Source organism: Mesoplodon bidens (assembly GCF_964165515.1).
Source record: "Mesoplodon bidens genome assembly, chromosome: 11".
Taxonomy (NCBI): Eukaryota; Metazoa; Chordata; class Mammalia; order Artiodactyla; family Ziphiidae; genus Mesoplodon; species Mesoplodon bidens.
Window position 1 is genome coordinate 86,839,517 of NC_138167.1, and position 144,179 is coordinate 86,983,695.

A 144,179-nucleotide genomic window follows, 5' to 3' on the forward strand; every position below is an offset into this window, starting at 1 on the left:
TGCCCTTTCATGCTCATATGTTTTCCTACAGAAATCATCACAGCCATTTTAAAGACGAAGACACTAAAGCTATCAAGATTACATACTTTTTTCATTTTCACTCCTGATAGGTTGCTTGAGAAAGTTTCTAATCTATATCTATCTTTCCACAAAGTCTGGGCTGTTTACTACTTTCTGACTACTACTTTTCTGTCCTACTTTTCAGAATGCTTATGACAGAGGGAACAGTCAAGTTGCAGTGAGCCTGGGGGCTTTGAGAAGTCCAAGGTTGGATTCAGAACCAGGTAGGTGAAACAGTCATAATGTTCCTCATCATCCTTGCTGGTCTCAAGTAACAGAGGGAATCCAGCTGATGGGCTGAGGGGGCAACTGAATCATTTTAACATGGATTCTGATGAAATCTCCAACATCCATTACCACAAAGGACCTGATTTCCATTCACCAGGATGGAAAGCTCCAGCCTCATCCAGAAGCCCTAACCTGTACACATGGACATGTGTGGGAATGTGAGCATGTGGTATACAAAGAAAGAAATGATTGCTTAGCTAACTTTTTTGCCATTTAAAAACTATTGTCTGGTTTATATTTAAGCCTTTTCTAAACTGCTAATAATATTGCCTAGAAAATATTTTAAACTGATTAACTACCTTGTCTCAGCTCCATCCTGTCCACCCTCTTCCCAATGGGTGAAAATGCTCATGACTTTGTTCTTCCATTTAGTTGTTAGGTGACTTTTAGCAAATTATTGAGACTTTCTGAGTCTCCATTTTTACTTCTTTGAAAATGTGAAAATAATACTTATATGGATTTTAAAGCATGAAATTTAAACAGAAATATGTGAAAATTCTGAGAATAAAGCATAGAATAAAGTAGATACACCATAAGTATTAATTTCATTTCTTTCTAGTGGGCCCAAGCAATATGCTTTAAAATGTGCAACATTATCCAATTATTGGTCTCACAGAACTAATTTTATAGAAAAAGGTATATGTGGACAATATCAGTTTCCAAATCCAAATCCAACTTAATGCATTTGAACTTTATTACAGATACCATAACACATTTATTGCTCATAAAGAAAAATCCTTGGAATATATAGCTGGATTTTTTCACACAAAATCTCAGATTATAGAATTTGACACACAAGGTTAATGCTTAGAATTGTTTTAGCTGTCTCTTACAATGAGCCACTAATTATATGTGATTGGTCTATTTGTCTTTCTTTTCTTGATTTCTTCTAAGTTTATTCATGTCCTCTATTGTAAAACTGAGGCCTTTCTAAAATTTTTTTAAAATGTTACTCTATGAATCACCTTACCATTCTATGAATTACTTTCAATAAGATTATCTTTTGTTTTTTTAACAGTTCTCTGACAAAAATGAGACATTTACACTAATATTAATTTTTCGGGCAAATGCATCAGTGGCCACAGAGATTAAATAACTTTCAACAGGTCTCATAGCTAAAAAGTGACATATTTAAGTTATTTTAAAAGGGAAAAATCTTACAATGTGGCAACTTAAAGTATCTGATTCTAAGAGTTCTTATAAACGTGAGGAAATGAAAATTTTGGAGGGAAAAAATCATATAAATAGAGCTGATACAATCACAAAATGAAATAGACAAGATATTGAGTAGATCTCTCATTTTCTAGAAGCATGCATCAGGAAATGATAAGGGAAGATATACCAAACCAGGCCTTTAGGAAATTACAACTTAGCATAATTTTTAGTTTTGAAAAAATATTGCTAGCATGCAAAGACAGAGTGAAAATAATTACTTTGTGATATTTTTAGTATACATTTATTTCTTTCATGTTCTTTTATGTTTTTTGGCAATAAGCCATAGAATACTCTCCCCATGTAAGGTTTTGGATGAATTCCTAAATTAAATCCACAAAATAAGAAACAGGCAGAATATTACTGATTGATTCCAGACCTGAAGAGCATAAAACGAGTCTGTTTAACATAAGTAAACTGGAAATGTTGTTGCTTATCTCTTGTATCAGAGTACAAATGAAGCATTTAAATATTTTAGAAACTAATGTAAGCTTCCCCCTTGGCTAAAAATTAAGTGAGTCCAAATAAATCAGTATAGATTTCACGAGTAATGAGCAAAAAGGATTCAATTCTTCTGAGTCTGCTCATTTGCATTTTCCTGAAATGGTTTACTCTGTTGATTTATGAGACCTTTAGATGAACATGATAGTTAGCTGAGAGAATTGCATTTAATTGTTGTCACAGCTATAGAAGTAAAGGGCTTTGTAAGAGAAATATTCTCACTGGAGATGCCTCATTTGCAGCAGTACTCAATTTGGGATTAAAAGCTATGGTATTGGGGCTGGTTCAGCACGTATCTCTCTCTTATTCCATAGGGAGTGAGCTGGGCTGTCCTTGCTCACCAAGTCCACCTGCACCTCGTTAGAGAGCAGAATGTTTGCATGCCACACCACAAGATCCCCACAATGACATAACTCCATTCAGAGACTGGCGTGACTGGGCTGGGTTTCCCCCACTCAGCTCTTGTATCACTAAGAATCTGGCAGCCAGTTCCGTCCTGACAGAGTTTACAGCATATATTGGTGGATTCTTGTCCACCAAGCAGAGCATCTGCTTTAAGAATTAACGAAAGCAGTGTCAAGACAGTAAGGTAAGTGCTGTTTTAACTATAGCACTGGGGATGCTGACTGTTTGGGACGGTGTTTATTGTAACAGGAACAGAAAAAATTCCAGAGCAACTTTGCCAATTGCTATTCAACAGCAAATCCACAGTTTTGAGCATTTACTTTCACATTTTGCTTAATATACTTTCCATGATTTATAGATTTGAGATACATTTTATACAGTCTATAATGCCTTACTTAGCTAAGGAAGTTATAAAAAGTTTCAAGGTTGGAATGAGAAAATTAGACACAGTGAAAAAGTATGGCATTTAAAATGTTTGCTATTTCATGGTAATTAGTTAAATATGTTAGTATTGTTAGAACGTAATTTTGGAGCAAAGAAGGGCCATTTCAATCAGTCATCAAAATATTTTGCAACAAGTATGTTGTTATAATTTGTTATAATTTGCCATAAACATTTTATGCTGTTATAAAATGTGAGCTAAAGGATTATTTATTTCTATTTTGTTAATTTTAAAGATTTGGATTGTGGATGTATGTCTTAAGAAACAGGAACATGTTTTAAAGAAATTCTGGTAAATGTGATTTACTTTTCGAAAAAAAAAGCATTTTCTTCATAGCCACAGGTATTTGAAAATACTGGGGGACAGTAAAGCGTGGTTTTGCTTCATAGTGGAGCCATTATACGGTTACAGATTCTCTTTGAATTCAGAGCCCTTGTTTTGACTCTGCCAAAAAAATATGGAAGCATTTTCCATTACTATTCGCACTATAGTTCCCATGTCTAGTTTAGTGTATACTGAATTAAACTAAGGTGGAAGCTTATTAATGAAGTAAGAAAAATCTTTACAACATTAACATAACTGTAACTCGTAAAGAATCCTATAATTACATTAGCACTAATTACATTAGATCTCATGGCCAAGTCCTGTCAACTAAATTAAATGACTCCATCATAATCTTAGAGAATAATTTACAAAGAATCTGGCTACATTATGTCAGTTATAAGAGTCACTCTAACAACGTTTTTGAGTGTTTCATCTGCTAAAACAAAGTGCTTTATAATTCCAAGTTAAAGCAAAGCAAAGATGTTTAAAATTCCTGATAGTAGAAAATCCTGCTTATCCCAAACTACCTAGATCCAAAAGCTTGTACCATGTTTCTCACAGGAAGAGATTTTTTTATGGTATCCATTGGAATGTGGACACTGCTTCACATTAACAATTTCCCTCCCAGAGTTACCAAGTGCTCAGCTATAACTCCTCATTCTACAAAAGCCCAACTCTAATTGCTGACCTGGTGCTTCCCCAAGCGATTGAAATGTACTTCTTTGAACCTCACCTTAGAAAGAGGTTCATATGAGAAGATCACTGTTACAAATTGTTTTTAATTTATATTCTCAAATTTGTCCTTTCCTACATGGCTCTTAATGCCACTGTTTAATACAGACTTTCCTCAGTTCCACATCTCTCCCACTTCCATTCAGTGAGAGCACTAAAATCCAGATAAGCAAACCCTGCCTTCTTAAATTTTGACATGAAGAATGTAGACAAATTGTGAGTCACTGAGAGAAAGAAAAACATTCACTCAAATCTTTGAAAAGAATATCATTCTCTACCAGTTAGACCTCTTTCTAGGCTTAAAAAATGTTTAGTTTGTGACATTTCCTTGATGAATAGACATTAATTTTACTAAACCTAATATACTAAATATTAATTTTCAAACACAGTTTTGTTATGTGCTTAAAAGCATAGAATGTTAAACAAAAGGTGAAATAATATGCACACCCCCCCCACCAAGACTTCTGTTCCCCTTCCTCAGAATCAGCCATAAAGACATTTTTAAAGGAACGTGCCACGACTGCCACCACTCCCCCCGCCACACACACAGAAGAACAGCTTTCCTCCAGACAACATCACAGATTGCCCACGTTTTCAGTAAGGATCTACTTAATGAGACATTTCAATGATGTTGAATGGCGGGGTAGAGGGTACAATTTACAATTGTCTTCTCATTTTCCTTTCTTCTGGTTTTGAAGGTATTCTGAAGCAGTGTTCTAACATGGTGGTTAATGGGCACCTCCCAGAAACCTCTTGCAGGAAGATATTTAATTAAGGAAGGACCTAGAGAGGTTGACTGGGATAGTTAGGCTTGGCTTGCCCAGAAGGGGGCGCATGTGAATGCAATCTGCCCTGGAATCTGTTCACTTCCCCACCCGTTGTAAACATATATCCTTAACCTACTCCTCAAATGCAAATTAACAAGGCATCGTTAGTGCAGTAAAAAAAAAAAAAAAAGGCACTATAAAGTAATAAAATTCACATTTGCTAATGCATTTTCTTTCTTCTTAGTATACTTTTCCTGAAAGGGTACTATTTTATAATAATACATGTTTCCACTTTATTTAGGATTCAAAGCATTTGCCAAAATGAATCTAGGTATGTTTCCTCTCCTCTTGGCATTAATTGGCTGTGCCAGTGGCAGCTACTACTATGAGGATTATGATTTCCCCCTATCGATTTATGGGAGATCATCACCAAACTGTGCACCAGAATGTAACTGCCCTGAAAGCTACCCAACGGCCATGTACTGCGATGAGCTGAAATTGAAAAGTGTGCCAATGGTGCCTGTAGGAATCAAGTACCTTTACCTTAGGAATAACCAGATTGACCATATTGATGATAAGGCCTTTGAAAACGTAACTGATCTGCAGTGGCTCATTCTAGATCATAACCTTCTAGAAAATTCCAAGATAAAAGGAAAAGTTTTCTCTAAACTGAAACAACTGAAGAAGCTGCATATAAATTACAACAATCTGACAGAATCTGTGGGCCCACTTCCCAAATCTCTGGTGGACCTGCAGCTCACTAACAACAAGATCTCGAAGCTTGGCTCCTTTGATGGACTGGTTAACCTGACATTTATCCACCTTCAACACAATCAGCTGAAAGAGGATACTGTTTCAGCTGCTTTTAAAGGTCTTAAGTCACTTGAATACCTTGACTTGAGCTTCAATCAGATGACCAAAATGCCTTCTGGTCTCCCAGTATCTCTTCTAACTCTCTACTTAGACAACAATAAGATCAGCGACATCCCTGATGAGTATTTCAAGCGTTTTAATGGATTGCAGTATCTGCGTTTGTCTCATAATGAACTGGCTGATAGTGGAATACCTGGAAATTCTTTTAATGTATCATCCTTGCTGGAGCTGGACCTCTCCTATAATAAACTTAAAAACATACCGACTGTCAATGAAAACCTTGAAAACTATTACCTGGAAGTCAATGAACTTGAAAGTAAGTAGAAAGCTGTGCCTATGATTGATTGATGTTTCCTCAAGGTTTTAAATGCCTAAGTTGTGTGACACAAATACTGCATCTGGCTCCAGTTTAAAAAAATGAAAATGCCAACAAATATTTCTCTAGAATATAGAATTCTAGCTTAGTTATTTATACAGTATCTGGCTTTGCTTTGGAGTGTCCAGGTAAGAAACCATTAAGGTCATAGAATTTAAGCACTCATTTCTTCAAATGTAATACTCTGGGCTAATTAATCCTGCTGTGTTATCTCTTGATTTTTATCTGTTTATTATTTGCCTCTTTCATGACTTTGATTTGTGTCTACATTTATTTCTTGACAAGATGTAGCTGAGAGAGAAATCAACAAGTCCACAACCAGCAGAGGCTTTTACATCTCTCTCCTGCTTGTCCCCAGAGCAGCCCGTGTACACTCACGGTCTCCTCTGACATCTTTACTTGGGACTCAACATATTACTCCGCTATCATGACCATCATCTATCTCTGTTATCCCTGTTATGGTTGGTGTGTATGGTCTTCATGGTGTTCTTATGAGGACTGTGAGAAAGTTTAAGGAGGAACATGATAAGGGTTTGGAATATTTTTTACTAGAATGACAAAGCCCCTTTTCTTATACACAACCCTTCACCTCATTTGATTTTCCCACAGTTTCTCCTTCCTTTCTCTTACTTCCATAGTTTATTTTTCATTTATCTGCTGGGTGGGAGTTTGACCTATTCCACTTGAGCTGCTTATGTACTCTTCTGGTCTCCTGGGACATTTTTCATTTTAAGCTATAAAGATTCAGATGGGAAACTGACATTCACCAATCCCTACCTTATTCTTTAATGGAAGTTGGAAGAAGAAAAAACCTATAATTCACAGATGAAGTTTTTAAAATGAAAACTCAGGTGGGAAACACTGATTCACATAGTAAATGATTTCATGTGCAAAATAATCTATTGAAATTGAACATCTTTATATTATAAAAGTTGGTTCCCTTGTCATACTGGGTAAGGATATTGACACTCTTATCAGAAGAAACAATTTCAGTGTGCCTTATTAATATAATTCTGCAATAGTAATTCCGTAATTCTGCAATAGTTTCATGTAACTCCTAGTAGGGTTGTGGTGTTCTCATGAAGGAGTCCATGATTGCCAACTCTGCAATGCCATGTGTTCTTTCTTGTGTCTGCAAAGCTTGTTTGTCATATAATACACAGTCAAGCTATCAGAGCTAAACCCTTACAGCTGTTTCCAGGGCAAAATTCACTATGTGGCAATATATGGTCCCACATTATAAACATTTGTGGTCAGGAGGAAGGATACTCAGACAGGCCAAAATGCTAATGGGACTTAAGATGTTTGAGGGCTGAAGAAATCCATTAGATTTGGTGGGTGGAGGTTAGATGCAGGAGCAAGACTACCTCCTACTATGAGACAAGAAAGGGGAGAGATATAGATGCAGGGGCATTTGAAGGTGGAAAAAACAGTTTTCATTGTATGAGTAAAAAGCGAAGAGCCAATGTAGGAGATAGGACAGATGGACTATGGGAGAAATGCCAGCAGCTGCTCAGTGCCTAGCTGAGGCTGAAATCCCAATGCCCTGCACATATAGTCATTTGAAAGTGAGTAGTTACCTTTCTCCCTTCCTTATCATTGACACTTAGGTTTACAGATTTCAGGAATTCTTGCCGTGTGACTTTGCATGTGTGTCTTCAACTTAGTTTATCTTGCCGCATAATGATTATGCATACCAATTGCCCACCTTTTCTTAAGGTAAAAAGAGTCCCTTAATGTTTTTCCAATATTAGGAAATACCCAGCCAAAAACAATTTGTCATATTTCAAACCTGCAACTTTAAGCATTAAGCTAGTCACAGATCTTCCTAGTGTAAAGCAATTTAGAAAACAGAAAAAATTAAAAGGACACCAATAATTATTTAGTACATAGTATAATAGTACTATACTGTGTATAGTATAATAGTACTATACTATATTATACTATACTATACTATAGTATAATAGTACTATACTATACTATACTATGTACTATAGTACATAGTATGTTAGTGCTAGCTAGTACATAGCTAGCACTGTGTGAAGTGCTTTACATACCTTAATTAATGTAATCTTCATGCCACACAGTGTGATAGATATACCTAAAAAGAAGATCTGATAAATGTCTCAGATGGTAAACGACAGAGGTAAAAAACTAATATAGACCTAAACCCATGTTTTTTCCATTGTTCTATACTTCAGAGGCAGATACCATAACCAAGAACCCTGGAATTTGACAGATGAGTTATTTAAGACAACATCTTAGAGGAAAGGACTGCAGTGTGTTTGGGCTTCCACTGAAGTCTCTGTTAGCTAGAGTTGAAGAATGAAAGAAAATAACACTATACAGGACCAGATAAGGTTAATCTGAAATAGACTTGGGCAACCATAGGCAGTTTCCATATACATACACAGACCATGCTACCCAGTAACCTTCTTAGTGTCCATTAAAAATTAAATCAGTTGTTCATTTGTGGCAGCTTTTTGACCACAGAAGAAAAGGGCATGAGCTGAGATGGTGGACATTCCATGATTTGGTTTTTGCTTTGGAGTTTTGAATCTTTGTCATGAAGTGCGGTTGTTGGAAAACTGTTTAGAGTTCATCTATTTAACCCCTTGTATTTTAAGAGGCAAAAACCCAGAATACTTACACTGGTGAGATTGCTCATACATATAACAGCACCAATCTTAGGTTTCCTCAAACTATTTCAAACTAAAGCTTAGACAATATGAAACATTCACTGAGTGTCCTTCTATAAGCAAGTATTTCTAAATCAAGAACTTAAATAAGTTCTCTTCCTTGAAACATTTCATTAAATCTTCTGACCTACCATAAGTATTCTTTACTAAATATTGCTGGGCTATTTGGTAGTCTGAAATATTCCTTTAGTAGTTCCAAATTCAAAGATACATCACATAAGTGGGAAAAAGTTTTATTGGATATTATTATAGATTTGAAAGTTTTTAAAAATGATGGTTTCAAGCCCATGTACGAAAAAGAAAAAAAAAATTGAAGTGTTTCATTCTTTAATTTTCCAGAGTTTGAAGTAAAGAGCTTCTGTAAGATCCTGGGACCCTTATCCTACTCCAAGATCAAACATTTACGTTTGGATGGCAATCGCATCACCCAAACCAGTCTGCCACCTGACATGTATGAATGTCTACGCGTAGCAAATGAGATCACCGTTAATTGATATCTACTAATTCCAATTATATTGAGATATATCCTGGAACGGCAGTTTATGGTTATGTTTATTTGTGTGTCAGTTTTTATAGTATTCATTCTTTGTTGCTGTTTATTACTTCCATACATTTCAAATTCTGAGGGAAAATGTTTTGTAAACGTTTTACTACTTTTTTAAAAGAAAAGATGAAAGGCAGGCCTGTTTCATCACAAGTACAGACACACACACACACACACATAGACAATAAAATTAATGCTTTGTTTGTAAATTTAGTGGGTTTTCTCATATCTCCTGTCAAATGATGTGAAAACTTTTTACTGGTTTCGTGGAAGTTTAATAATTTTAATAATTTCTAAACCTTAACTTAATGTGCCAAAAAGCATGGATTACATGCATATGGATGTTTACTGTCTTGAAGCAAATTATCTCAATGTTCAAATTTCAGTGTTCAAATTTGTTTAGCTGAAAAATATATGGTAAATTTTGAGACAAATGATCTTGCAAATTAGACAAAATTCATGAAACCACATACAATTAAAGCAGTATTTTTAGTGTTAGGAATATATACTTACCTAATGAAACTTTTCTTTTCTAGAATTATTTTTCACTCTAAGTCATATGTATGTTTCTTTTTGATTATTTGCATGTTATGTTTAACAAGCTAATAGCAAAATAAAACATAGCAAATGGCATCACTGTGCTTGACTTCTTGTGAAATTCGTAACTCTCCTATAAAAAATAGATAAAATAATAGATTCGAATTCAAAAAAAACTCTAGCCTGAAATATTTTACTTATGTTAAATAGAATTTTTCATTAACTAAATTATCTGCTTCTAGCATCCACCTGTAAAGAGTTTTTAAACACATCTTACAATATGTGCTTAAAAGTGTGCAGATCCCAATTGTGTCCTACAGTTCAACTCAGTTCTAACAGTATGTGCCTGGAGATAGTGTCGGATTGTACAGGTTAAGGGTTCAGTCCTACAGGACTGCCCTCCCTCCCCACTTCAGATGCCAGTTGAAAGCCCAGATTGTTACCTCCACTTCTGACCAACAAGCTATACATCAGAGGTTCCCAAGACCCTGTCCTGGACTTGAGGAATTTGCTGGAGCAGCTCACAGAACAGGAAAACTCTTTACTCACTAGATTATTCATTTATTATAAAATGATACAACTCAGGGGGGACTTCCTTGGTGGTCCCGTGGTGAAGAATCCACCTTGCAATGCAGGGGACAGAGGTTCGATCCCTGGTCGGGGAACTAAGATTCCCACATGCCACTGTGCAACTAAGCCCACGTGCCACAACTGCTGAGCCCACGCGCCCTGGAGCCTGTGTGCCACAGCTAGAGAAGAGAAAAAAACCCCGCACACCACAACTAGAGAGAAGCCCATGTGTCACAATGAAAGATCCTGCTTGCCGCAACTATGTTTCAACACAGCACTCCCCAAAAAATAAATAAATGAAATAAAATGATACAACTCAGGAACAGCCAGATTGAAGAGATGCAAGGCAAGGTATGGGGAAAGGGTGCTGAGCTTCCATGCCCTCTCCAAGCATGCCACCCTCCCCAAATCTCCACAGGTTCACCAATCAGAAAGCTCTCTGAATCTTGTCCTTTGGGTTTTTATGGAGGCTTCATTTCATAGCCATGACTGATTAAACAGTCATTGGCCATTGGCAATTGAACTCAATTTCCAGCACCTCTGCCCTCCCAGGAGGTGAGGGGGAGCGACTGAAAGTTCAGACACTCTAATCATGGGTTGGATCTCTTGGCAACAAGCCCCCCATCCTTAGGTTACCTAAGAGCTTTCCAAAATCACCTCATTAACATAATAAAAGACACCTTACTGCTCTTATTCAGGAAGTTCCAAAGGCTTTAGGAGTTGTGAGCCAGAAACCTTGGACAAAGACCAAATAAATATATATATAAGAAATATATTTGATCATCTGAATGACCAAATATATATTTCTTAAAAATCACAATATTACAGTATTTAAATCTCACAACTTCCTTGGATATTTGTCATTATTTCCATTCCTGTTGGTTTTACAGATTTATACGCAATGATATTATATCAAATAAAAAGCAGCTATAAGATCTCAGCAGTCACTAGTTGGTTGTAAGCAAAAACAGCAGATAACTCCCAGGACTGAAAATGTTGAAGGTATATAAAATTTTCAGAAAATGAGATTTAAAATATCAGTTTATATTGAAACCACTATATTTGTAACATAACGTTAGAATTTATAATACAGAAAAAGTATATCCATGATTCTATACAATGGGAAATAGTAAGGCATATAATTTATAACTTCTACCTACCTAGTTAACAATAAAGCATATGTTTGGAGCCAAATGTTGTTCAGTCAAATATACTCATCCCTGTATAAGTGTATATATAGTCTCAAATGTGTCTAAAAGAAAGGCATCATCTCTCTCAAGTATAATATGTTTTAACAGAACATTTTTAGTGCACTCTATCTTGTGGTAAAATGGCCTATCATCAAAGGACCATTATCAGTTAAGACAGCACTGGCTGGCTGATGTGTGACATGTATATTATGTGTTTCTGAAAACAGCAATTTCCCTTGTAGTTAATGTTTGGTTGACAAGGACCAAATTAAGCACAAAGTCACACTTCTTGCAGAAGCATCTGAGGAAGACACTACTTAGATACTGTTTGGGGACAGCTCCTCTTTCTAGCGGCCAGACCCCATCTCTCCAGGGCACAGCTGGAGGAGAGAAGATACTGTTTGCTCTTTCACTCATTGTGACAGCCTTAGGGAGGAAAGGATATTGAAGATTCTTTATCTGCTCTTCTCTCATCCCTCCCACTCCCACCCCAGCTATGGTAACGTCTTCCAACATTTCAAGTGTATAATCAGCATGTTGAAATGATTTTCTAAAGGCAGATTACCAAACACAGTGCCCCAGATATACAGACCTGATAAGTTATGCAACATAGGATTCCACATTTTTAAAGAATATAAGAATAAGTGATTCTTATACTGGTGGTCAGCAATATACATTTTTTTTTTTTTTTTGCGGTACGCGGGCCTCTCACTGTTGTGGCCTCTCCCGTTGCGGAGCACAGGCTCCGGACACACAGGCTCAGCGGCCATGGCTCACGGGCCCAGCCGCTCCGCGGCATGTGGGATCTTCCCGGACCGGGGCACGAACCCGTGTCCCCTGCATCGGCAGGCGGACTCTCAACCACTGTGCCACCAGGGAAGCCCAATACACATTTTAAAAACACTGACTTAGTGTGATCCAGCCATTGAAATCCCAAACAGTTAAAAAGCAGACACGTCCTTTTCTTTAGGGAAGCAGAATAGAAAGAAGCATGTCATTTGCAGTACATATACATGAGAAGAAATATTATTTTTCCTGTATTCTAATTTATTTAAGCTAACTTCATGAAGATAACAGGTACCACTTCTGCCACCCAACTAACTCAAGAGTTGCTTCACGGTACTTCTTGACTGTCTATGCTCCTTTCTCTCCAAGAAAAGGTACTCCATCAAGAGAGACGGCTTAGGATTTACTTTAAATGTTCAAGAAGGTACCTAGGGGAAATGGTCAAAACAGGGTGAATTTAAAGCAAGAACTCCTCTTGACTATCTCACTAACAACGATTCTGATCTTGTCTCCTTCTGGATGAACAACCCCATGAATGGATTAAAGCACTGATGCATGTGGATTATTAGTTTTTACTAAGATTGATTCACTGGAGACTTAACTATCGACCCTGATTTGGTGCAGGGAGGTGGGGAGCAGGGGGAATGGAAAATGAGAAAGTCCTTCAACATCTCCATTTGAAAATCAAGGCTAAGTTATGCTTTTATGTTGAAGGAGAACTATGATGTCCTTGGGTTTTGAGGTTTGTGAGGAATTATCATGCCCTAATAAGTACAAAACTACAGATGGGAGACAGACCACTAAATGAGCCAGAGGAATGCTGATTTCTTAGTTAAAAGTTCTCCAACTGGTAATAGCTGTTTTCAGAAATACTGGAGAGTTTAAAAGGTTGATTTTACAAAGGACTGTGAATTTGTTTCCTTGTGATTTTTTAAGTTTGGGTTCCGGTTTTTTCTATAGCAGTAATTTTATCATAATGATGGCCTTAGATTTTTCTTTGGTTGGATTTTGCAACAACCATGTAAACTTGTTTAACATTTTACTCTCAAGTAAAAGAAAATGCTCATTTGAGTTAAAGTGAACTCTAAAGCAACTTTACTACCAGGAACTAAAGGTGTATATAAAATAACAATGTTATAAAATTTAAAGTAGACATGCTATAAGTATATGCAATAAACAGAAATGAATTTTAAAAATATCTAGCTAGATATTTTTATTCATTCACTCAGGCATTTAGATTTTGTTTCCTAATAAGATATAAAAAATTGAACTACAATACATGTAGGGAAAAGTAGAAATTTAGGCAACATAAAAAGAGTGAGGTCCCATGCATTTTTAGCTCATTTTGTTAACCCCTGGTTTGCACTTCTCTGTGTAGTAACTCCTCTTTCACATTTTGATTGACCTAAAGAGTATCACCTATATGTTTGTCTTGTCCCCTTAAAGTGTAACTGCTGTTCTATAAAAGAGAATACATTCCATGTTTTAAAAATATTCAAGAGCTTTAGCCACCTTATCTATGAATTATGTCTCAAATAAACCCCTCTCTATTCCCACTACCACTGCTTTACTTTATAATTTGCTCAATTTTCATCTAGATTTCTAAAGATTCTCATGTTTTGCTTAACTTCATCATCCACAATGTTACCAGAGTGAGTTTTTCTAATATATAAACCTAGCCCTTTATTATTTACTTGCTTAAAATGATTCAATGATGCACCATCATTTTCAGGATGAGACTCAGGCTCCACAAGACAGTATACTAGTCACCTAGGATATCAAATGTCCTGTTTGATCTGGTCCTTGGTTACCTTTACAGCCTCATCTCTAACCAGGCTTGCCAGGTCCCACTGGCACCGTGTTAAATCACTTGATGCTGCAACCATATTTACCATTTTGCAGCTGGTTTTGCTCTGGTGTGTATGAAAACTCTGTCTTTTCTTCCTGGGATCTCTTTATGCTCCTTCTACTTGGAAACACTGACACAAACTCTTTCAAACTCACCTTAAGCTACTCTGTCCTTTTGCCATAAATCCCTCTTAACCTCCTCAGAATTAATATCCTTTATCATAATAGGAAAATCCTGTATCATAAAAATAAAAATTCTTTATCAAAGTTATGAGCTGGAATTAACAGCTCCCTCTATTGTGCCTCTATCTGTAACTTTTCCGTTAATTCATTCAACAAATATTTATTGAGCTTCCACTATACTCCAGGAATGGTGTCAGTGTCAGGAATTCAGTAGTGAACAAAACCAACAAATTACTCCCCTAACAAAGTTGATGTTCATAAGGAATTCAAACAGTAAAGAAGATAAATTCATACTCTGTGACTTGATGTTAGGTAGTGATACGTGCTGTGAAGAAAAATAAAGTACCTGAAGGGATAAGAGGGAGGGGAGGAAGTGGTGATTTTTGATTGGGTGATAAGGAAAGCCTTTCTGCGGAAGAGACTTAATTGTAATAATAATATTTATTTAAATTCTATTATGTATTAGATACCTTAGGGAATGCTTTTTATGTATTATTTTAGCTCAAATAATATCTATATGGTACATTCCTACTTAACAGGGGAGAAAAGCCAAGATGCAAGGTCAGACCTATTTTAAGTGCTATAACCCTCATTGGAGACCAGATTTCTACTGTCAGAGTACATGTTCTGACTTGGTAGATGCCCATGGAATTAAAAGGAGCTTAGATATGTTTATATGTGTGTCTGTAAATTCCCTCTTCCCACCCTGACAAAACACAGTGCCTGGTGGTAAGTTCTGAAGATATGATTGTTGGATAGGGTTACTGGAATCACACTGCAGTGACAAGGGGATAAGTCATGGAGGTCAATCTTGATCCAGCCCTTTTCTAGCAAGCTCCAGTACAATTGTTTCTATTTTGGTCTCTTTAACTTTACGCAAAATATTTCAGTTTATTTTAATTCATGGGGTTCATCCAGTTCTCTCTATAAAGTCTATTTTTAACAGAACATTCTCTATCTCAAAACTTGGGATAACGGATATAGGAATATCAATCTATTTCTTCATAGTGAATTTGTCAACATAATTTCTGGCTTGATCTTCAAAATATATCACAAAGCTGACTGCTTGCCAAGGCTGGTCCAGTCCACTGTCAGCCCTCTTTTGAACTAAGGCAATAACCTCCTAATGCATTTCAAAGTGTACTCAAGAGTGGAATCTTAACAGTTTACTCTCAAACCAGTCAGGATGAGTCTTGAAAAAATATTAATCAGATTATGTTCTACCCCAGCTTAGACAGCTGAAATATTTTCTCACCACACTTAAAATCTGAAACCCTTATCATGACCTTCAAGGTCTGGTTGCCTTATCACTCGTCTTGCCCACTCCTCTCCAAACACACTGGTCTCCCTGTTCATTGAACATGCTGAATTTATTCTTGGTCCAGATTTCTTGCATTTGTCTCTACCTGTGATCCAGCTATAGACACAGTTTATTTCCTTACTTGGCTCTGATCTCTGTCAAAAAAGGCATCTGCTTAGAGTGGCCTTTACTAATCACCACATATGAAAATTTTGTATGGACTCCTCAAGGGACCCGACTCATGAAAGCAATTTTGAAGGGGAACAAAGTTTTAGGCCTCACACTCCCTGATTTTAAAATATACTACAAAGCAACAGTAATTAAAACTATATGGTATTGCCATAAAAAGAGATATACAGCCCAATGGAACAGAATAGAGAGCTCAGAAATAAACCCTTGCACAAGTGGCTAAATAGTTTTTGACAAGGGTGCCGAGACTACACAATAGGGAAAAAAACAGTCTCTTCAACAAAACGTGCTGAATAAAACTGAATATCCACATGCTAAATAATGAAGTTGTACTCTTATCTTACACCACATGTAAGATTTAACTGAAAATGGATTAAAGATTAAATATAAAATCTAAAACTGTTAAACTCCTGGAAAAATCATAGGGAAAAAAACTTCAAGGCAATTAGATGTGGCAATGATTTTTGATTGTGAAAAAAAAGCAGATAACAAGATTTAAAAATAGACAATGGGACTACATCTAATTAAAAGCTTTTGCATGTCTAAAGAAACAATCAACAAAGTGAAAAGGCAATCTATGGAATGGAAGAAAATAATTGCAAATCATATACCTGATAAGGGATTAATACACAGAATACAAAAGCAACTTCTACAACTCAACAATAACGACAACAAAACTCCAAATAACCTGATTAAAAATGGTCAGAAGAATAGACACTTCTCCAGTGAAGACATACAAATAACCAATAAGCACATTAAAAGATGCTCAACATCACTAATCATTAGAGAAATACAAAACCAAAACCACAATGATATACTACTTTATATCCATCAGGATGGTCACTTTCAAAAGAAGAGAAAAAAAGTCATTGAAGATGCTGAGAAGTTGCAACCCTTGTGCAATGTCCATGGCAATGTAAACTGGTGCAGCCACTATGGAAAAAAGGATGGAGGATCCTCATACAATTGAAGATAAGATTACCATGTGATCCAGTAATCCTACCTCGGGGTATATATCCAGAAGAACTCAAAGCAGGATTTTGAAGAGATATTTGCACACCCACATTCATTGCAGCACTGTTCACAATAGCCAAAAGGTGGAAGCAACCCAAATGTTCATCAATAGATGAATGGTTTACAAAAATGTGGTGTATACATACAATGGATTATTTGGAAGCCTTAAAAAGGAAGATTATGGGGCTTCCCTGGTGGCGCAGTGGTTGAGAGTCCGCCTGCCGATGCAGGGGACACGGGTTCGTGCCCCTATCCCGGAGGATCCCACATGCCGCGGAGCGGCTGGGCCCGCGAGCCATGGCCGCGGAGCCTGTGTGTCCGGAGCCTGTGCTCCGCAACGGGAGAGGCCACAGCAGTGAGAGGCCCGCGTACAGAAAAAAAAAAAAAAAAAAAAAAAAGGAAGATTATGGGCTTCCCTGGTGGCGCAGTGGTTGAGAGTCCGCCTGCCGATGCAGGGGACACGGGTTCGTGCCCCGGTCTGGGAAGATCCCACATGCCGCAGAGCGGCTAGGCCCGTGAGCCATGGCTGCTGAGCCTGCGCGTCCGGAGCCTGTGCTCTGCAAGGGGAGAGGCCACAACAGTGAGAGGCCCACCTACCGCAAAAAAAAAAAAAAAAAAAAAAAAAGGAAGATTATTCTGTCACATGCTACAACATGGATGAACCTTGAGGATATTATGCTAAGTGAAATAAGCCAGACACAAAAGGACATATACAGTATGATTCCACTCATAGAAAGTATCTAAAATAGTCAAAATAATAGAATCAGAAAGTAGAAACATACATTTTAGAAATGCAATATATAATCATTGAAAAAAAAGGAGTTTTACCAAAAAAAAATATACTTGATAAAAACAGGTTCCATGAATAAAGAACAGATTGAATACAGTTACAGAGAGAATTAATGACCTTTAAAATATGTAAGTGGAAAAGTTTATAGAATGCTGCAAAAGGAGATAAAGAGAAAACAAAAAATGTAAGTTTTAGAATTAAGGAAGCTAAAATAACTATTTTTAATATAGGTCTAAAAGAAGACCTATAAAGAAAGAATTGAGAAAATGCAGAGAGAAAATATTTTAAAAGCTAATACCAGGGAATTTTTCAGAGGTAATAAAAAATATAAATCCACTAATCTCGAAAGGAAAAACTACTTACAAAGGAACATCAGTTAGAATTATAGCAGATTTCTCCACAAAAAAGAGAAAAATGGAAGCCAGAAGATAATGGCATAATATATTCAAGCAGTTAGAGTAAATAACTGATAATATATATTTGTGAAAATTGTTTTCAAAAACCTATTTAAAAATAAAGATGTGTACAGTTTTCCACTTAGGATATTCCAAAAAATGATCTTCAAGGAGGAAACTGATCTCAGAAAAACTTTTTAAAGAGTAAGGAAAAAATTAAACAAATTAAATGACAAATATTAGAGAAATAAAACATGGTGTCAAATTATAATGATCATGTCGAATTTGTGTAATTTTTTTTTTTTTTTTTTTTGCAGAATGCGGGCCTCTCATTGTTGTGGCCTCTCCCGTTGCGGAGCACAGGCTCTGGACACGCAGGCTCAGCGGCCATGGCTCACGGGCCTAGCCGCTCCGCGGCATGTGGAATCTTCCCAGACCGGGACACGAACCCATGTCCCCTGCATCGGCAGGTGGACTCTCAACCACTGCGCCACCAGGGAAGCCCAAATTTGTGTAATTTTTTAAAAGGATGTAGAAATATATAGTTGAGAAGGAAACACATGTAAATTTTGAAGAGTAAGATAGGTGAACATGTTTTAAGCCCTATTATCATTAAAGCAGGAGGTCAACATATTATTTTATTGTTCCTAAGGTAATTTTGTATGGTAAAATTTTAAGAAGAAAAATCAGTAGAGTCTATAAATTAAAAAAAACAATATGTATTTTAAAAATTGACTTAAAAAACCCAAAGATTCAATAAATCAAAATTTAAAAAAACAAAGGAGAAAGTTTTTAAAAAATGAGACTGATAGAAATCGAAAGTTAAGATAGTAGAATTGTGTCAATATATCAACTTTCACAATAACACCAAACGTTTTAGTTACAAAATATGGTTAGCCATAAGAGAAAAAGAAAGTGTAAAAGAGTAGGAAAATATATGGGGTAAATATTAGGAAAAGATCTGGTATAGCTCTAATCATATCAGAAAAACACACTTGAAGATAAAATGTGTCATGAGCAATGAAGGCTCACAACATCACAACCTAAAGTTTAATGTAACATAAAAATATATAATAATTTAAAATATATTTGCAACTAATGAACAGTATCAAAATAAACATAGAAAATTAATATGACTAAAGAAGGGTAGAGAAAAACTTTAATAGCACTGTGGTAGATTTGAACACTCCTTTAATTATTAATATTCAAGAAGATTAAAAAAATCAGCAAAGATATAGAAGATTAGAACTTCCAACCTTGATTTAATGGACATATATGATATTCTATAACCAAAAATTAGAGAATTAATACCTTTTTCAAGTTCAAATAGAGCATTTATAAAAATTGATTTCAGGGCTTCCCTGGTGGCGCAGTGGTTGAGAATCTCTCTGCTAATGCAGGGGACACAGGTTCGAGCCCTGGTCTGGGAAGATCCCACATGCCGTGGAGCAACTAGGCCCATGAGCCACAACTACTGAGCCTGCGTGTCTGGAACCTGTGCTCCACAACAAGAGAGGCTGCGATAGCAAGAGGCCTGCGCACCGCGACAAAGAGTGACCCCCGCTTTTCACAACTAGAGAAAGCCCTCACATAGAAATGAAGACCCAACACAGCCAAAAATAAATACATACATACATAAATAAATAGCCAAGCATTTTTTTAAAAAATTGATTTCATATTTGGCCACAAAGCCAAATTTGTTTTTACAAGTTTCAAAGACTAGGTAGACTACAGGTCCCATTCTCAATTCACAGAATATATCAGAGGTTGACCATGAAGAAGATAATTCACATTGATTTGGAAACTAAGAAAACAACTCTAAACCACTTATGGGTCAAAAAGAAGAAATCTGAATAAAGACCTAAAAATATAATACAAATAACAGTGAAAATATTGTATATCAGAATGAATTTGAATCTGTGATATTAGTAATTTAAGAATAATTTATAGCCTTTAATCATGTTACTGAATTGAAAATTAATGTAATAAATATTCAATTTGAATAAGGATGATTTCCTTTAAAATATGGGATAAAGAAAAGATATTCACTATCACTACTTCTATTCAACAGTTTCTTGGCAGAACTTGCCAGCATAATAGAAAAGGAATGGAATGCATTAAAAATTGGAAGATTATAAAACTCTAAATTTTTGAAGATTATATGACTGCTTAGAAAACATGAAAGAGTCTATGGATACATTATTAGAAATAGTAAGAGAAAGTACCATTTATTTGCTTATTGAATCTCAGATCCGGTGCCATTTCTTTATATTCTGTAATGCTGGATGTGGGACTCTGCGAACTAGTTCCTAGATGGCTTTGTCTGTAGAGGTTTGTCATGGGAGACACTAGAGGAAAATTGATAGATGAAAGAAGAAAATGGACTTCCGGGCTTCCCTGGTGGCGCAGTGGTTGAGAGTCCGCCTGCCAATGCAGGGGACGTGGGTTCCTGCACCGGCCCGGGAAGATCCCACATGCCATGGAGTGGCAGGGCCCATGAGCCATGGCTGCTGAGCCTGTGCGTCCGGAGCCTGTGCTCCGCAACGGGAGAGGCTGCAACAGTGAGAGGCCCGCATACCGCAAAAAAAAAAAAAAGAAAAGAAAATGGACTTCCAGTGTAGTTTTGTGTGTGTGTGAACTTCACAACTGATTCTAAAATTTATGTGGGAAAGCAATGAATCAAGAATAGGCAAGGAAGAACCTTCAAGATGGCAGAGGAGTAAGAAGTGGAGACCACCATCCTCCCCACAAATACATCAAAAATACATCAACATATGGAACAACTCCTACAGAACACTTACTGAACACTGGCAGAAGACCTCAGACTTCCCAAAAGCCATGTGGCTGACAGGGCTGTGGTGCTGCAGCCAGCTGTCAGGCCTGAGCCTCTGAGGTAGAAGAGCCAAGTTGAGGACGATGGACCACCAGAGACCTCCATGCCCCATGTAATATCAATTAGTGAGAGCTCTCCCAGAGATCTCTGTCTCAGTGCTAAGACCAAGCTCCACTCAATGACCAGCAAGCTACAGTACTGGACACCCCATACCAAACAACTAGCAAGACAGGAACACAACCCCATCCATTAGCAGAGAGGCTGATTAAAATCATAATAAGTTCACAGACACCCCAAAACACACCACTGGACATGGTCCTACCCACTAGAAAGACAAGATCAGGTTTATCCACCAGAACACAAGCACCAGTCCCCTCCACCAGGAAGCCTAGACAACCCACTGAAACAACCTCACTCACTGGGGGCAGACACCAAAAACAATGAGAAATACGAATGTGCAGCCTGCGAAAAGGAGACCCCAAACACAGAAAGTTAGGCAAAATGAGAAGACAGAGAAATATGCAGCAGATGAAGGAGCAAGGTAAAAACCCACCAGACCAAACAACTGAAGAGGAAATAGTCAGTCTACCTGAAATACAATACAGAGTAATGATAGTAAAGATGATCCAAATTCTTAGAAATAGAATGGAGAAAATACAAAAAAAGTTTAATAAGGATGTAGAAAAACTAAAGAGCAGACAATGATGAACAACACAATAAATGAAATTAAAAATTCTCTAGGAGGAATCAATGGCAAAATAACTGAGGCAGAAGAATGGATAAGTGACCTGGAAGATAAAATAGTGGACATAACTACCACAGAGCAGAATAAAGAAAAAATGAAAAGAATTGAGGACACTCTCAGAGACCTCTGGGACAACACTAAACTCACCAACATTCGAATTATAGGGGTCCCAGAAGAAAAAGAGAAAAAGAAGGGGACTGAGAAACTATTTGAAGAGATTATAGTTGAAAAATTACCTAATATGGGAAAGGAAATAGTCAATCAAGTCCAGGAAGCACAGAGAGTCCCATACCGGATAAATCCAAGGAGAAACACCCCAGGACACATATTAATCAAGCTACCAAAAATTAAATACAAAGAAAAAATATTGAAAGCAACAAGGGAAAAGCAACAAATAACATACAAGGGAATCCTCATAAGGTTAGCAGCTGATCTTTCTGGAGAAAATCTGCAAGTCAGAAGGGAGGGGCAGGACATATTTAAAGTGATGAAAAGGAGAAACCTACAACCAAGATTACTCTATCCAGCAAGGATCTAATTCAGATTCAATGGAGAAATTAAAACCTTAACAGACAAGCAAAAGCTAAGAGAATGCAGCACCACCAAACCAGCTCTAAAACAAATGCTAAAGGAATTTCTCTAGGCAGGAAACACAAGAGGAAAAGACCTACGAAAACAAACCCAAAACAGTTGAGTAGATGGTAACAGGAACATACATATCAACAATTACCTTAAATGTAAATGGATGAAATGCTCAAACCAAAAGACATAGAATTCTGAATGGATACAAAAACAACACCCACATCACACCTAGGGACACATACAGACTGAAAGTGAGTGGATGGAAAAGGATATTCCATGCAAATGGAAATCCAAAGAAAGCTGGAGTAGCAATTCTCATATCAGACAAAATAGACTTTAAAATAAAGACTATTAGAAGAGACAAAGAAGGACAATACATAATGATCAAGGGATCAATCCAAGAAGAAGATATAACAATTGTAAATACTTATGCACCCAACATAAGAGCAGCTCAATACAAAAGGCAAATGCTAACAGCCATAAAAGGGGAAATCAACAGTAACACAATCATAGTAGGGGACTTTAACACCCCACTTTCACCAATGGACAGATCATCCAAAATGAAAATAAATAAGGAAACACAAGCTTTAAATGATACATTAAACAAGATGGACTTAAATGATATTTATAGGACATTCAATCCAAAAACAACAAAATACACTTTCTTCTCAAGTGCTCATGGAACATTCTCCAGGATAGATCATATCTTGGGTCACAAATCAAGTAAATTTGTGAAAATTGGTAAATTTAAGAAAATTGAAATCATATCAGGTATCTTCTCTGACCACAAAGTTACGAGACTAGATACCAACTACAGGAAAAAAAGAACTGTAAAAAATACAAACACACGTAGGCTAAACAAAATGCTACTAAATAACCAAGAGATCATTGAAGAAATCAAAAAGGAAATCAAAAAATACCTAGAAACAAATGACAATGAAAACACGAGGACCCCAAACCTATCATATGCAGAAAAAGCAGTTCTAAGAGTGAAGTTTATAGCAATACAATCCTACCTCAAGAAACAAGAAAAATCTCAAATAAGCAACCTAACCTTACACCTAAAGCAATTAGAGAAAGAAAAAAAAAAAAAACAAAACCCAAAGTTAGCAGAAGGAAAGAAATCATAAAGATCAGATCAGAAATAAATGAAAAAGAAATAAAGGAAACAATAGCAAAGATCAACAAACCTAAAGCTGGTTCTTTGAGAAGATAAACAAAATTGATAAACCATTAGCCAGACTCATCAAGAAAAACAGGGAGAAGACTCAAATCAATACAATTAGAAATGAAAAAGAAGTAACAACTAACATTGCAGAAATACAGAGGATCCTGAGAGATTACTACAAGCAATATATGTCAATAAAACAGACAACCTGGAAAACATGGACAAATTCTTAGAGAAGTAGAACCTTCTGAGAGTGAACCAGGAAGAAATAGAAAATATAGACAGACCAATCACAAGCACCAAAACTGAAACTGTGCTTAAAAATCTTCTAACCAACAAAAGCCCAGGACCAGATGGCTTCACAGGAGAATTCTATCAAATATTCACAGAAGAGCTAACACCTATCCTTCTCAAACTCTTCCAAAATATAGCAGAGGAAGGAACACTCCCAAACTCATCTACGAGGCCACCATCACCCTGATACCAAAACCAGACAAAGATGTCACAAAAAAGGAAAACTACAGTCCAATATCACTGACGAACACAGATGCAAAAATCCTCAACAAAATACTAGCAAACAGAATCCAACAACACATCAAAAGGATCATACACCATGATCAAGCGGAGTTAATCCCAGGAATGCAAGAATTCTTCATTATACATAAATCAATCAATGTGATACACCATATTAACAAATTGAAGAATAAAAACCATATGATCTTCTCAATAGATGCAGAAAAAGCTTCTGACAAAATTCAACATCCATTTATGTTAAAAAGTCTCCAGAAAGTAGGCATAGAGGGAACCTACCTCAACATAATAAAGGCCATATATGACAAACCCACAGCCAACATTGTTTTCAATGGTGAAAAACTGAAACTATTTCCACTACGATCAGGAACAAGATGAGGTTGCCCACTCTCACCACTATTATTCAACATAGTTTTGGATTTTTAGCCACAGCAGTCAGAGAAGAAAAAGAAATAAATGGAATGCAAATCGGAAAAGAAGAAGTAAAATTGTCACTGTTTGCAGATGACATTATACTATACATAGAGAATCCTAAAGATGCTACCAGAAAACTACTAGAGCTAATCAATGAATTTGCTGAAGTAGCAGGATACAAAATTAATGCACAGAAATCTCTTGCATTCCTATACATGAATAATGAAAAATCTGAAAGAGAAATTAAGGAAACACTCCCATTTACCACTGCAGCAAAAAGAATAAAATACCTAGGAATAAACCTACCCAAGGAGAGATAAAAGATGTGTATGCAGAAAACTGTAAGACACTGATGAAAGAAATTAAAGATGATACAAACAGATGGAGAGATATACCATGTTCTTGGATTGGAAGAACCAACACTGTGAAAATCACTATACTACCCAAAGCAATCTACAGATTCAATGCTATCCCTAACAAACTACCAAAGCAATCTACAGATTCAATGCTACCCTAACAAATTACCGATGGCATTTTTCACAGAACTAGAACAAAAAATTTCACAATTTGTATGGAAACACAAAAGACCCCGAATAGGAAAAGCAATCTTGAGAAAGAAAAATGGAGCTGGCAATAGCAAAAAAACAAACAACCCAATCCAAAAATGGGCAGAAGACTTAAATAGGCATTTCTCCAAAGAAGATATACAGACGGCCAACAAACACATGAAAGAATGCTCAACATCATTAATCATTAGAGAAATGCAAATCAAAACTACAATGAGATATCATCTCACACCAGTCAGAATGGCCATCATCAAGAAATCTAGAAACAGTAAATGCTGGAGAGGGTGTGGAGAAAAGGGAACACTCTTGCACTGCTGGTGGGAATGTGAATTGGTACAGCCACTATGGAGAACAGTATGGAGGTTCCTTAAAAAACTAAAAATAGAACTACCATATGATCCAGCAATCCCACTACTAGGCATATACCCTGAGAAAACCATAATTCAAAAAGAGACATGTACCAAAATGTTCATTGCAGCTCTATTCACAATAGCCCGGAGCTGGAAACAACCTAAGTGTCCATCATCGGATGAATGGATAAAGAAGATGTAGCACATATATACAATGGAATGTTACTCAGCCATAAAAAGAAACGAAACTGAGCTATTTGTAATGAGGTGGATAGACCTAGAGTCTGTCATACAGAGTGAAGTAAGTCAGAAAGAGAAAGACAAATACCGTATGCTAACACATATATATGGAATTTAAAAAAAAATGTCATGAAGAACCTAGGGGTAAAACGGGAATAAAGACACAGACCTAATTGAGAATGGACCTGAGGATATGGGGAGGGGGAAGGGTAAGCTGTGACAAAGCGAAAGAGAGGCATGGACATATATACACTACCAAACGTAAGGTAGATAGATAGTGGGAAGCAGCCGCAGAGCACAGGGAGATCAGCTCGGAGCTTTGTGACCGCCTGGAGGGGTGGGATAGGGAGGGTGCGAGGGAGGGAGATGCATGAGGGAAGGGATGTGGGAACAGATGTATATGTATGACTGATTCACTTTGTTATAAAGCAGAAACTAATAAAAAAAAAAAAGGAAAAATGGAGCTGGAAGAATCAGGCTCCCTCACTTCAGAGTATACTACAAAGCTACAGAAATCAAGACAGTATGGTACTGGCACAAAAACAGAAATATAGACAATGGAACAGGTTAGAATGCCCAGAGATAAACCCACACACATATGGTCACCTTATGTTTCATAAAGGAGGCAAGAATATACAGTGGAGAAAAGACAGCCCCTTCAATAAGTGGTGCTGGGAAAACTGGACAGCTACATGTAAGAGAATGATATTAGAACACTCCCTAACACCATACACAAAAATAAACTCAAAATGGATTAAAGATCTAAATGTAAGGCCAGATACTGTAAAACGCTTAGAGGAAAACACAGGCAGAACACTCTATTACATAAATCATAGCAAGATCCTTTTTGACCCACCTCCTAGAGGAGTGGAAATAAAAACAAAAATAAACAAATGGAACCTAATGAAACTGAAAAGCTTTTGCACAGCAAAGGAAATCACAAACAAGATGAAAAGACAACCCTTAGAATGGGAGAAAATATTTGCAAATGAAGCAACTGACAAAGGATTATTCTCCAAAATATATAAGCAGCTCATGCAGCTCAATTCCAAAAAAACCAAACAACCCAATCCAAAAATGGGTGGAAGACCTAAATGGACATTTCTCCAATGAAGATATACAGATTGCCAACCAACACATGAAAGGATGCTCAACATCACTTATCATAAGAGAAATGCAAATCAAAACCACAATGAGGTATCACATCACACTGGTCAAAATGGCCATCATCAAAAAATCTACAAACAATAAAACCTGGAGAGGGTGTGGAGAAAAGGGAACCATCCTGCACTGTTGGTGGGAATGTAAATTGATGCAGCCACTATGGAGAACTGTATGGAGGTTCCTTAAAAAACTAAAAATAGAACTACCATATGACCCAGCAATCCCACTACTGGGCATATACCCCAAGAAAACCATAATTCAAAAAGAGTCATATACCACAGTGTTCTTTGCAGCTCTATTTACAATAGCCAGGACATGGAAGCAACCTAAGTGTCCATCAACAGATAAATGGATAAAGAAGATGGGGCACATATATACAATGAAATATTACTCAGCCATAAAAAGGAACGAAATTGAGTTATTTGTAGTGAGGTGGATGAACCTAGAGTCTGTCATACAGAGTGAAGTAAATTGGTACATTGGTACAACTACTTAGGCAAACAATTTGGCATCATCTTGTAAAGTTGAAAATTCATTTATCCTGTAACCCAGCAATTCCTTTTCTACAGTGTTTCTCAAACCTCAGTGTGCATACACATAAAACAGAGATCTTGGTAAATTGCAAATTTTCAAGAATGTGCCAAGATTCCATGTTTTTAGCAAGGTCCCAGGTGATGCCCACACTGCCAGTCAGCTCACACTTTGAGTAGTAAGACAAACCCAACACAAACTTTGCATATGTGCAAAGAGAGATGTGTATAGAATATCCATAATGGTCCTTTAAAAAATAGCAAAAGAGTAGTAAAACCAGGCTTCCCTCGTGGCGCGGTGGTTGGGAGTCTGCCTACCAATGCAGGGAACACAGGTTCGTGCCCCGGTCCAGGAAGATCCCACATGCCATGGAGCGGCTAGGCCTGTGAGCCATGGCCACTGAGCCTGCACGTCCGGAGCCTGTGCTCCGCAATGGAAGAGGCCACAACAGTGAGAGGCCGCGTACCACAAAAAAAAAAAAAAAAAAAAAAAAGAGTAGTAAAACCCAAATGTGCATCAATAAAAACATTAATGTAGTATCAAATGGAATATTATACAGTGGTAAAAATAATCAACTATGGCCAAACAGAATAACATGAATGAATCTTGGTAATAGAACACTGAGTGAAAAAGCAAATCTGAGAAGACTGATATATTTTTTATAAAGTTCAGCATTAAGTAAAATAAGGCAATATATTATTTATGTATAAATATATATGAAACAATTATAATTATGAAAGCAAAACCAAAAAATGATAAACACAAAATTCAGGACAATGGTTTTCATGGTGGGAGTGGCCATTAGAAGGGTAGCATAGGCACTAAGGTACTAGGCTCATGGAAGTGACAGGTAACACTCTACTTCTTGGACTGGACGCTTTACCCATGGGTATCATTATGTTATTAAAAAATGAATTTCAAAAATACATCAAAATCGAGAGAAAATAATATCTAATAGTATATATTTCAGTACTTCATATGTATTTTATATCTTAGAATTTATCCTCTCAACATTCCTATGTATTTGATATATCATAAAATTACAATGAAGAAACTGAGGAAAAGAGGTAAGGTAACTTTCCAGGATAATAAATGATATCCAGAGATTTCTCAAGACAGCAAACTAGAGAGCATCCTTGCTTCTTCTCTTACTCTTGTACCTCACATCCAGTTTATCAGCAATTTCTAATGAATAGGCCACCAAAATGTACATCAAATTTGTCCATTTCTCCCCATCTCCACTTCTACCATCCTAGTGCAAGCTTCAGTTGATCTGGCCTGAACAACTGCAAAGTTTCTCACTAATCTTTCTGCTCCCTCTCTTACTTCCTGTTATGGGTTGAATTTAAGCCCCCCAAATATTCATATGTTGAAATACTAACCCCCAGTACCTCAGAATAACTATATTTGGAGATCTCTATAAAGACATGGGCCAAAGCCTGTATTTTTAACCACTTCAAACACTGTTCCTGTCAGGTTTCCAGAGTTAAGTTGCTTTGCTTCAAGGGCCCATACATCACTGAAAGATTTGGGCTAGGTAGTACCCAAAGAAACTTTCATTCTGAAGTCCCTCATAGACTAGCAGATTCCTTGGCTGGAAATAACCTATTCAGAGACTGTCTGGTATTCTAGTCTCCCTTAGGTGTTATGCAGATTCCCATTCTACATCAATTCAGTTTTAAATATTGCTGTTAAAAGATGAGGGAGAGGACTGGAGAGATCATTTGTTCTGCTAATTACACTTGGCCAGTTAACACTGGCCAAGGATTGACACTCCTTTGAGTATTTCTATTCCCCAGACAAATACACAGTCTAAAAATCGGGGCCATTTTTATGGGACCTGAGCATTTTGTTGATAGGAGTATGGCTTTTCTTCTCTTTAGTTAGAAAGACTAAAGCTTTCCAAGATTTTGCAATCACTTTTCCCATTTGTCAACTCACTGGCAAAAAAAAAAAAAAAAAAAAATTCCATCTGTCTTCTCATTTCTATTCCTTGCCATTTTCCCAGAAAAATTCTGGGAGGAAGGTTCCATTTCAATTTTTTTTAATGGCCTTTAGTCCTGAGTACAATCATCTTAATTCTAGGTTTATTATTAAAATTTTATTGTTCTAAGAAAACAATAACCTTTATTTGTCTAAGATGGAAATTACAAGTACTATGACTTCATGGCTAGTAGGATGTATAAAGAGGTGTTCAAATGTCTTAGCCTTGAAAATGGCTTTGTCCAAATTCTTAACTAAGACCTGCTTAAAAAAGGATTATTTTAAAATTAAAAGAATGGGAAATCTAATGCCATTTGCTAAACTTTTTGATCATGACTTAGATATCACAATTTAGATCATTTCAATAAGAGACATTGCCTGGTAAATAGACCTCCAGATTTTATCAGGAGAGACTGCCAGAAATGCAAATAAATCACCACACTCTCAGAAGTTGATGTACCCACTTAAATTATTTTCCAGATATGTATTTTGAAAAGCCCTTGGGGGAGAGTTTCTTGACTATTATAATCTTAAGAACTACTTCTAACTCCCAGTTCACCACCATTTTCATTGCTGTTTAGGCTATTGCTAAGGTTGGCGTTTCCTCGATTACTGCTAGCATAGTTTTAGCTATTCCAGGGTTGTACTTTCCCTCTATTCACCTCATTCCACTATTTTAGCAACAGCTGAAAAGGTAATACTGTAAAAAAAAAAAAAAAAAAAAAAAAAGAAGGTAAGCCTAATGAATGCCAGAAAGTAACTCTAGAGAAATTTTAGCTTATCTTTTTGCAATAGGTATATTTTTAAATATTCTCAATTTCAAACAGGGCAACCATTCTAAGTTTGCCTTATCTCTAGCCTTTCTTTATCCTTCCTCAGACAAGAAACAAGTGGAATTAGATTTCACTTAGACCTTGAAAAAGTAACTGGAGACACACTTCAGGGCTATTTGTAACCATGATAGATGTCACCACACTCAGTACTAGAGAAGCCTTTCATTTATGTACTTTTTTTTCTAAAGTGTATCTAATTCTCGCTTCAGAGATGAAGTATCAGGCAGCGGTCAGCCAGGTTCCAATTCATTCTTTTACTGTAGAAGTAAAATGCTTCCTTTGTTTCTCAAGTAAACCCATCTAGCACCTGCTGAGCTGAAGTATTAGATACACAAATTCCAATAGCATGAGTCCAAGATCTCCCTCCTTGAGAGGATGAGAATGTTTAGCTTATGATACAAGAATTCTCTCTCACGTGTACCTTTTCCATGTCGAGTTTAGGGTGAGGACAAAACTGGAAGGTTTGGTTATTCACTTGCAATGTAAGCTGTTAGGCTGTCTCCTCTCTCTCTTCCTCCTCCTCTTCTTTCTTCTTTTTCTTCTCCTTCTTATTTTATTTTATTTTATTTTTTTTGCGGTATGCGGGCCTCTCACTGTTGTGGCCTCTCCCGTTGCGGAGCACAGGCTCCGGACGCGCAGGCTCAGCGGCCATGGCTCACGGGCCCAGCCGCTCCGCGGGATCTTCCCGGACCGGGGCACGAACCCGTGTCCCCTGCATTGGCAAGCGGACTCCCAACCGCTGTGCCACCAGGGAAGCCCCTCTTCTCCTTCTTCTTCCTCTCCTTTCTCCTTCCTCCCCTCCCCCTCCTCCTTCTTCTTCTCCACCAAAGACAATATAATGTAAGTATGTAAGCTGTGGCAACAAACAAACAACACTGATAAACGATTCCGTCTGTACAAACAACCCAAATAGCCTATTTTAAAAAATCATTAACATTTTTATTCAAAACCCTAATATAATTACCTCCTTTAAAAATCAAAAGAGTTCCATGAGATAAATCTTGCCCTTATTTTACACACCAGGAATTTGAGGCTCAGGGAATTTATATTAACTAGCTAAATTTCATACCGATGGTGAGATCTGAAGCTGAGGTTTAAACACAAATCTGTCTCATCCTAAAGACTATGAACTATTCTGTAGACATTCACACCCATTTTTGAAAAGAAGAAGATGAAGCAAAGTTTCCTGGCCAAGTAGGTGGTTTTACAGAGCAGAAAGAACACTCAGTGGGAATGGAGAGGCCTGGGCTATAATCATGGTTATGCCACTAAGTATCTGGCTGAGTGATTACTTCTTTGATCTTTGTTATCTTCATACATAAATCAAGAAGACTGGAATAAATGAGCCCACAGTCTTCCGAGCTGTAAGAGTCTATGAGTTTTAACTGATTCAAGGCCACAGAGCAAGACTTTGGGATCACCATGTGTCTTGACTATCTCAGTATTCTTCCTATTGGTCCCCTTGATGACACAGGTTACCCAGGCAATTGCAGGGAGCAGCGCTAGACATGTGCCATCCTACCAAGGAGGGGAAGCTGGACTTTGGCTCATCCTGGGCTGTTGCCTCTTTCGCTGTCTCTCTACAGCTTATGGTTTCCAGACTGTCCACTCAATCTCCAGTAGCCTTATCCTACCTAGAGGCTGCTGAGAGACACTAAGAAGGACACCCCAGGCAGAAAATAACCCATGGGCTCTTCTTGATTCTTATACTCTTAAGAAGAAACAGGTTACTCAGTTTTGTAGATAGATACAAATTGGTTCCTCTCTTTCATTAATTCAAAGGCCTACTCCATACTACTTACCCTTTTCCATGACCTCACCTCTGCAAAACTTTCCCACCCCTGTAATAAGCTTCCTCTGCCTTCTATGGTCATTCTGCTTTTACTACAACCTGAGATGAGTCAGTAATGTTCTTTCCCTTAAGAATATAAAAAATCCAAAGGAGACACAGAAAAGAATGTGGTCATCGCAAGGTAGCTAAAGATGAAATCCATCAACTCCTGGGGCAGAAGCCTGTGGGTAGCTCTTTGGTAGTTTCCTTCTAAAACTATAAAGTATTTATTTGTTTGCTTTGTTTGTTACATATTTGCTTATTTGTTTTCTCTTCCTTGCTTATGCATGTAACCCTGGTATCTTTCTAATGAATCTGCCTCTATGTTTAAACTAGCCAGAGTTGCTTTTGGTAGTAACTCAAAGAACCTAAATTGATTCAGAATGGTTTGCTTCCTTCAGATCCTTATAAAATGTCACCTTGCTCAAATTCCCTTAACTAATTTTTGAAAGCTCTTCACACATCCTATCCCATTCCTCCACACTTGTCACCACCTAATATGTATATTTTATTTAATTACATTCTCTTATTAATTGTTTTACCCCTAATAGAATATAAGTTCCATGGAGGCATACATTATAGTCTTTTACTTCTAATGCTCTCTCTCCAGGGTCTACTGGAGCATTAGCTCCTGACACATATAAGTCACTTAGTAAATATTTGTTGAATGCATAGACATTTATGGGACTAAAGTGTTGGGGTATTGTTTATCTCTCTCAGGGCACTGAGTCTCCTAATAATAAACTCTTCTCTCTTCTCTTCTCTTCCCTTCTCTCCTTTCTCTCTTTCTTTCTCTATCTCTCTCTCTCTTTTTTCCACAAGGCTAAATTGCTTGTTAGTTTGCCTGTTTGCTAGTTGACAGATTTGTAGGATGACACAGAATAAAATTTTCCCTACCAGACTTATATATACAGCTCACCATTCTCACCTATCTAATAATATAGAATAGAAAAATAAGATTTAGTTGTGGGCTTGGGGTCTCCAGTGTTGCTGGCCTCTGATGTCTGACCCTCATCTAGAAAAAGAGTGTTTTCCATTTGGGCCAACAGTGTTACGGAGTAACACTGGGAGTAAAAAATCATCTCAAAGAAATTTTCATCTGTATGGCTTTGACTTCCGTGCATTTATTCTCCAGATGCCTGGGGTGGAGAAGAAGAGTGGAATGCAGGACAGGATAGAGACATGATGAGTCCTTGGTCTTGGCCATCATTCAATATCTTTTTCTCCTTGGATATGGGAAATTGAAAAGTTAAAAGACGAATGCTCAGAAAATACAATAAACAGAAACAACTTGATGAAGACCAGATTCCTTATTCCACATGTAATCCATCAGGTTTTCTCACATTATTTTTTTTTAAAGTGCTAGAACATTCCATTCAAAGAAATAAAATAAGTTCATTTATAGTATAAAATAAATATGCACAAATTCTAGAAGATGACACAAAACTTTTTCCTTTGTTTTGGGAGATCCTCTGTAATGCTCTTTTTCCCTTTCCGACAGGAACCACAATAGGGTCAGCAAATTGTGACATTTAAATCAATTTTACTGATTACAGGAGAAAAATGGAACACCTGCAAAATCTCTTTTAAAAACCTTCTTTTTCAGAGATTAACCGGCCTTGCTCTTTATGTTTTCGATAGAGAGTAAAGAAAAATTTGTGATCTAGTGTCTTGATTAGGTAAGAGAAATATGAGAAATACATTCAGGTGTTACCAAGGGCCCATAGTTTCTTACAAGTTCTTTCTGATCTAAAGTGCATTTCTTTTTATTAGTTTACTCCTTCTGAACTGAAATCTTTGATTTCTTTGCACCACCTCTCCGTTCTCTCCCCCAGCTCTTCCCCTAGTATCTGAGGAACGATTCCTTGCAGAATCCTCCTACAGGGGACAAAATATCACTTAAAGAAATCTGATAGAGATAAAAGTATATGAATTCATTTACTTAAGTTGTAAAACGTGATGCAGGTCTAGTTGTTCTCAGACATTGTGAAGATTACGCATTTTTAATAAAAATCAACATTATTGACAAGGATGAACTTTGAGCATAATCTCATGAAAAAACCGACCACGGCTAAGAAGTTTGAGTCCTTATCATCATGTGCTCTAAATGTTAAAGGAGAAAGAGAAGTTCTCAGGTGCTCAATGAAAACTGTTCTCATTCTCTATAGCTCCCTCCAACCCATATTTCATGCCCTAGAGAACATCCCTGGCTAAATACTGATCGACTGAATGTAGTATCTGGGAAGGTTTCATCAGCAATAATTCTAACACTCCTTTAAAGACCTAGTCTGACCACTCAATACTCTTAATACATCCTACTTTCCCACCTCCATGTCCAAACACTTTAGGGAGGATTTAAATGCCACTTTTTCTGTAAAGTCATTATTGCCTCCCATCATGAAATCAAGTCACAGTCTCTTTCCCTGAACTTCCTGCCTGTCTGTCCCTCTCCCCACACCTCTAATTCTTTTTCTTTTCTTCAGGTGAGCTCTATGACAGTCCCCACTGTCTCATGCCACAAACCCTTTTATACCTTGTGTTAAGCTTGTTTACACACCTCTTCTCCACCTGTCTGGAAGATGAGTTCTATGGAAGAGGTGTTTATCTCCATTTATTCAAATGATTACTAAGGTAACACTTTCACCCAAAAGTGTTCTTGGCTTGGGGGACAGACACAAGGTGGCTTCCCACCTGTAACTGATGTCTGCTAAATGCACCAAAGCATCTCTTGTGCTGGACCAGTGGGAAAAGAGGAAAGTTTCCTTTCTCTACAGCCAGGGAATAAGCTCATGATAACAAAGAAGCCAGCAAAATGAATTAATGCTAAAGACTAATTAATATCTTTTGCAAAGATGTTTATAAGCTTCCCAAGAGATAGATTCAGTGCCTAGAAATAGGGATCCTGTCAGTGCTGGAGCTGACAGTTTGTCTACAGCACACCCCTCCCAGCCTGAGCGGCTTTTAAAATGGATTGTTATGATAGATTCCATCTGGTGAAAATGGAAAGAAAACCATGCAGATTTTTCATTACAGTCCCCACATTGGCATAATGGCCAACTGGCAGAGTGTGCATTCAAGGTTTCTCTATTTTTCTCTCCCTTCTCATAAGCTATGGAAAGTTCTAAATTTTAAAGAACAAGGCTATATTTCAGAGGTGCCAGAGTGAAATTCTATGCTGTTCTCTCTACCTCAAGCTTAAGTAACTCTTTAATAACCGATTATAATATAGCTAAAGAAAATTCCCCAGCTTTGAAAACTTCTGCTGTAGGCACTGGTCTTCCAGGAAACACAAGGAAAAAGAAAATGGTTGAGATCAGTAATCACAATTTAATAAAAAATAGACAGCAAAAATTTTCAGAGTGTTTTGTTTGAACAATCTGAATCAGTGTCACCATGAAGTCATGATAAAAGTACAGATTCCTGGGCTCCATCTCAAATTTACTAAGTCAGAGTCTCTGATACTAAAGCTTTGGAACGTGAAAATTGGACAAGTTCCCTGGATGATTCTAAATTTTAAGAATCCCTTAGGTAAGGGTATGGAAAGAATACTGAAAGTTTCTAGAAGGAATCTTCATTTAAAAATGTGCTTCTTTTTATCTTTTTGGATAATTTATAGAAGGCATGATTTTTTTTGAATTTTATTTATTTGTTATACAGCAGGTTCTTATCAGTTATCTGTTCTATACATATCAGTGTATATATGTCAATCCCAATCTCCCAGTTCATCCCACCACCACCACACACCCACCCCACCACCCCCCGCTTTCCCTCCTTGGTGTCCATACATTTGTTCTCTACATCCGTGTCTCCACCCCTGGAAGGCATTATTTTGAAAATCTGAATTTAGATCATTGTTTTTCTAAGAATTTAGAGAAGGGTAAGATGTGTATTTAAAATTACTTTGAGGTACTTTCCCTAATATTCATAGATTGAATAAATTAAAAGCAATGCAATTAGGTGGGCATTAAAGGACTTAAAAAGCCAAAAAAATCATATATTCTTGCATAAAGTTTATGAATTTGAGATAAAATCCTAGAAATGATTATAGGGAGTGAGTTGTCAACTTATGAAGCCAACAGCTTGGAGGCTTTTTGAGCAATTGAAAATGAATTTAACAGTGAAAATATTTATTGTCCTTTGGCTGAAAACGTTATTTGAAATGAATATGTTTGGCTTGGGAGAAATTTGTGAATGTATAGTGGATTATGGGGCCAGTTCTTTTTAGATTTATAATATTTCAGATACAATCTGCAATATTCTACCTGAGGGGAAAAATGCTTACTAGCAAGTACTCCCAGCCAAGTCACTTTAGATTCCAATAACTTTGCTTTACAAGAATTTTTTTTTTTTTTTTCCCGGTACGTGGGCCTCTCACTGTTGTGGCCTCTCCCGTTGCGGAGCACAGGCTCCGGACGCACAGGCTCAGCGGCCATGGCTCACGGGCCTAGCTGCTCCGCGGCATGTGGGATGTGGGATCTTCCTGGACCGGGGCACGAACCCGTGTCCCCTGCATCAGCAGGCGGACTCTCAACCACTGCACCACCAGGGAAGCCCACAAGAATTCTTTTCTATAAAATGTGTATGCTTGTTCAATTTTCCCCTTGGATTTTTCTTTTTCTCTAACAATTCTCTTTAGCTAAATTCCAAGCAGATGGAAGAATAACTTTGATTATAATGGAAAATATACAAATGTGAGAATAATAACAATCGTTTTATTTTGGGTACAGATCTCTTTTTAAAAAATTTTATTTTTTTTTTTTTTTTTTATTTTTTTTTTTTTTGCGGTACGCGGGCCTCTCACTGCTGTGGCCTCTCCCGTTGCGGGGCACAGGCTCCGGACGCGCAGGCTCAGCGGCCATGGCTCACGGGCCCAGCCGCTCCGCGGCATATGGGATCCTCCCAGACCGGGGCACGAACCCGTATCCCCTGCATCGGCAGGCGGACTCTCAACCACTGCGCCACCAGGGAGGCCCAAAAAATTTTATTTTTATTAAAAAAAATTTTTATTAAAGTATGGTTGGTTTATAATGTGTAAATTTTTACTTTTTTTAAAATTTATTTTATTGGATACAGATCTCTTTATGAACAAAATGCTTAAGCTCACTACGAACTTTCAGGTAAATGTGGAGAAACTATTTTGTAGTTTGAGGAGGGAAGGAAAAGGATATTTTGAAAATCCAATGTCTATCGGTCCTCTTGCTGAGGTGTTAAGTCTGATTTAAGTGTGCAGACAGTGCAAAGACAAGTCCAAAGGGCTTCAGACAGTCATTTGACACTGTGATAGCTCAGGTGGCCCAGCTGATCATGTTTCCCCAGGCAGAATTAGAAAGTGTAAGTTTTTATAAAATTTTAATTTGATATTGGTTTTTCCTTACTGGTTTAATAAGGTAAATCCATCTTTACTAACAGCAATCTCACACATACACTCTCTCTCACAAGCACAGAGAGACTGAAATATTAAGGATTCTAGAAATAAGGTCTTCAGAATCAATAGACACAGTTAAAATGATATGGTAGATAGCATTCCCTAGAATCTTCATAGTAGAAAAGCCAAATATGAGGAAACACAGCTATTTGAATTGGATTTGCGGAAAAGTTCTGATTGTGTGACATTTCTGTTATAAAACATAAGAACTGTCTCAGAAATGATTTATTCCAGGCTCCTCTAATACCCTAGCACACATTTTGTACTTATTGCATATGATTATTTCATAATAGCCTTAAACACAAATTATGGCACAGAGACTTTGAGTGGGTTTGTTATAACAAATTAGTCTTTGGGAGACTGAATAACTGGCAAATGGATGAGGAAGTAGTTTGACATCTCAGTTCTTAGGAACTGTGGGGTAAACTATCTCTTTTATATTGTTTGTACCTTTTATAGCATTTAGCAAGGTAAATGATGGTAAACTTGATTTGATATGATCTAAATCTGAAATATTGTGACATTTCTTGGCTTAAAAACTTGATCCAGCAGCCACATAATCAAAAACTTTCCCCAATATTAACTTTCTATTTATATCTTTCACATTGTTTTTCTTTACACACAAAAAACAGCTCGTGTTAAGGCCATCAGTTACTGCCATCAAATTCTAAATTAATTACAAGCCAAGTAAGTGACCAAAGACACTGACCATTTCAAAATCTTTATGCTCCTTGAACTTTCTGAAGCACTGAACACTGATAGATAATTGGTAATAAAATTTCAATAAATGAAGATTCTTTCTATTATTGACCTTGAATCACACAGCTTCTTCTTCCTGTTTTCTCTTTTGTTCATTTAAATACTACTTTGTTTGCATTTTCACCAGGAAAAACATGAAATTACACTGTATACAAAATTGTGAAAAATAGTATGGTCCTGAGAGGTACAAAATTAGTGATGACATTTTTTTTTTTTTTTTTTTTTTTTAGCAGTACGCGTGCCTTTCACTGTTGTGGCCTCTCCCGTTGTGGAGCACAGGCTCCGGAAGCGCAGGCTCAGCTGCCATGGCCCACGGGCCCAGCCGCTCCACGGCATGTGGGATCTTCCCGGACCGGGGCATGAACCCGCGTCCCCTGAATCGGCAGGCGGACTCCCAAGCACTGCGCCACCAGGGAAGCCCCTTGATGACATTTTTTAATGCAAAAATAGTTAATTAGTTAATAAGTTTTCCTTCAGACTACGAGAAGGTATCTTTATAAAAAAACTGGACAAAGAACAAAAGGCATTTGTTTGAGGTTTTCACAGCACAACTGCAATCACTTTATTTCTGCTTCCCTAACTTAGCAGATAGAGTGAAGAAAGGTTGGCTGTATTACCACCAGTGCAGTTTATTTCTTCAGATTCAATAAATGAAATTCACAGTGGTTTCTGGAATTTCCATTACTGTACACTGGCACCAAGCATAGAATAACAAACACATTTTATTTGGTTTTATTCAAGAAAAGTAGGTTTGTATTACACTTCTTCAGTACTTTAGCTATGGTAGTCAAACAATAGCACCAAACATTTTTTTCTTTAGAGTTTCTTAAATTTTTTTTTGATCCCTCAATTAGGAATGGCATCCTTTTAGTAGAAAAAGAAGGCATCTTATCCAAAATTATGAATATGGAAAATATGGATGTGGTTTCTAGCCAGGAACATGATATTCCAACACGAACACGAAAAGAACATTGTTATACAACACCCTAGCTGTTTTTAAAAGATCTGCTAAAGAAAAAGTCAGGCTTTCAATTACAGGTCGTGGGACAAGATGTACACATTGTAAGGTTGAATCATAAAAAGAACTCGCTGGTTTAAAAAGTAAGAAACAGTGAGATATAACCAATAACATTTATATAAATTAAAAATGTGTTAATATAAAGATACATATTTTAAAGGAACAAATACAAACCAAAAGGTGTATATTAGATTAAAAGTATTGCTCATAAGGAGGGGCACAAGAAAAGCGAATGGTAAAAACTGCAAAATATTAACAAAACACAAGAGAGGCCTATATGGACAATTAACACAATCAGCCACACTTGAAGTCTGGCTAAATAAACAAACAGAATGCCAGTTTCCTGATTCACTGAGATGTGTTTGAGGCACATTTCTTACTTTAAAAAAAAGGCACTTCTTTTTCTTTTTTTATACTTATTTATTTGGCTTTGCCAGGTCTTAGTTGCTACCTGCAGGATCTTTAGTTGCGGCATGCAAGCTCTTAGTTGAGGCATGTGAACTCTTAGTTGCAGCATGCATGTCGGATCTAGCTCCCCGACCAGGGATCGAACCTGGGCCCCCTGCATTGGGAACGCAGAGTCTTACCCACTGGTCCACCAGGGAAGTCCCCCGAGGGACATTTCTTGAATCAGCTTTTCACTACAATTCCAGTTAGACCTTTCCCTTTAGCGTTCTGACGCTCTTATTCCTTAAAATAGCAGAGATGTTAACAGCTAAACTTTGATGATTGCCAATGTTCTATGTGTTTTATATATTGATTTATACCTAATTTTCAAAACAACCAATGAGGTAATGTCATCATTGCCTCTATTTTACTAATGGAAAGGGCTGAGTGAGTGACCCAAAGTCACAGCTAGTTAGGTTCCTGACTCTGGAGACTTTCTTAACCATTATAATCCAGTTCTCACTGAATTCTTGTGTATAGTTGAAGCCAGTGTTTAGCATTTAATTACATACTATCTTTAGCTATCCTTTAAAAAAATAATTTACCTTCCAGTGAGGAAACTACTACAGCAATGTTTTTATTTAAAACTATTTTTCTCTAACATATTTTAAAATCTGAGGAAAATACAAAAAGCCCATATTCATAGGTGATTTTTGCCCTAAAAGTTTTACTAAATGCCTAAAGTATTTAGTAAAAAAAAAAAGGAAAAAAAGGAAAAACCTATACATAGGGAAGAAATTAATTGGAATATTCAATCCCAGAGAGTAGTTACAATCAGTAGAACTGAAAATTCCTATTGAGATAAATGATAAATCTGCTAATTATTCATAATATTAAATATTTTATAACCAAGTCTCACAATGGAGAGAAGAGTTAAGAATTAAATGCTTACGATTCAAGGGGACAGGTAGCTTAAAATTATTTTGTTAGGGAGTTAAAATTGGACTAAAAGGGCTATGAGAACTATTGACCAAATTTAATTTATCTTCCTCATCATATAAGCATCCGTTGGGCCCCTATGATATACCAGCACAATGCTGTTAGTCAATGGGGGGAAAAAGGGCAGAAAAAGAATCGCCTGCCCTTCTCCCTGTCACCTCTCCGCTCCTTCTTCCTGCTGCGTCCAACCTGTGGCTCCAGGAAAATCAAGTGGATCTGAGCTCAACTGTCCAGGGCCATGGGGAAAGCATATGAAAGTGATCCTTCTCGGAATTACAGCTGGAGGCTGCTTGACATATGCCGGCCTCACGGCATACGGCAGACGCTGGGTTAAGCTGTGAAAACAGCGCTGCACGCCACCAGGCAGTAAATGGATTTCAGTTCCGCTTGAATTTCTAATGAACGGCCATGACTACGCCACACCCATCAGCAGGAGGAGACGATCCTGCCGCATTGACAGCCTTTCTTAATGGCTGCCCTCCCGCTTATCACACCTCAGCCTGATTAGATTGTTATATAAAGAGAAATGTTTTTGCAATAAATATCTGTCGGGAATTTCAATCGGGTTCCAAGGCCAAAAAAAAAAAAACCAAACAAAAAAAGAATTGCCTGTCATCAAGAAACTTGTAGCCTAGAAGACAGAAAAACAATCACAAATTGTTAGCTGGAATTGAGTCTACATTGGGTAAGTAGGTTCTAACAGGAGCATGTACTTATTTCTAAAGGAGAGTAGTACTGAATGCCTTCGTTGAGGAAGGGATGCTGTATTTGAGTGTTGTGTTCTACAGACGGATGGGTGGTAAGGGGATTTTGGTTGAGCAAGCATCGTGAGCAACGCTTGGAGTGAAGATATAATAGTCAATTTAAAAAACTGCAAAAAACTGGGTAAGGCTACGGCAGAGGGGATTTTGGTTGAGCAAGCATCATGAGCAAGGCTTGGAGTGAAGATATAACAGTAAATTCAGAAAACTGCACAAATCTGGGTAAGGCTACGGCAGAGGGCTTGTGGATGCAGGGTGGGGGACCCATCAAGACAGAGTCCTGGAGTAAGCAAGGAACAATCATGAAGGCTTCTGTGCCGAAAAGTGTCCAGTTCATGCTTTTAATCAGGGAATTACATATTCCTGAGTAAAGGTCTGTCCCAGCCCCAGACCTTTTTCTTATATGTAGAAAACTGCCCTTGATTGTAATCTTAGTGGGGCTCAGTAGCCCCTAAGTATCTCTTCTCTTTCCAGCCTCATAAAGCCAGGGTGGAGCTTATGGCAGGCTTAGCCAAGGAGAGGCGTGTTCTTGGCTTAGAATTCATCTGCGGTGGCCCCCAGTGAAGGCTGTTGGTAAGACCCTCTGCTTCCAGTGATATTCAGCAGTAATGGCAATGCGTCCTGGCCAGATGATTTCTATCTAGTTTTTAAAAGCTTCCTTATCTTCTGCCTGTTTTCCATGTTCACTCTTCCAGCCTCTTCTCATTTATGTGATTCCACCTATCACTTTCAAAGAAACTCTTTTTTTTTTTTTTTTTCTTTTTGCGGTATGTGGGCCTCTCACTGTTGTGGCCTCTCCCGTTGCGGAGCACAGGCTCCGGATGCGCAGGCCCAGCGGCCATGGCTCACGGGCCCAGCCGCTCCGCGGCATATGGGATCCTCCCAGACCGGGGCACGAACCCGTATCCCCTGCATCAGCAGGCGGACTCTCAACCACTGCGCCACCAGGGAGGCCCAAAGAAACTCTTTTTTTTGTTGAAACACCCGGAATTATTCTCTGGTATTTATAGCCAAGGAGTCTAGTAGAAAAAGATACCAATACCAGAAATCCATTATTGACATCAGATTGTTGGGAAATATTGGGGAATTCACATTGGTTATCTGCATAGCTTAGGTAAAAAGCAGTCAGAACCCTGAAAATATTCAGAGGTAAGAGTCTGGATGACAGTGACCCACAAAAATGGGACATGGGCCCTGTATAGTTACCAGAAATGACACATTTCCTGAGGGTAAGGCTTTGAAAAACCATACAGTAAGTCCCCTATGTACAAACGAGTTCCTTCCAAGAGCACATTAGTAAGTCCAATTTGTTCATAAGTCCAAAAGTTAGCCACTGATCTGGAAATAGAGGGCCACCCAAGAATTGGCATAGGGATTAGACAATAAGATACAGATGAGAAGGAGTGGTCATGATTCCCAGCCCCACCGAACCTTTGTTTGCTGAAAGAGCCCCACACTACTTGATTTGTAAAGCAATTCCTTCCTTTTTAAAGATGCAACTAGTTCCTCAACTCAAGGCATTAACTTTGCGAGGCAATTTATTCTTTTCATGCCCCATTCCCCTTAACCTTCAATGATTCCCACCTACAATAAGAAGGAGCAACAGGGTATCAATTAGAAAGTAAAATCTAGAGATGGAAATACTGTTATAAATGAACTACAGAAATTGCCTAACTTATATTGGCTAAATATTAGAAAAGATGGATGGATTCTGAGGGTACTCAACCAAGGAGAGAGAATGACAACATTAGATAAAGCTGAATTAGTTACATGAGTGTACTTTCAGAGACTGTGGATCCATTAACATAGTTTAAGGAGTTGGGAGTCTGTTAGTTTGCTGAAACACCGCAAAATGGAACTCAATGGAAGCATACATTAAGGGAAGTTGATTCCTCGGCATAGTAAAGAAACACAAAATAAAATTTTTCACAAAATGGAATTCTTATACTATATGATAAAATGGGTTTTTATCATGTATAATCCACCCATCCATCTTCACCAATTGAGACATATACTGGAGATGGGAATACCAGTATCTTTAAAAAGACTTTAGTGATGTCCATGAATTGTTGGTGGAAGGCATAGCAATGAAAATATATTCCCTGATTTCAGTGAGGAAGGGCAAATCTGGAGTGGAAGAGATAATGTAGTGTCATTTAATGAGTAAAACAGATACATTTTCCATTAACAGATATCAGGATCAGTACAAAGTCAGAATAGTCTGATCCAAAAAGAACTTAACAACCAGTTGAGAATTAGATTTCTGGGAATGAAAGAGATGTGAAGTCCTCTGTAGAGCTATTTGATTTGTGAAATTAATAGCCCTCCAGAACTGCTCATCAGAGCCTTGGGTGTGTCATTTTGACATATGATATGGAATTTCTTCCCTCCACTGAATTTTTAAAACATAGGTAAATCATGGACTTCAAGTCACCAGAATGAAAGAGAGGGCATCTTGTCTTAAATAAGTACTTTACAATGATATCTCAAGTGTGTGCTACTATTTTTTTTTTAACCTAGTCTTTGCCTAAAAGAACCAGAGTTCGTTACCAAAGTAACTGTGCCCTGTGAAAGAAAACATGGTTTTGAAACACAACTAATTCCTGGGGACACAGGACACTTCTGCAGTCCACTAGTGAGGGTATTTTGATGCTAAAATGACAAGTGGAGAAGCTACCTTTATCCTTCCCATATTTATTACCCAGGTTCTTGTACAGCTGGAATAGATGACTTCAAAATATGATGGATTCTTACATCAGCTCTGTAACCCATGCAAAAGGAACATTTTGATTGGAAATACCAAGTTGAAAATTGCAGAGCTTTCTACTCCTACAAAAATATTAAATTAATAGCAATAATGCTTCAATAAAAATCAGAAATATTAGTGCCATCTTTAGTGCCTTAAAAGTGCAGGGCTAATGATCCTCAGCGGATTCTTATTTGTGTTTAGTAGTGGAAGGATAGTTTGAGAAGATAAAAATGGATTTTCCAAAGTTTAATTAGATGGCAACTTCTGTTGCCACTGCTGTTCCATATGGGGTCCAAATCATTATAGCTCTTAGTACTTTGTATAAAGCAACTGATCTGAATAATGTCTTTCTCCTCTATTCCAATAAACAAAATTACTAGAAGCAGTCTGTTTTATTTCACCAGGCAGGAACAGTAATATAATTTTGCCATACTGTTTCTGGATTGTGTTAACTCCTTGGCTTTATACCACATTATAGTCTGCAGAAATACCATCTCACAGAACATCATGTGATACAACCTAGAGGGGAAAATTTATTAGCTAGATACATCAATTAGACACTTGAATGCCAGCACATTGGAGCCAAATACAATGGAAGACTATAGGGCTGTCAAGTTACTGATTTATTTTAAAGGTTAAGAGGTCTAAGGAAAGTTGGGCTAGCTCTCTAAAGGGAAGACAGTTTGCTGAACCACGTCTCTATGACCACTAGGAGCATGAATAGTCTCTTTGAATTTTGGAGGCCACATATTACTGCATGTGAGTCTGGTGCTGAGAAGCTATAAGATTGGAGTTTGTCCCATGGCAAGAGAAGGCTCTCCAGACAGCTGAGGTCACAGTGATCCTGCTACTTTATCACTCATCAGATTAAATGATGTTTAAAGGGTTCATAGTAGGTCAAGTTGCTGTAAGTAGTGTGTGGTAAGCCTTAGTAAGAGAATTAAAACCCTAGCTTTCCAAAGCAAGGATATGCTTATATTTAGCAAATAATTACTATCCTTTTAAGAAACTGGACCCAAGGGGAAGCTAAACAACAGTTTGACGTTAACTACTCATAAACCTAGTATTACCTGATCTATCTAGCCTAATCTCAATTGCTCAGCAGTGCTGACTCATAAAGTACACAGGGGCTCATGGGGGCTTTCTCTATGACCAGCTGACTAAGAAGAGTATAAATACAATTATAGTTACATAAATTATAATCAAAATTATACGATATGTAGAAACAAATTGAGAGTGAAATGCTGCAACAGTATAGGACTGACTGGGATGCCCTGGAAGGCAGTTTGATAAGAAGCTAAGGAGAACAAGAATACATATTTGACTCAATGGATCTCCTCAACATACTGGAGACATGATGAGTCTAATTCTCACTATTCTGATAAAATGCCTTCTTGTAAGAGACCTCTTCTGAAGTGCTTTGGAGGTGAGCTTTAAACTAATTGGCTTTCAAGTTGCTCACTTCCTGTTATCTTAGTATCCTCTGAAAGCTAATAGTGCTAAGGTGGAACATTTGTAGAAATGCAGAGAGCTTGAGGAGCTGGAGGAGAACAATCCTAGAGCATATTGGTTCTGGATAGTTGGTAACACAGCTCACCCAAGAATCACAGAGATATTTTTATTTTTATTTTTTGATTAGGTATTGAAAGTCTTATGTAGAGTCTTGGAGGAACCGGCACCAGAGAGAGTCATAAATATCAAAGTTGAATCAAAACATAAATAGCTTATAAGTGACAGGGTGTGCTACTAGTTTCAGATAAATTTTGGACAGCATAGCCTCAGGACGCTTCATATACAAAGGCTAAACTATGCATGGAAGGTTATTTGCTATTTAGTCACAACCAAAAAAATTCATGTTAGCAGTTTTAATTAAAAAAACCAAAGTTATAAAAAGTACACTAAGAAGAATAAGTGTTGACTTTTTCAATTTATTCCCAATATGTGTGTGTATGTGTGTAATTTATATAAAAAAGAGAGACAGAATACCTGACCCTTAGCTGACAAGTGCTATTGATTCTCACAGATCTTCTAATAAGGTTACTAGTGCTTCTTCTTAAGTATCAAAATTCAGCAAAGCACCATCAGCTGTGTGAGGAATGTTTCCAATGTGAAATACCTCTATAGGTCAAATCAAGCCAAGAAAAAAAAAGATATCAAGGGAAATAAAATTCTTGCAGGGAGCAGAAAAAAACTCACAATACTATCGAAACCTTGTAGTTTTTAGTCTTGTTTTGAAGAGATTAAAAGAGAAGGTAGTAATTACATAAAAGAAAAGAATGCTTTAGGAAGGGAACAACCGGAGAATGTTTCCAAAGTAAATACATGAAGTATAATATAGAAATTTTAAAGAAGACAAAATTAAGGAAATCTGTTGGAAAGCATAAAAATCTTTTGATAATGGAAATAGAAAAGAAGAGATAAAAGATTTAGACAGTGTAACAAGGAGGTGCACCATCTAAGACTTTCAAAAAGAGAAAACAGAAAAAAATGGATGGACCATATGGACGTGAATTTCCAGATTGAAAGGACTCCCTGGATACCCAGTGAGTGAGTGAAATACACCCTCTCAAGACATATTGTTGTAATAGTTCAGAAACTGAAGATGAAAGGAAAATCTCAAAAGTTTAATTAGAGCAAAAAAGGTCACATTCTAAAAACTGAAAATGAAAATTTTATTAACCTTTTCTATTTCAACTCAAGAAGCAACAAGACAATCACTTTCTTGAGTATCTTCAAAATTTGGAGGGACCAATATTTCAAATTACAATTGTATCTAGTCGAAATATCAGTTAAGCGGATGGGCTGAGTAAACACATTTTTATAAACGTGACTTCACACACACACAAAAAAAGAGAGGTAACTCACGTGCACAGGAAGTGATCAGAAGCTGTGTTCCCCCAATGCAGTGGAGTTAACTAAGAAAGAACAGAACACAAGATTCAGAAAGTAACAAGGGATCTAACCCAGGAGATGGGTGAAGGAAGTCCAGGACCACAACAATCTCACTGGACCAGAGAGCAAGGATTCTATTATTCATAAATGTACTTGAAAAGACAGTACTTTGTCAGAGACAGCTGATTTTGTTGTTTGGTTTTTTTTCTTTGACGTATCGTTGATTTACTATGTTGTGTTAGTTTCAGAGGTACAGCAAAGTGATTCAGTTATATATACATATATCTATTCTTTTCCATTATAGGTTATTATAAGATATTGAATTTGCATTAGTTTTGACACCTTAGGTAAGCTTAGTTAACATTTGAAGAAATCTTATAATGGAGACTCACTTCATGAATTTTTAAAATATTTGGTGCAAAATAAAGGCCTGTTATGTAACATACAGTTGAACTTATTTTCATCAAACTTAACACCTCTTTGTAGGTTGTAGGGGAAGATTCCTATAGCCCTCATTCATTATGAGTCAACTGAAATGTACCATAAAGAACTTAAAAATTGTCATTTACCAAATTTGCTTAGGTTGGTTTACAACAGCAAGCAAACTAGATTGAAGTAGGGATATGGAATTCCAGAAGAAATATCTCCCAGGAGAAAAAAGTGAACTTAATATTTCTGTTTGTTGTTTATTTTTTTATGAACACTTTTACCATGTTCTAGGTGCTTTAAAAATACTAACCCATTTAAGTTTCGTAACAATCCTATGAGGTGGTATTATTACTATGATTATTTATATTATTATTATCCTTAATTTACAGATGAGAAGACTAAAGGCAAAGATAAATAATTGTTCAATATTTCACAGCTAGTAAATAAGAGAGATTTATTCAAGCCCAAGCAGATCTGACTTTTAACCAGCACACTATGTTACCCTACCCTCTGGGTGCAAAATATTTCCAAAATGGTTTTATAATTCTGTTTGAGAAATAATTCTGTTATGGAAAATATTATTGACATAGATATATATGTATAGAGAACGTCTCATACATATGTATGTGTGTATATATATATATATATATGGCAAATAAGTGCAATACAATGAAGGAATTAAACTAATTTTGCACTGTTTTCTTCAGCAGTAAACAATATTTATATTATGTAATAACATGCAGTAAATATTTAATCAAAGTTTATGGTATACATACATTAGGAGTTATTGAAAGGAATAATGGTTGCAGGTGGGGTAAGAGTGGGAATGAGCAAATGTGCTAAATCTTTATCTAATTGGGGGGGGGGGGTGGAAGGGAGGTCCAAGAGGGAGGAGATATATGTATACATATAACTGATTCACTTCATTGTACAGCAGAAACTAGCACAACACTGTAAAGCAATTATACTCCAATAAAAAAAATTAAAAAAATAAAAGAAAATAGTTGATGTTTAAAATTCATAAGTTAAACAAAAAGTACAAGCAAGGATATTGAAGTAAATATTAAAAGAAATCCAGAATAGAGTTGAAAACAATGGCCTCTTGGGAGCGGGACTTACACCGAAGTGTGGGGTGGGGGATTGCTTGGTTCATTATCAGTTTTGTAGCAATTCTGACCTTTTAAATGTGTCATTGCTATATTTTAAATGTATTATTTTGAAAAAATTTAAATACACATGTATATGCATGTGTGTCAGCTATATATTTTAGTGGATTCCTTTTATATTTTTAAATTTTTTGACAGAATATAGTTAAACAGGCTAAAATTGATCTATGAAGAGAAAATTATTTCTCTTAGTAAACGTATAGTCAGTTGGACATAAACATAGGTCCTGGGAGCACCTAACAATCCAACTATTGCTAACATAGAATCATCAGATACATATGCCAACAAATTTGAAATCCTACTAGAGTTTTGTGTCTTTTATACCTTTATGCATCGCCTTCTTTTTTTAAATGTCAGCGATCTTTAGGAATGCAACAAGACAAATTCCCCAGTCTAAGACAGTTTAGCAAAGCATCCTCCCTTTTACTAAGAAATAGAAGCAAGATAAGCAAATAGGAAACATCAAAATGTGCTAACAGAAGGAAAAGAGGTTAAGCCACCAAGACTTTAACTCCATATCAAGCTTCTAGGACTTCTCTCAGGAAGGCCAAGATACCAACTATCACATTCTCTGCTGAAAGAAATTTCTGGGCCTTCTGACATATTCACCTTCATTATCTCCTTTGATTTTCAAACAACCCTTCATAGTATTCAGAACAGGTGCATTATGGGTAGACTTAGGCTTACGATGGTTAAATAACCTGTGCCCGCACAAACAGCTAGTAAGATGCAACAGGAAAACTCTCACATTTTTTACCATATTTTGAAGGTTCTTCACTATATTCCTATTCACATAGTAGTTATGCTGATCAAAAAAATCATAATTATCAAAATGATACATGCACCTTATGTGTTTATTTGTTCATTTGCTCATTTGGTAAATAGTTATTGGATACCTACCATGTCCAAAGCCCCGGGGACTTCTAAAATATTAGTCTGTCATTAGAAGGACAATTTCAAAGCCACATCATTACACATTAGGCTTCATTTTTCCCTCTTAGCAGAGTCAGATAAGACTGGGCAGAGTCTTCCATTAATTCTTATAACAACTAGCATGACTCAGAGGTTTGCACCATTGGCTTAATTTAACTTATTGAACTTCCACTTAAGCAGTCCTCATGAAGAGTTAAGTCCCCATCCTTCAGGAAGCAGTAATCAAAGAAGAGTAGATTGAATTGTAATGGGAAAAATTAAGACACAGACAAACAGAGATTATACTAACAGTGGAAGACATCCTATATTTTAGTCTGGAAACAATGATACCAAACCTGGCAAGCATTGTAGATGATCATTTTTATTTATATCATGTCTCCCAGGGTCCTTAAAATGTGATTGCTATCATATGCTCACAAAATGAGAAGGAAGAGTTGAGAATGATTTCCAGATTTCTGGTTTAGGAGACTGAATAAGATGATAGTGTCACTCAAAAGTATAAAGTGACAAGAGCAGTTAAAGGGAGATAGTGAATTTCATTTTAGATATATGGCTGTGAGACCTGCAACAGGACATGTCAAGAAAGCAAGTGGATACACACACTGCAGTGCAGTTTTTCTTCCGGAGGCTAGATTGAAGAAAGAGCCTCAGAAGTCATCATAATAAAGGGAATGGTTAAAACCTTGGAATCGTTTAAAAATCTTTGAGATCTTAGAATCTCAAAGAGACTTAAATGCTAGAAAAGCTTTTTAAAAAACTGTTAGAGGAAACAGAGAACTTCAGAACATAGATAGAGAGAAGTCACAAGGAAAGGGGAGAAAAAACTAGGAGAGAATGTAGTCCAAGAAACATTTTATTAAAGGGGTGGGTCTGCATTGCCAAAAGTCACAAGTCAAGTAGGTGAAACACTAAAAGACTTCAACAGATTAGTAAATATGAAGGTTGTTGCTTTTTTGTTGTTGTTGTTAGAGCAATGTGAGGGAAGCAGAGGGATTAGAAACCTTATTTTGATGGGTGAATCATGGGTGGAATGGTGAATAAGAAACGGAAATTGGAGGCAGCCAATGTACAACTAATTTTCCTACAATGGACACAGCAAAATTTGTGTAATAGAATTAGGAAATAACTAAAATAAGTTTGGCTAAAAAAGAAAGTTAAGAAATAAGAGAGTAGCTAAAGGGGGCCGTGCAAATTCAGAGATCATCTGTTGTTTTATACTGAGGGTTTAGAAAAAGAAGAAAGAGAAAAGGAAAAGTGCAGTAGAGAGAGGAGATCATTGTTGTGACAAAAGCAAATTAACACTTGATTTTTTTTCTTAAAATATGATAGGAGTGTACCTGTTGGGCTACTAAGAGATCATGTCTGAATTTGATCTTAAGCTATCAAGGCCCTGAAAATTAAAGGTATTTTTCAGTTGAGAGTGTAGGGCTAATGCTACAGACAACAAATTTACAACAAATTAGGGCCAACCTTGCGAGGTAGTCCAGCAGTATGTTTTTGTTTTTGTTTTTGTGGGTTTTTTTTTTTGCGGTACGCGGGCCTCTCACTGCTGTGGCCTCTCCCGTTGCGGAGCACAGGCTCCGGACGCGCAGGCTCAGCGGCCATGGCTCACGGGCCTAGCTGCTCCGCGGCATGTGGGATCTTCCCAGACTGGGGCACGAACCCGTGTCCCCTGCATCGGCAGGTGGACTCTCAACCACTGTGCCACCAGGGAAGCCCCCAGCACTATGTTGTAAATGACAAAACTGTGTTTAAGAGAAAGGAAGTAGGTGGTTCAGAAAAAGTTTTTTGAGTCCAGTGCTCTCCCCTCTTCACTGTGTTCTATCTTTGATAATATTTATGTGCGCAGTGTTGAATGAGTCATATCAATACAACTCCCTTTTCCCAGAATAAGATAGATTTTGAAAAACAAAATGATTACAATCAATCAGCAGGGTAATATCTGAAAATGAGATTTTCAAAACTTTTTTGTCTTTCCTTAAGAGGCATACCGTTTTTTTTCCTCAAATACAAGAACTGGAAGACATATTATCCTAAACTTGTATGTTAAAGAAAAACAAAAAACAAAACAGTGCAGCAGAATGTCCTATAATGGCCTAAATGCAAAACATTTTTTATAATGCAGGAAAGAAAAATCTCATTTTAATAATTATTTGGAATAAAGCTCCCAATATGAAATAGAGACACAAAAATTATTTCTATAAAACAGTTATTTCTGTACACCATATTTAGTGCCAACATCAGGTAGAGCTTTCCTGATTTCACTTTTAAATTTTTCAAATACATTTTTTATCTTTTTCCCCTTGACCAAAAACAATATGTCTAAATAGAATCCCAGCATCTGTTTTATACAAAAAAATGAATAAGATATTTCCATATAAACAGAAAATATTGGTCTTTATGTCTTTGTAACCAATTTTTAAAAAAGATCATCTAGAGAAAAATGCTTTAAAATCTTTTTGTTGTAGTTGAATTCAAAACTGCTTTTAGTTTCTTGCTGTTAGATCAGGTCTCCAGATCAGTGCATTACAATATCTTTGGGACTGTGTACTCAGAGTGAAAGTTGCACTGAATTTTGTTATAGGTTCTTGAGATTAAAGTCAGAATTTCCTGTGCTGGGCTACCTAGGTACTGAGGTGCTGTGGTTGCTGGAGGGGTTAAAGCTGGAGCCATGGATGCATATATATTAGGGAGGATTCACAAAAACACGACAGTGGAGCCTGGGTCAATCCATTACTATGAATGAGCAGTGACCAATAGAAAGGGACGAGGAAGATCCAAGAAAACTGAGGTAAGCGGTGTTCTGAAGCTCTGTCAAAGTGGAAACAATAGATCAAAGGTGTTCATAGTGACTGGTCAGAGGAGGTTTTATTTTTTCTCGTAGGAGGCTAGACAGCATAAAATAAAAAAATTCTTCTAGTCAAAGATTTTTTTTTTTTTCTTAACTGATTTTAGCAAACTTCAGATCCAGACACAGGACTCAGCGATACATTCCTGGACAGCAAGGTAAACTATTTTACGCTTTTCAAAACTCTTAAAGTTAAGAATTCAAAGTTATGATTCATCACAGGCAGGGTTACAGCTTCAATAACTAAAGCAAATCCCTATTCTGAAAAAAAATAATGTTTTAATGTGTCTCTGTTGGAAGATGACCAGAGCAGTATTCTGCAATCGCAAGAAATTTGACAGCTTGCGGAAGCTGCCCTGCGCTTGTCATTTCCACTCGATTTAGTGGCAAAATTGAAAGATCAGCATTTCTAAATGATGCTGACTTTATCTCTTCCTAAGGAATCAGTGAAATTTATTTGGTCTTTATTACCAAGTGTTTGAACTAAATGTACATTGATAAGAACGTTATTGTTTATATAGATACATATTATTTTCCTGTTAGGATAGTTTTTTGTTCCCATAACCTTGTTGAAACTCAACGGGGAGGATTTATGTCTTTTAAATGTATCACATATCAGTAAGTGTTAACCTTTGCTCTGTTAGCATCCATACTGAAAATATGGAGATCCACCTGTATCCTGAGCATGTTCTTTGTTTTGTTTTGTTTCTTATCAACCATAGTAACACCGCTTACTTATGTAAGTGTGATATATATCTGTATCAACATCTATAGCTATATCTATACAGAGAGAGTTTCATAATCCAAATTTCTTGGCTAAACAACTTGATCCTCTACTTAAAATATTAGAAGTCTTTCCCTAAACCACCAAAATAAAACTTACCTGAGAAGTTGAGCAACAGAGCAAGAGATTAATCACACATTTTTCTTCAAATCCTAAAATTTTCCTTCACAAAAAATTGCTAAAATGTTCTTTGATCTCTCTATTTCTTTGGTTGAAGGGCCAAAGAGCCTGGGAAATCTCATCCAGATGTTCTGCTCATTTAGGAGTAAAAGTGAAAGCATATGCCAACTTCTTAGGAACAACACAGACTCTAAATTTGAGTTATTAAAAGGTCACTTTTTTGTACTCGTGTGTTTAACTCTGGATTTCAGTTAACTTCCTTGCATTAAATAGCTTGAAATGGCAAAGCACTTAAGAGTTCCTAAAATTTGCTTTTTCTTTCTTGGTTTTCATTGTGATTGGGTTAAAACCAGAAAGTTACAAGTTGGTGAGTCAGTTTCAGTGTTTGCAAAAATGCTTTGCAGATAGTGCCCACTAAATAGATGGGTATTCGTTGATAAATATGTATAAAATGCTGACATGTCTTTACCTCCCCACCCACCTTGAAGAAGCAATGTTTATCGATCATTTTGGTGCATGCAGTTATCTAAAGGTCAAGATCTTTAAACATCTAACAATTGTATCCCTTACTCTAGGTACTAAAAATGGCAACCACAATCTGTTTCATCATCTGGATGTTATTCATAACAGATACTGTATGGACTCGAAGTGTGAGACAGGTTTATGAGGCAAATGATCCAGAGGACGGGATGGTGCATGACTTCCATTGTCCCAGGGAATGTTTCTGTCCCCCCAGTTTCCCTACTGCTTTGTACTGTGAAAACCGCGGTCTCAAAGAAATCCCTGCTATACCATCAAGGATCTGGTATCTTTATCTTGAAAACAACCTGATAGAAACCATTCCTGAGAAGCCATTTGAGAATGCCACCCAGCTGAGATGGATAAATCTAAACAAGAACAAAATAACCAACTATGGAATTGAAAAAGGAGCCCTGAGCCAACTGAAGAAGCTGCTTTTCTTATTTCTGGAAGATAATGAGCTAGAGGAGGTACCTTCTCCATTGCCAAGAAGTTTAGAACAATTACAATTAGCTAGAAACAAGGTGTCCAGAATTCCTCAAGGGACCTTTAGCAATCTGGAGAACCTGACCCTTCTTGACCTGCAGCACAATAAACTATTAGACAATGCCTTCCAAAGAGACACCTTTAAAGGACTCAAGAACCTCATGCAGCTAAATATGGCTAAGAACTCCCTGAGGAATATGCCACCAAGATTACCAGCCAATACTATGCAGCTGTTTTTAGACAACAATTCAATTGAAGGAATACCAGAAAATTATTTTAATGTGATTCCTAAAGTGGCCTTCCTGAGACTCAACCACAACAAATTATCAGATGCTGGCCTCCCTTCTAGTGGTTTTAATGTATCATCAATTCTAGATCTTCAGCTGTCTCACAATCAACTCACAAAGGTCCCCAAAATCAGTGCTCATCTGCAGCACCTTCACCTCGATCATAACAAAATTAAAAGTAAGTAACCATCAGGGTGTGTCTTGGACTAAGATATTCATGGTTATTAAATTTATTCTATATCTTCTTTAAGAATATCAATAATGTTCATTTTCTCTCCAGCTCTCATGCCCTTAGATATTTTTTTAGTGTATTTTCAAGTTTTGTCTATTCACAGACAGTGTCAATGAACCAAGAAGTTCAAATGTTCAAACTGCAAATTGAAAAGTGGATTTTAGTAATCTACAGAGGGCTATTACCTGTTGGAGAAACGAAATGTCTCTATCTTCTTTTACTCTGAGGAGATTCTGATATTTCTGCTTCAGTGGGCAGACTCATTGAAGAAAGTGTACCAGCCACAAGCAACCTCATGAATAGTAACAGAAGGAATATGATTTAGGAGGTATCAGGAAGGGACCTCTGTCCTAAAACCTACAGGACAGCTGATGCCTACAATCACCCTAGTTAGAATTTCTGCTTTAGATCAGTGGGTTTCTCAAACTTTAGAGTACACAGATGGGTGGCCCCATCACAGAGTTTCTGATTGTGTAGGTCTGGTGGGACCTGAGACTTTTCATTTTTAGCAAGTTTCCTAGGGATGCTGAGATTGATGTTCTGGGGACCATACCTGGGAAACCAATATTGTACTTTAAGGCTCTGCTCAATTGAAATTGAAACAAATGTCCCTGAAGTTGGCAACTCCTTAGGACTAATGGCAGTCAACAAGGTAGAATACACACTCCTTTCCTGAAAATAGCTTTTTTTTTTTAAAACATCCTTATTGGAGTACAATTGCTTTACAGTGTTGTGTTAGTTTCTGCTGTATAACAAAGTGAATCAGCTATATGCATACGTATATCCCCATATCCCCTCCCTCCTGCGTCTCCCTCTCACCCTCCCTATCCCACCCCTCTAGGTGGTCGCAAAGCACCGAGCTGATCTCCCTGTGCTATGCGGCTGCTTCCCACTAGCTATCTATTTTACATTTGGTAGTGTATATATGTCCATGCCACTCTCTCACTTCGTCCCAGCTTACCCTTCCCCCTCCCCGTGTGAGAGATGAGTGCAAAGTGTCTTGGAGGAAGAGGTGCCATGAAGAGAAGTGGTTATAGAAAGAAGGGGTTGGGGAAATTAAAAGGCAAACTTAGCATCTTCATAATTATGCCTGAGACCAGGCTGACTCAGGTGTAGATGCAGACAATATCTTGGTCCAGCTACAGGGGATGATACCAGCCTGGCAAGTATCCATGCATGCTCCACCCTAGCACAAGCCCTTTAGAAAGCTAATCTTGAAGAGGTTTCTGAACAGCCTTATAAAATACATTCCTAAAATGAGAATCAATTGGATGGTTTGCAGGAAAATGACACAGATAATTGTCAGAAGGTTGTGCTGCCTGCTTATTCCTCACTAAACTTTTCATTAAGCAAATAATTACATAAACATCCAACCTATAAGAATAGACTATTTTGCACTGGGTATTCTTTAGTTTTTCAATATTTTTTGTTTTTTTCTAACAGCATACTTGAGCATAAAATCCAGGAACTCATGAGCAGGCTGCTCCCACAGCAGCGATTTTTTTCCATGGTGATGAGACACATTGTTTAATCTTGTAGTTAAAGCAAAAGATGCAACAGGAAAAAAACATATTAATAGCTGAATCTGTGCACTGAACCAAATAGTACAGTAGCCAATATCAACCTAAATAAATGTAATTTTTTCCTGATGAAAGTTCTGTGCTTCTACAGGTGCATTCCTTACCTGACAACAAAAGTCCCATAGACATTTGATGTAGGAAGTTAATTTAAAGGGATTCCACATAGAGCTCTATTTGTGAATTAGGAATTCCCCTGAAGTGGGAACTTGAGAATAAGAGTGTTCAGGAGTGAGGTAGCAAAATTCAACACATAGTTGGGCACCCATACTAGGTACTTACATAGTTTTACAAAGTTATACAAAGAAGAGGACTCTGTTCTTCCTCCACTTTTATTTTAGAGAGTTTTTTTCAAAGTTTTCTCATATATTTCTATTTTCCAATCATTCTCATACCTTAATGTGCATCAGAATCACCTGGAGGGCTTATAAAACACAGGCTGCTGGGCTCCAGCCTCGGGGTTTCCGACATAATAGGTATGGGGTGGGGTCTAAGCATGCAGTTCTCAGGTAGTATTGATGCTGCTGGTCCAGGGACCACACTTTAAGAACCACAAATTAATCATCAAAAGAACCTTGTGTGCTATTATTAGGAATGTCTGAAGAAAGAAAAACTGAAGCTCAACTAAGTGAGGCTATTTTTCCAGGGACAAAGGATAAGTATAATAGCCAGGACCTGAACCTAAGGTTCCCCATATTAGGTGTTTTTTCCCCCACTCCAACATTATTATCATAGCACATTTTTCTTCAATGCCTAGAATATGAGACTTAAGACAAATTTCTATCAATAGAGGTAAAAATCGTTTTCACAGCAACAACATCAGCAAAGAGAAATTGATTTACTTGCTGCTTAATGTAGATGTCAAGCATGGTCATTTCTATATTCCAAGAAAAGAAATGGAAAAGAAGAATTTCCCTGGCAAGAGTTCTTGGCTCACCATTATATCACAATGCATTATAATAACTGCTAAAGTACTTACTTCTTCTTACCTCATAATCTAGTCTAGTTGTTAATGAAGTGGTTGCCAAGAAACATACCTCTTATATGAAGAGTTCTCAGAATTTATAGGACAGTGAACTTTTCTTATCCAAAATGATGGAAATATTTATTTCTTCTGAACACCTTAGGGGACTTTAAATTTGACAAAAATGTTATCTATTCGAACAAGTTACTTCTTGGTGCTCTCAGAAACATTAATTAATTTATGAAAATATAATTCAATTTAGAATGCTTGTTTTTACATTCTATTTATTCACACATGCATGGGTTATGGGTCATGGGTCATGAGGGTGATAAGGATAGGAGATAACACATCAGAAAGGACATAATCTCTCCAGCAGGCAAGGGACCCTGTGTAGTAGGAAAGGGACGAGGCTGGGACTCCGCTCTGCCACTTACTTGCTGAAATACCTGGTGCACATTGCCTTACCCGTCTGAACCACTATTTCAGCAATGCCCAGGTGGGGAGAATAATAATGTTGCCCAATACAGGTTGTGTCATGATAAGGTTATAATATATGTAAGAAAAAATACCTCAATGAACACAAATCTGCTATAAAGAGTCATTATTTTTAGCAAGTTGAATTCACAAAATGGCATAAGATCAGAACAAAGCACCCTCACCGTAAGCATAAAATCCTTCAGAACAAGTCAGGACACAAAAGGAAGGTCATTGCCAAAGTTAGTTGGGTCTTATCTTCCAAGGGAAGATCTCTTCCTCAAAACAGTTTCAAAATAGGATCTAAAAGGAGTACATGAATTCATGGTTGAGATCAGCTATTATGCACACTTGTCAGAATTTTGCTGCTTTAAGAGGCTTTCTCTCCTGAATGCTCCTAAACTTCAGTATAGACACTGATGCCAAGGGCTCTGATCCAAGGCAGGTGCATGATTTCTCACATCTTAACCATATGAAAAGGCTGATGGAATAGTTTCTGGTTTGAATTTTTGTAATTCAGTTCTTGGCAAATGTTTCCTTTCCAATTAAATACACTTAAGTATGGAGATTCAAGGTTGTTTTCTGCAAATATCACATATATAAAGTTATATTAATTGCACTTTTTAAAAAACTTATCATCATGTACTACTAGTTTGAGTGTTTGCATTTTTTTAAGGTAACTTTCAAGCACCTTCTCTAATAATAGACTGGCTTTCGCCCTTTGCATCCATCTACTCCTCCATTCCACCATGCACCTACCCATTCTTTCAGTACCAGCTCTGAACCACTGTTTCCACCTCTAATGCCCAAACACTACCTTTCTCATTCTACAGTAATCAAATCATGCCTTATCTGGCTTGCTAAAGGAAGAAGACAAGGGATATATATTATACACCTTTGTTTCCACCACAACTTTTAACAATATGTCCTTTCTAGGGCTCTGTATTAAGCATAGCAAAATATGGACTGAGATGACTATGTGTACATTGCACATTTTTTCAGGGTTACTTCTATAATACAGATATGCATAACTTCCAGCTTACACGAAAAGGGTTTGTCTCTCTGCCACTTTCATAGACCAGGCCACTAGACCCTCCATAGGACTGTTATAATAGCTCTTGGTCTTCCCATCCTTAGTCTCTTGTATTCTAGTTCATTTATTCACGTTTTCTTTGTCTCCATAGATGTGAACGTCTCTGTAATATGTCCTACCACTCCTATCACATTGCCTGCGGAACAGGATTCCTTCAGTTATGGACCTCATCTTCGCTACCTCCGTCTGGATGGAAATGAAATCAAACCACCATTCCCAATGGATTTAATGATCTGCTTCAGGCTCCTTCAGGCCGTCATTATTTAAACATGTCTTCAACAATCTAAAATTCATTTAATGAGTTCATATTTCTGACCTGAAATTTGGTTGCCATTCATAGGTTTAAGATAAAAATCACTTTTCTAATTGCTTATGGCCACCATTTTTATTTGTATGGCTTACTTTTTTTCTATTCAAAGTTGCTTTTCCCCATGATATGTAGCACAGACTGCTTTTCTTTAATTAATAAAACAGACACAGAGTTAAGATAGTTTATCAACTCAAAGATAGTTCCTTTACGTCTCTCTCACAGCTTATTAATACCAAATAATACAAATACATTGTGATTCAATAGGAAGGATATATTTGTTTGCAAATGTTCAAAATTGCTTATGCAGATATTATATTCACAGTATAAACACAACATCTAACAGGAGGTAGAAATTTCTAGAGAAAATGAAAAAATGAGATACTTCTTTATCATAATTATAAAGAAACAATTAAATTCAGATTGTTAAGTAACATTTGTGAGTATAAGTTTGGTATTTAGCTCAAGAATGGGTATGAAATGCATCGGATACTTTATAACAAGAAAATTCTAGTCATTTAATATCATATAACAGAGCAATAGTCATTTTCAGTTCATTACTATTTCTTATACCTGCTGTTCTTAGATATAGTACAGTGTACTTTAGCAATTAAAGTTCTACATTTATTGTAACACATTTCTGACAGAATATTAGTGTTTTAACACTTGAAATCCACTTGAATTGCAAATTGTTCAGTCCTTATATTTGCCAATGCTTTTTGGATTTTTGAAATAAAAAGAGTGAATGCTTTCTAACAAAACAGAAGTAAAATATTTATTTCAGGAGGCTTATTCACAAGTCTTATTAAGAATATATTTTTAATAAAAAGTGTTATAGTAACGATTAGTTCCATTTTTCTAGCATGAATACATTAAAATATATTTTCTCCTACCCATTTTCCTCTTTTATCCAGTGAACACAAGAAAAAATTTATATGCTAATCACTTGACATAATATACCTGTTTCTCATGAGTCAAAAACAAAACAAAACAGGATTTTGTTAAGTAACAAAGTACAGTTTTCTTATATTTCTGATTTTGTTAGGTATATGTTATTAACAATAAATATTCCATATAGATTCATACATCTATTTATATATATTTTTCCAGACATTATTCTGAAAAATTCTCTAAATATATTTTCTTGGAAAAAGGGTCATAAACGTTTGTGAATCACCACATTAATGAAAGCCCAACATGTTACTTTAATCCAAGGCTTCTCAGAAAATTAATATGTTATTTTGTTATGTGAATTCCCAAGAAGAAAATATAATGTGCAGGATTGCCTATGTATTTTCATACCAAACTTTATTTGGGGGTGGGAGGAAAGAATAATGAACATACATTGAACAGTTTTTTAATGCTGGCTGAAGGCAAGACATTAGGAAAAAGAATAAGTTTAAAATACTTCAAAGCACATAAAGAAAATTATGAAAATAATGTCATGTAAAATTATGTCATAAAAATACAGGTAGGGCTTCCCTGGTAGTGCAGTGGTTGAGAATCTGCCTCCTAATGCAGGGGACACGGGTTCGAGCCCTGGTCTGGGAGGATCCCACATGGCACGGAGCAACTAGGCCCGTGAGCCACAACTACTGAGCCTGCACGTCTGGAGCCTGTGCTCCGCAACAAGAGAGGCCGTGACAGTGAGAGGCCCGCGCACCGCGATGAAGAGCGGCCCCCGCTTGCCACAAACTAGAGAAAGCCCTTGCACAGAAACAAAGACCCAACACAGCAAAAATCTAAAAAAAATTAATAAACTCCTACCCCCAACAAAAAAAAACAAAACAACAACAACAACCAAAAAATACAGGTAATCAGATATCATTAGGCCGGGGGAAAAGAATATGTTAACAGAAACTTAATAACTTTAAACGTTTGAAAACTTGCTATGTGAAAAGAGGGATGACACATATTCCAGGAAGCTCCAAAATGAAAGTAAGTAGAACATATGAGTGAAATTTATAAGGAGCCATATTTCATAGCTAGCTAAGGAAGAATTTTCTAATATTTGATCAGTCACCCAGTGATGTAAGCAGCTCTTCCTAAGGTACAGTTACCTACGACTGAAACTGTTCAGAGAGACGATTCAAGAGAAAGGATATAGCACAGGGAATTATACCCATTATCTTGTAATAACCTATAATGGAATATAATCTGCAAAAATACTGAATCACTATGCTGTACACCTGAAACTAACACAATATTGTAAATCATCTATACTTCAATTAAAACAAAATGAGAGAAAGGATGTGAAAAGATTTCCTGATCTGAGAGCAAAATTGTAAAATGTTCTTTTTAGACCTTTTCAACTCTAAGAATTTTCAGCCTTCCTTTTTTTCTTTCTTTCTTTCCTTCCTGTCTTTTTTCTTTATTTCATAAAATATATATTGAGTGCCCTATATATAATAGACCAGGGGTCCCCAACTGGTCCTTGGCCTGTTAGGAACGGGGCCACACGCATGAGGTGAGCGGCGGTGAGCAGTGAAGCTTCATCCTCCACTCCCTATCACTCACACTACCTCCTGAACCATCCCCCGACTCAACACCTGGTCCATGGAAAAGCTGTCTTCCACGAAACCGGTCCTTGGTGCAAGAAAGGTTGGGGACCGCTGTACTAGACTATACTACACACAGGGAATACAACAGCGTGCACAATTTATACTATAGTGCATGAGACACAAATTAGCTACATAGTCACAAAAATATGTAAAATTTCATCTGTGATAAGTTATATTAACAGAGAGCTGCATGGTGCAAAGGAATTTGAAAGCAGGATTCCCTAAAGAAATAATGGTTAAGGAAACACATAAAGCATGAGAAGTATTTAACCACACAGACTGAAAGGGAAGAATATTCCATGCCATGTTTAAAGAGTCTATAGTCCTAAGAACAATCTGGAAGTCACTGAAGAGTTTTAAGTCGTAAGAGATTACATTCATTGAGGTAATATCACGTAGTGGTAAAGAATATTAATACTGAAGCTAAAATTGCTGAGTTCAAATGCCAGCTTCACTGTTCTGTGGTCCTGGGCAGAATTCTGTGCCTCAGTTTCTCCTAATCTATAAAATGAGGACAAATAATAATACCTACCTTATGGTGAGAATTAAATGAGTTACAATATGTAAAGAGTGCATAACACATGGTAAGTGATAAATAAGTGTTTCTTATTATCATTGGGTGCATATGTATACAATATAAATAGATAGATATGTACTAGATAGATATATACAATATATTTATGCACATACACAAAAGTTTCTTCTTGGCTCAGTGAGTGAAACAATTTGGAGGAAACTAAGACTAGACATGAGGAGATCAGTTAGGATTTTAATACAAATTAGAAAAGAATGGTATCTTGAAGTGTAAGTTCACTGATCGTGGTGGTAGAAGTAGAGAGAAGTGGACACGGTGAGAAAATCAGGAGGTAAAATTATTAGGATCTGATGGCTGATTGGACAGATGGGAAGAGAGCAAGGAGGTGAGACGTTTTCTGGCATGCATAATTGAACAGCTGGCAGTACATTTCCTAAGGAGAACACATTTAGAAGAGAAGATCATGAGTTTGATTTTAGATGTGGTTAGTTTGAAATTATTTTTATTTATCCAAGAGGAGATGTCATGTAAGTTGTTGAATGAGGTCTATGAGAGGCCTGAATAGATATATAAACATGTAGGAGAAAATTTCTAAATTTTATTGATATTTCCAATAATTTTCTAAGAATTCTGCATTGAAATATTCATGCTCCCATGAGGTAAGACTGAGTCAGGGACAGAGGATGGATTAGGAGAATGCACACGTAACTCTAAGCATTGACACACGAAGCTATGAGGAATAGAATGAGCTTTCTAAAATCAATTCCTTCATTTTTAATTTTTTTAATATATGCACAAAGTTACTAGAATGTCCCTAAAATTTACGAATCTTGATGTATACATTGTGACTATTAAGAAAATTGAGAAGAATAGGAGATGAACCCAAGCCATTTTTAAAATTATGGGATCATAATAAACTCTCAATCCCTCATTTATGGCCCTAACTAAAACACAGAACAAAACAACATTATCCATGATCTCTGCATGTAAATATCATGAACATATAGGCAAAAAAAAGAAAGAGAAAAGGCAGTGTCCAATGGTAATGAGAAATGTTATTTGCATCAATAATGTTTAAAAAAATAAAGATGGGGGTCTTCCCTGGTGGCGCAGTGGTTGAGAGTCCGCCTGCTGATGCAGGGGACGCAGGTTCGTGCCCTGGTTCGGGAAGATACCACATGCCGCGGAGCGGCTGGGCCCGTGAGCCATGGCCGCTGAGCCTGTGTGTCCGGAGCCTGTGCTCCGCAACGGGAGAGGCCACAATGGTGAGAGGCCCGCGTACCGCGGAAAAAAAAAAAAAAAAGAGAGAGATGGACTTTTAGTAGTAAGAACTTTATAACAGAATTTTTTATTTGATTTCCCTTAAAAAAAAAAAAAGAAAAAAACTAGACAGAACAACGGGCATGGTGGAAGAAAATTCCCAGATGACATCTTTGACAAAACTGGTGTCAAAGAAGCCAATGAATTTTCCCAAATGGTTGAATGTAAATGTGTGTGTGTATACTGATAGATAGATAGATGAGAGATGAATATATGTAAGATACTTAAAACTTAAAATGTTCTAGGAACCATGCACTGACAAGGAGGAGTATAAAGTTTATTGGTTAAAGTTAGCATTGTATATAATATATAAGGAATAATTTTTTAAATAAATTTAACCACAATATATAGGTAAAGAATGTATAACTGTCAAACTAATACAGAGAAAAATAGAACAACAAAGAGTATTTATTGAGTCCAAAAGAACGCAAGGAGAGAAAGGTAATAAAAGGACAATAGAATGCATCTAAAAAAGTAGTACATTTGAAGCCATGTATATTGGTAACTACATGGTACAGTGGTTAGGAACTTGTGCTTTAGAGGAAAAAGATTGAGTTTCAAATTCTGCCTGTGACATTTACTAACTATTTGATCTTTGGAAAATGTCTTAACATTTCTAAGCATTGGATCCTCATCTGCAAAATAGAGAACAATATCTACGATCTTACACTTTTGCTATGGAGAGAGAACAGATGTGCAGTTCTTCTCACCTGACACATAAAAAGTACCCGATAACTGATAGGTAGAAATTTTATTATAAGTAGGGACTCCAGTACACAAAATTGAACACATTTTCTCCAAACCAGACCATTTTACATATAAGGAACTGCGAAAAATGATTGAACTGATCCAAGTTATAGGTTTTAAGTTTTAGTGCATTGGGAGGGTAAACAATGAAATGGAGTTGAGGGTTAAGGAGTGGGGCCAGTGAACCATGAGACTGAAGTTGGATAGTGAAAGAGATGAAATCAGGAGGGGGGAGGAAAACTGGAAGAAATAAGACTGAAGTACAGGTTTGAGGGGAATTACAGAATACAAGACCTGGAAGAAAATGAGTGATCTGAGCTTGGGAGACTATACCTTAAAATGTCTTGAGTCCCAATGCTAAGACATGAGATTCTCAGTGTGGCTATGGAAAGGAACCACTGAAATGAGGAAGTGAATGTCACTGGGGTCAAAGAGACCAAAGAACTTTGAATTTGTAAGAATCTCAGATGCAAGTGCTTCCAGTTTATTTTAGTATCCTGGAATCAGAGAAGAGTCAGCACAAAATGAGAAAACTTTCAAACAATACAAATAGTTTTAAGTATCTTTGTTCAGTGTCATGGACCTGCCGAATGGTAGATACAGGATTTAAACCCACGTAGTCTGGCTTCAGAGCTCCTGCTTTCAATCACTATGTTATACCACCTCTCATGATAAAATATGCCATTATGGTTGAAAAAAATTAACAAAATTATTCTAAGATATTACATATATACTTACAGTAATTGATTATTAAAATACCAGTTTAAAAGTATGTGTACTATGAAATTATATTTTGTACAATATCTGAAGCACTGCATGTATTGAAGGCAATTTATAATTTAGCAAAACAACAAAATGTCATATTTACCAAAAAACTCTAGGAAATTTTTGTTCTTTATGCATCTGAGACAGATCTCAGGAATACTTTGCTCAGAATATTTCCGTACTGGGAAAAGAAGGAAAATGATATATTGATATTGTTGATATAGCTGATATATAATATCAGCATATTGTAGAATTCAAAATTGTTAAGTAAATATAACACGTAATTTATAAAATCACAGGAGTATTATCTTGAATTTTGAATTTATTGTTCTACCTTTGGAAAAATATCACTTTCTTTGTGACATTCAGCTGAGTAAACACAATTCAAGTGTAAAAAAGAGACTCGTCAGTTCTTAAAGATTTCTTAAGACAAGTTAAAATTATCCTGGAAAAAAGATCAGAACAGTACAATCACTAGCAGGAGTGCCTTTTGCAAAACTCACAGGAAAAGTTATCTGTAGTGTATATAATGGTGCCAGGGTTTGTTTCCAACAGGGCAAGAGCCCTGCCATATATTCCATTTGCTGGCCTCCAGCCTGCATTAAAAGTGACACAACAAAGCTGTTGGTTAGTGGGAATATAGACCAGGAACACTATCCAGGTTGAGAAGTAGAAACACTGACTTCAGAGAGATGGAGCAAACATATTTTCTATATAAGATTAGCAAATTTAGATCAAACACACAGTTTTCTTTTTTTTTGCAGTATGTGGGCCCCTCACCACTGTGGCCTCTCCCGTTGCAGAGCACAGGCTCTGGACGTGCAGGCCCAGTGGCCACGGCTCACGGGCCCAGCCGCTCCGCAGCACGTGGGATCCTCCCAGACCGGGGCACAAACCCGAGTCCCCTGCGTCGGCAGGCGGACCCTCAACACAAGTATATATACAGATATACGCAGGTATATCTGCTAGGTGCTTAGTGCTTAAAGGAAAATCTGACTGCATTAGTAGCTATTGCTATAAAAATCTTTGCATACAAGACAGCCCAGAAAAAGGAAAACGCATCAATCGCTACTAGATTTGACCCTCAGTTATCAGCCCTACAAAATACATCAAACTTTAAATATAGTGCATAATTTCTGATAGAAATAAAATTAGTGTTCTCTGAAAGCAGTTCATTGCTTAGGAAGATGAAAATTGGTACTCTCAGAATCTAAGCAAATAAACCTTACGAAGAATGAATACTCAATCTAAATTATTAGCAATACTAAATGGCCAAGATAGTTCAACAATTCCTAAGTTATCTGACAGAATCTTTTGGTCCTAAGTAATAATTCCAAATATTCCAATACAAATATTTGGAAAAAGATCTCAACAGAATAAAATGAGAATTGCCAAGTCAAAGCTTCTGTGTTTATAATGGAAAACAGCTGTGACTGAGGGCACTGAAGTAATATTCCAAGTTATCTTTCTGAATTGGAATTATGAATTTGAACATGTTCACAAGAAAATAAGCCCATACCCATTTGAAATGATCTTTACAGATGCTATGTAAATATATACGGATCCACTTTGCAATTAAATACCACATAATTAGTTCAGGGGCTTCATGCCAAAAGTATGTTGTAATTCTACTAAATTTAAATTGTGCATAGTGGTAAATGAGAATAAACATTCCAAAATGATAGCTCATTTAACATTTTCACACACACAGACACAGACACATACACATGCACAACAGAATTAAACCAATGTGAATCTGGAAATAATTATATCATCTCTTTACTGGCAAACCCAAAGGAAAAGTTCACAAGAAAACTAGTTTTACATTTAACTTCTCATATTTCATGCAAGAAATATGAAAAAATAAATGACGGCAAAAAAAATGGCTTCTATATATCTTTTGTTGCATAGATTGCTTATTCTATGAACATATTGTAAAAATGTCCAAACGTTCTTTATCTTCTTTACTAAATGATAAGTATTTTAATTCCAGATGGTACATATTACACAATATCATTCATTGAAAGCTGTGTGATTCCAAGCACATAAGACCCTTTTGCAAGAAAGTAACTGCTCTACAGTTCCTTTCTTTTTTGGTTGTTGTTTCTATTTCTTTCTCCCCTCCCGTTTTTTGCAAGAGACAACAGTATTAATTTCCGGGAGTGTGACACCTAACAGTACCTTTGAAAAGCAACAAAGATTCAGACACCACGAACTATTCTTTTCTAAGTGAAAAGTTAGCCTTTAGTCATGATTCTTTTAAGAAGCATTTCTTAAGCTATGTACTTTGTCTAGGGAAGTCTGAAGGGCTCTGCAGTGGAGTAGCTAAAGTGAAAAAGCAAGCAAACAATCAAACAAACAAAAACTAAGAACCCTTACACAACAAAGAAACTAATCAGTCCAATTTGAGTGGAAGACAATGTGTCACAGATAGTATGCTATGTCTATATGAGATTTTATTTTAATTAGAAAGTAGAATTAGAAGTGCTAGCGGAGTCCTAGGTCCTGATAGAATCAGTTTCCTGTAATCTATTAGCCCATCAGCTCAGAGAAGATAATTTAGTCCATGAGGTTATGGCTGAGATTAAGACGAAAAATACACATAAAGAAACAAATGGCTGCTGTTTTTAACCACCAAAAGTAAATTGCTATATATATTTATAATGTTATGAATATACAATATCTAATATGTATTGAGCAATAAATAGTAGAAGTTTCAACTGCACAAACAAATCAACAAAATTTATAGCAAATCAAAAATCAAATATGTTATCTCTCAGTCTGGAAAGAAAGAGATTGCAGAATCAACTAAAGCAAAAGCAGCTCAGCTCACTTCTATTTTTGGTTGACTCCAGCCACAGGGAACACGCTCTCACATCCTGTAATTGGTGGCAAGTAAACAACAGATTATACTTGTTCATCACACCACTGACTTCTTGTATGATTTCAGGCAACTACAACCTATCTAGACTTTAATTTTCTCAATTGTTAATGAGATTAGTAATAGGTGCTACAGCAAAATGGTTGGTCGGTTATGTCAACAGCCTCTGCTGATTCCCATTTTCTATTTTCCACTTCTCTATAGACATTGGAAAGGCTAAACACTTACTTTCCAATTCTCCCTTTGTCCTAATTTCAGTTGTCCCCAAAGCACATTCTGAGACAAAGATCTGGATGTGAAAGAAAATAATTTAGAAGGAAGTGAAATAGGAAAGCCAGTAAAGGATGCATTAATAAGCAATCACCATGGAGGCAAATAAGGATCCAACACTATGTGGACTCTGAGAAACTATGGAGAAGATCTCCCAAAATTATCCAGTGAGAGATGAGGAAGCTGGGGGTTCTTGTATAACTACTCCCATTCTTACCAACTCAACTTTCCACCTCCGTAAAATGGACAACTGAGCATGACTGCACCGTGAGAAATTGGACACATAGGCATAGTTTTTAAAAGTTATATTAAAAATATGTGCTGTGCAGTATTACAAATTTGCCTTGGTAGTAGAAAGAGTACAGAATTTGATCAGAGACCTGGGTTTTATCTGGTTCTGGCTTTGCCACTAGCTGATAATAAAATGGAGTAGCCTCTCTGACTGGGCCTTAGAGTTTTATTTGAGAAATGATAAGGTTGGATTGCTGATGAAACTAACTGTTTTTCCAGTTCTAAGTCCCAAGAATCTTTGATTAAATGCATTTTTATGATGTTTAGAATAACTTTACTCTTTTCTTTGTCAGACCCTAAAAATTTTCATTGCTGCACAAACATTTTTCACTAAATAGAAAATAGAATGCCTTTCCAATGTCAGAAAGCCCTCTGTATTGTGAATAAATTAACGTGGCTAAAACAAAATCTCTTTTCAGGACAAACCAAATTATCTGTTAAGGTGACTGAACATAGCTCACACAAATTTTCATAATAGTCCATGTAGTACAAGCAATGTTACCTCAAGACTTGAAATTAGTCAATGTTTAATTTTGAATTTTAAAGAGAATGGTACCAGGTGTTAGTAATAAAGCTAGAATCCCAAACAAACCAAATCTTCAAAAAAACCTTTATGATTAAAATTGTTTCCTAAACTACCATATTATTGATGCCAGATGTTAATCATGAAAACAAGATAAAGAACTTACGCAGAGAGAAATTTCCATTTTAAACAGTAGGACACTAACTTATGAATGTAATGAGTCAGGGTAAGTCAGATTAGCCAATAAGCCTCTGTAACTTATTAAAATGAACCACAGTTTGTATAGTCAAAATCTTTTTTACAGGACAAAACACATAATTTTTTTGGATAAAAGTCTTAGACTTGTGGAGGTTAGTGGCTATGTGACAAATGCACAAAAAGTTATATTTGAGAGATTTGGGGGACCTTTTCCCTTTTTTGGTATTTTGTTTTTCTACAATGAGTTTAGAGTCTCATTTATGGTCACTAGCTATGTCTCCAAATCCTGCCTTTCTCTTATAGTCCAAATCCACGTTTCACAGCTTTTGTAACATCTTTACCTGATTACTGCTTTAGCACCAGAGTCCCCATAGTGTTTGATCCCTTAGTATGTCCAAACTTCTTTTCTCTAAAAGTTCTTTCCTCAGGCTGATTTCCTTTTCATTCAACGAGTTCATTCATTCAAGCATTGCTTCATTTATTTATTATCTCTTCACTCAACAAACAAGGGATTGATATGTTGGCAGAAGCTAAGGCAGATATAAAGAACAATAAAATACAGCCTGCTCTTGAGGGGTCTACCAGGGCAGTATCATACAGGATAGTTATAATAAAATGGAGTAATCTTATAGTTGCTATTAATGAAATCCTAAGCACTTCTTTACTCTGTAATTGTCAAGAAGTTTCCTCAGAGAGAATCAGTTGAATTTTGAATGCTGAGTAAAATTTTCCAGGGTACACAGAAAAGCAGTGGTACAGCATAACCCAAGTCAAAAAGGAGAGGGAAATAAAAAAATGATAGCATGCCTAAAATTTAGATTCATATTTCAAAAAGTATAATTCCATTTATCCCTCATCCTTTGTATTGCTATTTTTGTGTATGTATATATATCTACATATACATATATATATAACATCTACATATGTCATAGTTCCCATAAGAGTTTATCCAGTTCTACTGGATACAAATACTCTTAGTTTTCATTTATTGACAATGTCTTTATTTTACTCTTTTAAATTTTATTTTTGAACATTTTTTTTTCTGAATATAAACTTCCTGGTAGACATCCTTTCAGCATTTTAAAGATGTCACTTCACTGTCATCTGCCCTCCATAATGCCCTATAGGTAATGTGTTTCTCTCTGCCTACTTTTAAAATAGTCTCCTTATTTTTAATTTTCAAGTTTTATCATTATAAAACTAGGAGTGTTTTCTTTATATTTATCTTGCTTGGGTCTGTTAGTAGATATTTGTTACCACATTTGAGAAAATTTTAGCCATTATTCCTCTGTTATAGACTGAATTAAGTCCCTGCGAAATTTGTATGTTGAAGTCCTAATGCCCTACCTGTGTTTGGAGATAGGACCTATCAGGAGGTAGTAGAGGTTAAATGCGGTCATAAGGATGAGGCCTTAATTCATTAGAACTGGTGTCCTTGTAGAAGAGAAAGAGACACTACCTCTCTCTCTCTCTCTCTGCATGCCCACAGAGGAAAGGCCAAGTGGGGACACAGTGAAAAGTCATCAGTCCACAAGACAGACAGAGAAGACTCACAAGAAACTGACCCTAATGGCACCTTGACCTTGGACTTGCCTCCAAAATTTATGAGAAAATAAATTTCTGCTCTTTAAGCCACACAGTCTGTGATATTCTATTACATCAGCCCAAGAAGACTAATATATCTTACAAATATTTCTTATTTCCCTTTCTTTCTCTCCTTTCCTTCATGGACTCCAATTACACATATCTTAGACCTTCTGATGTAATCTCACAGATCACTAAGAATCTACTGATTTATTTTCAACCTTTCTTCTCTCTGTTCACTATTAAAATTGGATATTTTCTATTGATCTTTCCTCAAGCTTAGTAACCACTTATTTTACCATATCTGACATTCTTAATACTACACACTGTTTTGCTCAGTTGTAGAATTTCCACTGGGTTATTTTCTAGAGTTTCCATTTCTCTTCTGAGATCCCCTGTCTGCCTATTCATCATCATCATATTTTACTTCAAGTTCCCAAACTTATTTGTAATCATTTATTTAAAGTCCTTGTATTCTAATTTCCATGTTCACAGTATTTTATGATTGTTTTCTGTTGACTGCTTTTCCTCTTGAGTGTGGGTCATAATTTCTTGTTCCTTCTCATTGTCTACTAATTGTTTATTGCATAGTGGACACTGTGGATGACCACTGTAGAAACTGGATTCTGTTATCTTGTTCTAAAGATGATTATTATTCTAGTAGTTAATTAAATCGATTTGACACAAACTCAAAGTTTTGGCTCCCCTGAAGTGGGCATCAATGAAATGACTCATTTATCTCAGTCTTCTGGCTGTGTTTTTCACTGAGAAATCTGAACTCTCCGCACATGTGAGGTTCAGTGGTTAGCAAATAATTTGGATAAAGTTTATAGACAAATGTGGGCTCTCTCCTCTGTTAGTCCCTCCTTTATTGAATCTTCCTCCTTACTCTCCTCAACCCAGTAAAAATATGGCTTGTATACTAACTTGAGAGTGCCGTCAAGAGAAAAGCTAGTGCAGTTTCCTTCTTTCATGGGTCAACTCCTTCCAGTTTCTGTCTACTTTGTTCACTATTTCTTCAAATATTTTACCCAGTGTTTATAATTTTTATCTGAATTAGGATTAGTAATGTACCATCTACTCTACCATTATGGGGATAAGAATTTATAGGAAGGTTTTTAGTAATAGTTTACATTTTTAAAATAGCTATTGGACACATCAGATTTTTTTTTTTCTTTGCTCTCTCTCTCTCTCCCCCTCTCTCTCTCTCTTTTGGTCATCTTTAATAATTTGTCTTTTGTAAGTACTTGTTTATTTCATATAGTTTTGTGATATTTATTGGCAGAGACCCTGGGTTTCTTAGTTATATTATTGAGTGATATACCATAGAGTCTGGTGCTTACTTTGCCTCTGGATTTTGAGTTGTTGATTATGTAATATTACCTTATAATATCATAAATTTGATTCAGACTTTTTTATCTGAAAGCATCTTGACTAAAGAGTAAGAATTTAGTAAATATTGATATGAATTAAATTGTCAAGATCCAGAATTTTTTACATTAAAAATTCACTTTATTTATATATTGACATCATATAAAATCTTCCAGATGAAAATGACAATTTCCTCATTTCAATTTCAAATGGTCCCATAACTGGCATCAATCTGTGGTCGTACAAGAGGAATGTGAAAATTTCCACTATTTCATTAAAAAGTTTAAAATAATTTACTTTATTTAGTCCCTTGTGGATGCAAGTAAAACAGAATTATTCAAGTTATCACCAAATAATGGGAGGCTTACTGTAAGGATACAAGTGGATATAAGGAAGTATGACACTCAGGTCTGAGGTATAATGGAAACCATAGCAGTGCCTGGTATCACAAAGGCTGAAACTGGATTCTAAGCAGCTCTAAGTAATGCAGTAGTGACTAACCTTTAATGAATTTTTACAAACATCTGCTTTTCATTCTTTTCCCCAAACCAATCTATTTCCTTATAGCTTTTGCTTCCTCATAACTTTGATTTTTTTATAATTCCTTTTCTCTGCTTTATGGGTGACCTCTATCTCTGTTTCTTTTTAGCTTCAGATTTCTTTGCCTATGCATAAATTTTCTCTGTATTAATTGGGATACTTTCAATTGCAATTAATAAAACTGCAAAGCAAATTACCATTAATGTAAAACAATTTATTGTTGTATATAACAGATAAGTAAAGGTTTACCATTGCATTCAGGAATGGTTGATGCAGGGACTGAATAATATTTCTCTCACTCAATCTCTCTTTCTCTCTCTCTCTCTCTCTCTAGATAGGTAGATAGATAGATAAATAGAGATAAAGATATATACATATATATTAGACCAGATTGCTCCATATGATGGCCATATTGACATTACCAGTCCTAGAGTTACATCATATCTTCTTAATGACCTGGATGAAAGAGTGTGTATTCCAACAGCTTTAACGTAATATCCACAAGGGGTATTCTGATTGACTCTAATTAACATAACATATTACGTGCCCATCTCTGAACCAATCTTTGTTTCATACCTATGGCAGTAGAAGCAGGGAGAATGCCAGCCCCTCCCAAACCACATCCAGTAAGTTTCTAATAGGTAAAATTATTATATTCCTAAAAGAAATATGAAAAGAATTATTGGACATAAACGCAAAGAAGGCTAGCATACTAAATAGTTCCTAGTTCAGATTTCCGACAATGATTATGTTGCCATTCAGAGCATTTTCCACTGGCCACTCTCATAGTCTGGCATGGATACACTTCTTGGATTCAGTCATCGTCTAGTCAGAGGTGCTTTTGAGTAGTATCACACGGTACAAAACTAGGTGTACAGAGCAATCCTGTGATAAAATCTCTGAGTGGAATTGTTTTCCCTTAGAAGTGTTTGTGGGCTTGGAAGACATCGTAATCATCATTTAACTATTATTTCAGATGAAGGAAGTCAGTTGGTTACATTACTTTTAAAAACACCAAGATTCATTATTATTCTCTCATAATTTCCATCTAATATGTCTATAAATCTATGCCTTAACTCTTATTAAATGACAAATATTATAAAATCCCGACATTTTTGTAGATATACTGGCATATACCATTTTTGATTAAGTTTAATATTTAGGTTGACTAGAGAGGCAAGAATAGAGTTATAACCAGAAAATTGTCTCTTATAAAGGAACTGTTTGAAGCCCTGGTTTGACTGTGGTTCATTTCATAAAGTTAAACAATTCCAGGGGTTATAAATCTTTATTGAAGCCAAAGATAATGTTTATGCAAAAATGAACATTTAGACATGGAAAGGGGTAGAACAAATTTCATACAGAATGATGTCTATGTTATTATTTGTACTAAACTCTAGTATGTGCTTAAATTCTGAATGTTCAACTCATAACTTAATGTTTTAGTATTCAAAGCACACTGTGTCTAGAAAAAAATGTATAGAAAAATTAAAGAAGGAGACAAATCACCTTATAAAGTTGTCTGGTTTTAATATAAAGTAGGATACCAACTGGGCTCAAATGTTTCATATCTTTAAGTATTTTCAGTAAAACAATTGGAGCACACACGATTTGAATACCAAACAGAATAAAAAGTAATATTTCATTCAGAAAACAAAACACAAAAGAGAATCAATGTTCCTTTCCTTTTTATCTCTCAACCTAGGAAAAGGCTTAACTTTGAAATGCAAATTCTAAGTTTGGTATTCAATAATTCTAAAGCTTTCTCAATGAAATTAAAAGGAAATTATCTTTCCTCGACTAAAAATTCCTCCTGCATTCCTCACAGGAAGAGATATGATTTTACTTATCTACTCACCTATCATAAACACTTGTATAAATACAATTTTTCCATAAAGTTGAAAACAAGTTCACCCTACTTCCCAACTCCACATGTCTGAAATATTCCACAACCCTTATCTTCTTGGAGAAATAGCAACAGACAAATCTGTCACTACAAACTTTCCTCACAGTGTTTTTTAACTTTGCTGTATCCAATACAAGTCTTTTAAAACAACAGCAGTAGTGCCAAATTCATCATTTGGTTTCTTGGATATAATATTTGCAAAGTACTGAACTAGGCTTCCACAAATGAGAAATAAAAAGTGATTCCAGGATGGACCACGTTCCCCCAAGTCCACAGGTAGGCCAGTGACCACTGCGGAATTGGAGTTCTCCAATGTAATATTTGTGGTAAATTGGTTTTCAATTAAACTATGATCTTCTATTCATATCATTTTATAAGACTCTTCCTCTAACTGTGCAATTTAAGAAATATGAGCTTGAGTCATGCATATCTATACATATAAACATTTATATTCATATTCATTTTCATACTTGAGAATATATATGTAAACATATTTTAAGAATTTGATATATATTTTAATTCAAAATTTTGTAAACCTAAAGAAATTTAATAAAAATAAAGCATTGCACGTTGATACAATTGTGTAGTGTTTAAAGCTCACCCAATACTGTCTTTCTTTATTCTTTTTTTTTAGAGTCAAATTTCATGAAAATTTTGTCCTCGCATTCTTTTCCTACTTTTTCATTTCTCTTTACCTCCAGTACTCTAATTTGTCTGCTGATCCAACTAACATCACTGAAGCAGTTTTTCACCAGTGTCACCAGGGTCATACTTGTTGCTAAATTCAATCATAAACTTAACCCTGGTAGTGTTAGTTATCCAACCAATATCCATTCTTTAGGTGAACAGACCCCAGTTAATCTACTGGTCCCAGGTGGAGCAGAACAATTGCACTTACAGCAATCTCTTACCTCAGGCAACCTCAGATCCACGGGAATAAACAGCTGATATTTGAAGCTGCCGAATTCTTGGATTATTAGCTTTTTTGTTTTTTAATCAAAAACCATCAACACTTTTCAAAGAAATATATTGCAAACAGTGACTTTTACTAAAGAGGTGAATTTGTTCTAAATGAAAAAAAATTCCCTCCATGAAAGAGCAAACACACATTTACCAGACAACTTATACTGCATTAATGATGTAACAGTGCACAAATAAGGACCATAGATTTTATTTTAATTAGGACTGAAAGACCAGTATAAATGCTGATGGTGGGTGGGTGGGGGGTATGTTTTATACCCTGAGCTCCAATATTCCAACTCTGTCCTGTCCTGTTGTTATGATTTGTAAAAATCTTTGATTTTTTTGTAACTTCAGTGATGTGTTAAAGGCAAAGAGTCTTGATTTGAAAAATTTGTTGTATCCAAAGGCCAGAATAGTACTCAACTCTGATGAGTAAATACATAAAATGTTGGGTGATTCCTTCATGTACCCAATATCTTATTTTTTAATTCTGAAGTGGCAACTGTTTAATTTTTTTCCATTATAGATTCATTTGCCTGTTTTCGATTTGATAATAAAGTGTACGTACACTTTGTATAAATCTTTCACTCATAGTAATGTTTTTGAAATTCCTTTACATTGTGTGTTTATCTATAGACCATTCCTTTCAATTACTATGTAGTATTCTTTTGTATTTTACCTATTCTGATAACATTTGCCTTTGCTTTTATTTGTTTAGTTTACTAACCTTTAATGGAATTATTGATATTATCGTTTTGGGTCTATTATCTTACTATTTGTCTTCTGATTATACTCTCTTTGTTTTTTGATCCTCTATTCCCTTTTTCTTCTTTTTTTGATTATTTGCGTATGTTTTTTAATTTAACTTATATATTTACTTTTCAGTTGTATGTATCCCTTTTTGTCATATTTTTAGAATTACTTTAGGATTAGAATATGCATCCTGGAATGTTCTTAGTCTATTTAGATTTTATATTGTTGCTGGTTCCATTCTGATAACTCATGTTTGAATAAAATGATTTTTTTCTAGCCTGATTATTTGAAGGAGGTTTTCCTGAAGAATGGGCCAGTATTATATTCCAGGCTGGTGAGAAATGTTTTTATGCTCTAGGTTGGTGTGCATGAGAAGTTTATTAGCTTTTACTGATCCAAAAATTAGCAACTGGCAGGCAACTCACAATGATGTGAAGTGCCTCTCATCTCTCCTTGGACTGACCTGCAATGTAGGTTGTCTGTGTGATTTTACACTCATCCTTTTCCATCTTCTTTTCCTCAAAACAGAGCCAGTTCGAACGAAGCTCCCCATGTGCTTCAGGCACCCTGTTGACATTTTTGCAAACAAGAAACTGTTGCTTTTGAATCTCAAGCTTGTACCACCTACTTAAGAACAAACAGTGTTTATGGCTTTTTCATTGAGTTCTGCAACCACAAGGATCCTCTCTGTATAACCCTGTTGGTCTTCATGGTTTGGACAGTCCTCTCTCCTATTTAGGAATTCAGTGTTGCTTCTTGATACATCTGAGATTTTATTCATATATTTTTATTTAGTTTCTAATGGACTTCATGTTTCTATATCTTATCCTCCTTGTTGCCTCTGGATGATTGCCAAGAAGAAGAGGGGGGATGCTGATTATACTTGCCCATATTAAAATAAAAGTTTTCACCGTCCCAGGAACTTTCCTCTTTTAACCTGTTTTATTTCCTTTGTAACACATATCATTATTTAAAATTTATTTATTTTTTCTTTTTATTTGTCACCTCCACTTGACAGTAGACTCAGCAAAAGCAGCAGTTTTGACTGCCTAGGTTGTTTCTGTATCTGCAGTGCATAGAACAACTCCTGACATCATAATTCATAAATATTTGTTGAAGCAATAGGAATCCAGGAAACATCTTTTTTTTCAAGTTTTTATTTTATATTGGAGTACAGTTGATTAACAACATTGAGATAGTTTCAGGTGTACAGCAAAGTGATTCAATTATGCATTTTTCCATTTAGGTTGTTACATAATATTGAGCAGAGTCCCCTGTGCTACACAGTAGGTCTTCGTTCCCTGTGCTGTATAGTAGGTCCTCGTTGGTTATCCATTTAAAATATAGCAGTGGGTACATGTCAATCCGAAAAATAAATATCTTTTTAAAAGCTACATTTTTACCTACATAAAACTAATTTTTCCCCAAAGCATGATACACTTTCAAGTGGTTTATGAGATACATATATTGGCAGTTTACATAGGGAGTTTTAAAATTTATTTTTAATGTGATATGCACACAACAATAACAAAAACATGATTTCACAGAAATCATGAGATAGCATGAGGCTAAACTTTTAAAGAAATCAAGTTGCATCTGATTTGAAAAAATATTAAGTTTTTATATTTAAAACTTAATGGGTTCATGGGGATATGACAAAATTCATTTGAGTAGTCTGAGAATAAAGGAAGTTTGGAAAATACTGTATTGATTCATATACTTAAGCATGAAATTACGAGGCCATCTAACTCCAGAGCCAAGGTTCTTTACCTTGTATTAGGAATAAAATGCTCTGAAACCTGTAAATAAATATCAGTTATAAGGTAGTGTGATAGTTAATTTTGTGTGTCAACTTGTCTAGGCCAATGTGCCCAGTTGTTTGGTCAAACACTAGTCTAGATGTTGCTGTGAAGGTATTTTGTAGATGTGATTAAGATCGATAGTCAGCTGACCTTAAGTCAAAGAGATTACCCTTGATTATGTGGACGGGCTCCCCAATCAGTTGAAGGCCCGTAGAAGAAAAACTAAGGTTTTGAGGGGAAGAAATTCGGCTTCAAGATTGTAATATAGAAATCCCGCCTCAGATTTCAACTTTCATTCTCCCCTATAAATTTCAGATTCAAGGCTACCTCAACTACTGCCTGAATTTCCAGCTTGCTGGCCTGCCCTAGGAATTCTGAGCTTGCCAAGCCCTCACAATTGTTTCAGCTCATCCCTTAAAATGAATCTCTATAGAATACACATAGTTTCTATTGGTTCTGCTTCTCTGGAGAATCCTGACTGATATAGAAGGCATTTGCACCTATCCTAACTTGCATCATGTACATCGCTGACAAGGAAAGGTGTTGGTTAAAAACCTGCTTAAATCAGACTGCTATAACAGAACCCATAAATGGCACCATCTTATGTTACATGCTGACTCATGCTGGCCATTATAAATCAAAGGTGTTTTTTCATGCATACTTTCAGAAATCCTACACGCTGCTTTGAAACTATACATGACTTTAAGATTTCAGGCAACTTCAAGGACATCACCTTAGATTTCAAACGATAAATAAACCTCCCTTGGCCCATTCCCACTGCCCCCAGGCTCCATACACTTGCTCCCAAATTCTTCTTGATTGCCTTCAATGAAACCTCATTTGAATACCCCACGAGAGGCGTTTACATATTGTACATTTTACATTCCTAGAAGACCTTTAAATTCCCTGTCATTTTAGAGATTTTGAGGTTCTATGTGGGATCTTTGCAATGACTTGCTGGGTTTGAAGAGATCCACTCTTACTTTTTCTCGCTCAAGTTCTGAACTAATTAGAGTTGACCATAAAATATAGGACACTCAGTTAATTTAAATTTCAAGTAAATAATAAATGACTTTTTTAGTATAAATATGTCTCAAATATTGCACAAGACATACTTATACCTTTAAAACATGTCACTCACTTGAAGTTCAAATTTCACTGTGTTTGTTGTATTTTTATTTCCTAGATCTGGCAACACTCACTAGTAGTTGAGAGATATAATTACAGAGTTAACCAAACAGGAGAGTAAAATGTAACATTTGCTATTGATATAATAATCAGTAATATTGGCAAAATAATTAATAATTGCCAAAGATTTTACTTTAATTTTTATAAGAATACTATAACAAATTATAATCATAAAAACTAATTAAAGAGCTTTGACTTTTCCAGGTAGCATATAGTTCAATTGACATTTTGCTCAGAGCTGATGGAAGTTAACGACAGATAACACTTCTTCAACTTAAATGATAATTTTGAAAAATGAAAGTTGTATAAAAGATAAAAAATGGTATTGTCTATAATTTTAAACCATATAGACAAACATCTATAACTTGGTATACTTCCCTCCAGTCTTTGTGTGTGTGTGTGTGTGTGTGCATGTGTGTGTGTATGAGTATTTACACAGAATGTGGTCTAGATGTGCACAGGCAGAGTGAAGAATTGGTATCATAGTCTCTCTACTGCCTCCTCTCAACCTCTCCAGCTCTAAAGTTTATCATGTTTATTAATTTTTATTCCCAATGACTTTTGGGTGACTGGCATATCATGACTGATAAGGACTTCTTGAATGAAAAAGGGCTCTTATGAAACGGTGAGTAGAAGAAAAGTTAGGAAAACCCAACAGTAATTACCCACTGAGTGGCTAGAATGGTGTGTCTTTCAACCAAGTGTCAGCTCAAGGACTGACACAAGATGTACTGAATAATCATCAGTACCAAGTACTGTTTCCAAAATAGACACTTTGACCGTATGAGGAAACAGTGATCCAGGTGGTCTTTACTTGGATCCTATGTATTTCTGTACTAATTTGTATTAGTATTTTATTTCTATACTAACTTGACTCAATAAAGCTGAATGGCCTGAAGAGCCTTACAATTTAAATTTTGAAATTATATCTTATGTATTCAACAAACATTGATTGGAGCCCTCCTTTGTTCCAGAGAAGAGCTAGATAATGGGTATCCAAAGGTGGGAAAATAAAACATAATTTTTGCCCCCATTAAAGTACTAACAGTGGGAAAGGTAGTACCCATAACAATATTTACCTCATTTCAGTTTTGTGGAAGTTAAATTTGATAGTACATAAACACAAAATATTTGATAAGAAATATGGTAAAATAAAGCAGGATGCTATGGAGAAGAAGCAGCACTTGAAATGGGAATGAACTTGGTGTACTGGAGGCAAAGAGGACTGATGTGACTGAATCTTTGATGAGCAAAAGGAACACAGCAGGATAAGATCAAGTTGGAAAGGTACTAGACCATATCATAAAACATATTTCAGCTATATTTGTGTTTTTCTATTTAATTCTAAGCATAAGAAAGAGTCATTGCTTCATTTTGGATATCAACCATATTATCAGAGGGTTATCTTAGTAACTCCAGTGTAAAATGATGCACTGTAGACAACGTAAAGAAACTCAGACCAATCCATTAATTAGAAATATAAATTTAGTAGTCCTTCAAATGGAAAAGTTCCTTAGTTGTTGTAAACAGTTTGTCTATACTTTCTCTTGTAAAGAGAAGCATTTATGATTCTTTGAGGCATTTACTTGGAATTTTAAATCAAAATAAAAATGACTAAGTAGAATTAAATCTTTAGGTTTGGTGTCCATACCACCTAGTGTACTATACAGTTGCTTTTCAAATTTTCATCAATTATTAATAAACTTCCTAAAACCCCATTCTAGCTCTCTTTCTTAGGTATATTTGTTTTCTTTTTTATTATCTATCTTTTTGTTAATGATTTTGGTATTAAATAATTAAAACACAAAGTCTAAAAAATGATTATAACTGGGGAACCTGTGAGAATAGGAGAGAAAATCTTAGTAGCAACTTCTAAAACCTGTATTGAATGCTATCTGAAGCGGCAAACACCAGAGTAAAATCAACATTTGAAACAGAAAGAGTGAAAATTGGATGATATTTTGGGATCAGAATCAAGCTTGAAGCAAAAAGCCTGTTCACCTACACCCGCTGTGAAGGCCAAGATGAAAAACATAATATCTTGTAAACAAGTACATGAATTAACTTATTCAATCCAGAACAAGTGATTTAACCAAGTTAGACAACACAAAGTAACTTCAGCCAAGAGAAGACTAGATATTAATTGTAACAAGAGCCAACAAACATGACTTAGAAAACTTGGGAATGAAGTGCTAAGACTGCTGGCATTTATATGTCTGTGCAGACCTTAAAAGTTAGACGTCAGAAAATATTTTCTAGTAAGAACATCATAAATGTACTGTGTGATACGGTTTCCTGCTCTGATAAAAGCCTCTTTTGATTTCAAATGTTTTCCTTTAGCAAATATTTGCTAAAGGAGACAAAATTTCTCAAATAGGTATATAATGTACACAGTGTGTGGGTTATCCCTGAAGATTAATGTAGGAAACATACATAATTAAAGTAGCAACAGTGGGAAAGGTAGTACCCATAATAATATTCACCTCATTATGAAACGTGGTCAATCTTTAATCTGGTATACTATGTACATTTAGTCTAGGTTCTTTCTACGTTAGGAGAATTCTGTAAAGCCATATACCCCAAGTACTGTGTCTGATATATAATAGGCACATAAAAAATGAGGCAAATTAGGGAGTACATTAATATATTAATCTTTTTATTGGTGTGAAATGAAAAGACTGGATATTTAATTTTTTTAGAACAGTTTTGGATTTACAGAAAAATTGAACAGATGGTATAGAGATTTTCATGTTACTCTCTCCCATCCCCTGCACACATTTCCTCTATTATTAATATCTTCCATTAACGTGGAACATTTGTTATAATAAGTGAACCAATATTAATATATTATTATTAACTAAATTCCATAGTTCATATTAAGGTTTGCCACTTGTGATGTACAGTGCTATAGGTTTTGGCAAATGCGTAATGTCAGGTATCTACCATTACAGCATCGTACAGATTAGTTTCCCTGCCCTAATAATTCACTCTACCTCACCTCTTAATCCCTACTCACTCCCTCTACTCCCCTGGCAACCACAGATCTTTTTACTGTCTCCATAGTTCCCCTTTTCCAGAATGTCATATGGTTGGAATCATACAATATGTAGACTTTTAAGATTGGCTTCTTTCACTTAGTAACATGTATTCAAATTTCTTACAAGTTGTTTTATGGTTTGATAGCTCATTTGAAAAAATTGTTTTAGGAATGCTCCACTGTGTGGACATACCAACTGTATATTCATTCACCTTTGAAGGATACCTTGATTCCTTCCAGTTTTTGGTGATCATAAATAAAACTGCTATAAACAGAGTATTCCCAACCTCTTTCTTCCATCCTTTATAACACTGCTGTTATTTATTTTATTTGTCCATATGCTATAATCACCTAAAACATTATTGCTATGATTATTTAAACAATTATTTATTGAATTAAGAATAAGAGAAAAGGTTTTATCATCGTTTATTCCTTCCCTTATGCTCTTCCCTTCTTTATGTAGATCTAAGTTCCTGACCTATATCATTCTTCTCTCTAGGCTTCTTTTAACATTTCTTGCAAGGAAGATCTGCTGGCAACAGATTTCCTCAGTTTACATTTGTCTGAGAGTATTTCTCCTTCACTTTTGAAAGTATGTTAAACGAATACATAATACATTAGGATTTGGGGGTTTTTTCCCCTCAACACTTTAAACATTTCACTCCATTCTCTTCTTGCTTGCATGGTTTCTGACTATAAGTCCAATGTAATTCTTATTCTTATTCCTCTAAAGATAAGTTTCCTCTACCATATAATAACTTTTTCAAGATTTCCTCTTTGTCTTTGGTTTTCTGGTGTTTGCATATGATATGCCTAGGTGTAGTGTTTTTGGTATTTATCCTGCTTGTTGTTCTCTAAGTTTTCTGAATCTGTACTTTGGTGTCTATAAATAATTTTGGAAAATTCTATTATTAGTGCTTCAAATATTTCTTCTGCTCCTTTCCTGTCCTTCTTTTCTTTCTCATGTTTCTATTATACATATGGTACACGTTTTGTCATTTTCCCACATTTCTTGGATATTCCATTTCTTTAATTTTTTTTCTTTTTTTTTTTTTACTTTTTGCATTTCAGTTTTGGCAGTTTCTATTGGCGTATCTTCAGGCTCACTTATTATTTCCTTTGCCATGTTTAGTCTACTGATAAGGCCATCAAAAGCATTCTTCATTTCTATTACAGTGTCTGTGATTTCTAGAATTTCCTTTTGACTCTTTCTTGTGGAGTTTCTATCCCTTTGCTTACATTACCCATCTGTTCTTGAAAGTTGTCTACTTTTTCCAATAGAGTCTTTAACATCTTAAACATAATTGTTTTAAATTCTCTATCTGATAATTTCAAAATTCATGCCATATCTGAGTTGTGTTGTTACTTTGTTTGCTTTGTCTCTTCAGACTGTTTATTTGTTTGTTTTGTCTTTAGAATGCCTTGTAATTTTTTGTTGAAAGCTGGACACGATGGATTGGTTAATAGGCACTGAGGTAATTAAGCTTTTAGTGTGAGGCTTTATGTTAATCTGGCTAAGAGTTGGGTTGTGTTTAAAGTTTGACAGAAATGTAGGTGCCAGAAGCTTCTAGTTTCCTTGTCAGACTGTTTCCCTCCTGTTGCCTTTGGGTTTCCCTTGGAACTCCTTAAATAGAGTCTGTGACTCTCACTTGTAATCTGTTTTTATATTGATGCCCTGTTGGTGTGGCAGTAAGGTGCTGGGAAGGGTAAGAATTCTATATTCTTATAATTAAATATCAGATTTTTAATATTCCCTGGGATGTGATCTTCAGAACATTCCTTAGCCTTTTTTTCTCATTCTTTATGAGAGACAAGTCTAGCAGGGCCTGGATTTCTTTGATTGCCCTTTTCCCGAGTCAGGTAGGGTAAAGTACCTTCCTACGGAGGGTGTCATTAAGTTTCCTTTGGGCATACTTTTAAATATTTACTAAATCTGTAGAATAGTGGCAGAGTTAAGAAAATATACAAGAAGAGTGAAATAATAAACAAACTGACTGAGTGAAAAATGATGGTGATGGAACAAAGCAAAATGAGTTTCAATACAACATAATTATTATTCCAGAAAAATGATTACAGTGAATTAAACAGAAATAAATATTCAAAGGTATGCTAGAAGAGATTTGTCCTGAAATTAACAATAGTAATTAACCTGCAAGTGAAAAATGGACCTTCTTCTTCTGGAAAGACTGATATGAAACTGTAAAGGGCAAAGCATCATTTGTGATGTTACCAATGTTCAAAGTCTAGAAAACATCTTGTGAGCCTCCAGAGAGGAAAAGTAAGTGACCTAAAAAGTGACTCATCAATCACCCACATAGGATGAATAACAACCATTCTACTATATAACCCAACCCTAACCCTACTAAATTTACTAATCTACATCACAATAACTTTCATCATGTTTATATTATTCATCCAAAACTCAACTACCACTACATTATCACTATCTCAAACATGAAACAAAATACCTGTCACCACAACCCTCACTATACTCACCCTACACTCCATAGGATTCCCTCCACTTTCAGGATTCATACCCAAATGAATAATTATCCAAGAATTAACAAAAAACGATATCCTTATTATACCAACATTCATAGCCATTACAGCACTACTCAACTTATATTTCTATATACACCTCGCCTACTCCACAGCATTAACCCTATTCCCCTCTAAAAACAACATAAAAATAAAATGACAATTTCACTCCACAAAACGAATAACCCTTCTACCAACAGCAATCGTAATCTCCACAATACTCCTACCTCTCACACCAATACTCTCCATCTAACTATAGGAGTTTAGGTTAGATCAGACCAAGAGTCTTCAAAGCCCTAAGCAAGTATAATTTACTTAACTCCTGCCCAATAAGGATTGCAAGACTATACCTTACATCAATTGAATGCAAATCAAACACTTTAATTAAGCTAAATCCTCACTAGATTGGAGGGATACATCTCCCACAAACTTTTAGTTAACAGCTAAATACCCTAGTCAACTGGCTTCAATTATTTTCTTAGACTTTTCCACTGCAACCTTTAGTGCAAGAAGACAATGAAGCAATGTCTCAATATTCTAAGAATAAAATGTTACCTAAGAATAACCCACCAAAGTATTTTTCCTTAGAGTAAAAAGTTCACAGACATTTAAAAAAATGCAAGGACTCAGGGAACATAGCACATAAGGGATGGAAAGGAATATAGCTTAAAAAGAGTTGTATCAAAATTGTACATTCAAAACTGAAGCAGATGTGAAAAAAAAAAGAATAGGTCATTGGTATTAAATACTATTGTGTATATATCTAAGGTCAAACATAAGACACATAATTGTATAATGGGACAAATAATTGGTCTGGATCCAGAGTCTTATATTATAGTTTCAACTCTGATGCATTTTAGCTGTATAATCTTGGGCAAATTAATAATAAGAAAGATTTCAGGAGGCCGTTGTGAAGATTAAATGTGTTATAATATGTAAATAAAAGTGAAGGAGACATTAGAACCCCTCAAAATATGTTAGCTAAAGCAAGCAAACGTGTGTATTCAGACAAAAAGAAAAATTATCAATCTCTGATAAGTAAAATATAACAAAATTGGAAAGTGAAAAGAAGTGCAAATGTAAATGAGTGCATATAAACTAGAAATATTTTTAAAAGATTTAACTCAATAACTTTCAAAGTTTTTAATCTTTAAATGGATAATTTTGGATATTTTCTGGATAAAATGTCTATCAAACTTTTACCAATTCCTTAAAGTTCAGTAAATTTTTCTCATATTAAATATAAGTAAAGTTAAATATTTTAAATAAAATATATCATAGTATTATATCTTGTAATATTATTTACACCTACTTCTTTCATCCCTTTTTATCTGTAAATATGCAGAGATAATAACATTTTGGGTGGTAAGCATGTGGATGATTATTTTGCCTTTTTCTCAAAACTTATAGTCTTTGATATTTCATAATGATGAATATGTATAATTTCTACCAAAATAATAAGCTTTTTTTTTATTGGAGTATAATTGCTTCACAATGCTGTATTAGTTTCTGCTTTATAACAAAGTGAATCAGTTATACATATACATCTGTTCCCATATCCCTTCCTTCTTGCGTCTCCCTCCCTCCCACCCTCCCTATCCCACCCCTCCAGGCAGTCACAAAGCACCAAGCTGATCTCCCTGTGCTATGCGGCTGCTTCCCACTAGCTATCTACCTTACGTTTGGTAGTGTATATATGTCCATGCCTCTCTCTCGCTTTGTCACAGAATAATAAGCTTTTTATAAAAACTCAACATAAAAAAGACAAGTAAAACGTAACAATTCAGTCTCAATTATGATAAAATAAGCATTAACAGTATCTAAAATTGTTATTTTAATTTTTACTGAGTAATGAGTAATGTGAAATGACAAGGAAAATATAGTATACCATAAACTATGCGTGAAGCAGAGATTTAATGATACTACCATAACATCTTGTTCATCAATGATTTGTATATATCTTACATCCAATTCATTTGCAAGACAGGTAAGAATCAGAAATTTAGCAAAAGAAACAGCCAAAATAGTTTTCAGAAAGTCCATGCACAAAAGTTAAAAGACTTTGCGACTCATGACTAATTCACCCTTCTTTCACTAGTTTTTCCTGGGAACTACTCTTCACTCCCTTTTCAGTCTGTTGCAAGCTCAAGCAGAAAGCATTTGGCCAAAGGTCCAAGTCAGCTCATTAATTTATTCAACAAATATTTATTGAATGCCTAATATGTGCAATGTACTAGAAGTACAGCAATAAACATAACAGATAAACCATGTTTTGTGGAGATAACATTCTGGTGGAGAAAGTAAATAAACTAATAATTTATGCATTGTTACATAATTATAAGCGTTATGAAGAATTTGGTGCTCTTTTATATGGAGTGGTCAGGAAAGGAGTAACTGAAAGGTAACATTTAAGCAGAGCCTCAATGAGGTACAGATTCAACCAAATAGACACCAAATTCTACCATCTATTGTTATTTTTTTGGTGTTTGTTTTTTGAGTGATGAGCCTATGATTTGATCAGAATCAATAGCACAAATGGAAATATTTTCTTGGGTTATGAGAATAAAAAATTGCCGCTTTCTCATTTGATTTTAACCTAAAAAGATATAAGATACGGAGCAGATACAGCCAACACCTCCAAGTGAAGACCACCAATTATGACATCAACCAAAAGGAAGTTCTCTGAAAAGAGAGAAACTTGTACTTTTCAGTTACTTGGGTCAATTAGCTTTTTTCTTTTTCTTTTTTTAATAAATTTATTTATTTATTTATTTATGGTTGTGTTCTGTCTTCATTGCTGCTTGCAGGCTTTCTCTAGTTGCGGCGAGCAGGGGCTACTCTGTGCTGTGGTGCATGGGCTTCTCATTGCAGTGGCTTCTCCTGTTGCAGAGCACAGCTCTAGATGCACAGGCTTTAGTAGTTGTGGCACGCAGGCTTAGTTGCTCCGTGGCATGTGGGATCTTCCCAGACCAGCGCTTGAACCATGTCCCCTGCACTGGCAGGAGGATTCTTAACCACTGTGCCACCATGGAAGTCCCCAATTACCTTTTTTCTAGGTCAGTTTGATTTGGAGTTGTCTATACTTCTATCCAGCAGTCCTAAGTGGTATGGAACTCTCTCAGATTCTCATCAAAAGTCTGTACTATAGGGCTTCCCTGGTGGCGCAGGGGTTGAGGGTCCGCCTGCCAATGCAGGGGACACGGGTTCGTGCCCCAGTCCGGGAGGATCCCACATGCCGCGGAGCGGCTGGGCCCGTGAGCCACGGCTGCTGAGCCTGCGCGTCTGGAGCCTGTGCTCCGCAACGGGAGAGGCCACAACAGTGAGAGGCCCGCATCCCTCAAAAAAAAAAAGTCTGTACTATATATCTTCGTATGTAACACAAGAAAGTCTTTAGCAAATAAGCATAAAGCCTTGTTGCATGAGGCCCATGAGCAACGGCTTGAAAAGTGTCCCCAACCAGACAGATTGGCAGTTAGCTAGAACAGAAAAAGGCAATTAAAAAAAAAAAAAAAAACAGAGAAAGAAATAAATTTAGCATGTTAACCATGAACCAGTTATCATAAGTGGAAGTAATCCTATATATCTTAGAATAGCCCAAGGAAATCATTACAGTTTATTAAGTGATTGTTTATTATTTTGAATTACTTTGCATTTGATTCATACAGTCAATCATTAATTGATTGATTCATTCAAAAAATACTGGGCAAAAATTGTGGGCCAAGGACTACTTTAGACATTAAGGATGCAACTGTGAATATGACCAGTAAAGATAATGCACTGTGGAGTTTGTATTCACCTGAGAGAGACATATATAAGAACAGAAAAATATAACAACAGGTTGTAGCAAGTGCTATGAAAAACAACTGTGGTGAGGCATCACCTTCTTTTCCCATGAAGGAAGTGGGTCTGCTTTGATGGTGAGGGGGACAGGGAAAGGCCCTTTGAAGTGACATTTATGCAGAAATGTAAACTATTTAAAAAGTGAGCCAGTCATTCTAAAATGAGGGGCAATGATATTACGTGCAAATACTTGGAGAAAACAATGATTGGGCATGATTCAAGAACAGAAAGGTCATCCATATGACTGCAGCAGAGTGACTGAGGGAGAGGTGTTTGATCTCAGCTTAGAGAAGTAGGTAGGCCCCAGCTGATGGGGAGCTTTCCAGGACATGGCTCAGGAGTTTAGATTTTGTACAAAGAGAAATATAAAGCTACTGAATGTTTTCAATGAAAAAACGTGGAGTTTTATATATTTACATTGTAAAGGACCTCTTGCTGGCCTTTGGAGAGTAAATGATAGAAGCACAAAAGAGGAAGCAAGGAGACCCAGAAGTATGCTCTTTTGGTAGTCCATGGGAGAGAGGATGGTGGAATAAAATATATTTGAAGTAGAACTGATCTCTTCGATAGATTGGATGGGAGAGACATTAAGGAAATGGAAGAAATCTACAATAATTGTAAGCTTTGGGCTGGAGTCAACTAGAGAGATGTGATATCATTTAATAAGATGCAGAATAGAGGAACACAGTTCAGGGGGGTCCAAAGGCCATTATTTCAGGCATATTGTGATTTTCCAATTAGACATCCAACTGAAGATGTCAAGTTCTAAGTAGTCAGTGGCATAAAAGAGTCAGCAGCTCAGAGTGAACCGTGCAGACTGGAGATGTAATGCTGGGAAATTTAAACCTAAGGCGGTGGTTCAGGGTTGTGGTTAAGAACTTGGGCTTTGCTGCCAGAAGGCTTCAGCTCTGATTTTGGCTCAGCCTCTTACTAGCTGAAGTCACTTAATCTCCCTGGACCTTGGTTACCTCTGCAATAAGTGAGGATGATAAAAAATGCCAGGCTCATAGTGAGCATTCAAAATGGTAGTTATTATTAAAATTACTTCTGTTTTTGTTGTAATTTTAGAGTGGAAACAGATGAAGTCACCCAAAGACTAAAACCTGAGGTACTCCAACATTTATAGGCCCGGTAGAGAAAGAGACGGAAAGGAGAAAGAGAAAGGAATTGAGAAGGTATAGCCAATGAGGTATGGACACCAAGGTGGGCTGCCAGGACAGCAGTAAAGGCAAAGCCAGAAAATTGCCCATACAGAACCCCGAACTGCAGTACAATGAAGAGTGAATGGGAACAGAGCAAGAAGAAAGAGCAAATGCATACCATATTTTTGAGAATTTTTTCTGTAAAAGGGGTCATAAAATGGGATAGGAGGAGGAGGAAAATGTGGAGTCTAAGAGCCATTATTTTTTAAAGATAAGACATAATATCTGAAGTTATAATTGAAGAATTTATAGGATGACTCAAGTCCGTAGATACACTTTTGGACTCTGGAGTGTTTTAAAATAATTTGATTTTGAATTTTATTTTAAAAATGGCATGTGTTCTCATGGCTACTACTGTACCCACTGTATTCTGTTTTTTCATTCAGTTCACTTGTGTTACGTAGAATGCCTGCCTGACTGTGCACAGACCATGTATATTTGTACATAGAATTGACCTACTAGGGAGGGGGGATGCTGAGGGGGAGGAGATAATTAAAGAAGTGTAGACCTTGAGAAGAGGAAAGGGAATTAGATCCTGGGCATCATTTGGGGAATTTACTTTTAAATTCTTGCACTGTCACAGAAGGGAAAACAAAGAAGACACATACAAGTGCAGGTGGATTTTATAGTGGAAAGTTAATTGAACACTTCTCTGATGACTCCTACCATCACTCTGTTGATGTTCCGTGAGGAGAAAAGGAATATAAGACTTTAAGGACAAAGAAAATGTTATAACGTAGTCATCTTAGAGTGTTGGAAAGGGAATCAACATCAGAAACACAGCAGATCTGCTGGCTAGGGTTGATGCTTATCTTTGAGAATTTAAAGTAACACCAATTGTTGTACATGATTTTTACTAGGAATATACAGCTGCTCAGATGCAGGAGAGAAGAGAGTTGGGTGTTGTGTTCAACCGAAATTTAGGTCTTCATAAATGAGTATGATAAAAGGAAAAAAAGAAGGAAAGCAGAAAGTGCTTGAAAGGGAGTAATTATGACAATGGTCCATCAAAACTAAAGTTAAGGAAGGATTTGAAGATAGGAGATTTAATAAACAGTGAAAAAGAGATGGAGTCTGTGGAATGAAGTTCTCACGAGGCGAAAGGAAAAATGATTAACAATACCCCAGTAGTAGGGTCATATAATGCCTGGTGATAATAAGCTGGAGGATATGACAATAATAGTGGGTAACTTTACTACATATGAGGAGATAAGGCAACTCCTAGGCCACCACAGTACGTGGATTATGCACATGGAAGCACGTCACCGGACATGATGACCAGGTATCGGTAGAGAGTATGAGTGAGGCAGGAGCAAAAGTCATTGACAAGGAGAGGCTCGACTAGGAGGTCCAGCAGCTGGGGACGGGGAAGAGGTTGTAGATAATTAAACCAGATGTCATGAGTTTCAGAATGGATAGTTTTTTGAAAGAGTAACAAGAAGAAATTGCTTGAAAGAGAATGTAGAGCACGGAACAGTAGAGTGTTCTTTGAGTTATGTGAGGGAAGAAGAAAACACAGCCACTACTTTAAAGGACTGCAGTGCAAAACCTTTGTCAGGAGACAGCCAGATACTTTTAAGATTAAGAAAAGCAAAGGGAGGGCTTCCCTGGTGGCGCAGTGGTTGAGAGTCTGCCTGCCGACGCAGGGGACACGGGTTCGTGCCCCGGTCCGGGAAGATCCCACATGCCGCGGAGCGGCTGGGCCCGTGAGCCGTGGCCGCTGAGCCTGCGCGTCCGGAGCCTGTGCTCCGCAACGGGAGAGGCCACAACAGCGAGAGGCCCACGTAGCGCAAATAATAATAATAAAAAGAAAGAAAGAAAAGCAAAGGGAAATTTTCCAAGAAAAACTGCGGACAAAGGAGAGTCTTTGGGTTGCGGCTCAGGCTTGAAAGTTTCTGGAAGAGGAGACTGGGTAAGATTAGGGAATACAAGCAGCGCATTGTATATGAGCTTATGGTGATGTTGGAAGACCTGGAGCTTTGGACTTCTGCTGATAATTAGGTATCTGAGGCAACAAGGGAATTCTTCATAGTGGGGCAGCTAATCATTTCAGGCAATGGTTTTATTTCTCATAATCAGTGGAGTGGGATATCTATACCGTCCTGCAGGTCTTACTCATGTGGCCTTTGGGGGCTGGGGACAAGGGCAGAGAGCAGTGGACTGTCCTCAGAGTGACTGCTCCTCTCTGCTCACCACTGTTACAGAACAGAGAGAAGGCAATCATTAACAGAAGACCATTCTGTTTAAAATTAATTCTGCCTCAGCAAGTAGGATGGTATTTAATTAATTTTGTAGAGAATTGTAGCCAAAAGGATTTGTAAATGTTTGGGGACTTTAAGGGATAAAGGCATAAGGCCTCTGTTACTAGGTAATACAACTTGTCATAATAACTGATCTCCCAAGGGTGTCTGATAACAAAGTTCAGGCTCTATTAAGAAAATTATCATGAAACTAGAAGATATTTACCAGGGATATGAAAGGCTAGAACTGGTAATTAATCCTCCCTCACTGTTCAATGGAGATTAGAGCCTCATGAGGTGGTTACAAATTTGAGCTCCCACAGTTCAAAACAGATTTTGAAATATTGGAGAGAGTCCAAATAAGAATAAGATAAATTACTTTTTAAATTGTCCTTTTTTTCTTTATTTTTTTGTAATTTTTATTGGAGTATAGTTGATTTACAAAGTTGTGTTAGTTTCAGGTGTACGACAAAGTGAATCAGTTATACCTACACATATATCCAAACTTTTTTTTTTTTAGATTCTTTTCCCATATAGGCCATTGCAGAGTAATGAGTAGCATTCCCTATGCTATACAGCAAGTTCCTATCAGTTATCTATTTTATATATAGTAGTGTGTATATGTCGGTCCCGATCTCTCAATTTATCCCTCCCCTTCCCCCTTATCCCCTGCTAACCATAAGTTTGTTTTCTACATCTGTGACTCTACTTCTGTTTTGTAAATAAGTTTATTTGTACCCTTTTTGTTTTTTTAGATTCCACATATAAGCAATATCATATGATATTTGTCTTTCTGTGTCTGACTTACTTCACTCAGTATGACAATCTCCATTTTTATACGGAAAGAGAATTTGGAAGAAGAGAATACTGACAAATGATCATTTCTGCTTTCAATTCTATATTAAGACTCATACTTGTCTTAATATAATGTTAATTCTGTATATAGTATTACTTCTATACATAAGACAAGTAATTTGGTTATTAAATCATCATGAAAAAACTGCATTTGTGCAGAGTGTTCTGAGGCCTACAGAAGACATCACTTAAACACCAATAGTTAAAGGATAGTGTGCAAATGTTATTTCTGGAAATAGTCTTACAAAGCCAGCCAGAGCCTTCCAGAAAGCAAGGAACTAGGTAGATCCCACCTCACTGTCACCTGACAATGTGTGCAGAGTACTAGATTAAATAATGCAGGAAGAGGAAGAAATATTAGATATTTTCATGGATATTTTATTCATCTATTTTTATTCTAAAGCATTTGAAAGAGCTGAAACACTAGTGACAGGTAAGCAGTTTTCGAATCTAAGTAACTGAGAGATATCTGCCTTTTTAAGTTCACCGATATCCCTTAGATGGGCCCAGTAACATCTGGGAACTTGTCCCAATTGATTTTCTCTTTGCTTGTGTCAAATGTGACACTGGATAATTTAACCTCTGTAAAGAGTGATGATCACTCTGATTGAGAATGTGTTAAAAGAATTAACAACATATAAAATCATCTAACGCACAGTGTGGGACATTGCTGCTGAACAGAGCCAATGTAGGAATTCAGATTCAGGCCTCTTTCCAGAAATGCTTCTGAAAGCAGCCTCTACATGACGTGGTAAGACTGCCAGCATGCAGGACTGCCAGGAGGAAATCACTGCCTCCAAGATGGCCTCACTACTGCCTGAGAGGTCTTGGTAGATTTCATACTTTACCTTGTATCACTGCTTCCATTACAAGTAAAGCTGGTCCCAAGAAAAATAATTCACACTGAGAACAAATTATTTGGAAGCAGGAATAGATGATGGGAGTAATGACTGAGAGTGCCCTGAATAGACGGGCAAAGCAGTCTGAGGGAGGAAAGCTGGGAGGGAAGCAGAAAGGGGAAGAGAGTTCTGAAGACACACCATCTCCTCTGTCAGTTTGTTCAGGACCAAACCTGTTTCCAAAGTCTAGTACGTAAAGCTATTCATCTCTGGTCACGAGGAAAGATTCCTGATGCACAGGTGAGAGCTAGATTTACATAACGCATACCAGAATACAAAATGCAAGTTTTACCTTTCTCTAGAACTTCTGCAGTGTGAGTGGAAGTGAAGAACAGAGATTTAATACAAATATATTTTCTCTCCATACCTGTAATAAAACTCAGTTTCACAAACCATGTCAGGTACCAAAAGCCTAAAACAAATCTTGTACTCTGGGAGAAAATTTTTTTTAATGTAATTTGATTTGTTTGGCTCTGATAGAAAAAAGAGAAGAAAAGGAGCCTTCTTTTCAAAACACTCAGATTATATTTATGCATTATTTCTGGGCATAATTTTTCATAAATATTCATGCAAGAGGTTCATGGTTTGATTGCTCTCAAAGCATTCCAAGCAACCAAAATATTTTGTTTTGCTTTGTTTTTTGCTTTTACTTACCCAACATTATACAGGTAAGGGTTTTGCAACATTTACTAAACTTCAGTTAACATTACTGAAAATTGAAGAAAACAATTCAAGATATGCAAGGTTTGGGAAAATTATTTCTTATTAGAACATTTCTGAAATATCCATCTATAGTGTCACTGTTTACATTAATGTCTTAATTGGTGAATTGGTTATAGATGAGATATGTTAAAACCAACTTTTTCCATTAAAAATTTTTAAGGTGACACATTTGCAATTATACCTCCTTTAACATAATTTCAAGAGCTTCATATACTCTGTAGTTTGAATTCTACTGCTTAATTTGAGTGATTATAAAGTAATTTGGAGTTTTTAGAGACTGAGAAGCATTTCCCAAGGTTAGCTTTTCCAAACAGAAAATTGAGTATTACAAATTCCACCTCCCACAGGCCAGAATTCACAACTATTGGTCAGGGGCAAACACCACTGGTTCTGCGTCCTCAGTCACTGTGTGCCATTTCACCAAGTAGGAGCCAAAGGTAAGTTTTTACACTTGCTTTCTTCTCAGGTTATACACTTTTTTCCCTACTATAATAACCTTTAAAAAAAATAATTCAACTTGCTTTAATATTTTGTGGTGAACTTTGATTCAATCAACTCTTTTTTAATATTTTTTTTGCTTTTTTTATATTTATATTATTCTTGGAAAATCCAAAATTCTGGATTAGCTTAGGAATTCATAACATACAGAAAAATAGTTGATCTTAATAGCCATGAAAATAAAATTAGATGCCAATAAAATTATAGCAGTTTCCAATATATTCCTTAAGTCAGGTGCCCTGACATGGAACACGTTCTTTGCCAGTATTGACAGGTACTATTGATTGTTATTGATTGAAATATTATGCAAAAGAAGAAAATGATAAGATTTCAGGTGTTTAAAATATATTGATGATTATATTACAATTTTCCATTTACAATGCCTTTTTAAGCTATATATTTTAAATTTTTATGTAAGTATAAGCTATTAAAATGTCATTAAATGGTATAGAGTGGACAATATGTTTAAAGTTTCAACAAAGACATTACATTAAATACTAATGTAAGTATTCAAAGGAAGGAACATGCTTTTTTAAACTACACATGGATATGTGTTCTTCATATTTCTAAGGTTCACAGACTGCATTATTGATGATAGCTTTAGGGGATATGTCAAATGCAAGTAAACTCTAATATGCAGATATATATAATCAAACATAGAGTATGAAGTGAGAAAAAGAATAAGCAAGTGCATAATTTTTTTGAACAATGAATGTTGCCAGAACTGTACAAGGAAAATATATATATTTTTAGGTTAGTGGTGGCCACTGTTAATGCTTCCCATCTGAATATGGGAGAATGGTTTCTGAAAGATTTGCAAATCACACTGTTTTATTAAGTAAGACTTTGTTGATAATTGCATAAAACTGTTCCAAATCTGAGATCCTGCAAAGACCTCTGCAAAGGCAAGTAAAATAGAGGCTTAGTTTATCCAGTATGAATAAAAAACGTATTTGAAGAAAGCATAGGAAAGGATAAAAAGGAGCTCCTTGTACTACTTCCTATTCTCAGAGGAATTTCATATCCTTCTGCCTAAACCTGCTTCATAAAGACTTTCTTTCAAGTAACTGAAGGTCAATTTGTCTGCCAGTGCATTCAAGTTTGAAAGTAGTATTTATCATGAATTCCTTTTTGTATGTGTGCATAGGTACAAACACCACATGTACTGTTCTTAAAGTAAACCCAAGAAGTGTATCCAAAATACAAAACCTTTAAAATTAGACATGCTTGATAAAAATTTTACAAATACTTTGCTTCCTCAATGAATGATCACTAGGTAACACTTTTCATAGGCCTAATTTAAATGTTTGATATTAAACATAAGAGATTTTTTCTAAACTAAAATGTATGCAAAGGAGTACATACAGAATTAAAATAATTAAAATGATAAGATCTTGACTGAATCTCCCAAAAGCATGATGTTACCATGGAAACTAAGAATAGCATTTATTAAAGAATTACAAAACAAAAGATTGCTCTACTCCCATGTGTGTGCAAATCCTCCTCTAAGGAAATCTTGCTAAATGGTGACTTTTAGACATGTATTCCTATTGACTCTGAGTTTAAACTTTAGATAGCCACTAAGGATTGAAATAAAACACTAAGGGCTAAAGGAAAAAAATAATTTTCCTGTCTGCTCCATTTAGTTAAGACAAGCTTTGAAAATATTGCATTAAATATTAATTTTATGTGTGTAAATATTAAATTATGTATGTATTAATGATACCCAGAGGCAACAAAGAAGTAAAAGAAAGAAAAAACAAACCTTCATTATTTTGTCTGGAAAAAGCCCTAAACTTAAATGTACAAGAAACAGTCCTAGCTGTATTACGAGCCAACTCTGTCTTGGTTTCCTCATTTGTAAAGTGGTGTGACAATTATAGTGATTATCATCATCATCCTCATCATCCTTACATCCCAGAGTAGATGAAAGAATCTTAATGCTTAGTAAGTGGTAAAACTCTTAGATAATGTGAAGGCTTTTGTGAATAAGTATACCACAGTCTTTCTGCATACCATTTTCTCCATGTTTCTCTATAAAATAAAATCAATTTCACCATAATTCCAATATCTACTGTAAAAATGTGGACAGGTTTGTGAATTCATTTGAGCATCTGGCATCAATAGTCCTCGGAAGCCACACAATTTCATGTGCTATGTTTATAAATTATCCATGGAAAGAAAGTTACCAGCTTGAGTTTCTCAGTATTGACAGTGATTTATCATTCCTATTTAGTGAAAACTGTTCATAAGTTATTATCAATTAAATATGTATGTGTTTTAATATTTATTGATTAGGAAAGTTTGAAAAATGAAAACATTAGCAAGACTCGTTCTGGGACTTGTCATCTTGGATGCTGCTGTGGCTGCCCCAACTCTAGAATCCATCAACTATGACTCAGAAACCTATGATGCCACCTTAGAAGACCTGGATAATCTATACAACTATGAAAACATACCAATGGGTCAAGCTGAGGTAACTGATTCCTCCCACTCCTGAGACTTTTTAAAGCATTGTATGAGGAATTATTAGGGTTTCTTCTCTTTAAATAGATTTTTGTTTACTTATAAGTGGAGATGTTCCATCTTAATAATTTCATATTAACTTTTTCTCCAGAACATGTTCAATGTGATGGAGGTTAACATTCAGAAACTCTTTTGCTTTCTTTATACTTCACTTTGTTTTCTTTATATTTCCTCATAAAATTGAAAAATAAAAGAGTTTCTATCAAGTTAGAACAGAGAAAATTAGGGGAAGAGGCAATCAATGAGGAAAAGGTGAATTCAAATAGTACACCTAAAATGATAAGGAAGTTTGGGAAGTTTGAAGTAAAGAAAAAAGACATGAGATTAAAATGTAATAGAAGAAAACTAAAAGAATGCAGAAAAAGGACAATGATTCGAAACTTTACTGTATTCCAAGCTCAAATACGCTTCCCTAAATGACTGATTACCCTCAGCAGTAATGTAGGCATTGGCAAGATTACAGACCATTACCTAAATCTGATATGACATGTTCCTAATTAAATGGTAGGCTTTGTACATAACTAAAGGATACAGACTAATTTTTCTGAATCAGAAAACAAGCAGACCTTGAAATGCTGGAGTCTAATGAATGTACAACATTGACAAAAACTAATTAAGTACAAATAAACCGAAAGGGAAATTACATCACCTTTACAAGATCAGAACATATTGGGGGCAGTCATTCAAGTGTAAATTTTCTTAGAATAACTACTTTTGATAACTAGGGAAATGAAATATTTAGACAAAAGCATGTATTTAAATTGTATGGGACTTAGATACATCTTTATTAAAATAGTAAACATTCTCATTATTGTTTATGTTGCCTTCTAAAATACAAGAATTAGATTTTCACAGTACAGTAGTTTTTATGTATTCTCCCCCTGCACTATTCTTTTCCTGTCTTTCTCTCTTTTGCCATCTGTCTCTCTCTATCTTTCTCTTCCCCTCTTTTTAGTAAAGTTTCAGGCTTGACAGCAGGCCACTTTTCTTCTGAACATTTAGTTATGACTCTGTTTTTAAGTCTTTATCAACATTCAGTGCTTGACTCATTTCACTGTGTGGCTTCTGTGAAGGGGATTTTCTGTTGAGAATTTATAGTCATTAATACCAATCTTGCTATATGTGATTTCTGTATCTCTAATCGAATGCATCAATGTAGAGTATAAGAAGAAAGTTTTTCAGTGCTTAACTCATCTGCCCTGTTCCTTTTTCCATCTTGCAGAAATATTAAAAAAAAAAAAACTCAGTGAATATCTGCAGTTATCTACCAAATTAAATATTTTAATTTAAACTTATTTGTCATTCTTCCAAAAAATATTTCATCGGATTGGTGAGTACCATAGTGAATTCTTTATTTTAAGTAGGGCTGGGGAATTTGGATTCAAGGGTTTATTTATTCACTTCAGAAGACCAAATGCATAATAGAGGGACTACCATTTGAGACCAAGCCTACCCTAGGCAAAACTGTGAAGGAAGTGTATTTTATCTGCAGACTGCTTTTAAGCTATGCCTTGCTGTCAGAATCCTTTTTGCTGCCCAGGAGGCCCTAGACATTCTCATGAGAGTCTGAAGTTCTTCCTGCCATCAAGTAAAATTAAGCGAATATATATATACATATTAGCTTAATTAGCTTAATTATATATATATATATAATACATATATTATATATTAGCTTAATTATATATATATATATATATATATATATATATATAAAAAGATGATTTATTATACAACCTTTCCTCAGTATTTGCTTATTCTGGAATAACAACCTTCCTGTAAGGTACTGAATATGTGGCATTGTATCCTTACACACCCTAGCCCTTACTTCATGCAAACATTTCTAATTTTCATACTGGCTAAGCCAGACTCAGAAACCCTAACAACTGAGGGTTTCAGAAAGCCACTGCTAATCCCTTGTAGTTGACTGAAATATACAAGTCAGCCCTGATTTAACAATCCTTTGTGGTGAAGTCATCATCAGCAAACTGGTTTTAGGTGGATGATAGATATAGATACAGATACAGATATAGATATATACATGTGCTATAATAAAACTATAACACATTTGAAAACATCAGCTATACATAATTTTTAAAAGATATTTACGAAGTTGTTCCAACAGCAAAAATCAATCAACCAACCTACTCACCCACCACCTATTGGAAAAAAGTCCCCAAACAAACAAAATCAATATGATAAAGAAAATAAGATGACATAAGGAACAAAATTCAGAACTTTAACTCAGATCTCAACAACTTATTACTATAAATTCTTTACAAACAAATAACTAGCATATAATTCCCTATGGGAAAATATGAAATAAAGCCAATACTTCCAGTCATGTGAATGGATTCTAGAATTTGGTTAACATGGCATGAATTTCTTTAATGCAGTTTTGTAAGTTCAGATTCTGGAAGGTCAAATACACTTATTTATCTCGTCTTTATAAATTAAAGGCAGTGGTTGCACATGTTCTTGATCTTATGTGACACTTTTTGAGTGAACGCTGATCACACACCCATATAAGGTCCAGTTGATGAAAAAGTTCATAGTAAATGACAGACAAAGGGAACGATGGGATCAGAGTCTTCAGTTTTTTGTCCTTGATGCCAAGAGTATGGTTCTGCATAATTTAGCCTAGAATTGATTTCAACTGTACAAAAGACAACTTTATATTCTAAAGTTGTAAATTTATAGGATAACTGCTTCTAAATGCCAATTTCTTTCTTTTAAAGTCAAAGACTTGGCATCTTATGCCAACAGAGTAGACCCTTTGGTCTAAACTTGGAATGATTAATACTTAAGGCCTTTGATATATGTGGTAGGTAGAATTCTAAGATGTGCCCTAAGTGGCCCATCCCCTGATGTGTCCATGCTCTTTGTAATTGTTAACATCATGAATATATTGGGGTATCATCACTCCTGTAATAGGTTATGTTATATGGCACAGTTGAAATTTAAAAAGGGAGATTATCTTGGTCAGCCTGACCTAAAGTCATGAGCCCCTTAAATCAGTGTCTTGAGGTTAGGGCCAAAATTTGAAGCATGAGAGAAATTCAATGCAAGGGAAACTGTTTCTAGCTTTAAAGATATCAATAGATGGGTCTATGTTCATAGCAAGAATGCAGGAATTCTCTAAATGCTGAGGAGAAGCTTACAGTCAGCAAGTATATAAGGATACAAGAAACTCAGTCCTAAAGATACAAGAAACTTCAAGTACTTCAAGTACTACATGAGGTTACAGCCCTGGCCATCACTTTATTTTGGCCTTGTGAGACCCTAAGCAAAGAACCCAGTCAAGCCATCCTTGGACTTCTGATCCACAGAAACTATGCGTTTAAAAATGGGTATAGTTTTAAACTGCTAAGTTTATAGCAATTTGCAATGCAGTAACAGAAAACTACTACAATGTAATGATTTAAACTTTTTTTTCTGAAAGCCGAATTTGAATTACTATAAGGCTGCAAGGCTTCCATTTATGAGTCCAACAATTTACCTAGTCAGTGAACCAAACCACCCCTGATTCCCAGGGTTAGAATCTCAATAGAGCTTTATTGATTTCTATTGGTGGTAGTATATTCATTACCTCCTCGGTGGTTGGAAAAGGGTAATTGAAAGTATTTCTGTTTTGAAAATTATATGCAGCAACAGTATTTCAGATTCATGACTTACGTGATTTCTGATGATCTAGAATATCCAGGATCCACTGGATACTATGTTAGAAAAAGATTTTAGGCCCAGCAATTCCATCATAATGTTCTATATTAGCCAGTGGATAAATGTGCTGGTATAACATAAAGTTGTTGCAGTTTTTACTGAGCTTTCATTTTACTTTAACGATATGGATAGGAACTGGTTATAAGCCATAAGACCAAAATTCAGACGTTTTGCTTACTGATGAATACTAGCTAACCCTGAGCACTTATTATGTGTCAGTAGTGTTCTAGGAATATCACATGTATTATCTCATTTATTCCTCCCAAAAAAACAATGAAGTGCCATTATTATTCCCACTGAATATAGATGAGGAAGGATATCGAGACAAAGAGCAGTTAAGTAACTTGACTAAGATTACAGTTATTCATAATGTATAATCATAGTGATGTTCTCATATCAGAAAATAATTTCCAACAGACTAATGAAAGATTATATTATCCTCCCTCCATTTTTTTACCACTTTCTAATTGTCCTTTTAACTTGAACTGGTTTTGGTTGAGCTGAATGCCAGGTGCATTCTATACTGCACTCTTAGAAAGAAAAGCATTCTTCTATGGGTGAATAATGTGAACTAGAAGTAACATTTATAGACAACTGACTGTTATCTAATTACTGTAAGAAAAAAATGGCTTAGACTAACTACTTAGTCTGTACTTCAAAGAATAATTGTGAATATATATTTGCCAACATATATCCAAGTTATGAGTAATAACCTGAATATATGCATATATACACACACACACACACACACACATATATATATATATATATATATATATATATATATATATATATATATATATATATATATATATATATATATATATATTGGGAGTCTAGGATCCAGGGAAACATTTCCCTATTTTCCTTAAACGGTTCACCAAAAAACTAAATAGTTCAAAATTCTGTATTCTTTGAGTGGCTTAAGTTGAGACTGCATTTTTGACCAAGGCAGGTATTTGTTTCCATTTTCATGCTATAGTTTTTGGGTTATTGATTTTCCATTCCTCTTAGGTCTAAAAAAACATTGGTCCTGACCATGAGTAATTTATTTTGCCCAGAAAAGTACTCAGTGACTGTATTAATATTTATGGAAGTTCTGCTGAAAGATATGAACTTCCATTCCTCCAGGAAATTCTCCTTGGCTCCAACCAGATAATTAGACTTCTCCTCACCTATATCACATTATTTAGTCTTACATAATTACCTCTAATTAAGTGAGCCTGCACTGTTCCTGCATCTTCAATAAATACCAGGAATGTTATACCCTGTGGTCCCATGAAGCACTTGATTGTATTTGCTGTAGGGTGGCGTGAGGGCATTTACAACGCCACACAATGCTCTTTCATGAGAACGTGGAGGAACAGGTTGCAATTTTTAAGAAATCTGTTTATTTTCTGGGTCATACGTCTTGTAACTAAGTGTGCTTATCATTTTGCTCAGAAAAATGGCTCTTAATTGTTGCCTCATTCTTCGCTGGTGTCATATTATTTCCCACACCTTTATTTTCCTATCATCCTAATCTCCTCATGGAGATTTTTTTGAAGTATTACCATACATGCTTTAAAAACTGCCTTATATACTTTCTGGAATGAGATAAGGTATGTATTCATAAGTAAATAACATTAACAACTAATAAAAAAAAAACACATCAGTAACAATTGGCCAATAGGAAATTTCTTGAATGAGGAATGCTTTTCTTGCTATTACTCTCCATTGATCTTAAAATGAAGGCCAATTTTTCTCTTTCACAGAAAGAACAAGTGGCTAGATTGTTTAAAATTAACCCTATAAAGAAAACTCCCATTGAAATAAACACATTCAGCTTCAAAAATAGCATTTATGGATGAAGAAGCTATAAGCTCATCAAAGGGATGAAAATTAAATTTAGTGAAGTTATAGGAATGGGAGAGAACTCAGTGAAGGCAGTTGTATCCATTAACAATGGAGCAATGATTTCTTTTCTCTTGTCATAACACTGTGTTATGCAACACATGTTATTCTTCTTTTAGAATACATATTGATGGTCTGTAACACCTGAAATTACTTAAGTAGAATCAAACTAATTTAGGACTACTTATAGAAATCAACATCCACTTTAGATAATGATATATAAGAAGGATCTTAAAATTAGGTTATCTAAGTATAATAAATTGATATAGAACTTTGCTAATGCTAGAGAATAGTTTGTCTCAAAACTCATCTTTATATTTTCTGAACAAAAAGTAATTAAATTACAAATACTTCTACAATTTATTTCCTCTGGTGAAAAAGGCATGCAATACTTTTATCTTTATATTTGGAATTATGTCTCACTTTGGCCAATTTATACAATATGTTTTAAAGTTTCAAATATATGTTTGGCATATAAAATACCTCTTACTGGAAGAAGTAACTTGTTAAAGTGTCAGTCAGCCTGAAGTAAATATTCTTTTCAGGATGTGGCAAAAAATAAAAGCTAATCTTTCTCTTTACCCTCTCTTTTCACTGAAGATGCTCTGGAGGATGAGAGGAAAGAATTTTGCTGATGATCTTTTAATACGGTTGTCTGACTGACTTTCCATATGCTTCTTTCAAAAGCAGCATTAAACCATTTGATTCTTATTGTAAGCTATCTGAAAACCTTAAAAGAACGAAGCAACAAAAATGTACAATCATGGAGGCTCACAGGAAAAAAAAATTATTCATAGTATTTGCCAGTGATTTGTTTGTGTATCTGTATTATACATTATTTATGAGACCACAAATATAAGTTAATTATCATAACTGTCCCTTGAAATAAGACTTGTTATTATTAGTAGTAGTAGTATTAAAAACAACTAAGGATCAAAATGTTGCCCAAGGTTATTCAACTAGTAAGTTTCAGAGTAAAATTTAAACCAGGTTCTTTTAACGTCAAACTAGAGAGACCCTGGCACTAAAACCTCCATTATTTTCCTGTTCCTTCTCTTTCATCTTTACTTCTTTTAGCTGTGTCCAATATTGAGGTTTATTTTCTCTGAAATTAAGTAATTTGATTATTAGGAATCAGAAAAAAATTGTCAAGTGATTGCAATTAACACACTATCTAAGCATCTCTCTTAGCTGTCAAAGTATTTAAGGGAGAGACAGGACAGATGAGCCTTCTGAACTGAAAGCAGCTTTGTCAAAAATATGGGGACTGTGGGCTGCCCTGGTGGCGCAGTGGTTGAGAGTCCGCCTGCCGATGCAGGGGACGCGGGTTCGTGCCCCGGTCCGGGAAGATCCCACATGCCGCGGAGCGGCTGGGCCCGTGAGCCATGGCCGCTGGGCCTGCGTGTCCGGAGCCTGTGCTCCGCAACGGGAGAGGCCACAACAGTGAGAGGCCCGCGTACCGCAAAAAAAAAAAAAAAAAAAAAAAATATGGGGACTGAGCAGTCTTTGCCAAACACATTTTTTCCTCATTCATTTTCAAGATAAAGTAGAAAATAAGATACAGCTTTCACTGCCAATGTTCATGGTCACATTCTTTTAGATAATTAACATGAATCATTTAAATCAGTTTGAGTACCAGACTTATGCTTAGAGCAGAATTTCACTGCACTTAGCATACCTACATGCCAGCATGTGGAACCCACAAGAATATTCTTTAGTAACCCAGGCCGAACGGCTCAGGGGCTTTTAACATGTTCAGAAACCAACTTCTGATATAATGATAACCACAAAGAACACTTTGAAGACTGAGTAGCAAGTGGTGGGATAATTTGGGAGAAAGATAAATTTAAAATTCTGTTTTGTTTTACTAATATCTTACTTAGTGTTAGAGTAAAATTCCAAATAGCATTCTGGATTTCGAAGACTTTAACAAAAAGGAAGATGGGCCTATAATTTAAATATTATGTGCTGAGGAACTGAGCTTATTGGTTAGGTATACACTGGCAGGGTGGCGACCCTAAACTAAGCAAATAAACAGATGAGGACTTTTGCTTCTCACTCTGGCTTTGCCTGGGCACTTAAATCATTACCACACACACTACAAAGAATGGTGGGAGAAACCACTAGCTTTGGGTGTTGCTCATGTGCACACCCCATTCATCCTTGAGAGCCAGTTTTTCACAGTGTTGAGTGACATGGGCTATGGAGTCAGTCTCCTCATGTGTGACTCCCAAGTCCGTCACACCAACTGTGTGGCCTTGGACAGTCATACAACCTCTCTGAGCCTCAGCTTCCTATTTATAAGAAAACTCGTGAGAATTAAATTAAAAACTTAACGGTTTAACTTAGAGCCTGGTACATAGCAAATGTTCAATAAATGTTACTTTTTACCATGGAATCAGTCATTGAATCAACAGTCACGGAAGCTTATGCACTGGTGATCAGAGAAGCCGTCAGGGAAGGGATGGGATTTGCGCTATAATGAAGACTAACTCTACTGGGCATGGGTTCACCTTGCATCCGCTTCCCAATCTCTTGCTGAGAGCCAGGAACAGGAGCAGGTAAATCAGACCACGTCCTTCCCTGTCCCTCAGTATCCCTCAGTCGTTATCTTATAAACACACAATTTCAACACAATAAAGGAAGTGAAAAAATAAGAATAAACAAGATCAGTAGTTATTGGGACATAAGGTTTCTATGAGTTGTCACAAAATATATACATATGCTGAGAAATTATGTCTCCAAACCTGCCATTATTTTACTTATATGTTTATCTACCACCTTTTTTGAACAGTATGTAAGTCTACTTACATGAATAAAAGCTATAATGAATACAGAAGTAGATATATAAATATATATAATATAAATATAGATAAAATTAGATTAAATATAAGCTACATACAATATTATCTCATAAAATAGTTTATAATATATATATAATATAGAGTATATTATATTCTCCATATCACATCTTATATTGTATATTATTATGTGTTATATTACATTATAGTATAAAAATATAAATTAGGAGAGTGAGGCAAAGAAAAAATAATAGTTGAGAAAATAATATGAAGCTGGGGCCAAGTACATATTTGAAAATGCATACCATTTTGTATCATGATACATATAGAGACTTATAATATTGAAGTTTTCTGGGCAATAGTGTTAGGTTTTAAGGAACCTCATATGTGCTTCTGCTATGCCCTACCTAACTTTAGAATCAACTGAGGGACAGAAATGGGACTCAGACAAATAACATTCCAAATATCCCCTTTATTACTGATAAAGGCTAGGTTGTAATATATGCCTTAGGTGTGAAGCAACTATGGGCTTCTTAATACAAAACTTCAGAAATAGACTAGGTCATCAGTCACAGGCAATGCTGGCCAACCACAGGCCTCAGAATACAGTAAACCTTCGCACATACACAGAGGGGCAAACCAGAACTTATGCGCCTGACAGGCAGGCGACTCCCCTAAAGAAGATGAACCACTCAGGCCAAGCTCCTTCTCTCACTCACCAATCACCCTGGTCTTTCTTCCTCTCATAGGAGGAGTGAGTCAAGGGGCCCACAGAGGATATTCCCACTCCCCAACACGGTGGCCTCTCAAGCCATCAGCCTTGCCCATTAGGTTCAGTACAGCTTTCCATGTCGAGAGAGAAAAGCAGCCCACTTCTTAGGACAGTCACTCCTACCTTCCCTGCCCTCATGCCAACTGGCACTCTTAGATGTCCTCTGGAAGTCTGTAGATTTTGACCCCAGAAAACTCTGAAGTGGATCCAAGAACATCAGTGAATTTATCTCAAAGGCCTCTCTGCACCTAAGATTGAAATTTCACTCTCAGTTCTACGTTCTACCTCAAATTATATCAAGCCACATTATCTAATATCAGAGTTTATGAGAGTTTCTGCAATGAAATGAAATGCTAAGTAAATACACTCCAATAAGACAATTCCAGAAACACAGAGGACACGGATTAGCATATAGCTCTCCTACCTCTATAAAGTTTTTGAGGAAAAATTAAAAACTGCACATAATGTCTCTTACATATTAGAGTCTAAACTTGTTTAAATCCAAAGATATTGCTGTACAAAGTCAGAATTACTAGCCTTGTGATTTAAAAGTCTAAAGAATATGCAGTCCAAAACTCCCCTTTCTCAATTTCTTTTGCTTCATCACAGCTAGATGAATTCTTTTTGCTTGGGTCAAGCTGGCTTCTTTCAGTAACTACAACCTGAATAGCCTCTACTAGATACAGATGTAGTTCTTCAGAGGCACATAAATTGCTATTTGTTCATTACCAAGTCTCCCATGACCTTGATATTTAAAGAGAATGAAGCATTAATTGCACATACAATATTATCACATTATTGACCTTAACCCCTATCAAATTTTTAAAAACCAGATAATCCTGAGTCCCTAAAATAGTTATGCTAGGCAAGAGTATATTCCCCAAACCAGTACATACTGTCCAGAGACCAAGAAGACAGTTGATGGTACCTGAGAAGTTGGAAGATGGAAGAAATCTTGGTTTGACCTCATCAGATGTTGGTCAGCATTGTCTCTAGTCTGCATAGTTTGAGCTCAAGTACAAATGGGAGAAATCTCCCACCAGGAGTTAAATTATGGTACTGTTTTACCATGATTAGAGCAGCTGTTCTTCAAGTGTCAGCATCTCCCGGGAGCTGGTCAGGAATGCTAATTCTCAGGTCCCACTCCAGACCTAACGAATCAGAAACTCGAGAGGGGGGCCCAGTGATCAATGATTTAACAAACCCTCCACGTCATTCTGATGCACCTACGGTATGAGCAGCACAACGTCCCCAAACACAATGGCTCTTCTCTCGGAGTATTATTGGAGATATTCCTGTTTCTTAGCACAGTTTTTATACATCCTGTTTTCTAGCACAGGTGATTGAAGGCAGGCCCAATTACCAGGTCCATCTTGGGCTTCTCTTTCTTTCTGCATACTGCCTTTGAATTCCCATTTTCCTGCTAAGCCCTGGTATTCTGGTACCTGGTGTTGCATTGAGTATGTGTTCTGTCAAGTGACAGATTCTGTGATAAGCAAGGATTTTCAGCCAGGGGTTTCTCCAGTCTAGAAGCTACGTGCCCCAAGGGCAGGGGCTTTTACTCTTGCTTCAGGTTGTGGAATTCAAGAAATCCACCTCCCAGAGAGTTTCCACTTCTTCCCCATGTTTTTGTTTTGTTTTGTTTTGTTTTTCAGCTGGAGAATCAACCTCAGCAGATTCCTGAACTGAAACTGCTGTTGATGTTTCTGATGCCTGTGGTCCTTGGGAGGCTAGTAAAAAACAATCCTTCTACCATATTCTCACCAAGACCTTACTCAACATTTCAAAGTTCCAGGACTTAATTAGCATTTCTGTCTCCCACATCCTATTCTGCGGAATTAATTTCCCCTCTAGTGTAGTGGTTCTCGACCTCGGCCATATGTTTGAATCACCTCTAGAGTTTTAAAACATTTCAATGCCTAGACCATACCCTAGACTATTAAAATCAGAATCTCTGGGGGTAAGACCCAGGTAGGGTATTTGCCATCCCTCAGCTATTCTTTCAGTGTGTCAGGTACTATTTTTTTAACCCGTTTAATATGCTTTTCAATTTGGTCCCTTTACTTCTCTTGTACTGTGTGCTAAATGACAGCTTTTTTCTCTTTTCTTTCTGGTCCAGATTTTTGTTTTTCTGACATAGTTCTCCAGATTTTGTCTTGTGGCATCTTCCACAGAGACCTTAAAAAAATCAGTAAACTACAAATCTGCCAAAAGTAACATTGTTCAAAAAGTCTTTGGAAATCTTCACATTTCTGAGTTGGATAATCCTATCCTGGACGTGTTCTCCTACCATACTAATTTCTAACCCCAGATGGGACCTGACCTCTTATTGCCCTACATAGCCTTTTTCTTAAATGCCTAATTTTCATTAGACCCTCCCTAATTCCACAAATTTCTCATTCTAACACTCCTAGGCCAAGTTATGGTAAACCTTGTTTTGAGTTTGCCAGGAACAGAGAGGCTTACACTGTTAAGGTACACGCACACACAGGCATTGAAATCATTCAAGAATTACTACTTGGTAATGCTGTCATCCATCAGGTTGTACAATTATTGGCTTGTGATGTCAGTGTACTCCACATGAGACGCAGACGGGCGGGCCCCAAAGGATAAGCACAGTGACAGCATGTCAGTATCTTCGTTAACATTCAATATGGGGTTTAAAGAGGTAAATGGTATATATGCTAATATATTAAACACTCCATTTCTTAATGCATAGAAGGAGAAAAGCAAATAAAATATATCTAAAAGATATTGAGGATTGATCAACTCTTTTTTAAGTGTGTTTTCTCTGGAGTTATGATATCAAAACTCTGATCAAAGACATAAACACGAAAGAAATCAAATACAGAACATTTAAGATAAAAATCCTTCACAATAACTATATTGAATCTATAACATATATGGAATGGAAATTGAAGGGGATCCGTACATTTTTGTACTGAGATTAAAAAGGAAGATCAGGGCTTCCCTGGTGGTGCAGTGGTTGAGAGTCCACCTGCCGATGCAGGGGACGCGGGTTCGTGCCCCGGTCTGGGAGGATCCCACATGCCGCGGAGCGGCTGGGCCCGTGAGCCATGGCTGCTGAGCCTGCGTGTCCAGAGCCTGTGCTCCGCAACGGGAGAGGCCACAACAGTGAGAGGCCCGCGTACCGCAAAAAAAAAAAAGGAAGATCATAGAGTGAAATATTGCCAAAGCCAATTAACTGTTACTCAGCAGCCTTCTCCTATTGGCAGGAGGATCTCTATCATGTTAATGACTGCAAAAACTTAACGATAGTCAGCAAATATAAGGGTTTTGAACCCTTGAAAGACAGTCCTTCCTTTACATTATGCTATTATAGAGCTGATATACCCAGGGTCCTTTGTTCTGCTCCTATGAACTTTTGATTATAATCAGGCCCCCAAGTGAAGCTACAGAGACTACAGAGAACATATTGGTGGCAATAACAGGTTAGCCTCCTGGTTTAGTACAGTCTTTGGAATTTGTTTAAAGTAATTCTTCCCCTGAGAGATAAAGTCAGGTTTCTAAATTTGTAAAATTTTTCAAGCTTTTACCACTGAGACTGTACATTAGGGAAAAAAATAATGTAATAACTATCTATTTCGAAGGCAATTGGCTACTAGCTGCTCCTCCCTGGGACATCCTCCAAAATGCACGTTTTCTTATTCAAAATGTCTATAATTACGTCTGATAATATATACATCATCAACATCATCATCAATGAATAGCAGTTGTATGCAGAGAAGTTCTACATATTAAAAGGCACAGCTTGTTATAGCTTGTGCCTCAATAAAGTCTGTGTTAGAAGGAACAATTTGCTTTGTGTTAGGATGGGAAAGATTGAAACTTAAAAAATTACTAAATTACTTCATCATTAAAAAAAAGAGCTAGCATTTGAAAGGTTCTAAATATCTTGGTTTTCAGTCCAACTTCTTTGTTTTCAATTACTGTGATTGACTGCCTCTCCCTGCCCCCATCCTCATGAGATTACTGATTTCAGCCTACACTAAATGGTCCTGGCATCCTTACGTGGGGAGCAAGGGCAGTAAGGGGAAAGGGAACATGAACTGACTTTGCTATTAAATAATGTTGCTACAGCCTTTGCCAAAGTTCCCTACCAATACTATTTGGAGACATTCAATTAGAACTAGATGATACATTTTGTGAGAACTAAGATATTGGAAACCTATTAAGTTTCTGGAGTCTAAGGGGATAATGGTGAACAGAGTCCTGAATAAACTGGGATAAAACTGAAGTAAAAAATCTTTCTGGCAAGTAAAAATGAAATATTGCCATTTTCTGACAACAAGGAAAGGAAATGAGAAAATAAACATGTGAACAAAGAAAAAAATGCTGAGGTCCCAGAAGAGACACAGACTAGGGAGGGTATGATTAAACGGAACCTTTAAATCATCAGCTTTTGTTTCTTTTGCATTAAATTTTTCACTTAAACATTGCACTGAATACAAAGAAGCATTACCATGTAGAGTTATCTATGAAGCGTAACCATACATTAGGATAGATTAAAAGAAAAGGAAGCATTTACATGTTTTCGTCAGTACATACATATCTCAGCAAGTCAATATCAAATGTTATGATTATTATATGCTATTTTGATTAAACAAAAAGCCATTAACTAATTCTGATTTTGACTTGCAGATATTTATTCATTATATAGATTTATTAATTTTGACTTAATAAAATACTGATTTAAAAATAAATTGAAACAATGGTGAATTCACTAAAATTAAGTGATATAATATTTCAGTAAGTACTATACCAAATAACCAAGATCAAAGAACAGTTCCTTGTAAAAGAGAAATCAAAGAGGATAGAGAGACAAAAAAATGTGCATTTATTTTTTCTAATGTCAATGATATGTGCTAGATAGCTCAACCCCCAAAATATTGGAAACTGTTCCATCAGTTTAATTAGGAAACACATAAGAAAACAAAAATTGAAAAGGTCTATATTAGGGCAAGTTACATTAGCAGCTGTAACAAACAATTCAAAATCCCAATGGCTTAACACAATAAAAATTTATATCTTGCTGACATGACTACCCAATGCAGGTCAATGAGTTTACTGTCTTCTAAGTAGTTATTCAGGGATTCGAACATCTTTCATGCTAGATCCACTTTGTCACAGTGGATCTTCTGTTGACAGATTAAGGGAAGAGAAAGATCTGAAGAAAGTATGCTTATTTTTCACTGAATTTGACCAGATGTTGCACATGACCTTCTCTCCCCATCAGTTGGCTAGAAGTAGCCACATGACCCAAGCTAGAGTCAAATAAATTGGAAAATTTATTTTAGCTGAATGCCCAGGAGGAAAACGAAATGATCTGGTGAATATATGAAATTGTCTTAGCCATCATGTTTAACCAGACTAGAGTTTCATTCTACATAATACTTATTTCTCACGAAAGTGAGAGATAATTATAATAAATGTGGCTTGAATTTTACACTCTACCTACATCACTGTTATGTGATTTTTTTTATGCTTGTCAATTTCAGGGAATGACTGGCTGCCAAGTGCTCCCACAGGGCAACATGGCCTTGGTAGGGTGTTCAGCCTTCAGGTTCAGCAACTGACTAACATAATCAGTCACCATCAGAGCTGGTGGTAGGTTGATAAATGACACCAAGAAAAAAAATCACGTGAGGCTTAAAATATGTACAAGAAAGTCCATTTATGAATTTATAATGTGAAGTCATTCCCAGCGATGACAATGTCCACTTTTCCTATCCAGAGCTCCTCTTCCTCAGAATGAAGATATTTAAGAAGTTAGATTATTCAGCATAATTTTTTTTTTTTTTTGGGCTGAGTACAGAATCAGTAAATATTAAGGGCGTTGTGCAGTTCTGTGGCAACGATAATCAAGTTCAAATCCTGGCCTTACTACGTAGAAGCTATGTGACCTCAGGCAGTTTATTTAACCCTCCCTCCTTCCATCCTCAGTTTACAAATCTATTAAATGTGCACAACTATTGGTACAGATTTTTGTGTCATATATGTGACTATTTAACTAATATCTATTTCCCCATGAGGGTCAATGTTATATACCTTATTGTTGTTTTTTCATCATTATATTTGGTGGCTTAAAACAACCATTTATTTAGCTCATAATTCTGTAGTTCAGCAATTTGGGCTGTGCTATGTTTCTAGTTTGCACTGGGCTCACTCATATATCTCCAACCAGCTGTTGGGTTGGTTCAGGGATGGATGGACTAGGTTGGCCTCAGCTTACATGGCTTTCCTGTACTCCATATGCTCTGTCATTTTCCAACAGGCTGGAGCCAGCTCGTTCATATGATGACTGGGCAGGGTTCCTAGAGAGCAAATGAAAACATGCAATATTTCTGGAGAACGACCCTCAAAACTGACACAACAATACATTCTGTTGACTGAAGCAAATCAAGAGGCCAGTCTAAATACAAAATTCAGGAGATGAGAAATTACCCTCTACTTCTTGATTGCAGGAGTTGAAAAGTCATGTTGCAAAAGATCTTAGAAAAGGAATAATTGCAACAATCCAAAAAAAAACACACAAATCTACCATGAAATCAATGGTGGATGTGCCAATAGAAGTACACAAAGCTCTGAGAGCCACTCATCTAACATGTTTGTCTAAGTCACAAAGATCATGAGATGTTTCCTTGAGGAAGTAAGACCTGAACTAGATATGAGGGGCAAATAAGCAATTACAAGGCAACTTCGGGAGGTGGTGGATATTATCTAATATCTTGATTGTGATGACGGCATCACAGATGTTTGCATATATCCAAACTCATCATGCTGTACACATTAAATATGTGAATTTCTTTGTATAGCAATTAGACTTTCAATAAAGCTGTTAAAAATAGAATAAGGGAAAAAAAGCTGGGGAGTGGAGGGAGTTCCAAGCAGATGACTAGTGCATGCAAATGTCCTATAGCAAAAGGAACATGGAGAGTATAAGAAACAAAAGATGGCCAGTGCAGCAAAAGAGAACAATTGGCAGGAGATGAAGGCAGAGGACACTTGAAGGGCAAACCATGCAGGACTCTGTGAATCACAGAGTTTTAAATTTATTTTAATAATAATAGCAAACCTTTCCATGGCACTTACTACGTGTCTGACATTATTCTAAGTGTTTTATGTGTATTAACGTTTTCATCCTAACACAGCTGCAGTATTTAGACCAGGATTTTACAAATAAAGAAACTGAAGTCCAGGGAGGTAAAGTAACTGCCTGAACAGCGAGGCTAGATTTAAACTCATCTAGTCTGGATCCTTCCTCATAGTCAATATGTTGCAGTGCTTCTTCAAGGCCATTGTTCTGTTGGTTATCACGAGCAATAAAAAGCCACTGAAGGCTTTCAAACAGGGGTGGACATGATCAATTTTGTATTTTTAAGAGTTTATTCTTGCTGAAGGTTGAATATATAGTAGAGGAGATCCCAACTTCCTGTAAGTAGACTATGACTGTATTTCAGGCAAGAGAACAAAGTAACTTAGATTATGGTGATGGTAATAGGGAGAAAAAAACAATGGTATTTATAGGTGTTTAGAAAATATTAATGATGGGTAAAATGGACAGTTGATCACAACTTAAGTGTAATGTTTGGCACAGACATTCAGTCTGGTTGATTAGACAATTATAAAGACTGGTGAACCTTCCATCATTTACAAATTCACTTATTCATTTAGTGATCCTTTCACTCATTCATAAAGATAGGAATCAAATCTGAGTAACAAATTCTTTCATAGCATTCTTCCCATCACACATATATTACATTTTCGGGTTTTTTTTTTTTTGCGGTACGCGGGCCTCTCACTGTTGTGGCCTCTCCCGTTGTGGAGCACAGGCTCCAGACGCGCAGCCTCAGCGGCCATGGCTCACGGGCCCAGCCACTCCGCGGAATGTGGGATCTTCCCGGGCCGGGGCACGAACCCGCGTCTCCGGCATCGGCAGGCGGACTGTCAACCACTGCGCCACCAGCAAAGCCCTCAAGTCCTTTTAATCCTTGGTTTTCTAGGTTCGAATATTCTGTTCCTTTACAATGACTTACACTTCCTCCAATTGCATTTTTAGTGAAAAGTATCCTTTGTACCACTGTGCCACCAGGGAAGCGAGTTCCTCACTGGAAACTTAGTGCAGATTAAACGCAGAGATGAAAAAATATTAAAATATCAAAAAACAAAATACATTCGTTTTTATTCATTCAAACACAATGCCTAACAGTAGCAAATGGTTTGTGACTGTTTTGAACACGTGTGAGCAGCATTCTCAACAAGAGGTCTCTGCTGAAGGAATCAGTGGTGAATGAGTTAGGAAGAAGTGTGACTGCTGTTTCTGAACATACTAATTTTTCATATTTTTACTCTGAAATTAAGATAAATAAGAGGCTTAACATTAGTAATATGGTTAATATGGCTGTATGGATCATTTATATGTGCTTTTTGCTAAGGGACAAATGGAGATTTGATTGAAATTTGTTTTTTGTTTTTTTAAGTTCATTTTTATTGGAGTATAGTTGATTTACAATGTTGTGTTAGTTTCAGGTGTCCAGCAAAGTGAATCAGTTATACATATACATATATCTACTCTTTTTTAGATTATTTTCCCATATAGGTCATTACAGAGTATTGAGTAGAGTTCCCTGTGCTATACAGTAGGTCCTTATTAGTTATCTATTATATATAGTGTGTATATGTCAATCCCAATCTCCCAATTTATCCACCACCACCCCCTTTATGTTATTGTCACTTAAAATGGTGCTGACTACTTTTATAGGAAGATTCTTCTATGGGCAACTTTGCTGACTATTGGAGAATAAAAGTCTCAAATCTTTTGCAGTATTATTAATAACAATATAAATATTGCTGAACTGTAACTGACTCACTTTCTACTGAGATTCCTTATTTCTCCAGGAGCAGAAACTTCATCTAAGACACCTCAGGGTCATTTCAGCCCTGTTTTTCCTGAGATTGCATTGAGGTGCTGGGTTGCTTCTGTGGAGTCAAGTCTGTGCTGGGTGTGGAGGCTGAGGCAGGGTGGAGGACTCCTCTTGGCACTATTATCTCTCCAGCCTGACGTCTGCTGAGACGTCACTCTACCCAGATCACTGTCTATGCGCTATGCATTTGTCATCCCTGGTAGAGATATACCTCTCTCGTGGACACGGAAAGTGCTTCTAAACACAGTCCGCCATGGCATCAGTCATCTAAAGGACAGTAAACAAGAGAATAGAATGAGAAGACAGTCAACTCAAAGATGTACTCTGCTGGTACTGGGTCAAGAAGATAAGCAAGTGCAGTGATAACTAAGCTCAAGGTCACATGTGGGAGTGACCTTGTATTGTGTTTTTAAACTTTAGGGAAATATAATGATTAGATCAAAAAGTCAATTCAGTAGGGAGCAAGTCAGAGTAAAATAAGGAGGCAAAATGAAAAAGAGTGGAGAAAAACTCCAAAAGAATGAATATTTATATCAGAGGCTCAAATATGTTTGCATCTGAGTGTTACCAATTGTAGCCTGAGAAAGGGGGGCAGGGATATTTTCTGGCCATTTGTGTTTATTCCCAAATTTAGGTTTCTGCAGCATAAGCATAAAAGTCTGCCACACGGAGAGCCAGGTGGTCACGTTTCCCTGGCCTCATTTCTCTCCGTGCATGGCCTCACAGCTTCACATCACGGTATGAAAATTGTTAAAGAGGAAAAGACGACAGAAGCCTAAATCACTTCTATTCAATGTGAGAATAAAAGGTGTCTGCAATGCAAAAGGCTCTCCAGACACAGTACTTTGAGGTTACAGTTCTGTAATTTTGCTGAACTGAAAAAACATTCCTTTCCTTTGGTCTTAAAATTTACTCAACATTCACATTTTATTAGCAAGTACGCATAAACAAAACAGCTTTTGATAAACACAAAAGTTATTTTGCCTCATTATATTGAATGACAAGTGAGACCTTACAGCTTCACATCAAATCAGTGGAAAAACAATTATCTGTAAAAAGTATGTGCAAACACTTTTCTACAAAGCTAAAGATTCAAGGCAATGTGTCTGGAATGTGTTTCTCCCTTTAGGCTGCCTCCATTCCATGAAAGATCTGTCTCAATTTCCGCTCTTCCCAGAGCCTCCTTTTGGTCTCTCTGCAAATCCATTCCTTCTGAATCTGCCTCCTTCCGACCCTGCAGATGGAAACCGTATGTTTCTCTGTTTAGGGAAGTGTGCCTAATCTTCTCAAGCAGAGATTTCTGGACACGTTTTATAGTATCTTCGTGTATGGCTTCCTAATGCACCAAATACACTGTAATTTGCTTTTGGTTTGCTTTCAACACATTAATACATTTGTTGATTTTTTCTCGGCAAAATCTCTAAAATTAAGCATAGAGCTGTGAATTAGATTTATTTTGGACAAGCAAAATTTTTTTATTATTTTCAGTAAGTACTTGTTGATCACCTACTATGCTACAGCCTTGAGGTACAAAGATAAAAGACATAACTCGAAGCGTACCATCAAGTAGGCTTGGGTTGGCAGAAAACTGATGGAATCAATCCCATACAATGTAGAAAGGGCTGAAATGGAGAAACTACAGAAGCATAGAAGGAGACACATCCAGAAAAGTAAACTGACAAAAAAAGTTTAGCGTTCCTTAAAAGGATAATTTTCATTTGTGAAGGAATGTATTCAAGTGTATAAAAGTGACATTAAATCATAAGTCTATCTTAAAATTTTATGGTTAACGGAAACATCCATCTAAAATATTCAGAAAATATCTAGCCTAATTATGTACTTATTGTACACATGAAAGTAACAGCTTGCATATCACTTTGACATTAAATAAGTTAGAAAGCAATTTGTGTGTTTTGCTTTTTTAATGAAACCAAATAAAGGATGGAAAGAATCAGGAGGCCATATCAAGGTGATAAAGCGAGAATTTGGAATTTCTGGGATGCCATGAAAAAACTAGGCCTCAAAGGGTGGTTCCTACATGTTGATAACTAATTGTCTTGAACAGATTTCCTGCCCAAAGTTACAAGGTCGGCAGGAATGTAGGGTAGGGAGGTAGGGATTTACTAAGGGATACAAAGGAACAGACATTGAGATAAGGGAAGAAAGTTGAGAGTAACTGGTTGTTTTAAATGCAAACAGCGTTCTTAGAAGCAACAACTCACTACATAAAATATGCAAGTAAGAAGAGAAAAGCAAGTGTAATCTAAAATAGAAGCCACGAAAAAAACCTTTGAGAAGCTTTTTAAATTTTATAAAAGTGCCTCCTATTGTCAAAGCTCTCAAAAAGGTCAATTTTAATACCCAAATATTATTGGTAAAATTTGTTATTCAAATAATAGTGAAAATATATGAGAAATAGCATTCCATAATCAAATCATGTAGTTTTCTTGTCTCCCTATATTTTATTTTAGTACAAAGGATACTTTTCACTAAAAATGCAATTGGAGGAAGTGTAAGTCATTGTAAAGGAACAGAATATTCGAATCTAGAAAACCAAGGATTAAAAGGACTTGAGGGCTTCCCTGGTGGCGCAGTGGTTGACAGTCCGCCTGCCAATACAGGGGACACGGGTTCGTGCCCCGGTCCGGGAAGATCCCACATGCCGCAGAGCGGCTGAGCCCGTGAGCCATGGCCGCTGAGCCTGCGCGTCCTGAGCCTGTGCTCCGCAACGGGAGAGGCCATAACAGTGAGAGGCCCGCGTACCGCAAAGAAAAAAAAAAAAGGACTTGAAAACACACATCAATTTCTTATTGGTTATTGTCTACCAGAGGAGTAGAACTGGGGCTGCAGGATGAAGGGGACTTTGGATTTTACTCTGCACACTTCTGGATTGATTTGAATCTTTCACAACAGTAACATATTCTTGCAATAGTAGGTATTTAGAAAACAATAAACGAGGTTATTTTTAATGTTGTGAAGAGCAGTAAGACCAAAATTTAAAAGGCATTGGAAACTATTACTAAGATTTGAGAAACAAAATTAATTAAAAACAGTAACAGTAACTGGAACCGCATGTACCTTCCCAGGCAAGCAGGCGTCCCACCTTGTTCAACTTCAGAACACCAGCGACCTCTTGCGGCAAAGATGGATACATTTTAAATTTGTGTAACTGCCACAGAGGGTGATTGAGAAGGTTGCCTGATGAAATTCTGCTTCTTCTTCAGATCGAAATAGCGACAGCGATACCTTGGGGGAACAGAGAGCTCCGCACCCCGCCACCACAGCCAAAGGAGGCTGAAGAGGAAGAGGAAGAGGAGTCCACCCCCAGGCTGATTGATGGCTCTTCTCCACAGGAGCCTGAATTCCCTGGGGTTCTGGGCCCACACACCAATGAAGGTCAGGTCCATCAAAGCTGGATTGTAATGAAGTCCACTTGTTCATTCCTCAAAACTGACAAGCTCCAACTCTGCAGGGAGCCCCCATGACCCAAGGAGTAAACTTTGTTATAGGCTACGTTTGAAGCAGGAGATATACCTGTATTTTGTATTAAAATATAAAGCTGTTTTAATAATTCTGCTTTGGCATGATGGAAATGATCAAATAACCAAAGATTTGGGGTCAAAATACTTGTCTGGCATCATTACTCAGAAAGCTTTGTGGTGGAATGCATTTCTAGAACAAACGATACACTATCAGCAAGATCAGAATCCGTGTCTGAGAGATCAGGCCCCAGCAGTTCCAGATCAAGTGATGATGGATGATGATGATGATAATGATGATGGTGATGATAGTAATAATATTTTACATTGACTGAGCACATGCTTTCTGTGGGCCATAATGCTCAGCACTTGACATTATCTCGTTTGACTATTGCAACCTCCTTGTGAAGGTATTAGTATTAATTTTTTTCATTATTACCAAGGAAACTAGCTCAGAAAGCACAGGAACTTTCCAGAGATCACATAGCTATCAGGTTCACACACTGGGTTTGAAGCAAGCCTGTTCTGATTCTTGTCTGTGTACTTACTGGAAAACAGGCTTCTTTTCACTCAGTCCTGGGAAGCAGCAGGAAAAGGAAAAGAGAAGAAAGTATTTCATAACATCGGACTCCATCTCGTAGGGCCTGAAGTTGATGTAAACCATGGCCTTTTATTTAGGTCATGAGAAGGAATTCCTGGTGCTGAACCTGATTCTATGATTTGTCGGTATTTCATGTTAGAATTTGTCAGTGTCAACCTTGGGGGCTGTTCAAGTGGACTCACACCAGAACACTTTTACACACACGGAGAATGGTGTTGTGAGGGGGTACAGAGTTCCCATTGCAAAGGTTTGGTTAGTATCTAGAGTCTCTGTACTAGAAATTCTGGAGATACAAGACTTACCTTAAAATGACTACTGTTTTCACAGATATTTCTGTCTAGTACAGAGAGACAGACATGTAAACCAACTTAGAGACAGTAATGTGTTATAGGTAATATAAGAAAAGTTTGTACAGAACACACTGAGAGAACAGAAGAGAGGAGAGGGCATTCAAATCCCAGCTTTGAGACTCTGCTAGATATACAGTCTGGAGCAAAGCATTCAATATTTTTTTGCCTTTGTTTCCTCATCTAAAAAATGGGATAATAAATAATAGATCTTACCTCATAGAGTTGTTGTAAGGATTAATTGAATGAAGTTAGTGCCTGGCCCACAGTAAACATCATAAATGTTAGTTATTCTCAATACTCTATTCTTTTTTTTTTTTTTTTTTTTTTTTTTTGGTGGTACGCGAGCCTCTCACTGTTGTGGTCTCTCCCGTTGCGGAGCACAGGCTCCGGATGCGCAGGCTCAGCGGCCATGGCTCACGGGCCCAGCCGCTCCGCGGCATGTGGGATCTTCCCGGACCGGGGCACAAACCCGTGTCCCCTGCATCGGCAGGCGGACTCCCAACTACTGCGCCACCAGGGAAGCCCTCAATACTCTATTCTTGATAGAAGAGTATATCTTTTTTGTTTACTCTCAACAAACTTTTCAGTGTGCAATACAGCATTGTTAACTATAGGCACTGTGTTATAAGCAAATGTCTAGAACTTAATTCATCTTACGTAACTGAAACTTTATACCTGTTGAACAGCTGTCTCTTTCCCCCTCCTTCCAGTCCCTGGTAACCACCAATCTACCCTCTGCTTCGGTGAGTTTTTAACTGTTCACCAATAAGTAGTGTAAAAAAGTTGTCTTTTGTGAAACGCTGCCTATACGGCAGCCACTAAAGTGTTTTATGTACATTAGCTCTTTGAAGAGATACAACCATACTAAGTAAGTACTAGTTACTATTACCTTCGCTTTATAAATAGGAAAACTAAAATTCCAAAATACTATAAAAGTTGTCCAAAGTCATGGAAGTGGTACGTAGGGGCGCTGGCATGAAAACAGAGGCCACTAGGTCCTTTCTTTAATGAAGACGCCATATTCTTTCCACATAGTCAACTTTCTATGAGGAAGCAGAACACGCTACAGACAGAACCGGGGAGATGCACACACAGTGAGAAGGAGATGTACGTATCCAGCAGAAAGTCCTCAAAATATGGAAATTAAATATCTCTAGAACATCATTACTTTTAAGTAATTTCAGATCTTTCAAAAGTTGACTGATCTGGCATCATTACTTAATGAGCCGGGAACAACAGAAGAGCAGAATGTCCAATCGTTTTAAAAGCTTTAGTAAAACTTATGGCTCAATAATGTCAGTTTTGAAACAGTATAAGAAAAATTATGACTTAAAAAAACTTTCTGTTTCTAAAGGAGTCTGAGAATAAGTAATGAAGTTAAAATTTTGATTCACATTTTACTTTCCAAAGAGGAAGCATCTCTCAAAATTCTAAACTTTAAAATTAAATTTAAATCTTATAAATTTATCAAAGGCAAATAGTTTGGAAATATTTAAAACATTAAAAATCAAAATATTATTTGTTACTATGAATGTCAATTTCTAGAAATAGTGTTCTGAAGCCACATAAAGTAGGCTTGAGTTATGAGTGGAAAAAACTAGAATTAAATAATAACTGGTGTGACTATATATAATTATCCTAAGTGATTATTAAACTAGCATGACCATGAATATACAGAAGAACAAAATGCTTTACTTTCTAAAAACTGTGATAAGTAGCAAATATTCCTTTACAGTGATTAGAAAAATTAGCAAGTATTAAATATTGCATAACTCTCCCTTAAAATTTTTTCCTAGATTTACATTCCTAAAATAGTTTTCATTCCTGAAGTTGTTATTATAAGTGATTTTTTTCTATTTAACAACAGTAATAAGACCTTAGTAGGTGCATTACTAGTTCTTGATCTCAAACCACAAATGGCTCCTTCAACGAAGGCAACCAAATGTCCCGATTTGCCTGGAGTGAAGGGATCCCAAGACCGGGGGTTTCCAGTGCTAAAACTAGCAAAGTCTCAGCTAAACGGGGATGAATTGACACTGAGCAATCCCAAGAAAGTCTTCCATCACTTTCTTCTTCTATCTCTCATGGCTAGTGCACTTTCCCCATCCATCTCACGTCTCAAATTTTTTCTCCTCCTCCCTAAACCCCTCAAACTCATCAGAGAGCTTAGCCTCCTCTTTCATAAAGAAAATGCAGTCTTCCGGTCAGCAGTTCCTTGGTCTTTCTGTTTGCAGACATATAATTTACCTACATCTACATCCATGCATCTCCTCCTATTACAACAGAGGAACAACTGTCTGTCCTTCCACATGTGAGATGTAAATTCTTCCGACTGTGTTTTTTTTCCCCTACTACACCTATGATTTATTATCAGAATTTTGCACTCTTTTTCCAGTAACAGTGGTAGAATTACATTAAGTTAGTTCATAATTTTTCCAGGGTATGACTAGTGACCAGAAGCAACTAGGAAATCTGACAAATTATAGAACAAACTTTCTCTCAATGAACTAAATGATACATACAGGGATTGAGCTAGGAACCGTGGTTTCACAGATGCGTCCTTCACACCACAGATTTTAAATTAAACTGAAATCTTCATTCTTCCCATTGTGTTTTGAGTCCCATTTCCTGCTGCCCTCTCAGGATCCTTTATACATTGTCTCTCTTCCTCTGGATTCTTTTCTTCAAATCTCTCCCACTTTAGTCCATTTCCTCATCATACACACCACAAATATGTCTTCTTATAGTTATCACCATCTTTCTTTCCTTTTTCTTTACAGTCAAACATCTCAGTAGCATTGTTTGTATGTGCTGTAACTATTTCCTCACCTCTAACTTCCTCCTTCAGTGGCTGTAATCCAGCTTCCCGCCTCATCACTCCACAGTGTTTACTAAAGTTTCCTATAATCCCCACAGTAACCAATCCAAGAGACATTTTTCAGTCCCTAACTGGCATCTCAGGAGGCTTAGATTATTTTCTATTCCCTATTCCTTCAAACTATCTCTCCACTTGGCCTCCGTAACATCGTCCATCCTATTGTCCTTCTTTTCTTCTGGCCATTGCTTCTCTATCTCCCTTGAAGCTCACTGGCCTCTACATGACCAATAAACAGAGTGTGAAGGACGGGTAGGAGTGTGTATGTACGGGGGTGATAGAAAAAATTAGATTAATAAGTGGAGATATAGTCCAGCCTGACAACTCTTTTGGATCTGTTGTCTTTTCTATCACTATTATCCTAGCCAAGCAACCATCATCTTTTATCCAGATAACTCATCTCCTCTCTGTCTACTGGCCCTCCCTCAGTCTTCCAGCTTACCTTCAATCAGCGTGACATCTTAACATGCAAATCTGATCATGTAGTACCCCTGCCCATCCTTAGGATAAGGAACAAAACCTGTACCACAGCCTATAAGGCCCGTGTGTATTATGTCTTAAACACTGCAATGCTCGCTGTGCTGTAGCTACAGGGACCATCTTTTGGTTCCTCCCAAGTGAAGGGACTTGGCACCTGCTGCTTCCTCTGCCTGCATGCTCTTCCCTCTCACCTGCATAATCAAGTCTTGTTCTTCCTGCAGAGTTCAACTCAATTATCACCTCCTCAGAAAACGATGATTCTCAGACTAAATCAAATTCCTGTAGTTTATGCTCCTATGATATTTCTTGACATTTACCACAGTCATCATTTTATTTATTTGTGTGATTAACATTCATCTTACACAGCAGATTATAAAACAGAACTGTCTCTTTGGCTCACCCGTTTCATCAGCTAGCACAGTGCCATTTACAAAGAAAAGATTTAATAAATGCACATTGAGTGAATTAATATTAATGATTATTACCCTATCTTTTTCTTGATTTTGTTTCAGTGGGTTGTTTAAATATTGAATGAAAGACCTAATAAAAATATTACATGTGATGTTTTAAATTTATAAAAACCACAATCTTAATGTTTACATTTGAAAATAGAATTTCCAGTAAATATAAGAGCAACAACCATGCAATATTCACTCAGTAATTTAAAATAAAATTTTAAAGCATTACAAAGAATATACTAATTATTATATATTATTATACTATTATTATACTAAGGCTATTGGAGTAGCCTTAGTTGGTATATTTGACTTTAATATTCCATTTAAAGAAAACTATATGAGAAAATATTAAATATGCCAGAATAGTCTGTATGAGACTCGAATCTTGTTTAATAAATATTTGTAATCACATAATTTGTTAGAAGTTGCTTTTGTTGCTTACATATATTGTTTGCCTCTTTCTTTTAGACTTTCCAACCTGCCTTCTGTGTACTTGTATAAGTACCACTGTATACTGTGATGACCATGAACTTGATGCTATTCCTCCGCTGCCCAAGAACACTGCTTATTTCTATTCCCGCTTTAACAGAATTAAAAAGATCAACAGAAACGATTTTGCAAGCCTAAGTAAGGATGGTGGCACTAATATCCTTCTCTTCACAGACTTTTCCTAAAATGTTTGCACTGTGAAATGCTGGTACTGAAAATGAAACTTGAATATCAAAATATGACTCAAATCAATTATTTTTACGTTTGAAGGTTTGTTTTATGATAAGAAAAAATGATGATTAAAGGTTCTTATGAAACTATATAGTTGTTGATATTCTCCAACTATTTTCAACTAAAGAAAAATCACAAATAATTCTATTTTATAGGTTAAAGCTCATGATCATGTTGTAACAATAAGAGTAGAAAGTCATGGTCATATATTTACTAGGATCTGGCTTGTTTGAATAGACTTCCAGTAAAGCACAATTGCTTTATGATTGATGAATGCAAACCTAAATTCTGACTTTATAATTGTTGTCACCTTTGAAGAATTTTGGTACTTGTCTTCATTAAGTGTTTTAATCATTCGAAAGTTTCTTTTTAATGCCTTTGCATTTTAATGCTAATGCATCTATTACTATTAGAAAATACAACAATCTGCCATCAGTGAGAAAAATGCTTTAAATAGAAAATCCAGACAAAGTTTATGAAGAATATAGGGAAAAGACCAGTTAAATATAATGAGTCGATTTCTTTCCTAAAATTACACTTCCTTATAAGAGCATAAATATGAATAGTATTTTGGGGAAACAATTAAATTTTTATAAAGTTGTTAGAAATAATTGTTTCATTAATTGTCCATTGCTAATTAAATTCATATTTATATTTGCTTGTATATGGGAAAATTTATATTCCTATTTTTATGTGAGCAGAACATATTCAAGAATATTTAACTACTTCCCTCATTTTTTTTTCCAGATGATCTAAGAAGGATTGATCTGACATCAAATTTAATATCTGAGATTGATGAAGATGCATTCAGAAAGCTGCCTCAACTCCGAGAGCTCGTCCTGCGTGACAACAAGATAAGGCAGCTCCCAGAATTGCCAACCACTTTAACATTTATTGATATTAGCAACAATAGACTTGGAAGGAAAGGAATAAAGCAAGAAGCCTTTAAAGTGAGTTTTAAGTATAAATATGAAAGACTTTCACCTTCCCATTCCCTTTGCTATCAATGACTAGCCTTTTTACTTCCACAAAGGGTATCAATTTGATGAGACTTTTAACTCCTAAAATAAACTATACAACATTATGTATCATGCTCTGGGGAAATACTGTGTTCTGGTACATTCTGAGGCTGCTCAAACACCAAGAACAGAAAGCAGAGCTGGAATAAGAAGTGCGTGGCTATCTGAAGCACCACTCTATAAACTGCACCTGGAAATGCTGTAAGCTGGATGAGTTGTAGTTACCAAAAACGCCACTTAACAAGAGTATCTTATGTGGTTGGAAGGACAACTACTTGTACAGAGTGTGGGTGGTGCCTTTGAGGGTAGAAACCTTCTAAATTATTTTGTAAGGAGAATGGATTCAGTTAATTACGCATTTTGTTTTTTAAGTGAAGGAAACAAGTTTGGGGTTAGAGTGACTTGCTTGGAATAACAGCATAGAATCTGAGAATAGTAACCAGATTGGCTTTCTTACCCACTCTTACTCCATTCATGCTGCTCCTCTAAATATATGTTGAACAAATAAATTTAAACTACTGTTTGAAGGGACATCACATGACTTCCATGGAGGCTACAGGGGGTTTATGTGGACCCGTTAGCACTGAGCAATGGTGGAAACCCTGTCTCTCCACTAGCCCTCCTGTGACACCACCCTGGTGGGCCAGGAAGTTAGGGCACCTCATTAGAGCCTGGCAAAGGTCGAAATCTAGTCTCTCCACTCAGATTTTGTTGGCATGGGTGGTAGTGAGTCACAGTTTGTCCTGTGATGTTTGGCTAGAGTGGACCTGTTATTGTCTAAACTTATTCTGTCTTGCTAGGCTGCCCTTTACCTGGTACTTGGGCTGGAGCGAGCAGGATTTTGTTGGGGAGAACTTTTCATTTCTCCATTCCTGTAACATGAAGGAAATTCTTGCTATGTCTCACCAAAATCCTCAAAATCCTATTGCAGAGTGTCTTAAGTGGGAAGTCGCTGCCTTGCTTAAATAGAGAAGGTTAGAGTGGGCAAAGGAAGCTTCTGCCTAGAGATTGAGAAACATGTTTCATTTGCATAGAGAGATATTTGCTTGCTATCAATTCTTCCAAAACTCATTTGAATTGTCCAGTAACATAGAAAACTAATTTGCCTCAATTTTACAAAACAAGACCTGAACAGGCATGTATTACTTCACAAATAGTTTCACAGACGGGGAATTAAAAATACAACTGTAGCACCACTAATTTTTAATTAAGACCCTACATTTGGAATGTTTACAGGATATGTATGATCTCCATCATCTCTACCTCTCCGATAACAACCTGGAACACATCCCTCTGCCACTCCCAGAAAATCTACGGGCACTTCACCTCCAGGTAGGCTTCTACTACTAGTAAGTTATCCCCAACACCTTCATGGAAAACAGAAGCAAACAGGTGAAGGTGGGATGCAAAACCTGTTTATAATGGCATGTTGATACACTGTGACAATTTTTCTTTTTTTTTTTTCTCCTGTCTTTAATTCATTCTCTCTCTCAATCTGAGTACAAGGTAATTGTACATTCATGACTCTTATCTCTACTGATTTACTTCTGATAACTTTAGTCTTTATTTTCATTCTTTGCCAAGTCATAATGCATCTTTTTGACATATAAAGCTTCTTTAAAAAAAATAAGAGCCTCATCTGCTGAAGAAATGTGTAAAGATTAGAAATGGAAGAGAAAAAGAGGGCAAGAAAAATCTAATTTGATTTCTAGCTTTCAGGGGGGAAAAATGTCCGTTTTAGCTCTTGATTTTAGGTTCCATGTAACTGAGGAAAATTCAATCCTAGGGCATTCCTATCTGCTGAGAGATGACAGACTTCCATCTCTCTGGATTAAGAAAATGAAGATTTTTCTAAACAAACATATTTGAAAGCTTGCATTATTTTAAAGCCCTTTAAGCTACATTTTATCTCTGAAATAATGAGTGAAAACACATTTTCAAAATGTTATGATCTAATATTTTCTAAATATATTAAAATATGATCAATTAAAACAAATGTTTTTGGTTATTGAAACAAAGAAAGATAAATTATTTATTTCAGATGAGTAACTTTTGTTCTACAGCTGTAATCAATGTAATAATTTCATCTGTGGAATAAATCTGTAGGGAAGACAACCATTATGCGCTCAAAGACACGATATCATGGTGTAATATTACAATCTTTTAGCAAAAAATAAAGTATAGACCATCACAAGAAGTGATTTTGCTATGGGAGAGCAAGTTTGATTCTTTTTTTCTCTGTGGATCCTGTAAGTATTTACCTCTGTGAATTTTATTTTATTCCTATTTATATCTTTCCATACTTCTTTTTGGTGTCTTTTTGTGAATATCTGTCTATGTGTCTTGTCTGAGTCTGTCACTTTTGAGAGTTTTTCTGGCTGTGTTAACTTCCTTAATATGTATTCCCTTTCTGGTGCTTGTCCTGTTTCTCTATGGCTCTCTCTTGGTCTCTCTTTTTCTGGGGGTGAATTTCTATAAATATGAGGATTTCTTGCCTTGCTTAGGCTTAGAAGAGGATTTTCAAGGGCATCCTCAGGGAAATTTTGGAACTTTTTTTCCAATTCTGAATTAAATTTTATTATTATTGTCTTTGATGATATTGACTTCTACAGAGTAACCAGGTCTCTGATGTTATATTTAAACTGAATGTGCTTGTGTATACAATATAAGATTTTTTTGAAGTAATTGGCTTTACAGTCCCTATTCTAAGGTTTAGAAAGGCATTAAGTGAACCTTTTAAAATATTTCTCTTTCACAATCACCTCACCAATATCCAGTATAAAGCTGTTGTTAATTTAAATTATCTTCATTTTATATTCATTTTTAATGCTCATATAAAAATCTCCTTTTTTGATTCATTTGAAAAATGTTTTTCAACATATGGTATAGTAATTAAGAATGACAACTCTGGCAAAATCAGACTCCCTGGGCTGAAATTCTACTTGACACTATGTAATGATTGGACAAATATCTAAACCTCCCTGCATCTCAGTTTTAGTTTATAAAGTGGGTACTGCATTTACTGATACATGATAAGTATCACTTAAAGGTGAGGCATGATAATTATTAACAACGTCTATCTATTACCTAGCAAAGAAAATAGTACAGTGCATAGGCACTAAATCTGTATTATTCCTCATGGGCACTTTGTAATAATAGAGAGTCATTCTATCAGAAAGATGTAATGCTTATAAACACATGTGCACCTAACAATAGAGCCTCAGAATTTATAAAGACTACACTATCGGAATTACACGGGGAAAGAGACAATTCAACAATAATAATTGGGTTCCTCAATACTCCACTTTTAATAGTGGATAGAACAACTAGCCATAAGATGAACAAAGAAACACAAGACTTGAGCAACATTATATACCAACTAGCCCTAACAGTCATCTATATAACATTCAATCCAACAACAGCAAATATACATTCTTCTCAAGTGACAAGGAACATCTCCAGGATATACAATATACGAAGCCACAAAACAGGCCTCAACAAACTGAAAAGAATTGAAATCATACAAAGTATTTTTCTGATTACAATGAAATTAAAATAAAAATCAACAACAAAGAAAACGGGAAATTCACAAATACGTAGGTATTAAACAACACCTTCATTAATAAGCCATGGATCAGAATAGAAATCTAATAAATTAGTTCATCAATATGACAGTTTATAAAATCAATATATAAATACTAATGTATATGTATATACTAGAAATGAAAAATCTGAAAATAAAATTAAGGAAACAAGCTTATTTATAATAGTCACAAAATAATAAATTACCTAAGAACAATATTAATAAAAGAATGCAAAATTTGTATACTGAAAACTATGACATATTGTTGAAAGACTTCTGCACAGCAAAGGAAACAATTAACAGGGAGAAGAGATAACCTATGGAATGGGAGAAAATATTTGCAAATCATACATTTGAGAAGGGGTTAATATCTAAAATATATACAGAACTCAAACAACTCAACAGGAAAAAACAAATAAGCTAATTAAAATATTGGCAAAGGAGTTCATTAGACATTTCTCTAAAGAAAACATACAAATGGCCAATAAGTATGTGAAAAGGAGTTCAACAAGACCAATCATCAGGGAAATACAAATCAAAACCACAAAGAGATGTCACCTCACACCTGTTAGAAGGGCTATTATCAAAAAGACCAAAGTTAAGTGTTGGCAAGGATGTGGAGAAAAGGTGACCTTTGTACACTGTTGGTGGGAATGTAAGGTGATACAGATGTGGGAAACAGTGTGATGTTCCTTCAAAAAAAATTAAAAACAGAACTACCATATGATTCAACAATCCCACTTCTGGGTATATGTCCAAGGGAAATGAAATAAGTATCTTCAAGTTATCTGCACTTCCATGTTCATGGTGTCACTTTTCACAATAGCCAAGATATGGAAACAACCTAAATGTCTGTCAATGGATGAATGGATAAAGAAATTGTGGTCTATGTATACAATGGAATATTATTAAGCCTGAGAAAAGAAGGAAATCCTGCCATTTGCAATAACATGGATGAGCCTGGAGAAATAAATGAAATAAGTCAGCTATAGAAAGAAAAATATTATATGATCTCTCCCATGTGTAAAATCTAAAAAAGTCAAGCTCATAGAATGGTGGTTACCAGGGACTGGGGGGTGGGGGATATAGGGAGATGTTGGTCAAAGGGTATAAAGTTTTAGTTATTCACAATAAATAAGTTCCGGAGGTGTACCATACAGCATGGTGACTGTAGTTAATAACACTATACTGTATACTTGAAATTTGTTGAGAGTAGATATCTAGTGTTCTCACCAGACACATACACAAAAGGTAACTATGTAAGGTGATGGAAATGTTAATTAGCTTGATTGTGGTAACCATTTCACAATGTATATATAAATCAAAACATAATGCTGTACCCCTTAAATTCTACAGTTTTATTTGTCAAAGATACCTCAATAAACCTGGGGGGAAAGAAAGCTAAATAAAGGAAAGATATCCCCATATTCATGGTTTGGAAGTCTTAATATTAAGATGGAAATACCCCCCAAATTGATCTACAAATATTTTATATAGAAACTCACAAGTAATGTATTAAATTATTTGAACTAATAAATGAGTTCAGCAATGTGGAAGGTTATAAAATCAACATAAAATATCAATTGTATTTCTATGCTAGCAATGAACTAAACCACAATGGGATACCACTTTACACCCACTTGGTTGGCTAAAATAAAACAGACAGACAATTGCAAGTGTTGCTTAGGATGCAGAGAAAAATGGAACCCTCATACATTGCTGGTAGAGGTGTAAAAGAGTGCAGCTATTTTAAAAAGCAATTTAATACTTCCTCAGAATATGAAACATAGAGTTATCATATCACACAGCAATTCAACTCCTACGTACATATGCGAGAACTGAAAACATATGTCCACACAAAATTTGTACACAAATGTTCATAGAAGCATTATGCATGAGAGCCAAAAAGTGGAAACAATCCAAATTCCCATTATCTGATAAATGAATAAACAAAAATGTGGCATATCTATAGAGCAGAATATTATTGAGCGATAAAAGAAAAAGTACTGATACATGCTGCAGCATGTATGAATCTTGAAAATACAATTCTGAGAGGAAGAACCTAGTCACAAAAGATGATATATTGTTTGATTCCCTTTGTGAAATGTCTAGAATAGGAAAATCCACAGAAACAGAAGGTAGTATAGAAGTTGTCAGGGGCTAGAGGTTGGGGAAAATGGGGAGTTATTTCTAATATCTATGGGGTTTCTTTGGGGGATGTTTAAAATGCTCTGAAATTAAACTGTTGTGGTCCTTATACAAGTCTGTGACTATACTGAAAACCACTGAACTGTACACTTAAAATGGGCAAATTTTATGGTATGTGAAATGTACTCAATAAAGCTATTTTTAAAAATCTAGGGCTTCCCTGGTGGCATAGTGGTTGACAGTCCGCCTGCCAATGCAGGGGACACAGGTTCGTGCCCCGGTCTGGGAAGATCCCACATGCCACGGAGCGGCTGGGCCCGTGAGCCATGGCCGCTGAGCCTGCGCGTCCAGAGCCTGTGCTCCGCAACGGGAGAGGCCACAACAGTGAGGCCTGCATACGGCCAAAAAAAAAAAAAAAAAAAATCTAGTTCTGGGCCCTGCCCAGATCTATATCTTCCTGACATTTGCTCACTCTCTCCCTCACTTCACTTCAGCCATGTTGACTTTTTTTTCCCATTCTTAAACTTTCCATACTAATTACTCAGAATTGGAACTTGGTGTTCTCTCTTCCTGGGATATTCTTGCCTCAGCTCTTTCCATGCCCATGTCTCCTTGTCACTCCATGCTCAGCTCCACTGTTGCCTCTTAAGATAACTTGTCACAGTCACCATCCTTTCTTCTGAGTTCACATCGTTTTTGGAAATAACTTGTTTTCTTTAAATTTGTTTTTTCACCTCCTTATTGTATATTCCCATTACTGAAGTACAAGCTCCGTACTTGTGTATTATGTTAAGTGATTTATCCCCACTGTTTAGTAAGTGCTTGATGTATAATAATCACATAACGTGCATTTTTGGATGAGAGAAGGAATGAAAGGGTAAAAACAGGGGTGAAGCAAAATGCACTATATTATTAATCAATACTAAGAATATGTTATATCATGTCTAATCATTTATTTTAATCTTTTTTAGAATAACAACATTCTGGAGATGCGTGAAGATACCTTCTGCAATATTAAAAATTTGACTTATATTCGTAAGGCATTAGAGGATATTCGATTGGATGGAAACCCTATCAATCTCAGCAAAACTCCTCAAGCCTACATATGCCTACCTCGTTTGCCTATTGGGAATCTTGTCTAATTTCAGATAATGGTCAGCGTTATGATGCCTGCTATAACAAAACAATTCTTACCGTTCTCTTCCAAAAGAAAACTCAGCACGATACTTTCAAAATGTGTTCTGAAAGATGATATAATTACATAAAATACAGCTAAAAGTTTTAATATATGATAGCAACTTAGTAATCTAAGAAAACACGAGATGAATCAGGAATAAACTAAAAGATGTACAGAAGGAGCAAAACTAAAAGATAGAAAATATTTCACAGATATTCTTATATATCACATGTAATTTGCAAGTTTTAGGGATTCATATCCTCTATAATTTTAAATTAATCATATAATAAAAATTAAAAATTAAAATTTTAGGTATATTGCCAAGATTTAAATGTTTTTAATTAAACTTTTCTCTCCTTTTTTTTCACTAAAACATGTTTCTTTTTTCAAATTCATTAAATAAAATGAAGAAAAGAATAAAAATATTTGAAAATTATAATGGCTTTGTGGAAAAATACTCATTATAACCACAACATGCAAATAACCATAATAATACACATAGCTTCAGTATTTGAAAAATATTTTATCATCTTAAAGACCTGCCAACTCATTTTAGACCTTTCCTAAACTGACTAGTTACTTGGCATATTTCTGTGCCTGTGAGAAAAATAAAATATACAAAATGGAAAACATAAACAATGATATGAAAATCACAGTAGGGAAGAAGTTGAGGAGTACCTTCTAGAAAAAGTTGATCTTTCTGAAATGTATGATAATAATATAGGCATTTGCTTAAAAACTGAAAGATAACAAAAGAGTATACAATGAAATGTGAGTTTCCTTCCAGCAGCAAACCCTAAGCTCCACTCCTTAGAAACAGTCAATAGTTTCTTGCATACTTTCATCAAGTTTTCCATAAGAAAAAAAAACTTGCACATAATTTCCCTTTTTTTACAGAAAAGTGTATGTGCTTGCTACATGTATATATATACCACCAATATGTATGTATCAGTACATGTAAACATGGATTTTTAAGCACAAAAGATAATCACTGTTCTGCACCTTGCTTATTTCACTTAAAAATATTTCTTGCTGATGTTTGTCATATCGGCACATACAGTTCTACTGATTCTGAACAACACATATCAGCCCATTACATGGATGTACATTGTTATAATAGGAGCCAATTCTCGGACACAAAATATGTACCAGGCATCTACTAAGGTGTTCTGCATGTATTAATTCACAACATCTTAGGAGCTGGAGATAGTAATGACTATTCCAAGTCACAGATCGGAGACAGAGTTTAAATAATTTGCCCTGGATTAAGGGCTGACTCCAAAGGCCTATCCTATTCCACCCCACTGTCCCGCCTCAAATACTATGAATGTGACTTTTCCCTGTTTTAAAATACAAGAAAGTGGTGTACAGGCTGGACAGAGAAGTTGTTATGAACTGAATGTTTACTCCCAGGATTCATATGTTGAAGCTGTAACCCTCAGTGTTTGGAGATGGGGCCTTTGGAAGTTTAATTAGGGTTAGATGAGGTCATGAGACAGGGCCCTCATGATGGGATTTGTGCCCTTAGAGGAAGAAAAAGAGATTACTCTGTGTGTGTGTTTGTGTGTGTGTGCGTGTTTATGTATGTGCACATGCACTAAGGAAAAGCCATGTGAGGACATAATGAGAAGTCAGCCATGTGCAAGCCAGGGAGAGAGCTCCCATTAGAAACGAAGTCAGCTGAGACTTTGATCTTGGACATCCTAGCCTCCAAAACTCTAAAACTGATCCCTGATTAAATACAATCCTTTTTTTTAATGACAACGTTTTTTTCTTTATGAATTTGCTACACACATTTACTTTTCTCTAAATATTACAGGTTATTTTCCAAAAGGGAGGACACTGCATTTTATTGCCCCGTATTACAGTGTACTTTAAAACTATTTATAAGCAAACATTTCCATTTAAAATTCCTAAGTAATTCTTACTGAATACACAGGTTTTTCAGATGACAGGCCTAAAATGTGTTGTGTTAATCCTCTGAAAACTCTGAGTTATTATAGGGTTAGTAATATTTTCAAAGGACGATAGCAAATAATACCTACACATAGTACTATTATGAGTGTAAAATTCACATCTTTACTTCTCTTTAAATCTGTAGCAACATTGTCTTTGTAGTTATCTCATTACAAAGTTAATTTTCCCTTCATAATTTACTTAAATAATATGAGAATTCATAAATGTTTCGAAAATACTGCAGTGGTATTCCCTGATGTACAACATGCCTCACCAATTTGCAAACTAACCCCACAACTTCCCAAATTATGAAAAGAAAGCAATGAGTTATCTTAAATCCCTTTTTTCTCACTTTCAAAAAGTCAGAGAGGCTTAATGCCTTGTATTTAGCCTCTGGAACTGCTAGGTGGTTTCAAATTACATGATTATATTCACGGTGGAAAAAGGCACGTTTCTGAGAGTGCATAAAATGAGTTCTATTGACATTATTTTTCGTATAACATAGCAATGCATTGGTTACAAAGATAAATCTGAAATACTTGTTGTATTTCATTTCTCTGACCAAATGTATCAGGTATATCCAACTTTTCTCTAAAGAATTTTATTTACAAGTTTAATTAGCTGAGGTTTGAGTTCCAAAAGCCAGTCAAAAAATACTCAACTCTAATAAATATACCCAAAGCCACCATACTAGAATAAATAATACTTAATATTGGCAACCTGGAGTAATTTAAATAAGGTATTCGTGATCAAATGTATTTATACAGGGTCTAACTTCACGCAGTTTCTTTCGTATAAGGACTTTCACTGACTGAAGTTTGAACGAGTTACTACCGCCATCAAGTGTTAGGATGCATTCTTTTCAAGTCACCCAAATGCACGAAAATCAACACCAAGACTGCAGTGTTTTCAACTTAACAACATAATGCTCTGAATAACAGAAAGCATAGCAAAACCAATGCTGTCACATGGCACTTATCAGAATTTCAAAATGCAATATCATTAAAATCTCCCAAATAAAGTTGTAACTAGTTAATATGAAGGACATATTTTACTGCACTGACTTGAAACATGTGGCAAACAGACTCTAAGTTGATCCTTAATGATTTCCTGCCTCTTGGTGTTCATGCCTTTGTGTAATCCTCTGTCCTTGAGTGCTGGTAGGACCTGGGCCTTGTTTCTAACCAATAGGATATGGCAAAGGTGATGGGTGTCACAAAAGTCAAGCTCCACGATTATAATACGTGTGTGTGTGTGTGTGTGTGTGTGTGTGTGTGTGTGTGTGTGTGTGTGTGTGTGTGTGCGTGTGTGTGTGTTCATTGTGCTAGGAAGCACTAAGGAGATGCTCTTGGCTGGCTTGATGGGGTGAGCAGCCATGTTGAGGAAGCCCATGGAAGGGAACTATGGGCAGCGGCTAGAATCACTGCTGTCCTCAAGGACCTGCACGTTGCCTCGAAACCTGAAGGCTTCCTTTAGCCAACAGACAGCTAAAGGGTACGGCCCTCAGTTGTACAGCCACAAGGAAGCAAATTCTGCCAAGAACATGAATAATCTTGGGAGCAGATTTTCCTGAATTGAGCTGCAGGATGAGAACCCAAACGGCCAAATGCTTTGACCACAGCCCTGGTAAGACCCTGAGCAGAGGACACAACTAAGCTGTTCCAGGATCCTTGGAAACTCTGAGATAACAAATGCATGTTGTTTTAAGTAACTAAGTTTGTGGGAACGTTTTATGTAGCAATATAAATGAATACAATATATAAAAACATGGTGTGTTATAGTTTAATGCTGAATCTAAATATATTTTGCAGTATTTAAAGAGTATGGGTCCATTTTAAAAGTCTTTAAATTTTCTTAGTTGCATTTCTGACGGTGGTTTTTAACATGTTCTGGTGCTAATTTTCTTGGGTGATTTACCAGTACATGAACAATCTGTATTATAATGTCAATCTATTGAAAAAAACAATAATTATAAATTGTAATTTGCTGCTTCTCTTAAGAAAGAGTAGCACAAGACAATCCTGCATTAATGTTTTTTAATAGGGAGGATGAATATGAAAGATATATATCTCACCATTAAAAAAGTGTATAAAGCCAGTATTATTGGTATAAAGTTCACATCAACTGTTCAAAAAAATGATGTCCTTAATTACCTGTGAGTTAATCTTTTTTTTAAAAAAAGAAGAAATTGATGGGAATTCCACTAAGCAACATGTTCAATTTCTAAAGCTCTTAATTAAAACTCAATATCATATACCAAGTATATTCTTAGAAACATAAATCTGGATTATCACCATTCCGTTTCAAGTTAAGCAGATCAGAGGCTGAGGCCAAGTGTGTGAGTCTCCATCCAAAAAGAGACATTGGAGGCTAAAAATGTCAGCATTCTGCATTTTGAGTCAAGCAGGCTTGTCTCCTCAGCAAACCACAGAGCAAATGAACTTGAATGATACCTGTGGAATCTATAGGTCCCATAGCAAAGGGTGGAGGGCTGAACCAGGAATCCATGTACGGTTCTCAATTTTCAAGCAGGAAGGCATAAATGACCCTTGCAAGCATCAGGGCTTCCTCTAATTTTGCTTCTCTATCATTCAATGGAAGCTTGTATGGACTCAGGTTCCCAGTGGGCAGTGTTCCATTTTTGCACTGTTCCACTCAACACAGGAAGGTGATAAGGAGATATACTCGGTGGTTTTCTGTAGGATCAAGGCTGGTAGCACTTTCTTGATGTTTCTCAAAAGTGGGACAAGAAAAGGACACAAGGATGGGGATGTCTACTTTTGCATCAGGCACAGGGTTAGTTATCTTTACGTATACTGTATCAATTTCTTTACAAGTCCTAAAGCATGTAAATATGATAATGATGATAGTTCACAGTTACTGAGTGCTCACAGGGTACCTGTGCTAAGTGCTTTAATCAATACCTTACTTAATCCTTAACATAACTCTTTGGAACAGGCACTATAACTATACTCATGGTATGGGTAAGGAACTGGAGGCTTCCAGCGGTTAACTGGTGAGTTGAAGTTGAAACACCTCTACTTTTAAATAGACCTTGTTTTTTAGAGCAGCTTTAGATTCACAGCAAAACTGAGAAGGTACGGAGATTCCTCATATACTCTCTCCCCCTACTCATACATAGCCTCCTCCATTATAAACATCCTCCACCAGAGTGGTACATTTGTTAATAATGAACCTACATTGACACATCATTATCACCAAAAGTCCATAGTTTACATTAGGGGTCACTCTTGATGTTGTACATTCTACAGATTTGGATAAATGTATAATGACTTGTATCCACCATATAGTATCATTCAGGGTAGGCTCTTGTCTATTTAAATCAAAGCCCATATTCTTAACCTTAATACTATAAAAGCTCCCAAGGTACCACACTGTCTGGTTAACAAAAGGAAAAATGTAATTGCCATACTAGCATTTTTAGGTACAAACCTATGGTATACATCCTGGTAATGTTTAATCAAGGGGCATATGTTTTGCATATTTTACAATGAGTAAACTGCTTGTCCATACAGATTCCTTGTATTCAGCACCAGAGTCCTATTTAAGGTGCTTGGGCAGTCTAGTATAGTAATCTCATGGAGAATTTGGACTCTGAGGTCAAACAGGCTCAGGTTTAAATACTAGCTCTGAAATTCATCAGTCCCACAGCCTTAGGTAGATTAATTTCATTTCCTAATCTATGAGATGCGGTAACAATGTTTACCTCCCTGAGTAGGTGTGAGGATTATGTGCCATGAGCCCACCTGCGCGCAGTAAGCACACGCAATAAACCTTTGCCGTCTTGTTTCAGGTACGTTGACACAGAGCTCCTAGGATTTAGAAGAGTGGGCACAGGCCACAAGGTAAGGAGTGGGGCCCAGTATTCTGACTCCGAGGGCTTTCTCTTTACCCCCTGGGCTGTCCCAAAGGTGTAGGATATTGTTTTTCGATACACAAATTCTTCCCCAACCCCCACCTCCGGGTTCGGCCGAAGGTCCATCTTCTACAACCTCGCACGTCAAGGTCGTTTAAGGGTTCAAATAAACTTCCTCAAGCGTTTCCTAACGTGGGCAGCACAAACCCAGCCTCCAGCCCCTCGCCACCTCTCTCAAAAACTGCGTCACAAGCCCCCTGAGAATGTTCACGGGCAACCTCGTTCTGGGCGGAACCCCAACTCCACGCCCAGAGAGAATGACCTCAACCCCAATTGGCTGTCTCCCGGGGCAACCAATGATGCGGTGGGCGCACGGGGCCCCTGGCCGGTATTTAAAGGCTGCCGCTGCCCACCCCTACCTCAGACTAGCCAGGACGGCGACGGTGAAGCGCCTGGGCTGAGAGGGAGCCGCAAGGTAACGCGCAACCCCTCCCTCTCCCGTCCCCAGCCCGAGCCTCCAGTGAGGCAGGGGTGTGTGGGACCCGGGAGCGGGTCTCACTGCGTGTCGCCCACCAACACCTTCCTCCTGCACCATCCTTACCCAGCCCCAGTCCCACCCAAACTCACCTGGACGAGACAACCCGGGTGCCAAGGGGCAGAGATTACGTGGAAGAACGATCGAGCGAGCAGAGAAGAGGGGTCCTTTTGGAGAGAAACGCGTGATCCCAGCGGCAGACACGTGGTGCTGTGCAGAAAAAGAGAGAGAGAGACACGAGGCTCTTCAGACCGTCAGATCTGGCCAAACTTGACGGCAGCTTCTAGGACGCTTCCGTTTAGACCTCTCAGAGCTCCCTGAATCATGACCCAGCCCCTCTATAGAAAAGAGGATCCTCTTAACCTGGGCCACGGGGGGGCGTCCTCTGCCCCATTAAACACCCGGTCTTCCCGCCATCGAAGGCGCAGAGGCGCTCGGGTTTACAGGCGGTGGCATCGCTATGGTCCCAGGGCCGCGTATGAGCCCCGGAGGAAACAGCCGAAGCAACAGCACGGCTCAGGACCTTGGTTCCATCCACCCAGGTGTCCCTCTTGGGCCGTGTATTCTAACTGGGGGCACTGGGGAGGACCCTGGCACTCACCTCCGGAGGGATTCCGGAAGCCCCCTGGCCAGGTGCAAGTGATCCAGGTGTACGGCCTGCTCCCATTCTGCCTTTGCTGCTGCTCCTGCTGGCGCGGGCCCTGGAACCCCGGCTGGGCGAGGCCCCCGGGCAGGAAGAAGCGCTGGGGCCGCCGGGGCCGCGGCCTGCGCCGCGACCCTCGCCGCTCCTTCCAGAGAAGCCCTTCAGAGGATCTGAGCACGCTGCTGCGGCCGGTCAACCTGTGCAGGTTGCGGGCCCCCGGCCTGCGGGCACCGCGGAACACCACCCAGTTCATCATGAACCAGGTCTACGAGGATATGCGGCAGCAGGCGGCGCTGCGGGCGCAGCAGGCCCAGGCGGGCGGCACCGCATCTGCGGCCGGCTCCTTCGGAAACGATGCGCCCCCCAGCGGTGGCGAGGAAGACACGGAGCTGCGGGCAACTTTGTATAGCTTTGGGCAAAATCCGTCTCTAGCCTTCAGTCCTGACCCGGATGAGGCAAACCAGTCTCCAAGCCCACAGCCGGTAGAGGAAAAGGAGAGAAATGATGATGAGGAGGCATGTGGCGAGGAGGAGTGTGACGGCAAGGAGTTGGAGAGCGAGGAGGAGGATGCAGAGACCGACGCCACGGACGAAGAGGAAGCCGAAGAGCCTGACTCCGTGGAGGAGGGGGCGGAGGGGGAGGAGCATGAAGAGGAAGGGGAGGGGCTGGAGGAGGAAGAGCAGAGGGAGGAAGAGAACCGTTTGCCTCTGGAAATGCCTTTATCTTATAAACTGTACTTATTTAAACCCCAAACAGATAATTCCCAAAGTGCCACAGGAAGCTCTCATCATGGCACAGGACATTCACTGTTAGACATCAGGAAAGGGACTGGGGAATGAGATGGAACCGATGTGAGGCTAAAATGAATTAGCAACTTATTAAAAACTAATTAAAAAATGAGTTCCATTAACAAACATATCTCTGTAAACCCCTTCTTTGGCCATTATAAAACGTTTAAAAATCGGTGTGCTTGTGTATGGCTATGAGTGGGGGAGGGAGAGCTTTCAAATATAATTTAACTGGAAATGGTTAAGGGCCAAATAGTCATTACTACAGTTTGAATATTTTCATTTGGTGTTTTCCCCTCTAGATGCTTGAGTTTTTCGGTTTTCATTTTTAAATTCTGGCAGTGCTGAAAATGTTTCTTTTTATAACAGATTTATACATTCCATGCCTAAGAAGCATGTGCCATGTCTATTGAATGTACATCAGTGCTCATGATAGCTGAAACCTTTTTAAAATGCCTATTTTAATATTTTTTCTTGTAGTTTTTCCACCTTCAGAGTTCATTTTTGAGGGTTGTATCTTGGTAACCCCATTTGCAGTCTCTTGTGGCACCACTCATTTATATTCCTTGTTCCACAGTGCTATGGATCTTCCTCAGAAGAACGTGAAGTTGCTTCTGTGGAACTGGTTATCTGCCATGGCCTCAACAATCCATAAATCCATGAATGGAGAGGATTCCCCATGGTCAGAAGTCAACTTGCACACCTAGTTAAAATCCAAGGAAACTGCAAACAGTGGAACATAGCTTAGATTTTGAAGCCTTGTTCCTGGATACATTCCTTGTCATAAGTTCACAGGAATAATAAAAATAGTTTTTGCAGAATGGATTTTTTTTTTTTTAAGATGATTGGCCTTGGGCTTCCCTGGTGGCGCAGTGGTTGAGAGTCCACCTGCCGATGCAGGGGACACGGGTTCGTGTCCCGGTCTGGGAAGATCCCACATGCCACAGAGCGGCTGGGCCTGTGAGCTATGGCCGCTGAGCCTGCGCGTCCAGAGCCTGTGCTCTGCAACAGGAGAGGCCACAACAGTGAGAGGCCCGCGTACCGCAAAAAAAAAAAAAAAAAGTAGTATAATACTGACCACCCATTATGCATTTCTAATGCACAGGGGGAAACCAAGAATCCTGTTGCTGATATTGATCAATAAATCCTTACAAGTCATAGTCCCAAAATATTTTACCCATGATCCTCAATCACTAAGTTCTCATTAAAGAAACACTTTCATTTAGGACTGAATTTCTTCACAATCATATCAGGACAATCCTCAAGTTATTCTTATAGAAGATTCCACTTTTACATTACAAAATTCAGCGCACATTAGCTGCCTCCACATACGCAAGACATTACCCAGTAGTCATTGAAAGGGATGCAAATATGAGCAGTGCCTCAAGAGTTTCCGTTCAGGAACCATTATTTAACAAATAATTATGGAACTACTAGGGGCCAAGCATAGTGAATAGTGATAAGGATACAGTGGTGAGTAAGCAAAATCCCCAGTCTCATGCTGCTTGTAGTTTAGTTGAAAGGACAGACACTAAATGAAGTTAGCAAATTAGTCACTGCAAGAATTCTAAAGGAAACACACTATTATGAAAGTATATATGACAAGGGAACCCAAGAGTGAAGCTGGGGATGTTTACTGTGGACAGAGGGAGCCTTGAGGCTAAAGGTCACTGAGAGCTGGGAGGAGCTTGGTGCCTTTGAGGAACTGAGGACAGAAGGACAACAGTGTCCTGAAGGAGTGGCCAATGATAAGTGACAGCGGTGGGCAGAAACCATATTACCTGCCCATTTCTGCACTATCCATATCTTCTGAATAGACCCCAGCAAAAAATTAATGAAAGGAGAAAACAATTAGTCATTGATGATTCTCTACCTGAACTCATTTCTTTTTATTAGCCAGATACTGTGATGGTCCCTATACTAAAAATGAAGTGATTAAATCAAGTCGGGGGATGGGAGGGTTAGACATCCCAGTACACCTATTACACTTTTCAGAGACCTACCCACCCACTACCATGTAATGACAGGGTCCTAGGCATTGCTGCTCAGCATGATTGGAGCTCCCTGGAGATGCTCCACACCACCTGATAATGATTCAGGAGTATCAGTGTTACTGTGGCTCAGAATAAACCCCGTCTTTAGTTTTAGAGGTAAGTATGCTTGAAGAAAATTCACAATTTTAAAAAAATTCTCATTCTCAAAATCATTTCAAACTTGAGTGGACACAATGCTAATGAGGTGCCACTTATCCATGTCTTTCAAGAATGGAAGTATTATTTCCTTTGTCAACTGTCGGAAAAATAACAATAAATCATAAGTATATTTAGAAGGCCTAGGTTTGCTGTCTCTTCTCAGGTGTTTTTACGTGAGAGATTCTGGTATTTTCCTTTCCAGTGACTGACAGCATTTCTTGATTTATCTTCATTACTTTGTCTCCACAGTAACTTAAAGGGATTTTTTTTTCTGTGAAAATATTAGTCTTCTAAGGATGGTAAATACACTTGACATTTAGAGATCAACTCTGAATTCTGAGTATGGTTTCATAAAATTTTATAACATCTGCCTACGAGGACAAGCATGATTCCAACATATTTAGTTCCATGAAAATAAACACAAGAGGTTAAATAACCCAGCTATACCAAACCCACAGAGTCCGGGAAGAATATGATATGAATATCACCCCTTAGGTGGTCTTGGGGCAAGGGAGTGAATTGCATGAGAAAATAGCTTCTTCAGTTTAATTTTGATTTTAACAGCATAATAAAATGATATATGTGGCTAAATTGTTTGTATTTTTACAGGTTCAAATTAACGTAATCACAATTGAAAATTACTCTTAATGCTTCTGAATCATTTTGGCCTTGATTATCTGCGTATTTAAAGCAAAATCAGAATGTGGCTGTATCTTAGCTGTTTCAGTATTAACATTTTTCTACATCTATTTAACTTTCAGCCAGTTAATGGAACATAGCTTGACCTCAGGGTCAGCTGATGGAAGAGAAGAGTTTGGGCATCTGTATGTTGTCACTGCTGCCTGAGAGCGGTGGTGGTAGCCTTGGGTCTCTGTTTCCTCAGACATAGTTGTCCTACCTTATTACCACTCACAACGATTGTGAAGACAAAATAACCAAATATTTAGGAAAAACTTCATTATATACTGTGAATTCACTCTTATTGTCCACAAAACTACATTTTATAATCAAAGCCACCATCTCAATTTCTTTTATTTATGTATTTATTTTATTTTTTCCTTTTTTTAATCGTTTTATTTTATATTGGAGTATAGTTGATTAACACTGTTGTGTTAGTTTCAGTTGTAAAGAAAAGTGATTCAGTTATACATATACATGTATCTATTCTTTTCCAAATTCTTTTCCCATTTAGGTTGTTACATAATATTGAGTAGAATTCCCTGTTCTGTACAGTAGGCCCTTGTTGGTTGTCCATTTTAAATAGAGCAGTGTGTACATGTCAATCCCAAACTCCCTAACTATCCCTCCCCCCCACCCATCCCCCCCGGTAGCCATAAACTCGTTCTCTAAGTCTGTGAGACACTTTCTGTTTCGTTAATAAGTTCATTTGTATAACCTTTTTTTCAGATTCCACATATAAGTGATATAAGATATTTCTCTTTCTCTGACTTACTTCACTCAGTATGACAATCTCTAGGTCCATCCATGTTGCTGCAAATGGCATTATTTGCATCAATATTTTTTTCGATCCATCTCCCAGAGTAATGGAAATAAAAATAAACAAATGGGACTCAAAAGCTTTTGTACAGCAAAGGAAACCATAAACAAA

At 36.7% G+C, this 144,179-nt stretch overlaps 4 protein-coding genes across 5 annotated transcripts; all 4 read left to right on the forward strand.

Annotated features, from left to right (window-relative positions):
• The first annotated feature begins 2,489 nt into the window (after window positions 1-2,489).
• On the forward strand, window positions 2,490-9,856 carry LUM (lumican). Its single transcript, XM_081248394.1, has 3 exons — window positions 2,490-2,650; window positions 5,033-5,920; window positions 9,019-9,856. The coding sequence occupies exons 2-3, from the start codon at window positions 5,053-5,055 to the stop codon at window positions 9,171-9,173; spliced, it is 1,023 nt and encodes a 340-aa protein (XP_081104520.1). The 5' UTR covers window positions 2,490-2,650; window positions 5,033-5,052; the 3' UTR covers window positions 9,174-9,856.
• Window positions 9,857-40,824: 30,968 nt separating this feature from the next.
• Window positions 40,825-59,752, forward strand: KERA (keratocan). 2 transcript variants are annotated; one of them, XM_081248812.1, is made up of 4 exons: window positions 40,825-41,069; window positions 52,270-52,320; window positions 53,642-54,536; window positions 58,790-59,752. In XM_081248812.1, the coding sequence occupies exons 3-4, from the start codon at window positions 53,651-53,653 to the stop codon at window positions 58,963-58,965; spliced, it is 1,062 nt and encodes a 353-aa protein (XP_081104938.1). In that variant the 5' UTR covers window positions 40,825-41,069; window positions 52,270-52,320; window positions 53,642-53,650; the 3' UTR covers window positions 58,966-59,752. The 2 variants fall into 2 exon arrangements, with proteins under 2 accessions (XP_081104938.1, XP_081104939.1); XM_081248813.1 differs by lacking the exon at window positions 52,270-52,320.
• Window positions 59,753-97,346: 37,594 nt separating this feature from the next.
• EPYC (epiphycan) lies at window positions 97,347-132,544 on the forward strand (the record flags this gene model as incomplete). The annotated part of the gene is made up of 6 exons (XM_081249140.1): window positions 97,347-97,511; window positions 118,914-119,085; window positions 124,401-124,559; window positions 125,400-125,602; window positions 126,908-127,003; window positions 132,374-132,544. 6 exons carry the CDS (start codon window positions 97,347-97,349, stop codon window positions 132,542-132,544), a joined length of 966 nt encoding a protein of 321 aa, XP_081105266.1.
• A 6,727-nt stretch (window positions 132,545-139,271) lies between these two features.
• CCER1 (coiled-coil glutamate rich protein 1) lies at window positions 139,272-140,403 on the forward strand (the record flags this gene model as incomplete). The annotated part of the gene is given in 2 exon segments (XM_081249320.1): window positions 139,272-140,314; window positions 140,316-140,403. Coding segments are annotated over 2 exon segments (1,131 nt in total).
• Window positions 140,404-144,179: the final 3,776 nt, after the last annotated feature.

Excerpts from the sequence above, each read along its gene's own strand:
- LUM (XM_081248394.1), top strand. The coding sequence starts at position 5,053 with ATGAATCTAGGTATGTTTCCTCTCCTCTTGGCATTAATTGGCTGTGCC. Across the intron at positions 5,921-9,018 it reads GGAAGTCAATGAACTTGAAA|AGTTTGAAGTAAAGAGCTTC; the intron begins GTAAGTAGAAAG and ends TTAATTTTCCAG.
- KERA (XM_081248812.1), top strand. The coding sequence starts at position 53,651 with ATGGCAACCACAATCTGTTTCATCATCTGGATGTTATTCATAACAGAT. Across the intron at positions 54,537-58,789 it reads CGATCATAACAAAATTAAAA|ATGTGAACGTCTCTGTAATA; the intron begins GTAAGTAACCAT and ends TTGTCTCCATAG.